The following is a 121,896-nucleotide window of genomic DNA, read 5'->3' as shown; positions in this document are numbered from 1 at the left end:
GCCGGAGAGACCAGCCAGCCCAGAGGATTTTGGTAGCATCACGCTGCTTAGCCATAGCTTGGGATGAACTTCACCCAGCATTTGTGTTAACTGGAGGGGGAAATGAACAAGGATTGTACACCGCAGGAAGAAAAGTAAGGTAGGGACCTGAGAGATTAAATGTGAATAGAAAATAGTAAAATAACACTCATTTTGGTAAAAGCAAATTCATTTCACAATAAAAAAAAAATCTGAAACATAAAGGCAGTGGCAGGGAGAATCCTAGGAAGCTGATGCTGAAGGAGGTGGAGTGATAATGGGTAGAAAATTATATATGTTGTGCTCCCTCTTTGGGGAGGAGCGGGTGAGGGGTGAAGGGCCCTGGGTGAGGGTCTGGCCCTTCCCAGAGTCACCAGGACACACCAAAAGGAGAAAACATGGAACGGCATCTCGGCAGGAAAGTGAGAGGGTTATCAGGGAAACGCAACGGCAGCAGGGATTGCGAAAGGAAAACATCCAGTGGGAAAACATTGTTGGGTTTGCAAGAGCTATTACAGAACTTTATTAACATTATTACAGAAAAGAAATAGGAAAAAGAGCCAGAATAATTAGTGTGTTACAAAGGGCCTAACAGTGACCAGGATGATGGCCATCTCCAGCCTCCCCTCGTGGTAAAACCTGTCTGTTTGGGTAAAACCAGAAATAAGGTTTATAGTCAGGCACAGAAAACGTGGGGCAGGCAGGAGCACGGGACGAGCGCCTGGGCGCCAGCGCGGTGCCGTCGCCTTTCTCCTGCCACGCGCCGCAGAGCCACGGGCGTTTTTTCACTCAGCCTCATTCTCTGAGTTTTTAAAAGCTTTTTCTGTGACTGCTCATTAAGAGGGAGCTGCTAAATCCCTGTGTCCTGGCTAGCTGGGAGCTCAGGTAACCAGGCAAGGTAAACTACCCCAAACCCTAGATACTGCTTCTACCACGGAAGGGCTTGTTCAGTATTTCTGCAAGGTAATTTTACAAAACCCCCTTGAAATCAAAGGTTTATAGATTATTATTCCAAGTTTCCTCCGTGTGCAGCGTTTTCCAACACACAGGGTGCATGCTCCCAGACAAAGGCAACTGCCCACACATGACTGGTGAGGTCCAGAGCCCGGCCGGTGCCACAGGATCACTGTGACCTGCTCCTGGCCCCGCTGCTCCAGCTCAGAAGCAGATCGTCCCCTTCTTTTCCTTTTTTTTTTTTTTTTAATTTTTCTTTCTCTTTTTATTTTTTCTCTTTTTTTTCTCCTTTTCTTTCTCTTTTTCTTTCAGTTTTTCTTTTTCTTTTTTTCTTTTTCTTCTTCTTTTTCCTTTCTTTTCCTTTTCCTTTTCCTTTTCCTTTTCCTTTTCCTTTTCCTTTTCCTTTTCCTTTTCCTTCTTCTTTTTCCTTTTCTTTTTCCTTTTCTTTTTCTTTTTCATTTTCTTTTCTTTTTTTTTAATTTTTACTTTTCTATTTCTTTTTTTTTTTTTCTTTTTAAGAATTTAAAATTCCCCAGTGGCCAAACATCCACCATACCCTAGACACAATTTCCAGGTTTGCCTTATTTTTTTCCTCTCCATTTCAAAATCTGTACTTGTCTGAATTTTTGGAAGGACTTTTCCACAACCAACTTCTCCACTTCCCCCCAGCCCCAGGCAAGGGCTGTGCTTTGCCGCTCCACTGCACCATGTTGCTGTTTTTTTCCCATTCTCTCCTCTTCCCGAGGCTGCTCTCCCCACCCCCTCCCATTCGCATCTTTTCTGAACGATGGGTATGAGGACAGGACACAATATCCCACCATTGCCAAGTACAGAGATAATGATACATTCCTGGTCCCTTTTATCTTCACATATTTGTCTGTCACACGTGACTTTCTGATCACAAAGCATTTTTCATGCACTTCTGCCCAAGTCTCCCCCAGCCCCTGGGTAGGGTTTGCCTTCATGCCCCCCACACTCACTGCTGGCCGGGTTTCACCCTCCTCGAACCAAAAGGCAGAGCAGGTTATTTTTAAAACACGTATTTTCCACAACCCTGGGCTGATGAACTACCACGATCCCCTCCTATTTTATAACGATCTTGTTCATTCTTTTTAAATACAGGAGCTTGGTTTTCTTCCGCTCTTTACCTAAAATCCCTTTTGAAACTCACCCAGCATTTTCAGAGCGATTAAAAATGGCTATTAGCGCTCGAGAAATACTCAAACCCACCAATTTTAAAAATCCCCTGAGCTCTCTCCTTTGACCTGGTGACCCAGAGATCCCCGTGCATGCAGACGTGCCCTTGCCCGGGGGTATGGCCCCGCTTTTCCGCAAATACCTAAAGAAAAACTTCCAGCCTTCCTCTGTATTATTTTTAGCGGTTCGGTTTGCAGAATTTTTGCTCTTATTGACACTTATTTTGAATCCCGTTCATTATCTTTGCTGACTGTCGGTCTCCCTTGTCCTTTTTGTTACTCTTAGCAATTTTCTGCCAGCCAAGGAATTGGCGGCGGGGCCGGGGGGGAAACCCCTTCCCGGCCGCGTGCAGCTTCTGCGGCCATAAAAAACCCAAATAAAAAGAAAATGGGCCATGAAGGAGCCGGGGTGCCCCACCTTCCCTCCTCCTCCCGGGCCTCCCCTCTCCCCATCCCGGCAGGTCCCCGGGGGGGCCGGAGCACCGCAGGGTGGGAGGAGGAGGAGGAGGAGGAGACACGGAGGGAGGCGGCGGTGGGGAGGATGAGGATGATGAGGGGGAGAGAATGATGAAGAATGCACTGAGGATGAGGAGGGAGCCGGGCCGGGCTGTGCGCGGGGCGGTGCGCAGGGGCGGTACGCGGGGCGGGGCGGAGGGGCGGTGCGCGGGGGAGGTACGCGGGGCGGTGCGCGGGGGGCGGAGCGCGGGGCGGTGCGCGGGGGGCGGAGCGGTGCCCTGCCCGGGTCCGCACCGCCCCTGCCGCCGGCTCCGCGTGGGTGGCGGCCGCGCCGAGCGGAACCTCCGCGCAGAGCGGAACCTCCGCGCCCGCAGAGCGGCGGCGCCGGGCTGTGCCGTGGCGGGGCGGCGCGGAGGCAGCGCGGAGCATGTCGGCGCTGCGGAGGAAGCTGGGGGACGAGTACCAGGTGGTGAGCACCTCTGCCAGCGGCGGGGGGCTGCCCCCACCCCGCGCAGCCCCGCGGGGGAAGCGCCAGCGCTTCGTGGACAAGAACGGGCGGTGCAACGTCCAGCACGGGAACCTGGGCGGCGAGACCAGCCGGTACCTCTCGGACCTCTTCACCACCTTGGTGGACCTCAAGTGGCGGTGGAACCTCTTCATCTTCATCCTCACCTACACCGTGGCTTGGCTCTTCATGGCCTCCATGTGGTGGGTCATCGCCTACATGCGGGGCGACCTCAACAAGGCGCACGACGACAGCTACACGCCTTGTGTGGCCAACGTCTACAACTTCCCCTCCGCCTTCCTCTTCTTCATAGAGACCGAGGCCACCATCGGCTACGGCTACCGCTACATCACGGATAAATGCCCCGAGGGCATCATCCTCTTCCTCTTCCAGTCCATCCTGGGCTCCATCGTGGACGCCTTCCTCATCGGCTGCATGTTCATCAAGATGTCCCAACCCAAGAAGAGGGCCGAGACGCTGATGTTCAGCGAACACGCCGCCATCTCCATGCGGGACGGCAAGCTCACCCTCATGTTCAGGGTGGGCAACCTCCGCAACAGCCACATGGTCTCGGCGCAGATCCGCTGCAAGCTGCTCAAAGTAAGTGGGACACCTGCCCCGCTTGCCCCCAGCTGACGGGCACCCCCAGCCTGGGGATGTCCCCTGCCGTGTCCCCACTGCCCCAGAGCTGCCGGTTCCTCTGAGCGGCCTCTGCCATCCCTCGCTCCCACCTGGGGCTGCCTGCGGGTCCCCACGATGCTCATTGGGCTCAGCTGTTGGGCACCAGATTTACTCTCAGATTTAACAGCAGCCTTGTAGGATAATATTTATATTCAGCACCGGGCTTACATGCATATTTATATATATAAATATATATACACACACCAATAAATATAAACAATAAAAATATATAAAATATAAATAATATACACATAAATATATAATATATAAAATATAATCTATAATATATAAAATAAATATAATAAAGATGATATATAAAACAATAAATATAAACGATATTTATATATATAAATACTAAATATAAATAAGTTATATATAAACCCCGCTATTTTTCCCTGACAAGGAAATACTTCATAGCTTGAATTCCTTGGTGTGCGTTTTAAAAGAAAGCTGTTTGCCTTTCTGGCGTATTTCTGGCCTTTCGGGCAACGGCGAGTCCAGTCAGGCAGAACTTTATTTATGCGGTGCGTGAACTTTGTTGGAAAGCAGGGTGCCGGGGTCAGACATGTGAAGGTGGTGCTGCTGGCCCTGCCCGGCTGGGGAAAATCGAGTGTTTCGGTGAGACTCGCTGCAACGGGGGGATGAAATAAGGGTGGAGCGGGTGGAAGGGGACGGCTCGGGTGACGTTGGGCGAGTGCAGAGCATCCCGCCAAGGGGGGGACACCCCATCGGAGGGCTGCCCCCCTTCCTCCCCCGCTCCTCTGGCCGCCCCCCGCGGAGGGGTGCGCATCCTCCCCGCCTGCCGCGCCCGGACCCAGCGACGCGCCCGGAGGCTTCTGAAGTTGTCGCGTTTTGGCCCAAATGCCCGTTTCGCGAAGGGGGTTGCGCAGGCAGGATCGCCGCTGCCTTGGGTGGGGGTGGCAGAGCCCCCACCGCTCCCTAAACCGTGGGGGTGTCTGTGGCCGAATAAGAGGTAGCGCTCGCTCCCAGCAAGGGGGGGGGAAGAGGGATGTAAAGAATCTCCGTAATTTCACTTGTCTCCTTCCTGCCGTGCCCGGGTGGTTTCTGGAGCGGGGACCGACGCCGGTGAAGATGCTCTCGCTGCAGCTGACCTGGAGGCGTCTGTCCCTGATCTTTTCTTTTTGAGTAATCAGCTGGGATCTCAGTTACGCTTTTCCCTGACATGAGCCGCCCCTGATTGTTTCCTCCCGGGTAAATTGACTGACACGCAATTAGCCGGGTAAGTAATCATCTGGTCTTTAGAGGGCACCGCGGTGACCCCTCCAAGGAGCCATCCTGACTAGGGAGAGGTCGGACTGTCGCCTTGAACGGAGCTCTTTAATAGCTTTAAAGGATCAAAACGAGTAATTTCCATTGCGAATTTTGAAAACAGCCCTTTTTTCTATCCAGAGGTGCCGCAGGGAGAATTTTAAAAGTTGGAGCTTAAAACTTAGCGTGGCTCCGAAAAATTTCCTGAACTTTAAATATGTGAAAGAGTGGCTTTACAGGCGTATCATTTCTTCTGGTTTTGTGGAATCGGAGGGGTGAAGGTTTTGCAAAATAGCAAGAAACGGAGAGGAGCCCAGGCAACGCTGCTGTAGCAGCACCTCTAGCAGAGCAAGCTGCCCTTGCATCCCGGGGCGGCATTCCTGTTGGGAAAGGGGCAGAGCTGCCCAGGCAAGGAGCTCTGTACACGGGCAGCTGGAAATGCGGAGGGAGAAGGGTGATACAGGGCTAAAATGAGGCTTTTCTGTGCACACGCTTACAGCTGGCTCGGCATGGTGCGTCCTTGTGCTGCTGGGGGGGAGTAGTGCTTGGCCAGGCCTCTTGGCCAAAAAAAAACAGAGGGGAAAAAAAGAAAGGGAGAAAGAGGAGGGGGGAAGGGGGAGGGAAAGGGGGGGGGGGGAAGAGGGGGGAAGGGGGAGGGGAAGGGGGGAGAGGGGGGAAGGGGGGGGGAAAGGGGGGAAGGGGGAGGGAAAGAGGGGGGGAAAAGGGGGGAGAGGGGGAAGGGAGGAAAAGGGAGGGAAAAGGGGAGAAAAAAGGAAAAAAGAGGGAGAAAAGGGGGGGAGAAAAAAGGGGGGAAAAAAGAGGGGGGAAAGGGGGGTAAAGAGGGAGAAAAAGGGAAAAAAGGGAAAGAGAGAAAAAGAAAAAGGGGGGGAAGAAGGGGAGAAAAAAGAGGAAAAAAAAAAAGGGTGGGGAAAGAAAGAAGAGGGAAAAAAAAAGGGGGATTGCAGCAGGGAGAGGGATCTCTCATCCCGGGGGTACTGCCATGCACTTTCGGGTCTTTCTGGCTCGCAGGAGCATGAGTATGTGGCGGGGGGGGGGGCATTGCTGCTTCAGAATTTTGTATAACTTATTGCAGGTTTGTGGCAAAATCTGGAGGCAGAGTTAACTGTAGGGCTGCTCGCAGATCTTCTGCTGAAACGCTTCTTTTTTGGTAAAAGGTCATTCTGCTTGCTTGCTTGCAATCTATGTAAAATTGGAAATCCCGATACATTGTCATTTTTAAATATATTTTTTTTCCAGTTAAGCTTAGACCATAGTGGAGAAAAAAACAAATATAGAACTTTAAAAGTGGCAGGTTAGTGCAGAGACTCATTCATTGTCATATTCACTTTTTTTTAATGAATCTCCAGGATTGTAAAGAACTTGAATGAAGCTCCAAAGCCCTGTACTTTCCTCTCTACATTACACTGAGTCAAAAAGAGTCACTCAAGGTCATTTCTCCCTAGAAATGTCTTGGCTCGAACAGCAAACCAGTCAATAGTGCGAGTTCTCACGCCCTGCCTTGGGTTGAATGCTGCCTGCAACTCAGGGGGAGTTGTAAAATAATATTTGGTTTGTCTATAATGTTTTAGCTCTCAATCTTTATCTCGATTCCCTCAGAGCAGAAGCAATCATACTTTGTGTATATGACTTCACAGCTGAATAATGTAAAGATTTTACCGCCGCTGTAAAATAGGAGGTTTTTGTGAGGGATGTGCTGAATTCCCCGGGAATCCCACCAGCTCTAGTGCCAGTGGTGGTGGCGTGACAGTGCCGTGGGATGGGAGCAGGGTCACCCCACCCCACACTGCAGCAGCCCACCCATTTTTAACCTTTCTTTCCCCCCCCTTCCCATCTGTAGTTCACGCCTCTTTCTCTGGACTGTGCGTGGCTCAAGTACCGCGTTATCGTGTTACCCCTTTTCCATCGCTATTCCATCTGTTAAGATGTCTGTTATAGAGGAATTTTTTTCAAAATAATAGTTCGCCCTGCTTCTTCATCCTCTTCTGTGCATTGGTGGGGGGTTTTTGGCTGGTTCAGATGGAGATTTCAGGGCAGGTACGGCTGGGTACTGGCTCAGAAAGCGTCCGTGGAGGAGCACCACGTAAAGCCAGGACGTTTTGGAGAGTAGCGGTGGCAGCTGAAGACAGAAATAGAGGAGCCAGAGGGTTGAACTAGCAACGATTTTACAACCAGACCTTTAAAGGACTTCTCCAAACCATCAGCGCTCCTAACGAAGCCCGGTGCGTGCAGTTCCTAATTGCAGCGGCTTGTTGGGTCTGATCCGGGGCCACAGTTTTCCTCTGTCCCAAAGCCCGGGCGGGACAGGTCTTGGTGGCCCTGGGCCAGCCTTCGCCACCCCTGTGGCTACAACAATATCGCAGGGCTGCGGGCTGTCTGATGGAAGCAGTTCCCTCCCTAGAGCAGCTCCTTGCCCTGCTTACGGGTGTTATTTGGTGTTTTGCTTGTGTTTTTGCCTTTTTATTGAAAACTAGACTTCTCTCTAAAGAAAGAACAAACAAAACCCCGCAGGCAGGATATTTATGCAGATGTGCTCTAGATGTTTTCTTGGCTCTGATGTCTTTATCTAAAACTGCGTGGTGTATGCTAGGATGGGGTAGCAGAGGCAGATGTGATAAATCTGAATTTTCACACACAGAAATTAAAGCACATTTCTTAGCTGAAACTTCACGGCAGTGAAACGCACAATTGTTTGTTTGGGATTAGATCTCTTTCAAATCCAGCCACCATTCAGGGAAAATTTTAAAAATAGAAATCAAATCCTAAGCGAGGCGCATAATCCGTTTTTGCTCTGTCTGCTGCCATTTGCTTTTAGGCTCCCAACCACCTCAGACCTCGGGGGGACTCGGTTGTAGCTGCACCCCTCACAACCTCACTGGGGGCTGCCCCATGCCCTGGGGGCACCCAGCATCCTTGCACCTTCTGTGATGGGATTTAAAAAAAAAAATAAAATTAAAAAACAAAAGAAATCCCATTTCAAGTCAGTGGTATTGCCCAATATGGGAGGTTTCACATCCGCTGAAAATGTGGGGAATGATGGAAGTGCATCTCAAATAGCGATTTAACGTTGGGTTTTGGCTGCGTATGATGAACACAACAGTTTGTAAAACTTCTCTTTAAAATCTGAGTGGCAAATAATGGAGAATTCTATTACAAAAATAATGACCAGGAAGGGCTATAATGTTTTGTTCCTGCCTATTTGTAATGGGGAGGGGGAAGAAATCGAAGCTGGAGGGGGAGCGTTTGGGCAGGGCTGTGCTCCCTTGGGCCGGGGATGCGCAGTGTGGCACACGAGCCGGGGCGCTGAAGTTGGGGTTTCAGCTCGAGGTGTGGCTTTATGGACTTGTTAAATTGGGGTTAGAGTGTCTTAGCAGGCAGCTCTGGCCAAAGCAGTAACAGTATCCCCTTCTCTGGGCTTCTTTTGTCAAAAGGGAGGGATCTAAAAACTTCCCTGGAGAGCTGTGTGCTCAGGTGGGGAGGCGGGGGGGCGGGCTGATGTTAGTTGGTGTTAGTCAATGTTAGGGAACTCTCTTAAGGGAAAAGCTGGTAATTAATCCAATTGCTGCCCCTTTCTGCAAGGAGTCTGTGGACAGTCCCTCGCAGGAGGGACCCTGAGGTGGCCGTGAGCCCTCACCGCCCATTGCAGCACGGATTTTGCGAGGTTTTGGGTATCTTGAGGGAAAATGTCCCCTTGTCTGAGCCCCCCGGGCAGGGGACCCTGTCTGGGTGCAGTGCTCCGGGCCAGCAGTTTTCCATGTTGGTGAGCTGCAGTTATGTGTTAGATAGAATTTATCCCTGCTCTTTGTGGCCAGCGCTGGGTTTCCACCCGTTTCGTGGCCAGACGGGGCTTTGCCCGGTGCGTGGGTGGTGGCAGGGATGCAGGGTGCTGGTGGGGTGCCTTGGTGCTGGCTCCAGCCGTGATGTCTGTCTCTCTGTCTCTCCCCTCGCTGCCCGTCCAGTCCCGCCAGACCCCGGAGGGCGAGTTCCTGCCGCTCGATCAGCTGGAGCTGGACGTGGGCTTCAGCACGGGGGCCGACCAGCTTTTCCTGGTGTCCCCGCTCACCATCTGCCACGTGATAGACGCCAAGAGCCCCTTCTACGACCTCTCGCAGCGCAGCATGCAGACGGAGCAGTTTGAGATTGTCGTCATCCTGGAGGGCATCGTGGAAACCACGGGTGAGTAGAGGAAGCCCCGCCAGGCAGATGCTGCCCCGCTGGTCTTACTGCCCGTGTTCCAAAAATTGGGGGCTTCACGTTGCCCTTTCATCCAGTGACAGGGTCGGATTTTGCAAGCGCTTTGAGACAGCCAAAGGCATTTTTTCCTACGAAGGGAAAATGTTGGAGGGATTTTTGGCGATGTGTCTGTTACCAAGGTGATGCACTTCGGTGCTCACGGCAAGGCAGAGAAACCTCGGTCACGGCAGCTGCCGTGGCTCAGTGATGGGATGCGGGGATGCCACGGCCAGTGCCTGGCTTCCCTTCCCAGGCTGCTGCCGGCCGCAGGAGAGCACTTAGTGGGGGGATTCAGAATATTTTTGATCATTTTTGTGGTCTGTATGCTGGTGTCCAGCGTTTCTGAGCTGGGTGGCTTTTCTAGTGCAGGAGGCCACCTCTGACAGCCTCGGGCTGCAGTCTCGGGCTGCAGTATTTTAGCAGCTCAGCCTGATACCCAGTGGGGCTGGGGGAAGCAGAGGCGAATCGTCCGCACTGTTCAAGAAAATATCGCAGATATTTCAAGAAAAAATTCCCTGCTATAAGCATAGCTGGCTCGTGTAAGGATTTCAGGGCTGACATGCAGACCAGAGAACTCTAGGTTGTCTTTTTTTCCATAGCAGAACTGGTTTAAAACAGGAATGATTGAAGGAAAAGAGTTTTGTAAATAACCCCTTAGAATTTTAAAACAAAGTGATGTGTTTGTATACTGTTGAGTTTATTTTTGTAAATATTTCCGACTTAGAAATTATACACAGAACTAAAATAAAAAAAGGAGGTATTTCCTGAATCTACAAAGCCTAACTCACATAGGCTTGCAAATTTTGTGACCTACTTTCATAAGATGAGATGGATATTGGGTAAAATAGAGCAAAATGTGCTCTATCTTGATAAAACATGGAGAGATGAAAGGGTTTTAAAGTTAAAAAAAATCTTTAAAAATGTGAGTAAATGAGAGAGGAGGAGAGTACAGAGCTGGAGGGCAGGTGGACCAGAGGAGAACCGGTATCGGTGACAGCAAGAGCGTGTAAATACGAGGGGGTGGGCAATCTCATCTGATGGATGCCCTTTTTTTTTTTTTTTTAAAGAGTGGACACTTAGCAGGTTTAAAACTGGCAGAAAGTCAGGACACGTCTCTCTGTCCTGGTGCTGTCCCAGCAGATTCTTTAGGACAGTTTCCACCTCCCCTATCATTCACCTTGAAGCCAAACCACGTTTGGCAAGGTGCGGGGCTTGCTCCGGGAACATGCAGTGGTCTCTGTTTATGAAGGTACATTATGGGAAATGTTTCGTATGGGTTACGTACCTGAATACCTCTGCTAAGGCAAAAAATGGGTTTAATTCAAGGGTAGTTTTCTGAGAAGTTGAGTTTGATGCTGTGAAGTGTGGCCGCTGGAGCTGGGCTGGCTGAAGGTCAGGAGACATCGACCTCAGCCTTGGTAGGACATGTCACACAAACCAGGTTTCTTCTCTTCGTGGAAATAATATATTGCAGAAATCTTCCATCTAAGCTATCTTAACTTATGCCTTGCATCTCACAGCCCGCAGCCACCCCAGAGCAGAAGCAGTAATTTGAAGGGTATTATTAGGAATATTATAAAATAATTTGCAGCTTGCCCTGTTGGCTGTTTCATAGAGAAAGCCAATAGGAGACTTGGTCTGTGCGTTCCTCCTCCTCGGTGTAAGGCAGGTCCCTGCCCTCGCTGTAGTGTGTACCTGCTCTCGGAAGTGCAGTACAAGTCTGAAATGTCTGCTGGTGTGGAAAGAACAGAAATAACTCGCAGTTGTTTGGAAACCAGGGTGCTATTTTTGGTTAGGTGTAAAAAAGATGCTGTTGTTCGTTTTTGGTTTGTTTGTTTTTTTGTCTCGGAAAGTCAGTGAGTAGGTCATATGTTTGAAAAGGCTTTTCCAATTAATTTCGATTGCGTGTGGCGGGAGAGAGAGCGGCGGTGGTACTGGCGGGTCTCGCGGGGGCTGAGCGAGCCCGATTGATCTGCGTGTGGTTCGGGAGAGTCCTGCGAATGATGAATATGTAGCCTGCGGGAAGTAGGTTGGAGGAAGATTAAATAAACTGTGGTTGATTTGCAAATGAGGCAAAGTTACAGCTGCCAGTGTTTGAAGCGGGGACTGATCTGAAGCGAATGGGAGGGGGTTTAGGGTTTCTTTTTGTTTGGCTCAGTGGAGCCCAGAAGGAGCAGACAGAGGTCAGAGCCAAGGCTGAGCGGAGAGGCGGGTTGAGTTACGTACGGGTGTGGCAGGTTGAGTTACGTACGGGATGGGTTACATATGGGTATGACAGGTTGAGTTACGTATAAGATGGGTTACGTATGGGTATGGCAGGCTGAGTTACGTATAGGATGGGTTACGTATGGGTATGGCAGGCTGAGTTACGTATAGGATGGGTTACGTATGGGTATGGCAGGCTGAGTTACGTATAGGATGGGTTACGTATGGGTATGGCAGGCTGAGTTACGTATAGGATGGGTTACGTATGGGTATGGCAGGCTGAGTTACGTATAGGATGGGTTACGTATAGGTATGACAGGTTGAGTTACGTGTGGGATGACTTATGCTGCCAGCATCAGCCCAGCTGATGCTTCAGGTGATGCTCCCACCTGCCTTTCAGCCCTTCCAGCTTCCCGCTCAGTGTGGGAGTCCCTTCAGATGGCTCCTGCCTTACATCTCAGCTGTGTTGCCTTATATGTTGAGTTTTGAACTACAATCACAATGTTCTGTTAATCCTACTGGGAGTGGAATTTAATTTAATTATGAGTAAAACCTGTGCAGATAGGACAGCCAGCCTCCAGAGAGCAAGTCTCTTCTACAACCCTGTTCTTATGATGGGTTTCTCTTGCATCCCAGTAGTAAAATAGATGTTTACTGCAGAGTGAAGAACTTCCTACTTTTCAGCCCATAAAGTTGCCTTTGTAGTGGTTATCTCTTACTTCATCAGTTACTGCATGAAAAAAATCATCATAATTTTGTATCATTGAATTGAAATTGAATTGGATTTTGAAACTCAGAAGACTTTCTTTCAATACCAGAACACAAGGAAAACAGATGAATTTGTCCAATGATGCTGTCTTGGCATTTGGTCTCTTTGCAAAGGCCAGAGGCCCAGAAGCCAGGCTGAAGTCGGGGAGCCCTTTGCTGTGCTGATGCCGTGACGGCCGCATCCCTGTGCTGCCGCAGACTAGGGCAGTGGTCTCCATTAGGCCAAATCCTGGGAGACCCTGCCTGGGAACTAGTTTTGGAATTTAAAGTTGGACTCCGGCTCTAACGTTTCCCTACGAAAACAGTTAATTTCACTTGGCTGTCTTCATTCCCAAGGGCGGAAATGTGTCCTGGGCAGAGCAGCAGTTGGGCAGAACCTTTCCCCCAGCAGTAGATGTGCTGCTTATCGTCTGTGCCGCGGCTCCAGACTTGACAACCAGCTCAGAGGATCTGATAAAATAATATGACTTCTGCACCTGGTCATTAAGCAACCTTATAATACAGCCAATTTTCTAAACTGTTGTCTTATTTTCTTTGGTTTTTTTTTTTTTTTATAAAATTGACTTGTAGAGCATCAATACCATGGAGATAAATTGTTTTGTACCCGTCCCAGAAATGCAGCGCAGAGGAATTGCGCCGTTGCTCCCCTCTGCCACGTCCTGGGCTGCAGGAGGGTCCTACCTTGGATCTTTGCTAATGGGAATTTGCAGCGTATTTAACAGAAAAGGCTTTGATATTCATCAAAGTTCTTCAAATTGCAGAGTCTAAAGGGGGAGCTGGTGCTTTCAGCCTACACTCCTGTTTTGTTTTACAAGTAAATTATTTTCTGTCTCTGCCTGAAAAGTGCTGTGAAATTGTGCTTAGATCTACAACATCATTTGTAAAGAACCGAGTTACTCACGCGCCTCTCCCATGTCCTGTGGAGATCTGGTGGCCCCAGTGTCAAGAGATAGATGGCAAGTGAATAATAATAAATAACAAAAAGTATTTATTTTCTTCTGTTTGTACTGATGTGAGAGAAGTGGCCTTTAGTCTGGAACTGTAGGAGGCAGAAATACCTGTAAAAACTAAACGCGGACTTCTCAGTCAACATACGAAAAATAAGAAACAATTCAAGTCACTGGAAGGATCAATGGGGTGGATTCAGGGCTCTTTGACATGTTCTCAAGTTCTTCAACCTTGAGCTATTCTATAAATCATTATTTCAAGATATGTTTAGCAATATTGTCGCATGTCTGTATTCATGTGTGATTGTGTGGTGCCACAGGGAGGCATTTCATGCCTGTTAGGTTACACCAGGACAGCACAATTTAGGGGTAAGTCATCTGAAGGATCCCATTTGCCATTTCCCATGTTATTCCTGTTCCAGTCCTCTGGTGTTGCCATCTGGTGCGGGCCAGGGTGCAAGTGACTTACAAATTATAAAAAGTATTAGAAAGTATTGAGTATTCCTCACTCTAATATAGCCCTTGTATTTATAATAAATAGGGATTTAGGAGTCCTAATAGCATTTGATTTGAGTCAGCTCTGCCTTTTGATAGGGACTTAGAGCCTCTTGGTTTTCTTTAGCAGGTGCTTATGAAGACATTTTTTTTTCTGTGACTTTGTTTTCTGCTTTAATCAGTTGAATTTTGATATGCAATTTAGCAAGGGATTTAGAGAATTAGTAAATATATACAATAAATCTTGTTTTGACTGTCTGCAGGGACAGTAAAGATTTTTTTAGAGAAGTCTAATGAGTTGTTTAAGCAGGATCTTCTTGCTTATAAATCCCACTTGGCTGATTAAAATCACCATTTCCGATGCCTTCTCTCATTAAATCGTATAAAAATGATTTCTCATAGATGCCTCCCAACTTGATTAAGTTAATTTACTGCCTCGTCACTGAAATTTTAATTTCTGGAAATATAAATATTTCTTTATGCTTTCCTTAGCCTCCTTAATTACAGCTTTTAGGTTGTTTAGCTAATACCACGTGGGAAGTGGGAAGCAAACCCAGCTCATCCCTAAGGGATGGGACCCAGGGTCCTCTGACCCTTCCTGGGCCTCCCTGGGGAGCAGCAGGGCTGAGCTTAGCAGAGCCTGACTCCCCTTCCCAGCCAGCCCTTGCTTTTAGGAAACAGAAGCAAAATATCTCAGCAGGTTGTGGTTTGGTTTTTTTTTTTCAGGAGGTCACGGGAGGGGTCATGGCCAGCGATGCTTTAGGTAACCGTGGGTGCCTCCTGGCTCTCCTCTCTACCTCCTGCATGACCCGCAGACTAAAACTCATGGGTGAGGAGTGCGCTGGGCTCATCCCAAAGCCAGACCCAGGAGCTTTCCCTGGAGGATGCTCAGTGCTGGCTCTCAGCTTTGGTTTATTTCCAGCATTTGGAGTGTCAGTCAACAATGGGAGAGTTTCACAGCTGAGATGTTCAAATGGCTTTTCAGAATCCAAGGATGGTTATGATTCATAAGGGTAATTGCTAATAATTTAGGATTATTTTTGATATATATTCAACCCCTCCATTGTTATGATAACATATAATTTTGAAGAACACTCAAAGCGTTTATTTTCAAAACCTATTGTCCTGATTTCACATTATTGTGATGGAGAATTTTAAGCTCCGTTGTCAGCAAACCTTCCTGGTGGCGTTCATGGGGAGAACAAGTCTTGACTCTTAACGCTGGATTCCCCTTCTGGGGCTTTGCCTCTGTGTGCATTTAGGACTACATAGCCTCCTGCAATTGCTGTGTTATCCTGCGACTTACCGATAAGCTGTTGAAATTGCTAAAAAAATGAACAGTTAATAAGAACCTGAAACATACAGAGACCTGCCAGGAACGGTATATGCATCCATTCTCAAAACTCATTAGATGTTATTTTGGAAACCTTTTAACATCATTTTCTGATTAAAGAAATCAAACAGCCTGCCAGGCTTTTTAACTAGATAAATAGAGAGGGAATCAAAGGCATATTCCACTGGTTTTACTTTTAAAAACATGAATAGCCTGAATTATGAAACTGTTGGTCTCCATCGGAAGGTTTCTCTCAGAAACAGATACATGGGAATGTTTTCAAAACTCAAAACAACCTGGGTGAACAAAGAACTGTAATACAGATCTGAAAGCTAATGTGATTTAGATAATTTCTAGGGCTATTTAAAAATGTTTTCCCTGTGCATTATTCTCAAGGTCGCTAAGCTTCAAAGAAACCCCAGAACAAATTTAGCAGCTTTAAAGGTGAAGCATAAAATATATTTATTTTGGTTTTATCTTACCATTTGAATTTTGGGGAGATTTGTGCAGATGTGGGCCAAGTGTTGTGGGCAGAGGGTAGAAGAGAGGGAAAATACTCTGGAGTTAATGGAGGAGCAGACCACAATCAAACCATTGCATCTCTTGAGAGTTGGTAGACTTCAGAACCTTGTTCATCCTCTCGCCCTCCCTCTCTGCTGTCTTACCATAGTTTTTGTGACCAGATGTTGGTGTTCATAAGGTATCATCAATCTCATTGCATTGACGGGGCAGAAATTTGGGTAGAGAGGGTGGAGCAAGGAACTCAAGGTCTAGAGCAGACTCTTGCACAACATCGCGTGTGCCAGCGTTGCTCCACTGTGGATGCGTCCTTGTTTGCTCTGGGTTTGCCTGTGTGAGGATGGCACGAAGCCATCAGTAGCTTCGTTTTGGGGGATTACGGACCTGCACATCTGTCGTGGACCTATTCGTTGTGGGCTTTGGCAAGGGATGAGGGGAGTCCTTGCCTTCTGCATTGGTGGGAGGGGATGGGGGTCTTGGGGAGCCCAAGCCAGCTTTCACCAGGAATAACTCAGTGCCTTGATTCTCTTAGAAAGCACCTCTCGGAACACTTCTCTGCAAAATATCACAGAATCACAAATGGTTGAGGTTGGAAGGTACCTCTGGAGACCATCTGGGCCAACCCCCTGCTTAGGCAGGGCCACCTAAACCCGGTTGCCCAGGACCATGTCCAGATGGCTTTTGAATATCTCCAAGGAGGGAGACTCCACTGCTGGTTTAGTGCTGAGACATCAGTAAGGTGTGTTAGATGGGCAGGTGACAGGAAGAGAACAATTCAACAGTTCTATGTAATGAAAGGGGCTTTTTTCTTTTTTTTTTTTTCCTTTTTCTTTTTTTTTTATAAGGCATGACCTAAACGTGATAAAATAGTAATTTATAAATCTTGTGGTCTTAGCAGTTCAGCAAATCTTTTTCCAATGCTGCCATTATATACAATCTTTTAGTGGAAAAACCAATATTTGTTGGTCATGCAGGCAAACACATTTGTCACTGTCAAAGTGAGGATGTGCTGAAATTGGGACCTTCATTGCCCAGCTTCCCTCTGCCCCTCCTGCAGCTGCTGCTCAGGTGCAGCACAGCCGAAGGGCTCAGCTGGATCAAAAAAAGGGAAAAAAAGCAATTTTTTTTAATGCTAATGAAAGCATATAAGGTTCTGGGAAAACGTAGCAGAAGTGCATGGGTTTGTGTGCTGCTTCTAAGGAGGCACAACTGGAAGAGAACAGTTTTGGTAGCTGCATCCCTTACATAACTCACAGACGACGTATTTTGGATAACGCTTCCCCCCTCCTGCGTAAGGCAGCAATTCCCCAAAGTACTGAATTTCACTGCATAAAGCCTTCGTGGCTCTTTCTCCTTTTTTTTTCTTTAGATCTCTTTGGAGATATAGGAGAGAAAAACGATAGTGGTTTTAATCTAGAGCTCTGCAGGAGCTTTCCTTTCACCATATATAATCTGAATAACCGGTGATTCATCAGAAGTCATGTCTTTGCAAAAAAATACTTGTTCATGCTTAATCAAACAGAATACATTCTCCTTGAACAAGCCTTCTTGTGCTGATCTTGTGCTGTGTGTGCTAGCACAGGCGGACCTTGTACCATCAGTCTACACATCTAGTTCAATTTTTTCTATGAATAAGTATTGGAGGGCTCAGCACGAGCTGGTAATCTCTGGGGGAGCGACACGTGCAATCATCCAGAAAACTCGGGAGCACTAAAACTTGATCTCTGATATAAATCTGCACCATGCCTCCAGGAAATCGAACACATCTAAGAAGCAAAATATGAATAACCGATTTTCCGTGAGCATGCAGCTGGAGCTGTGTGGGTTTGGTTATGGGGGGCTGGGGGGTTGGACCTCCCCGGTGGGGCTGGAGGATGGGGTTAGCTCACGCCGAGCCCTGGCAGGTCGGAGATGTTGTGCGAGCGCTGGTTGGAAACGTGTGGAAGGCAAAAGGGGGCTGAATTTTTCAGGGAGCAAACGCGACGTGGTTGTGCAGGGTGTTTGCTTTCTCGTGCTGCAGTGCTGGGCAGGGAATACTTCACTCCTGTAAACCCACCAGCAGGCAGGGACGTGGAGATGTTGCTTGCTAAATATAGACCCGAATTGCTCCTCTCTGAGAAATTCAGGAACAAATAAGAAAACTCTACAGTGCTCAAATTGTGCTGTTTCTTGCCTATTTTTTTCAGTAAGCATAAAATGGAGATCTTAATTTTATTCTTGTCCGCTTACCATCGTGCCTCTCTGAGTTATATAAATGATTTAGTGATTTTTCATATTTCTGGACAGAAAAAAAGCTTAAAGACCTGTTCAACTCACGTGCGCGTGTGGGTTGGGCCAGGATCTGAACTGGAGCCACCATGAATCTGAAGGACATTTTATCCACCCAGATCTGGAAGTGGGGCACAGCGTATCCTAAATAAGAAGGTTTCTGCAGAATCGTTTGAACAAAGAATGAAAACGCTCACCTGGAGGTGGTTAATTTTATCCTAATTGAGGAAGCGTTTTAATTGCTGATGCAGTTTGAATGACGGGTTTTGCCATGTTTGTATTTTCTATGATACCACTTGCCATGGTAGCTCTGCTTGGGGTTGTCCCCAGATCTCCACTCAGTGCCAAGCAGTTTTGCCCCAAGAGCAGCAGCTCCTCCTGGGCCGAGAGCGGGTGGTGGTTCCCGAGGAGGAGACAGCTGGCTCAGGAGTTTCTGTCATTTGCATCAAATGACTTTATTGCTTAACCCTGCCATAAATGAAGCCCTCAAAAGTGACACTAGCTAATATTGATTTAATTTAAACCCAGCTGGGCCAAGTTGACTGTTCCTGTTGCTGCATTTCATACAATCCCAGACTGGTTTGGATTGGGAGGGACCTTAAAGCCCATCCAGTGCCACCCCCCTGCCCTAGGCAGGGACACCTTCCACTAGCCCAGGTTGCCCAAAGCCCCGTCCAACCTGGCCTTGAACCCTTCCAGGGAGGGGGCAGCCACAGCTTCTCTGGGCAACCTGTGCCAGGGCTTCACCACCCTCACAGGGAAGAATTTCTTCCTTAGATCTAACCTAAATCTGCCCTCTGTCAGTTCAAAACCATTCCCCCTCATCCTATCCCTACCCGCCCCTGATCAAGAGTCCCTCCCCCCTTTCCTGTAGCCCCTTTCAGTCCTGGGAGGCCGCTCTAAGGTCTCCCCGGATCCTTCTCTTCTGCAGCTGAACCCCCCAACTCTCTCAGCCTGTCCTCACAGGGGGGTGCTCCAGCCCTCCGAGCATCTTCGTGGCCTCCTCTGGCCCCGCTCGAGCAGGTCCGTGTCCTTCTGCTGTTGGTGCCCCCAGAGCTGGACCCAGCACTGCAGGGGGGTCTGACGAGAGCGGAGCAGAGGGGGAGAATCCCCCCCCTCACCCTGCTGCCCACACTGCTCTGGGTGCAGCCCAGCACACAGGTGGCTTTCTGGGCTGAAACAAGCCCAAGTTTTATTCAGAACAAGTACATCTAGGCAGCATCGTGAGCAGCAGCGGGAAATTGGAAGTCTGTGGTGTTCACCCCTGAATGGGGCAGCCTGAGGGAGCCTGAGGGACTGGGGGTCCTGGACACCCCCCGACATCCCAGGTGTGGTCAGTATAAAGGATGGAATGTTTATTTCTGAGCAGCAGTGCTGCAGCAGGGACCACCCTGGAGACCAGACTGGATGTTTCCAGTAAGGCTGTTGCCTTAAGTGGGATTTAATGGTAAATAAATGGAAAACCTTCCATTTTCTGTTGCTGCAGCAAATATATTCCTACTTCCAAGAGCTGCACTTTTTAGCCATTCCTTCTCCAAGAAGAGTGCTTTGTTGTGTTTGTGACAAAGGGAAGGTTTGTGTTTGATATTTATACACCTACCGCTTTGGTACCCTTTAAGATGTGTCCCAGGGCATCCACCTTCTGCTAAGAATGGTTTTCAAACACCAAATATTGTCTTTTAACTTAAAATTGAATGAGCAGTATTGTGCTGTCTTTCTCCTCAGTTCTCTCTTGTCTGAGATACCAGCTCGCACAGCGAGTCAAGCAAAGGAAATGTTTCACCTTGTCACACGGATGTCCTTGTTTTAAGAATTTGATGCTAATAAATTTGTTTTCTGCACCTTGTAAACATGAGCCGCCTGTACGCTCTTTGTTTACACGTAGGCTAACGTGTCCCACAGGAGAGGAAAAACAGCAAGCTGTTCCTGTTCTGAAAATACGCTTCTGGCATGGAAATAAGAGTTGCAGAGAGATGCTGGCAGGAATTTCCTCGTGCTGTGTGCGGGGCAGGGCGTATGCATCCTATACTTGCACTCACAGACGGCTTCCTGGGGTGAACAGCGTTCGAGCGCGTTCTCCCCAGATGTGTGTCCTCAGAGGCAGGGGAGGTGCAGCAGGGTTGGTTCCTCGGTGTGTGTCCGTGGCTCCTTCTGCAGCTCCTGCCCCGTGTTTCTTGCCGTGCTGAGCCTCCTCGAGCAGGAAGGCGGCTGGGCGCTGCTCGGCGCAGCGGAGAGTGGTTTTTCATGTGTGTTTTGCTCTTTTAAAAATCATTTTAAATGTTCCTGGGGTGGTGGGCACAAGCTGCATCACTATTTGCTGAGGCTTTTCATCCCGTAAAATCTGCAGAAGGCTGGGGAGCAACTGCAAGTTTAGGCTATGCTCAGATAGTGAGCTTAATGTAAGTGCAGTAATTAAAAGACAAATACATGTCAGTCAAATTGTAGAATATTCATTTTTCTGCCTTTCCATGAAATAGAAATAATAAAAAAAAGAAGAATGAAGTTTCTTAGCAAGATGACTAAATCATTGTTCGTTGAAACAGCACGTGCAGTTTTCTGTTTCCGTGGAGCAACTTCAGGTGTCGGGTTTGAAACCCTTTGCAATTTGTCTGCCCTGTTGGCACACCGGACTCGTGCTGACATTTTGCTTATTCTGTGGTTTTTTGACTGCAAGCCAGTGAGAGCCTGTCAGAGAGCAGTCGGTTGTGGTCTGCTTTGTTTAGCCCAGCTGTAGGTGTGCGGCTGCCGTGTTCTCCGCCCCGTGGCAGAGCTGGGGCTGTCTGGGCAGGGCGACCGTGGCTGCTGGTGCTCGGTGGCAGGGCAGTGACCCACGGTGGGACCCAACACGCGTCAAGGTTTAGGATGTGTAGTCAAGCAGACGCATGTTAACATTTACAGTGGATTTGTGTTTACAAGAGTGAGTTTATTAAAAAGAAGAGGAAAATGCAATTCAGGGGGATTAGGAGAATATAATAAGGCGGATGTTTGGGACTAGGACTGCGGTCCCTTTCTGCATGCTGCTGAATATTTTAATGTAATTGTGAACTATTTACTCACAGTTTTAGATATTCCTTAAAAGCACTGTGCATAGCAAACTTCATTATTTAACCTGTTCTAATGTTTTGTGTCCCACATCATGTGCGTCATTTGACGCTCAGCAGTTGCACTTACCTGGAGTTACGTTGTATTATTCCATTTTTTGTGTCTCAGCTTGTTTGGTGTGAAAAAAGGCTCCAGAACTAGATGATTTGGTGTGTTTTCTGTTTGGAGAACCGCTCTCCACAAGCCCAAGCCCGGTTTCGGAGCCGCTCTCATGCCTCTACTGGGAGGCCGGGTCCGTTACGGCCGTCAGCGATACCCGTAATTAGCCATGAGGATCAGGCTCGGTCTCCCATGCCCGGGTGTCTCCAATGGTTTGGTGTGGCTGTCGCAGGTGGTGGTGGGGCTCCGTGACGTGGTTTCAGTCCTCGCACGGGGCTGAAGGTGGTAGGTGCTGGTCCTCGCATCGCACTCGTGGTTCTGCCCCAAAGACTCCTTTCCTAAAGCAACATCTTGTGCAAATGAGCCTGGACATTCCCTGTCCTCTGGGCTTTGCCACCTGAGGCCGGGTACATGAAAGATGCTGTATCCACTTTCTTTTTTTAAAGCCATTGGCTTTGACAGCAAGACCAGACCTGTCAGTGTCCACATTGCAGCAAGCGGTGCATGTTTTTCTCTGTTTTGCTCCAAACCTTGGGGTGGGGGGAATCTTCAGTTTTGGGACATGCAGCTCACGGGCTGTTTTGAAAGGGAAATCCCCAAGCCCAGTGCCTGTGAGATGGCTCGTGGCGGCCGGGGGTCATCTCGGCCTTGGGGATGCTCAGGGTTTGGGTCAGAGCTCAAAGTATCATTAAATGTGTTTTCTCCTTCAGCCCTGGAAGAAGTGGTGAATCGGGGTAGGCGATGCAAGCAGCCACGTTCGGTGGCAAGTGTATCTGCAGTCCTGCCTACACGGGGGATTGTGCTTGACTGCAAGTAGAGCCCCTGGGTAATCCTGAAAGCTTAGTAAGCGTTATGTTCTTCACATTTATAAATAGCCACATGGCCTTTCCTTTTCCCGTTTAATATGTGATGGTCTTGATTTTTACGTAGCTGGGTGGGGAGTAGAAATGTTTTTACTTTTGTTTTACAGGTTTTTTTCTTTTGCTTACAGATTAATATATGGTGTTCTTGATTTTTGCACAGCTGGGTGGGGGGCAGAAATGTTTTCTTCCACACTCCATCCCACTTCTGTACTCCGGAGGGAGCAGGCTTTCCTCTGAAGGTGTACAACCTCTGCTGAGAAAACACCTTCATGGCGGTGGCCGATGTCTCCCAGGCTGAGGTGGGGTCTCCAGGGCTGTGGAGCAGCGGAGGGGCTGGGGCTGCTCTGCTTTAAAGAGTATTTTGTCTGTTGTATTGAAGTCTTAGCCATTATTTTTACATAGCAACTCCTTTCCTTAATTAAGATATCAGATCAGCTGGCAATGCAGATTTTCCCTGGATGGTTATCCTCAATAAATTATTAAAAATATTGTCAGTATTTTTGTCGGCAGCCAATTGATACCTCTTAAGTATTATTTATTTATTTGGCAATTTGGCAATTAATATTTGGCAGGGTACCTGCCTCTGGCAGATGTTCTGTCTGCTCAACACCTGGAAGAAATGCCCAGCTGTCTTCTCCATGGATACCTGACAGGTCCTGGATACCTTTATGCTCACCACTCTTTATTTAGAGCACTACACAATGGGGGTTTTTTACTAAATATTTCAACTCCCAGCAGCTCCTTCCCAGGTGCTTCCTCATGCACTTGCTCACCTGAGGGATCATGAATTGCAATCCAAGAAAAAAAAGTATTAAATATCACTGAAACCTCTCCCATCAGCGCTCTGCAAGCCCGAGAAGAGGCCCTTTCTAATATCATTTGTGTTCAGAGTGCTGAAGGACACTTATTTTTTTCCAAAGAGCTTATCTTGGTTTTGCTTGCTCTGAAGTAACGTGATTTTCTGAGCTGTTTAGATGGGCTGAGATGTGGCTGGGACATGTAGTGCTCAGGGAAGGCGGGGTGGTGCGCAAAGGGCTTTTTCTGCTTACAATGACAAATACTATTTATGGCAAAGCTCTCCCCATCAGACACCCGCGTGCTGAGTTTGTGGTCGGTGCAGAGATTGCTTGCCAAGCCAAAACTCATCATCATCAAGCAAAAGGTGTGTTTGGATGAAATCTCACAGTTGCAGTAAGAGGAGCGGCGGTGCCGCGACTCTGCCGAAAGCGGGAGGGATGCTGGTGCACCGAGTGGGGTTATTTTGAGTGACCATAGTTTGCAGCTTTTTCCCCAAAACCTCTCTGGGGAACCTGCTGAAGGCTGGTGGGTGGGGAGAGCGAGCTGCAGCCCTCCCCGGGGTGGGGGGAAAACTGGTGGAACCGCAGTATTACATTTCCAAAGGGCTTAAAGGGCTTTTGTAATCGCTGAGCAGCAAGCTCTGTGGACGTTATTGCAAAAGGATTCATTAGCACGTAATCCTGACTTCTTCCTCGTGATTAACTTTGTTTCTTTGGCCTTTTGGAAGTTTTTAAAGCCAAGGGACTCTTTGGGGAGCGTGTGAGGGGTTTCTGTGCTGGCGGCAGGGCAGCTGGGCATCAGTTATACCCCAAAACAAATCCAGCAAGGCAACCTGACCCAAACAAAAACCGCCGGCCTCCGGCACCTCCCCGCAATCCGTAACGGGGTTACAAAACCTGGGGGTTCATCTGCGAAGAAAGAACCTCAACAAGGGTTGGTTTGTTCGTCCACAGACAGAGGGACAGTTTTCAGCCCACTGCCGCTGCGTTGTACTAGCTGCGGGGCTCGCACAGTTTTATGGGTGACTTCAAGTAGTTGTAGTTTAAAACCCTGTTATGTATCTGCTTTTTTTCTTTTTGTCAAGCCAAGGGGAGATCTAAGCTGAAGCGGACAGCTGGTTTAGGGGTGTGTGTTAACAAAATCAGACCTTCACTAAGTGCTACTTTTAACTAAATTATAAAAAAATTGTTTGGCAGGAAGAAGGGGAGAAAGCCTTTTGTGGGTAAAATGCTGGGATGCTTCAGGAGAGCGCTGGGGAGAGAGTCATCCAAAATGTAATGAGGAGCTCCTGAATTTTTTGGAGGGGAAGACTGTGCTTGCAAACAGCCCCGAGGCTCTTCCAGCGCAGGGTGGGGGGAAGAGCATCTGTGGGCTGGGTTTGGGGGTGAGAGGAGCGACTGTATGGGGTGGGCAGGCTGGGGGGCAGCTCCCAGCGGGCTGTGACACCCTCCCTTTTGGGGGCTGATCCTCCTGCCTCCCTTCCCTGCCTGTTTGTGTTGGCTTTGGGGGGAGCAGCTAGAGAAGGAAGCAGGAGGAGAACAGCCTGGGTGGCCCCCGTGGACCACTGGCTGCATCCTTGTGGGCACGATGCTCCTGGGGCTGGCAGGACTGGCTGTAGGTAGCCATCCTACCTTATGGAGACACAGTTTGACTCGGTTATTTAACACTGATCTGGTATTGGAGGCATCCAATAAAGCTTATTATCTTGGCTTGTTATACAGAATTAATCTTGAAGTGAAAAATAAACCCATTAGCAAATGCGACTGGGTGTAAACAATGCATTACCGATTAACAGCAAACTACAGCTGCAGAAAAGGTTTATTAAAAAAAAGAAAAGTTGAAGAGAAAGGAAGGTGAGAATTGGGCATCTGATACTGCATCCGCAATTCTCCATCCTTTTCTGTTCTGCTTGTACAAAATTTCTGGCCACGCTAGAAATAAAGGAGGCCCTGGGAAAACTTGCCTGTATGGTTTTCTGCCGTGGCTGCAAAAGTAAGCATTTTTGATCTGACCTGCTTCTGGCATATCCCCGTACAGTGAGTGCAAGAGTTCAGGGTAGCCTGGATTCGTGGAGGTGCAAAGAAATTTTTTATCTGTCTGTGTCATCACAGCGTCGGTAGAAGATGCCGGGGATCCTGGCAACAGCTTCCTCCCTCAATTGCATTATTTATTACAGGTTCATTTTCTTTTTTGTCTTACTTATTAACTCTCTGTAGGTCTTCAACATATTACTCGTGCAGTGCTTTAATAAATCATAAAACTCACGGCGTAGCAAACTCAGCCCTGCTGTTTTGAATAACGGTGTATAAGCCCTTGCTATTTCAGACTGAAGGCACCGCTGCAGGGAGGGGAGCGCTGCACGCCGGGCTGCCAGCCCCGGCTTTCAGGGGACAGGCAAACCCAGCGCCAAAAAGCACATTTTTCCCCTTATTTCAGTAAATTCTCATTTTCCGAATCCAGGTTAGGAGCTTTTATGCTTGTTGGGAGATCTGTGTGCTCACTGCCTTCCTCCCTGGTAGGGTCAAAAGTGTACTTTGGCTGTAATTCTCTGCTTCCAGTTATTTATAACTTTCCAGTCAATTAACTTCTAAGACTGGAATTTTTCCTGCTTGGTCTTTGCTTGGAGGAAAATATATTTTGGCAAGTTGGTAGACAAAAACATATTTGCATTTTGTGGATTACGCATTCATGGTACACAGCTGCACGTTCCCCGGCCGGTACAGACAGCTCTCGTGGTAGGCAGGGAGCAGAAATGCAGCGAAAGAGATGGAATTAACATTGCGAAAAGAAGTTTTTTTCTTAATCTGACCTGATTTCAATCTCCTGTCACATATGACTTGCTAAAGAGTTTCTTAATTGCCTGAGGATCCATAAGTACTGAGGGGCATTTCATGTCACGAAGCACAATTTCCAATGTATTTCCATGGAAAGGAGCTCATGGAATTCACCTCAGAAGTTCTGGAAAGTTTCGGTTTTCTTAAAAAAAATTGTCTGATATCTAACAATTAGTTTCTTAGTGAAAGTTTGGAAGAGCCTTGCTTTTGTTTGATATTCGATGTCCACAGAGTAGATCCTTTTTGATAAGAATTGCTGTTTTGCTTTACTTGTGTAAAGAAAGTATAACGTGGCACCTTTGTGTGCCCTGCGCGGGTGACGGCGCATGTTGCTTCTGGCCAGTATTTTGATTTTTGAGAGATAAATATGCAGCGTGCCAAGGTGATGCATGGTAGTAGGAGATTCAGAGGGGTCTTTGTTCATCGTACTGTAACTGCTATTGCGTGCAAAAACACCAATAAATAGAGTAATCAGGTAACCGATGTGCTGTCAGGTGCTGGGTCTGATTTTTCCTGCTAAATACAGCCATGGGAAGAATTATGACTAACCTTTATTATTTCCTGTCTACCTGCGGTGTGGAAATTAAGCATTTGAGAGGCCCTTTGAGTATAGAGAGCTTTCTTCTGCCCACTCGGACACTCCCATCTCCTTCTCAGCTCCACGACCAGCTGGACCGGAGCCCCCCCCAGCATCCGCAGCGCCCGGCGAAGCACCGCTGGCCATGTGACAGGTCACCAGAGGTGCGATGCTGATTTACTTCTTAAAGAAGACAGAGAGCTCAGCCCTGTTTGTATTCCCTGGGGGTGGATAAACGCACTTTTCCCGAGAGGAGATGATGGGTTTTCGGTCCATGGTGGTATCCCAGGAGCAGTGTTCCCTGGCAGTGCTACCCGGCTGGTGGGGAGGAGGGAGCAGCCCTGCTGCTGGCAGACAGGGAGGCAGCCCCCACGCCGCTCAGGGACGGCTTATCACAAAGGTATTGAGTTGCTCTTGTCATTTATTAGCAAAAGTCAACGTTTATTGGGGAGTTTGGGAATTCAGTTTGGATCTGATCGTCGTGGCTGAAATACCTCCTTGCGTCTATGGCTTATTTAAGCGGCGGCTCCTGCACGCGTTTCCAGGGATGTGCTTTGTAGGTGCCATACCTCGGGAGCCACTGGCACGTTCTCCTTGGTCTGCTCTGAGCCCCAAAGTGTGAACCGTGGGAAGAACTGTGGGGATTATTTTCTAGCTTGTAGCAGTGGGGAGGCAGTCTAGTTACGCACCCCAGCTGTCCGCTGGAACAGATTGGTGATTTGGCACTAAAATACAGCAAAACAGAGGAAAAAGTCAGCGTTTTGGGTTTTGCCCAACCAATCCTTTAGAGTATGTGCTGCTTGCATTTATTTCTTTTTATCAACTCTCACAAAGGTCATTGTCCAGAACTCCTTGGCTGGGTCTGTACTGCGAAGCCTTGGGATTGATGCGACTGAGCTTTTCTTTGCAAGGAGTGCCTGGACTTAATGCTTAAACTCTCTCTGGCTGTGCTTGGACACAGGATAAGCAGACACGTTGTTGGTATTTTGTGCATCCGATGCTCTACAGTCGTGTAAGAACACAAAATTCGTTGCTGAGGTCTTAGCGTCTTTGTCGTACAATGGTTCCTTGAATCTTTATCATTTGCGACAAAACCTGAGCACAAAGGATCCTTCTAGGAGAGAAATGAAATAAATCTCTAACAAAAGAAGGAATTTTAACGCAACGGGTAGGGCACATGCATAAAGCAAATCCAGAAGCTGAGTAAACAGCGGATGATTTCCAGCCCAGGACTGCATCGTGTCTGCCAGAGTCTCACCCAGATAACACGCTGAACCAGCTCTAATCCCACGATCAATAAATCGCCGGATGAATAGACTTCATAGACCCTTTTGCTGTCTGGCAGCGGGACTCCTGGTTTCTTTTGGGTTTTTTGTTCTGCCAGCACCAAAGGTGCCTGCAAAATTTGTATATTGAGAGAAAGTCAACCCCTTGATGTAGTTAAGACCAAAAAAAAAGAAGAATTGAACATGATATGCATTAACTATCCCTAGCAATCACAAGAATGCCTGTGCTGGTGACACGATATTAATCAGGGGGTGTGACATGTGTAGCAGGAGTTTTGCAGCCCAGTGTGAGCACGGGGAGCATCCGCAGGGGTGCAGGTCCGCAGGCCCCGGCAGCACCCTGGGGGTCCCTGCTCGGTGGGCACAGCAAGGGAGGGGAAATACACTGATATGTGCTGAGGGCTAGCGGGGGATGCTGATTAACAACTTTTTTTTTTTTTTTTTTTTTAATGTATGTTGTCTGCCATCGGCTCTGCCCCTGCAGAGCAAGCAGGGCTTCTTCCGGCTTTAAAGAAATAATAATAAAAAAAAGATGTATGGTTGAGCTAAGCAAATGATGTAAGAAGCCTACTTACCTGTTAAAAAGGCAAAAGTTTGAAAAAGTAGTTACCCCTTCAAGCCATTCACCCTGATGGGTTCCCCCAGCACAGGCACTGTCTGAAACAGCTAATTGTGGCAACGAGGCGGTGCTGTGAGCGGCAGAAGGAGCGCGGGGTTGGAGGTGAAACACATACAGGCGGAGAGCAGCTGGGGCAGATACCTGAAAAAGGGGCAGAAAATCTGGGAAGGGTGAGCTGCCCTGCCTGGCTGCTGCAGCCAGTGCCCGGAGCAGTTGGCGTGGAGAGGGACGACTCACTTTTTGGGTAAATCTATGAGAAAGGGTTGCTGTAGCTGCACTTGTCACTCATTGCTGCTGTGGGAGGTAGTGTCTGCATCCTTTCCACAGGCGGAGAATGGATTTTATGGAGTATCTGTGGGAGTGTGATGACTTCGAGATGCTGTGGGGTCCCACGGCTGCTGAGCTGTGAGTCAAGCACCCCAGTCCCATCAGGAGTCACCACGCGTTTAGTTCAGGCAGGTCTGGGGGAAGATAACACAGAAATGCAGAAACAAGTGTCGTAGAAATGAGGCGGCCTCTTGGAGCAACAATTTTTCTAACGAGATTTCCTCTGCTCCTCCTTAAGATACTGATCGGTGTCTGCAGCGGGATAATTCAGGACAAAGCTGAGTGCTCCCATCTCCTGCATAAATAACCGAGGACACGGCGTGACTAATTGTTTGTGATTAAGGACATGTGTACGGCACCATGTCCGACTAGGCTGTGTTGTGTTAAGGTCTTTCAATCTTTCTTCTGTCGATTGCTGTTAGCCATTTCATGGCTTTGCATTGCAAAGTGGCTTCTCCAGCAAACCCACAATGCTTTCCCTCCTTTCTGCGGTGTTTTTAACGTCAGGGGGATGTGTGTTTCTGGCTGATTTTGGCTTCTGGACTGCCTTTGGGACCAGAGTAACTAAGAGTGGAACAACTTTAAAGTTAAAATTATGACCTGAGGGTATAGAAAGGTGCAAGGGTAATAAAGATGACGCCTGGATGGAGCTGTGAATCAATAATGTGCTTCTTCCAGGGCTGAATTTGGTTTCCTTTCCCTGTGGAGAACTGCAGCTCAAGGTTTGCAGCCCTTCGACCACCGGGGCTCTTTCTGGTGGTCACCCCCCTTTCACCTTCGCTCCTGGAGCTGTCATTTTAAAAACTGTTTCCACCAAGTTCACAGCTGTGGTGATAAATGCTGTAACAGCACTGGAGTGCAAGATCTCTAATTTAGGAATCATTACCCTAGATAAGAGGCAGTAAAGAGGCCAAAATTGGTCCAGAGGTAATCCCACTGCAGCCGTGGCGAGCCCGAGAGGCTCAGGCTTTGTGCCCCCTCGTCATGCTTCATGTGCTTTGCAAATATAGAACCATATAGAAATATAGAACCATACAAAACTCTAGAAATTTCAGTAATTACTGAAAAACAACAAGATACATTAGAAAAGGTTTGTGAACTGTTGTTCCGCACTCTGTTATTCCTATGGCTAAGGCTGTGACAGAGAAGTCTTTAATTTCAAGTACTCCCAATTTTTTTTTTTTTAGACATGGATGTCCCACTGAATTTTCCCCAGATACTGCTGTGTCTTTAGACAAAGAATATCCAGAGAAGTGGTGGGTTTGAGGGTGCCCTGGGGCCATGAAGTAGTTAATCACGGGTTAGCTGGTAGCTGATGTCATCCTCCGAATTCCTCCCTCCGAGTTGTGCTGCCAGATTGGGGCTTGAATGTGCCAGTAAGTAATTTTGCTGGTAAAGGAAGGAAATGTCATAAGAAAAAGAGTAAAGAACTAGAATAATATTTAAAACCAAAAGGAGTGGGGGAAAATAGTACATAACAAACTAAATTGCAAAAACATTTTTCTTAATATAAACGAGCCAAATTTTGGTGCTTGGAGACCACACAGATTGCTGTGTTTCTGAAGTGGCTTGCTCTGGCATTAAGATTTATTGTTCAAATCATGTTATTACTATTACTCCTGATGGGGAATTACATTTCAAAGTGGTACTATTGATGTTGTCATTTGGAGGTGCATTTTCTGTTCACTTATGATAGCCTGCCTTTCCTCTAGCTCACCTGTGAAAATATGAGGGTTTTCTTCGCCTCCTGCTTTTTCAGAACAACGTAGAGAGACTTTGCCCAAGAAAAGCTCAAACCCCTCCGTTGCTTCGCACGAACGCCTTATCAGGGCAGTATAGAAACAGCCTTTTGGCACCTGAGACAGCAATGCTTTCTAAAAATGATTACCTATGTCTTCACATTTAAAGCCGGAATATTCCAGGAGGATTTTTGTGGCTGATGATGTTTTCAGCTCGTGGGTCAGAGGATGGGCTGGTTCTGCAGAGCCAGGGGGGTCCGGCCGGGATGGAGCAGGCAGCGGGTGACAGGGTTTGCTCTGCTGCCTCCGTGGGCACTGGATGTATTTTGGAAGCTGACAGATGTGGGGATGTGAGATTTATTATCTCTCCCAAGAGATGCGGGGCAGGGAGAGGAAGGAGAGCCTCCCGTGGCTTTTACATTGCAGTGGTGTGCAAGTTGCAGTCATTGCCCCCAGGATTTCCCATCTAAATAGCTGTTGCCCAGAGGGAAAATACTTAAAATGAGCTTTTTAGTATCTAACTACAGCTAGAAGCTTGCATGTCCATCCCATGGCATGTGTTATTGCCCCGTCTTTTCTTTTTCCCATAAATTGTGCAATGCATTGCATAGGAATTACTCCTGAGCAATCCGTGTTCACCAACAAGTTGCTCTTTGAAATGTTTATGACTCTCTGCCCTTAAAGAACTATTTATATTTACATGAGTTCCAGTCATGAAAAAACCCTTGTGGAAAGCTGAGCAGTGTTGGTTGCTTCCCTTATTTTATGTAACTGGCAAAGAGCCAGACTGGGATTGAGACGGGGATGTGTCTTCTCAACAGTCTAAGAGTTTCTGGAGACAGCTTCAGTGCACTGAGCTACAAGAGCAGTAAAAGAGAAAAGCCAGTGTGGGCGTCCTTTGAGGTTTTGGTTTCCCTGTCCTCACTCCAGTGCTCACGGTGGTGCAGCAGCTCAGCACGGTGTGATAAAGTGATGTCACGCCGTGCCCGCGGGGCACCCGTGGGGTGGGAGCAGCTGTTGTGCCGCTGGGTGCCCCCGCAATTTTCTGAAACAGATTTCATCTGCCTTTCCCGTAGTCTCAAAGTAGCTGAACCTTCTGTTTTGATTAAATTATTAAATCCTTTCCAGTGTTTTCCGTCTGCACCTACTTTGCGTGCTGGCGTGACATGGCCAAGCCAAGTGTATCTCACAGCTTTTGCTTCTCAAGCAGGTTCTGCAGTGCAATAATTAGGGGTTTTTTTTCTTCTTATCTCCTCGTCTCCAGTTTGTCACCTTCCGCGTAACAGAGAATTTGCTCCCTCCCAAGTATTTTGCCTCTCAGAACAACAATTTCAGCTCTTGGAGATGCTGATGTCTGCAGTGTAGGAACCTGATTGGAAATGTATTGGGGTTATCTGTGTCTTTTGGAGCTACCTGGGCCTTCTCCCCTTGCACCGGGATGCCCATGAGCCGGTCGATGAATTACAGCCATCCGAGCTGGTACCGGGCGCCTCGGCACCGGGGAAGGGGACCTGGTGTCTAGCTTGTACATGCCTCCGCGCCTGAAGAGTATCTTGGGCACTATCTATCTCCTTAGAAGCTGGTTGTGCCCAAAGTTGTCCTTACGTTTGTGAAACCTCAGGAGTTACTAGCAGCGCTGGGGCAAGGCATGGCAGCGCTGTGGTTTGCAGGCACTCGCCCCATCTCCGCAGTCCAAGTACCAGCAAGAAAGCAGACCCCGGAGCCTCTCTAAATATAGCTATCTTCCAAACTGCCCTTCAGAGCCCTATTAATTATTCATTCTTTTTTTGCCTTTTTATTTTGTAGCGTGGCACTCCACATATATTAGCTGCAATCATCCAACGGGACGCAAACCGTCGTGCTAAGCATATTCAGTGTTTCACTGGAGCTCCTTTCGACTTCCTCATTATGCTGCAGATGCTTTAAATTCACGCGGTACGCAGTAATGGGGATGAAATTTCCCACAGTGGAACATTGCTGACTTAATGTTGCGTGATGAAATAGCACAGATTTATATTTAATATTTCTTTTCAAGCAGGCATCGCAGTGCAGGATTGTTCTGCTCGTGGCTGTTTCTTGCAGTACTGCTCGGCAGCCAGACCTGGGCAGGTTTTTACAGCTGTGGGGAATTCATATAATGCTTTATACTAGGTGCCTCATACATAACAAAAACTGGATTGTTAATTATTATTTTTTTTCACCTGGAAGAGCTTAAGACTTTAAAACCTTGGCAAACAAGCCTCAAGATGTTGCTTGATCCATGATGCCGGTGAAACCATCCCATCTAAGTATGTTTGTGGGTATATATAACCCATGAGAATGGGTCACTAACAGTAACGTTAAGGTACATAATATTCTCTGGGTGCCGTGGCCCAGGGGACCTCGCTCCGAGGGGAGGAGAAGCTCCTGCAGAAGGCTGAGCTCATGCTGTAATTAATTCATCAGCAAAACTCACTGGAATTAGAGCTCTGTTCTGAGAGAGGCTTCTAGTTGAGAGTAAATGGCTCATTAGTGTTGAACAGATCAACCTGAGAACATCAGTAAACACAAACAAAATAATTAATGACTTTCAGGTAGTGTAATAACACTGTTCCGGCTGCTGTGATGGCTCCCTGTGAACACGGAGGTGGGTCTGGCCCGGGTGTGGTTTGGAACAGACAGATTTTGGGGTCTCCAGGTGTGCTACTAAAAAGAGAACTTCCCGGGGGTTCGTGGGAGGTGCTGAGATGATGTTCCCTCAGCGCTGCATCGATGGGGTAACCTGGCCATCGCTTCCTGCTTGGCCGCCTGCGGCGCCGCACCAGCAGCTTCCTCCCTGTCACGCTCCAAATGGAAATAAGAGGCATGTGGGGTTTAGAAAAAAACGTTATAAATGAGCAGCAGTGGCTGCTATCCAGAAAGTTATAGAAAAATATAAATGTGAGATAGTTTGCTGGTGGAAATGAAGGGAGCGGTCGGAGACCGGGTGGTGAACCCTGCACGGTGGGATGAAGCAGACCTTTGGGCTTTTCCAGTGCTCAGGTTTGTGTTTAGTGCTGTTTACTGGCCACGGTTTATGTGAGGGGCTGTGACGGAAAAGCAGCAGCCACCCAGCAGCAGAAGACCTCATCTCTCTATTTGGTCTCGGGGACATGGCATCTTTCAGAGAGAGAAGGGTATTTGCTTGCAAATGCACAAAATGGTTTTTCATACCTCAGCGCACAGAGAAGTGAGTAATACACAAAAAAAAAAAAAAAAAAAAGACTATTAATACTTTTTGCAAATGGAAAGGAGAAGAAATATGCTCTGGGGAGTATCGGGTCACATCAGCGCATGGCTCCTGCTAGAAGCCAGGATTTTTGAGATGAAGCTGGACTTGTCTTAGAAACTGATTAAAGTTAACAACTTTGCCTTGCATTTGTGCAAGTTTAGCTGTTTTGGTTTTTTTAAATGTACATAGGAAGCCTGACATTGCAAGATGAAAGTCCTTCAGGGGGAGAGAGAGAAAAAGAGCTGCAAATCCTAGCAACGGGTGCTGGCAGCCGGGAAAGGGCATCCTTGAATCCATTCCAAGAGGAGTCACCTTTGCTGACTTTGAGTGGAGAAAGGAAGGTTTTTTTCCTTGGGGGCTGCCCTGACCCATGCCTCGTCCACTCCCCAGCCTGATGCCCTGCAGCAGCAGCCCCTGTGTCCTGCCCCTGCTTCAGCTTTCCCACTTGCCCAGTCTGCAGTTTGGGCTCAGCTCTTTATTTTCTCTAACTTTGCACTTGCAGAGCAGGGTTTTCCCTCACTGTAGGCTGTGCTTGTGCCTACACCCTGTCATGGCATTGCTTGGCTTTCAGGCGATAAAATTGGGCTTGCTTTTAAAAAAAAAAAAGCAACAAATATTTATCAGAGTAATTTAAAGCTAAATTATTATTATTGTTATTACTTTGCAAGGAAATGAATGGTGATCAGTAAGCTGTTGTCCTGTGGTGATGTGCAGCCCCAGCTTTGCATGCCCAGAGACAACTGGATGAGGAGGTGGGAAGGACTGAAAGCACTGGCTGCTGCTTTGCCCTGCACTAAAAAATGGTGATTCAAATCTTAATTCAACTTGTCCCCATGCAAGCATCCAGATTCTTCAAGGTTGACTATACTAAGTGTAATGTCACTACTTAAAACAAGGGAAACTCTGGTGTTTTTATTGAGTACTTTTCATATTTGAGAAGCTGGGGTGTAGAGTTTGTGGAGAAAAACTGCAAATGACCATACAGGAGCTTGTAAACTCTTTTATTTTCTTTTTTCTCCATTTAATGCACTTCCCACCAAACAAAGCAACAACTTTCTCGGTTATTTTTCAGTATATTTTCTGATTATTTTTAATACTCAAGTACAGCTGGCTATATCCAGTCTGCATTAAATCACGTATTTGACTCTGGGTGTGCTGAGGAGCGTGCCAGCCGGTGCTGGTGGGCTGGGGTGGAGGATGCTCGGGGCGCCCGGGCAGCCCACGAGGCAGCAGGCGCTTTGAAACTTGACAAAACACTTTGTGATTTTTTTTTTTTTTTTTTATGGTGCATTTGCGAGGAAAACCTGTGATGGAATATCTCAGTCGGTAAGAGTCGGAATCCCCAGGGAAAGATGCTATCTCATGTAAAACAGGCAGCCTGGGCCAAATTTGCGGCTGCTGGAGCAGTTCTGGGTCTGGAGGGGGGATTTGGCCGCTATTTGGGTACAGTCGTTGTCTTCAGGCTCTTCCAACTCCCCTACCTCTTCCCCAAGCCCCTCTTGCTTCCTTGTGTTCATTAAAGACACTCTTGAGATTAAGTACAAGAAAGTTTGTCCTCAGCAATTACCAGGGCGTGTGTCAGTCTGTACATTTGTCCTTGGAAATAATATACTTCTTCCTTCTGTAGTTTGTGTTTCAGAAGTTGCTGTATATAACTTTATTAAAAAAGGAAAAAAATACAGTGAGGAAGTGATGAAAAATGGGAATAGGACCTGCAAATACCACTTGCTTCATTATCTGTCAGAACACTGATTATTCATTAAAATGTGTATTTTCTATTAAACCTGGAAAGTTACGTTTTCCTAACAATAATATACCTGCAAAGTGGACTTTATAATCAGGTAAACTGATCTGCTAATGGCTATACCTCGGCTGCTATAGCAGCCCAGCCACGTGGCAAGGGATTGTTTGTCCTTGGAGGGATGAGGGGAGAATTGTATCAAGGGCAAAATTATTCACAGTGTTTATTTACAGAGCTAGACTTGCTCCCCTTCAGCCTCTGGCTTCCAAGCATAAACCCTAAAATATAGGTAAATACGGATTTACCTTTTCCTGAAGTGAAATCTTGATTAGTCCCCCAAGCGCAGTGCTAGGTTGGAAGCAGCTGGCCTTGGGGCTCTTTCCTTCCCTCCTCCCGACACCTTTTGAACTAAGGATATCACTAAAAAAATGTTCTTGCTGTAACTCAGTCTGGGATTATAAAATCGACTTTTCTAGTCCGAGGCTAATGCTGTGTTTCCTGGCTGTGGCATTTCACCAAAAGGGCAGTTGTAGTTTTATACATTTGTGATGCCAGGCTAGCAAACAGCAACCTTTTTCTTGGTTCACTTGGCTTTAAATTACTCCGATAAATGGTGTATTTATGGTGTGGTTTTGTTAATTTATTTCTGGTCTTGGTTTTTACAGAAACCACTGAATTTTGCCATAGAAGTGCTGTGTCCCTTTCCGTGCTAGGGAAAGAAGTGCCAACCCCCCTGCCCCGCTCAGGGAGCACAGGCACAGCTCGGCAGGCTCTGTCAGAGGGATTAGCTGTAAAGATCTCAGCAGCAGGTCCCTGACCTTCAAAAATGGAGTGCCCATCTTCACTGGCTCCAGCACAGGGAGTTTGAAGTAGAAGAGAGGCTTTGGTTTTGATGTAACTTACCCTTTTTTGCCTAAGGATTCAGAACATTTACATCGTCCTTGTTTTTTGTGATGTCTCTGTTGGAAATCTGATTTGTTTCGGCGTGACATTTCTGCTGCTGCATTGAAAAGCAACGTCCAGGGGGCTAATCAATGCCCCACAAAACTGCCCTTATCCAACGGGCTCCCGTGAAAGATTGCAGCAGCCAGAAATACTCAACAGTGCTGTGGAAAGGGGAGGAAGAGCAGGTGCCAGGGTGCTGGCATGAGGCTGGGGGGCCCTGCTTGGACACGGAAGTAGCACGTTTATAATTTGGCACAAAGAGTTGTGTCCATCAGTGGGTTAAAAAACTGTATTTCTCAAAAAAACCCCAGCCTACACCACCTTTAAATGACTTTTCTATAGCAAAGAGCGGTAATTCACACAGTCCTGGCAGCCTTTGTGCTGGCTGTGTTGAATTTCTGAACGCAATGGTGTCACAAAAGGGAGAAATTGGGGTGGGGGGTGAAGGAGGAGTGTTTTTCTGTGGAGTGCTTCATGGCGGTGCTGGTGTTTTTTTAGAGTGCTTGTAGTACTTCCTGGCAGTCTCTTCTCCTCCTCCTCCACGTCCTCCTCCTCCTCCTCCATCTCTCCTGCCCATCCACCTCCATCTCTTGCCCTCCTCCTCCACCTCCCCGTCTCGCCCTTGCCCACGCAGGTCTCTCTGGCAGCTGTGGGCAAAGCCAACACGCCGCTTCTCTTAGTGGCAGGTGCCCAGCCCCGAGGATTCAACCAGTTCCATCAGTATATTCTGGGAAGTAATTAGCAAATCTTTGAATTGGGAAAACGATTTAGCTCTGAAGTACTTGCTAGATTTTATGTGTACATCAAAGGCTTTCTCAGTACTTTCTCGGATTTATTTTATGTTTCACATTTAACCTAAAACTGAACAAGTGATGGAAGCTGGTGACACTGCTCTTGACTTTGAACAGGTCTTTCACGGTGATTCCCACTTAAACAGCTCAAAACACTTGTTAACTCCTTCGGCCTCAGCCTGTATGAAGGTGTGGAGGCACCTCCGCAGCCCAACAGGTCTTTTCCTGGAAGAAGAGCAGTACATTGAAATTTAGGATTGGAAGTGAAAAAGAATACCATACAAAAGTCACAAGGAAATGTCAAAAATACTGACTCCCTTTTGAAATTTTCAGGAAGAAAAGTCATGACTATCCCCAAAATGTCAAAAAGGGCCCAGACTTAGAAGATTTTATACTAGCCTGGTGAGAGTTAATAATCTGAATGGAAGGAAAAGGGGTTGTATATAAAATTAGAAACTCCTCATAGGCATATGGTTATTTGTACAGTACAGCTTTGGGTTGTGGCTTATTTATTCTCCTGGGGTGCACATGGAGATAACAAGTACACTGCATGACATCACATTGCAATATATATAGTCACTAATTAACCTTCGCTGACTGCTGTAATAGTCTCACTCCTGTGCACGCCGCAGGAAATTATTTTCTGCTATATTATCTTCATGATGCTTTGTATATAAACCATAATGGAAGATGGGGCCATATGAAGAAAACAACATTCAATAACTCTGAGCCTTATCTGCCTTTCCTGCCTTTGCATCAGAAAGTGTTGGTCCTGTTTTATTTTGGGGTTTTTATTTTAATACAGGAGAGGTTTGATGACGCTGCAAATGAAGGAACGGCTCTGAAACACTCTGCACCTGGTGATATGAACGCACCTGTATAAGCCCCAGAGATCAGTCAAATATATTACCAAGGGGAAAAAAATCAACACGAATTTACTAAGTGCATGAAGACGCTTTTTTAGAAGTTTGTCCGGAGGGAAGCCTCAGTTTAGCAGGGTAAGCGCTCGGCAGGTTGGGGAGGTAACGCTGAGATGCTCTGCTCACCATGTAGGGAGACCTTAGATCTGGGCAGGCTGATTTTTACCCCTCAAATCTGTGGCGAGACCCTAGATTTATTGGTTACAAGTAGTAAGGCTTCTTTACATCTTTACTGTACCACTGGGATGTTGACCCAGTATGTTAATTCAGAGAGAAGAAAGCAGCTGCCACTGGTCCCTGTTTCTCTTCAGGTCCTTCACCCCAACACCTGCCAATTTCCACCACAGCTTCTCCAGGAGGATGGAGAAGTTCACAGCTCTCTGCTGAGGGAAAACTCCCCTTTCCAGAGGGTGGGACAGCTGGTACGGGAGGGGATGGAGAAGGACAGAAGTAGCTACGAAGCTTTGCACGCTTTCTTCGAAGGAGTAAGGGGGAAGCTTTTGCCAAGAAAGGTTGGACCAGATGATCCTTGAGGTCCCTTCCAACCTCATCTTCTATGATTCTAAGTGAATTAGTCCTATAGTTTTTCAAAAAAAACCATCTTTTGTCTTCAGTCTTCTCTGCCTTAAAGATAACAACCAGTTACCAGGCCGGGGCTTGGAGACTGTCCTTGGACAGGGAGCAGCATGGTGGTGTTCTGCTGAGTGAGCCCTGTCTTCAAAGGCTGAAAACCCGAGGTAATGGGCAACTTATTTCACTGCTCTTTGTGGCCAGGAACTGCTCAGATGGGAAGAACAAACCCCAGTTATGCTCCACCGGGTGCCTGGGGTTCAGTCATGGCTCTTAGGAAAGTTAAAACAATTGCATTCCTGTTAATTAATGTTAAAAAGCATCCTTAAAAAATATTGCCATTTCAACTGGTCAGGCTGAGCAGAGTCTGCCCAGCTGGTAACAGAGGCAAGCAGAGGTGTGAGCTGGTGTTTGGGACTCACACTTAGGTGGAGCTTTTTGCACAGAAAGTACAAGTGAGAACATCATTTTGCCTCCTCGCTAATGGCTGAGAGACGTAACGTCTGACTTAAACCAAAAAGTGAAATGTCCTGATCAAAGAGAGCACAGCAGATTTGTTTAAGCTTGTACCGAGCCTGTGGTGAAGCAGGTACAACACGCCAGAGAGGGAGGGAAACCTGGAATGAACGTTCATTACCTCGCAAAATGTGAATAGATGTTGGATTAGGTGGATACGCTGATACGTATTGCAGGCACTACCTGCAATACCATCAACAAATTACCGCATAAAGATGAGAAAATCCTGGTTTTTAAGGTGTTCTCTGTGCTAAAGTTCTTCATTACTTTGAAACCTCAGAGGCATTTCTGGATGTATATAGATATACAATTTTCATGAAAACCTGAAACTGCTCTCAGGAAATGAAGCCTAATGAACGACAGTGTGTTTGCAAGGATACGCTGCCTGCTTTTCCACTCGTCTTCACGCAGCTGTGTTTATTTTCTGTGGGAGCTGCCAGGACTAAGAGGACTATTTAAAACTGCATATTTTGGGTAGGCACCTGGCTGGGCGTTTGCTTCTCCTCGCAAAGCGTCCCATTCCTCCCAGCCTTTGCATGGATCCTCTTCTCGCGGATCGTTTCTGAAAAGCTGTGTGAATACGAGTGCTCTCGCGGCTTTGCTGTGATGTCTGTGTGATTCTCGACGTTAAAAAACAGTACAGATAATTGATGTTGGCACTCGGGTCCCTGTAGCAGCCTGTGAGGTCACTCTCCTGCCAAGGGGCATGCAGCACTATGCCAACGGGCATAACTTGTTTTCTAAAAATATATATATATATATGGTATATATACATATGGTGCAGCAAGGTGTGTCTGGTTTCCTGAAGAGACTTTTTACAGCCCAGAGATTGTCAAGTCCAGCCTGATACTCATTTCCCCCAGCACTGACAAAATTGATGCATCTCTTCCCTAGGAAATTCTGTGTGCCTGATGTGTTTTTGCAAGAAATATTTGTCAGCTAAAACCAAAGACTGTGCGGCAAATGCTATGTTTAGTTCCATGGATCTTGTGTTGAGCCCTGTGCATTAATTTTAACGTGGCGGAAGCTGCACCAGGCTGGGAGATGCTGGTGATGGAGCTGGGAACTGTGAATGTTTCAAGTGCAAGACAGGCACTCTTGGGTAGATGCAGGTGGAAGAGCTGTGGCTAGAAAAGCTGGGTTAAACCCAGCGTCAGAAGTTGTCTGTAGCAGAAAGGAACAGAATAGTCCCTCAGAACAGAAGGTAGTTTAAGGTTGCTGGGGTTGCCGGCGTTAGGCAGTCCCCTGCTCCAGGTATTTGCTGTGGGTTTGCTGTAGGCAGCCCCAGTCCCAAAGCAGGAGGTTGTTTGTGCCCCATCTCCCCTCTATTTAGGGGCCATCCCCTGGTTTCCAGCAACTGAGTACCTCTGTCACCCCTGGATCTAGCCCAGAGATGCCTATGGGGTACGTGTGGGTGGTGGAGCAGTTGGTGATCACCATTGTTTTTAAATACTAGCACACCAAGAGAGGAAGGTACATGAGGTTTTCCTTCTTTCTCCGCTCCTGGGGCTGCAGGTCAGGAGCAGAAGTCACAGCAGTGCAGGAGCAGGTTTGTTTGAAGCAGTTCTGGGGGTGAATTGATTGCCTCGAAATGTTTAGTGTTGCAAAGATAGTCAACAAATTAATCCATATGTTAGACCGGCAACACTAAATAAGGAAAGTTTATTTTCAAACACAGCGCCGTGTTGTATTTCATCCTTCTATTGATACAGTTCATACTGTATGGCACATTATTTTCAGCTCAGAAATTGGCTGCCAGGTTTATGGTATATTTAAATGAGTCTCCCAGCCATCCCTGAGAGCCTTTTCCCGTGCCGTGGATGCAGGCAGGGAAGCTGGGAAGGAGGAGCTGGTGCTGCAGCAGGTCTCTGCAGGCAGCAGTTAGGAGACATCCATGTAACTTGGAGCACCAGCAAATGGTACTTTTCAACATGAAAAGAAATGATTTCTCCATCCCAGGAAGGCAGTCTCTAACATGAAATACTTGTTCAGATTTTTTTTAGGGCTGCCAAACCCCTGAAGATTAAAGTGCTCTATTTTGGTGCTCAGCGGCATATGGCTGGGTGGGTGTTTGGAGAAGCATAGGGCTGCTGAAAAATTGTGTATTCAAAGGGAAGGGTTGGGGTTTGGGTTTGTGTTTCTTGCCTCCTAATTAAAATGTTCTCATTCGAAGAGGATAATTTATTTTAAATGTCGTTTGGTTTTTTTTTTTTTCCTTTTCTAACTGACTGATTGGCAGACTTCTCTCAGGTTTCACTCCAGCAGTATCTTCCTGAGGCATCCTCTGAGCACCAACAATTTTCTTCTGATTTAACAAAAGAGCCCTTTCTTCCCGTGTCTCTTCCCCAGCATCCCCAGTGGACGGCACATTGTGCCACAAATAAAAACACTGCATTTTTGGCTGCACTTTGGAGCCAAAACTCCATTAATTGCAAAACCCAGCTTTTTCATTCTTACTGAGGAACTGTAGTTGCAATTTGAAGAAATCCAGCCCAGAGGCAGCTTTTCTGTAAGCAGGTAAGGAGAGGAGGCGATTGAGGCAGCTTGGAGGTTAACTGAAATCTCTTCTGATACTAAACAAGGAAAGGAAGTTACTTTGATATTAATTAAGGATAACTGAGAACTACTTGCTTTTAAAATTGAAGCTTGCTATCAATGGAGCAGGCATGAAATAAGAGAAGGAGAGTGACGGTTTCATCACTGTCTTCTGGCGTGCCCGTGGCCGCGGCTGCAGCCGGCAGTGCTGGGTCTCGATGCACGTGAGGCTTCGCAGCCGTTTGCCCCTTTTATTTTTAGAAATTATTTCTCCTATGATAGGAGTTACGCACAGACTAATATTAAACAAAGCACTTTTACAGTAATTTGGGGAGCCCAGAGCTGGAAAGAGTTACTGGATTATTGGAGGTGTCCCGTTGCCAGTTGCAGGGTGCCCACAGCCGTATAGAATTTCTGTCGTTTATGCAGCCTGCGGTGCCTGGGCTGGGGCTGAGGAGGTGGATGAGGACACCCCGACCTTCCCTGGCACTGCCACCAGCCCCTGGGTCCCCAAAGCTGGAGGGTTCTAGTGCACTTTGCTGCCGGTGGTGAACCTTCGCTGTCTGCTCCAAGTCTTTGAAAATTTTATCAGCTGTTAGCAGGAGGAAAGTTATCGTAGGACTGTGCTATCAGTAAAAATTATGGAATATTTGAGGCTGGAGGGGAGCTCTGGAGCGCATCGGCTGCACTTTGTCAGGGCATGGATGGGCAATTCTATTCTATAATGTCAGAGTACCACTTTATATGTATTGCCAGCTCTGTGGATCAGCATGCTGTAAATATCCAGTGAAAATGGGTGCTGTTACCCCGTTACCACCCTCCTTTCCCCCTGCCCCTTCCTCCTGCCCGCACCCGCCGCCGGCAGCACTCCCGATGCATTCTAGCAGAGAGCTGCACGGAGCAGGGAATTAAATAATTCCATTTTGGTGCTGCTGCTGCTGCTTATTCAATAACATCCCGGTAGGAGGGAAATGATGCAAAAACGGGAATGTGGCAGATGGCTCTGCAAAAAAAATCTGCTCAAAGAAAGGAGCTGAAGGGGCTGAAATCAGCCCTGACGCACTCCTGCATGTAGGTAGAAGGGAATGGAGCAGAGTCTTTCAGAATAATATGGGGAGTTTAGTTATAAGAAAAATACCAGGCCACGTTCTCAGATAGTATAAATTTCTGTCACTGCATTAAATGCACGTTAGGCAGTTTTGTTCAAATAACTGAGATTCTGGCCCTGTTTTTTTTCAAAACAATGGAAAATACTGCTGCAGACGTCTGCGGGCTGAGCGCAGAAGGGCAGCGCTGAAGGCTGCCGTGCTTTTTATTTTTTTCCCCTTTTCTTTTGGTAAATGGCTAACACACAAGAGGGGAGGTTAGCTCACCTGACAGTAGCCTGTTGCATTCCTTTACAAAGGAACAGTATGAATGCAAGCAGTGGTGCCTTGCTTTTCTGCACTGGTTTTATGACATTTTTGAAACCTGCTATAATTATTTGTGCTAATGATGGGTAGCCGTGGTGCTGGTAAGCATCAGGATGAGCTGTCTGCAAGGTGTCAGAAAACTATGTGTGTATGAGTGATTAAAAATTGCCCTGAGAAGACCAGCTGATAAGAAAAATACCTTGGCTGTCGCTGCTATTTTTTAAGTGTCAAGATAGCTTCTGGGAGAACAGCACAGTCTGAATAAACCAGGCGGTATTTATAGTGCTGGAGCACAAACGCCGTGTCTAAATGGAGTAGCAGAGCAGAAGCCTGGGTTTGCTATTCAGCGCGATGAGAAATTAAAATGTTTAGCATAAGACTGATGTCTGACTCCTGCATATATGCGTGCCTTGCGTTCCTTGGTTTGCTCCGCTCCCTTGGTTCCCTTTTGCACGCGTGCTTAATTTTTTTTAATCTCTTTCCTCCTTTTGTTGGGGCAGTTTCTAACTCTCAGTAATAAATGGTGGGAAAGCATTAAGTGTTTCGGAGGGCCTGCAGTGGATTGGAATTTCAAGAGGAATGATGCTCTCACTTGAGGATTTGCCCACTTGACCCTGCCCGTTGCGTGTCAGACCCCCGGAATTCCCCGTTGCCCGCGGGCTGTCCCAGCCGTGTGTGTACTGAGTGGGTGCCCGAGGACATGCCTGCAGCTCCACTCCCGGGTCTGCCCCGCTGGTACCGCAGCCTCGTGGACAAGGGCGGGTTCTCCACGTTTTTCCCACTTTTTCTTTCAGCTATGGAAAAGGGACGCGGCTCTTGTGGAGCTGATCCATAGGGACACTGCTTTGCTTTGTATCTCATCCCAGGACCTATTTGCGTCACTATCTAAGAAACCAGAGATGATCTTAAAGAACAAAACTCAGATTATCCAAAATTACCGAAATCCAGACTATTTTCCTCATTTCACCAGAGCACCTTTTCCCAGTTGTTACCTTTAAGACTCTTTTTGTCTCTCGCTTTTCAGGAAACGCCATATTTTTTTTTCTCTTTGACGAAAGGGTTTTTTTAATTGAAACATTACTTTAAAAGTAATCAGAAGCATTAAACGCATAGATGGCAAGGTGGCTGCTCATCTCTACCTTCTACTAAAGAAAATCAGGCTGCAGAAGTACCGGTGGATTAAAGCAGACATTGACAGCAGACAGCGGCAGGCTGGCAACCACAAATTGACAGAAAGTTTTATTGCACTTCCAACTATCATCAGTTCAATAAAAAAAATACCCCCTGAAATTATGATGGGAAAATGTTAATGCTAAAAATAGCTGTTCTTTCCAAATAGATGGGAAGTGTTAGAGTTTAGACACCACGCTTTCTGTCTGCTTAGAAACCCTTCCGTCAGGCTGTACATTTCTCAGCCGTGCATAGTACAGCCTGTCATTTTAACTTACATTAAAAAATAACGTGGCAATGAACGCTGAGAGGAAAAGCTTGAGAGCATCCTTTCCTCTGAGTTTTGGTTCTGACCTCCCATTTCAGGCACCCATTTTCTGGCTTATCACAGAGCTCAGACATCTATTGGTGTTTCAGATACAGGGTCACGCAGGGGACAGATGTTAACATCAGGATATCACCCTCTTGCTTAGCTAAATGTGATAAAACCAGCTTCTCTTCCCTCTACAATCCTGGAAGAGGAGAGATGTGGAAATCATGCAACTCCTTTTTTCTACAGTGGTAAATCTTCTCTTAGTCCTGCAGGCGTGCAGGATGAGTGTGGTATATTTTTATATTGAGCCTCATATCAAGCTTTACTCTTGCCTTCATGGGCCTTAGATTGCAGTTGTAAATTAGCTTAATTCTTAGTAATTGGTTTAACATTGCTGGCTGATTAATTTTTAACACATATTTTTAAGGCTTTACAAATAAACTGCAGGTTTAAGGGAGGTGAACACCCCCCCCCCCCCCCCAAAATGCACAGTAAGGCATGTGAAGAACCACCCAGCTGCACAGGCAGCCTCTTGGACCCAGCTCAGGTCCAGGCATTTTAACTTGCAGGGCCCTAGCTCTTAATAAGAAAAAAGAAAAAAATCTGACAAAACATAAGCATGTTTGTGCATTTTTGCCAGTAGCTTCTGCTGGAGGATTTCTCTTTGCTCCAGTCCCGGTGGCTGTGATGCCAAGATGCCCTTTTTGGTGCCGTTGGGACGACGCGCTGTTGGGTCGTCATAATGCCAAAATAAAATGATCTCTTTCCCCGACTGGTTAAGATTAACTTTTCCATGTTTCCATGGTAAGAAGGACACCTCCTGGTGTCCCTGCGCCCGGCCGTTGGCCAGCAAATTGCAGCCCAGAAACACAAAAAAGATTTAAGGTGAAATTTCTGGCATTACCTTGGAGAGAGAAAAGAGCTATATAGCCTTTGTATGCTTAAATTGCATCTGAAGATTTTTGGGGGGGGGTGGGGGCGGGTATGCTGTTGGAAGCTTATTACTGATCTATGGTTTGTCAACTATCAGCCAACTTCAGTAATAAAATGTAAGAGGGCCATATAACAGCACGCTTGTAATTTTTTTCAAGGCAGTATATTACGTGTTCTAGAAATTGCCTGAATACAGCCAGCTCCATCTGGGCACTTTAGAAATTTAGAAATAATTTGAGGGTTATTATAGGATAGAATTAGTCAAAGCACTTATTTACGGATTTTTTTGTCCTCCATCTGCCCCCTTATTAATTCGGGGAGGCAGCTCTCAGCTGTGCTGACAGCGAGTCGCAGCGGTAGGATGCTTTGTATTTCCACCGTTCTCCGGCCGCTTCGGGGGGGACCGTGTACCTGGGTACTTTTAGGATGCGTCTAAATGTCTAAAGCCAGCACTAATCACAGTAATGACTGTCATTGAGCTCAGGCTTACGGAGCCCAGTGTGCGGATGAAGGACAGGTTGTCCACGGCCAGCCGTGTCCGATAACTTCAGCTGGGTGTGAAGTGCCCATCGCGACCCGAAGCCGGTGGTGGGGACATCATGGCCAACAGCCAAGGGACAGGACTTTGGCCGATGCAAGATGACACTGGATTTTTGGTGGGTTTGGTGGCAGCAACCATTGTCCTTTGGGATGCCTTTGCCTTCCTGGGGAACTGGCCTTATCCTATACCAGAGCTAGAAGCTATCAGGATAATCGACTGAGTTATTAGGATTTTAGATGCTGGGGAATTCTGACCCCAGCATCATCCCAGAGGCACCAAACCTCCTCTTTAGGTGTTAGATGGTTTTTGAGCGAGCGTGCTGGGAGCTGTGGTCCCTGTCAGCTGTTGTGAAGTGTTTGCACAACCCTGTTTCTCATTGCTGTTTCCTGGATTTGGGGTATTGAGTCTAAACCTGCCAGAGACAGAGAAAAAGAAAAGCTTAAATAGTTGCTGCTAGGCTGAGGCGGGGGGATAATTACATCCACTTTTTCAGCTTGGGTAGGGCTCTAAAACCAACAGTTCTACCTCATTAGAAATAACAACTTGTAATTAATAACTTATGATATGACAGATAGATGCTTTTTTCTCCAGTGATAGCACTTGCTTCAGATAGAGCGGATGCTGAAAGGAGAAGGCATAATTATTAAAAAAAAAAAAAAATAAAAGATACTTTCATATCAAATTTAAGGAGAGAAGTACGTCGCTTTAACCTGTGCTCATCCTCCAGAGCTGCTCTGCTGTACATTAGTTAAGGAAGTTAATGGAAAATTTTCCTAAAGATGCATGTTTGGGATTTTCCTGTTATGGGCTGTGGCATTATGTGCCGGACTCTTTGGAGGGATGCCAGCTCACTATGGGTGGGTGTAAATGACTAAATCTAATCAGCAGCAAAATTTTTAATAATGTCTAATACTAAAGCTCTCTCTAACACCATTTCAGCCTCTGCCCAGGAGGAGATGAGTCCCAAAACTTTGCCCTTGCCTTCCTCTAAGCTCATTATTCATAATACTGTGAAAACAGAGTCAGCTCCTGGTTTCTGCAGAAGGAATATAATTCCTGGAAACAGCGACGGATGATCTGGGTAGGGGGGGGTCCCAAATACGCAGGAGTGAGGTTTGTCAAAGCGTGGGGTATTCGGACAAAATAGCATTGCTTGTGCCCTTAGCAGCAGAGCTTTGGGATGAGAATCTCTTCCCTTGGACATGGTGAACTGTAGTTTTGCAGCCTCTGTTTTTGAAATAGTGGAGAGGGGGTTTACTGGCCATTTGGGTTGGGTTTTATGCTGGAATATATGCATAAGTGTACCTCTTTCTCAGGTGCGTTGCTGGGATTTGTGTGCAGGCAGAGCTTTGCTAATGTGCGTTGCAATCCACAGCTCTGGAGAGCACTTGGTGATGGAAGCGTGTCTTAGGAGTGAGGAACAAAATGCATCGAAACCTTTTACTTTGACAAATGGATGGCTTTTTAATTATATGCGCTGCATACAGCGTGTTTGCTTCCAAACGAGAGTTTAAAATTTATACTGCAAATGAATATTAATAATATAGACAACTCGGTAAAATTTTAACAGGCCCATTAACATGATGAAGGCATCGAAGGATCTGCTGGCTGCGTACCCTGCTGATGAATAACTTCTTAGGGGAAAAAAAGGCACAAAAAAATGACAGAAGGAGAGGAAGACGTTAATGGCCTGATCTGCTGGAGGCTGTGGGGTGTGAGCCTGTGCCCACCGCAGCAGGCAGGCCCCTGGTAGGTGACCAGCAGCACCCTGACCCTGCGCTGTGGCGTGGCCCATGCCGGCCTCCAGCTGCTTTATACATTTTATTTTTTAAAGGTCTAGAAAGAAACTACATCTGCATTAAAAGAAAAGGCCTGTATTTATCTGGGCATAACTTAATGGAAGATAATCCTGAGGTAGTTCTGCAGAAGGGGTGATGCTTGTCCTGCGCAAGGATGTGGATAATGGCTCCGAGCATCAGGTGCCTCGTGCAGCTCCGCTGTTATTGCTGCGATAATCCCGGGGAGGTGGTTACAGCCAGGGCTGCTCGGGGCGGGGAATAGCAAAAAGGCATCACAGAGTTTATTGCTGGGAGTCCGAGGCTTTGCTGAGAAAACAGAAAGGGAAGGAAGAGCCGGGAAGTGAGCAGAGCTGGCAGAAAACCTGAGAATTGATTTCTTGTCCAAGGGCACGTTAGCACCTCTTAGCATCCTCTGCTTGGCGTGACAGGTATTCCCTAGAATGACAAGCGTTATTAGTTGCTGCTGTTCATCCTGAGAGGCTGTTAAATAATTTGCACCCTCGGGTTCGTTAGTGAATAAGATACATTGATTTTAAAGAAAAATTATATACCTGCAAATATTTATCTCTCCAGTGAGCTTACAAAGGGTTACATCCATGAACCAAATGCGACGCTGATTTTCCTGAGATCCAGCTAATACATTTTTCGATAGGAAGCAGGTATAAAATTCCTCCTTTGAAAGGCTACTGGCAGGAGCAGGTTTGGGAGAAGGCAAGATGGTAGATCAGGAGGCAGAAATAGCCCTGCAGCACAGCGGGGGTGGGAGAGCCTCACCCGGCGGGTGGTGGGTCCTGTACCCCGGCATTGCCCTGGGTGTGCAGCATCAGCCGAGGTAGCCGATGGGGTTGGGGTGGGGAAGGGTTGGGATGGAGATGGAGATGGGGGGTTGGGATGGGGAAGGGTTGGGATGGGGATGGGCTGGAGATGGAGGTGGAGATGGATGGATATGGGGTCGGGGATGGGATAGGATGAGGATGGAGTTGGGGATGGAGATGGATGGATATGGGGATGGGATGGGGATGGGGATACAGATGCAGATGGGAATGGAGATGGGGATGGGGGCAGGGATACAGATGAGGATGTGGATGGGGATGTGGGTGCAGTTGCTGGCCAGTCCTGTGCACTGCTCCCCTTCCTCGAGCTCCTGCAGGATTGCTGACCCACATGTTCCCCTCACGCCGCTTGTTACACCCCCATGGCATTTTGATAGCACACCTTTTACAATAAAGCTTAATTCTTTTCTTTTTTTTTAATTTTGTGTGTTGCCAATGCAAAGAAAAAGTTTCACAAGGCCTTTCCGGCCAATAATCAGCTCTTTGCAGAACAGCGTTGCTGTGGCCGGGGTGGCCGTCCCAGAGGTGTTACAGGACCACAGGAGCCCTTTGGTCATGTCGGAGGTGCGGCTCCAGCCCCGCAGCAAAGTCGACAATAACCAACTTTTCTATGCAGAGAGATTTGCATTTGAAGCAATTTGTTATCTGAAGCGTAGGTCACCAGAGTTAACCAGCCATCTGCTTCACAGGCACCGTAGACCCAATTCCAAGGACGGCTCCCGCCATTTGCATGCTTTATTAGACGTGTTCGTTCGCTAATGAGGTCTCCCTCGGAAGTCAGGTCTGAAGAAGCAGAGGGGGAAAGGTCTGGGCTTTCGCGGCAAAGGTACAGCTAATGAACAGCTGCAGAGTAAAGGACGCAGATGGAAGAAGTACTCACTCTAATTACTATTTTTCTAAAAATTGCAGGTTTCTTCCTAAACCCATTAGGCATGTGATTGCTTCCACTTCACTTAGTAAACAGAACTGAAACACATGGTGACCAGGTGAAAATACAGCATAAAGTATAAAATACTGTCCCATCTGAGGCTGTGGGAAGGGGGTAGGATTGCTTGGTCTCAGGGTGTGCTCCAGCAGGTGGGTGAGCTCAGGTGAGGTGCCTTCATGGTCGGTGGGAGCGGCGTTCAGTGCAAAAACCACCCTGGGGTCATATTTTTTTCCCAAGAGACAAAACAGAAAACTGAGCTTTATGCCTTGTGATACACTCAGATGTATTAGCAGTAGAAATCGCTATGCAAAACTAAAACTTTTATTCCGTTAGCAGTAACATAAAGTGTAATAAAATTTGTTTTTCTGGCTGTATGTCACCAGGTGCAAATCCATCCCCCGCTCCCCCTCGCTACAGCCCCGCTATTGTTTTTCTTGTGCCTTCCAAAGTTTCCTTTAATTTTCTCCTGACTTAAAGGCATTCTTGCCAGCTAAGCAGAGGATGTGTTTGCAGAGGTAGATTTAGCTTCCTGAAAACCAAATGTCATATTTCCAGTTTGCTATACTAGGATAAAACGGCAGGGTAGTTCTATTTACAGATTGCTACAGATACCATGTCAAAAAATAAAAAGCAGCAGCAGGATTTCTTCTAGAAGCCTCCAGCGATCCATGGTCATCATTTCCTTCTGATTTCTGAGGTCAGATGGGTCACTGGGATGGCCAAGTCTGGGTGCTTGGGAGGAGGACTTTTCTCCATGGTGGGAGGCGGTGGAGGAAGAGGAAGGGCAGTGCTCTGCCTCTTAGACACATTTCTTCTTCCCTGCTAATTTTTTGAAGCTTGGATCTCAGCCTGGCAGCGATGGATCTGTGAGCAGATTGCTGGTGAAGCCCTTAAAGAGGAATAAATGTATTTCATAGGACATACCTACTGCTCACTGGTGGGTTGGAATGCGCTGACACGGGCTTGGTTTGTGCATACGATGCCTAAAGCATGGGGTCTGGTTTTGCATGTGTTTGTCAATATGATGAAAATATGGAACAGCTTGGTGATACTTTAAGATCCTGAGAAGTCCAGCTTTACATTACAATTAGCAGCTCTTGCTAATTTAATACCGGGGTTATCAGTTAGCCCTGTATTTCCCTTTGTCAGCAGCACCTGCAAAAGTGTCCATAATAGTAAATGTGAATTATTCAGTTACACTTCTCTATTATTGGCTCCTTTCACCTTGAGAATGACAGTTTAAGAGCTACTGTGTGTAAATGGTAGGCACGCCAATGCCTTTTCTTTTAGACATTTAAAAACATAAAATATGTTTCACTGAAATGTTCAAACAACCCCAAGATCTATGTGCATCCACAATGGTCCATAACTGGTGAAAGTTTTTCTCCCTTGCTCATTGCAGGGATGACGTGCCAAGCCAGGACATCCTACACCGAGGACGAGGTGCTCTGGGGTCATCGTTTCTTCCCTGTTATCTCCTTGGAAGAGGGGTTCTTTAAAGTCGATTACTCCCAGTTCCACGCGACGTTTGAGGTGCCCACCCCACCATACAGCGTGAAGGAGCAGGAGGAGATGCTGCTCATGTCCTCGCCCTTGATAGCGCCCGCTGTGAGCAACAGCAAGGAAAGGAATAACTCGGTGGAATGCCTGGATGGCCTTGACGAAGTTGGCACAAAACTACCTTCAAAACTGCAGAAAATAACTGGGAGGGAGGACTTCCCCAAAAAACTCCTCAGGATGAGTTCCACCACCTCTGAGAAGGCCTACAGCATGGGGGATTTACCCATGAAACTCCAGCGGATCAGCTCGGTCCCCGGGAATTCGGAGGAGAAACTGGTGTCTAAAACCACAAAGATGATGTCGGATCCCATCAGCCAGTCGGTGGCTGACCTGCCGCCCAAGCTGCAGAAGCTGTCAGGCGGCGGCAGGATGGAAGGCAACCTTCCACCCAAACTGCGCAAAATGAATTCGGATCGGTTTACATAACCCGACGGGACTTCTAGCTATCCTTTAGAGCTTGAACTGCTTCTGGCAAGGGCAGCGTGGGCAGGAGAGCAGGCCCTCCACCAGCCGTATGTGTGCTGAACTCTGTGGTCCCCGGCGCGCCGGGAGGCAGGAGCGTCCCCTCGGTGGCGGTGGCTGCGCTGTAAGTACGAACGACGGGACGATCGGCGAACTGATGTTCGTTGGCATGTAGTATCACAACACGCATGCAATAATAGTGTGCAATTTTTGCATATAGTTTTATGGCATGACTCCTACTATATTTATACTGTATATTCTGAAAAATATGGAAAGGGGCGTTCCTTTCCCCTGTATTTCTTAAGAGTAAGTAGTAGGTAAAACATGCGAGTGGGTAACTTTCAGGGTAAGTTATAATTTGATTTGAAAATGTTTATTTATTTTTTTTCTGATGTGGATCGTGATGTTTTGTTCAACAAAGTAGTTATGGTGCATGTCTTTTTTCTTAAAAGAAGGTGTATTAATTAATTCCTAACACCAAATCTGCTAGCCTTAAATTAACTGCTGGTTTCTATTTTGCTTTAACATTTTCTTGGGGTTTCTTTTCCTGCGTCTAGGCTACTGGAAAAAACGTAAAATGTATTTCATAAGGCGTTGTTTAGAGAAGAAACTTGTATTAATAAGCCTAGGCAAAACAATAAATAAATGAATAAAATTCACACTTTAGATACGATTAGTAAAAATTTTTTAAAATCTTTGTGATTTATAAAATACGTGCAAGAAAACCATTTTAAATAAGCAGGACGTGCTTGATTTCTCATGTTGATAGAATAGCTAAACATGAAAACAGCTGAATGTCTTCGTGAAGCCAAGCAGACATTTATTCTGGACAAACTGTACCCCAAAGGCAGAGTCACAATTCCCCCTAGTCCCGCAGTGCCCAGATTTCACTCCCTCTTGCTTTGGTGGCCCAGTTGGGCCAGTCACGATGCAGGTGATGGTTGCATGATCCGTGGTCTCATGGCTGGAGTCGTGGCAAGTCCCAAGCCCGGGCAGGCCCACGGTGCACTGTCTGCCAGTGGCATCGCTCCTTACTGCTTTCTCTATGGTGAAAATAATGTTTAAACATGTTCTTAACTGAAGTTGACCCTGTGGGTTTCAAAATGAGTAATACTTTGTATAAATGTTTGGTCTGGTATCCTTCTGTGCTTGTGTTTGGGTTTCCTTTTCCATCTCGGTTTGCTGCGGCGGGGTCGAGCCGGGAGGGCTGGGTGTTGTGCAGGTGCCCCGTCATCGTGGCTTGCCGTGTTGGAGCACCCCGCACTGCCCTGGACCCTCCCCAGAATGCTGGAGGTTGGCTGTTGCAGTGCCCAGGGACTCCCCGGGTGCTCCCCCGGGTCTTGTGTTGGGGAACCACAGGCGCGTCGTCTTCCCGGGGGCTCCTTCTTGGAGGAGGAGGTCTGGGCGAGATGGAGCGATAGGCAGGACCGTCAGCGAGCCGGGTATGAAAGCCACCACCAACTGCGGCCAGGAAAAGGGCTCTGCGTGACGTCATCTGTAGGTAAAAACTCTCGAGCCCACGGCCACGTGGTCCCAGCCACAGCCCCACGTGGGCCAGGAGGTGCACGCGTAGCTGCAGTCGTGGACGGGCACTTCTGACTCACGGGCTCTGGACCGTCTTGCACGAAGGCTAACGCTTGCTACATGACAAATAACAACAGATCTGATGATCTTTGAGGAAAAAAATTGTTTTTGTTGTAAATGTTGGCGTGGAATAAGAACTCAGAAACTCAGCACTGCTGGAGGGTTGGCTCAGACACCGCTGTGGCTCAGTGCTCTCCCTGGAAGTTACAGTGTATGACCCGCCAGTTGTACACCCAAGGACTTTCTACTAACTTCCAAAGTTTCTTTTCATTGTTTGTCATGATTTTTGAGTGGCACTGCATGCTTTTTACACCTTTGGCTATAGTTCAATTCTCTGCACATTGTTGAAGGGAACGGGCGTGCGTTGCTCCCTGTGTGCTGATCCTGTGCTCTACACGCCCAGTGGGCAGATTGCTGATGTGGCAAGGGAAAATCTGGACTTCTTTTTCCCCCGTTTGCTAACACTTCCTCAGGTTATCTTGTAAAATACCGCTGGTTTTTGTACCACACGTAACTCTTCTACCAGTCCTTGACTGACAGCAAAAATAGCCATGTATAATTGCCAAGTGTCAGCAGTAAAAACACCACTAAATCCAAACCAGAGAGCCAGGAAAGTTAATCGACGTGGTAAACACTCAGCCAGTGGCACAGCCGAGTGATGAGTCCTGCCAGCAGGCTTCAGCAGGTCACTCTGGGTTTGAAAGAAGGGTCTCCAGCAGCTTGACCTCTCCTCAAAAACTCCTTTGGCTTATTTGGAGTGGATGGGGGACCACTGCGTCCTTCCCGGGATGCTGCCAGAGCGTGACCCAACCAACCCGCTGTCCTTTGTGACACTACAGTTGGACTAGATGATCATCGTAGGTCCCTTCCAACTGAAAACTATTCTATTCTATTCTATTCTATTCTATTCTATTCTATTCTATTCTATTCTATTCTATTCTATTCTATTCTATTCTATTCTATTCTATTCTGCTCTATTCTATTCTATTCTATTCTGCTCTATTCTATTCTATTTCTGCTCTATTCTATTCTATTTCTGCTCTGTCCTATTCTATTCTAATTCTGCTCTACTCTATTCTATTCTTCTCCCAAGTAACAAGTGAGAGGACAAGAGGAAATGGCCTCGAGTTGCACCAGGGGAGGTTTAGATTGGATGTTAGCAAAAATTTCTTCACCAAAAGGGTTGTCAGGCATTGGAACAGGCTGCCCAGGAAGGTGGTGGAGTCACCATCCCTGGAGGTATTTAAAAGACATGTAGATGTGGTGCTTAGGGACAGGGTTTAGTGGTGGACTGGGCAGTGTTGGGTTAACGGTTGGACTCGATGATCTTAAAGATTTTTCCAATTTTCTCTCCTATCTCCCTCTCCCTCTTCCATTCCCCTGCATGGCCCCCAGTTTTGTGGCTCTGGTCTGGAAGTGCCGGTGCAATGTGGGGTCCCCTGGGGGTTGCCCATCTTTTCTGAGTTCTGCCACCAGCTTGGGGATGGTTCATGGTCCAGTTCACTTTTCTTTATGGAAAAGTAAAAGTGACATGTCCCCAGACTAAGAGCAATGGTGTTTCACCAGCCATGCCCCGGGGCCACCACCATCCTCCCTCACAAAAATCGTGGGGAAGTGTGTCCAGCTTCCCGTGCCCTGGCGGGGCGGCTGCAAAGTCCTGCCTTTGGGAGAGCCAAGTGGCGTTTTTCTTTGGGAAACTTTAGATTGAATCTTGTGTATGAGATTGAATTAAGTAGAAGCAGTGTGGATGTGTTCTACAAACTGAACTTAAAATAGGTGACAGGGAGAAGTGCTATAGCTGTAACATATACTGGCAGTCTGAGTGGCTGCAGCTTACCCGGTAGCCTGTATAAAAATGTCTGAAGTATGTGAAACACTGGAGAAGTTGCCTCACTTTTATTGAATTAATGACATAGAAAATATTAAGTTATGATGAACTGAAAAGTTTGATTTTTTTAAATCAAAATATGCACCTGTCCTTGCTGGATGCAAGATTTCTGAGGCTTGTGGCTTGTATTGCAACGTGTTATGTCTGTTAAGGTGACAATGTATGCGTCTTTCATTAATCAGAGTGAAAGTACAAACATGGATGATAACTTTCTTTAGTTACTTATTCTAGGAAGTTACTTCTGGTTAGGATTTCATTTTCATTGGTGTGGCCGCTTTTTTTTTTTTTCCTAATTAACATTTTAGCCCAGCCCTGATGCTTATGCTAAGAAAAAGTTACTGTTTGATTGCACAGCTGGTCTGTGTTCTCTACTGCTGAATTTATGCTTGAATTATATTGTAAATTGTACATATTCAAATTAGAATAAACTAAATGCATTTTCTGGCATGCAGTCTATAACTGTATAAATGTACAAGTTTATTCGAATTATACAAAATAACAAATTCATTAATACTGCAAGCTCAGTTTTATCTAAAGCTATATTAAACTTTCAAAAATTGTTCAGTTTAAATGTGTTTGTCTTTTATCCCGACCAGTTTTTATTACTTTAATAAATGACTATGTATTCAAGCTGTTTAAGGGCTTCTGATTTCTCAGTTAGTGTGTGCAAAAGGCCAAGCTCGCGATTGTTCTTGAAAGCAGCAAAAATAAAACCTGTGTTTAGTTGAGCTGCACTTTCAGGGTCTTCGGAGATGGTCTGGCTGAGCCCAGCCCCAGGAACGGCGAGTCAGGAGTCCGCAGGCTCCTTCCTGAAGGACAGCGAAGAGCAGAGCCTGGCGTAGGTGTGGAAAACCGATTAATTCAGGCAGCCCTGGTAGGCCAATGTCCTGCTGAATTTTTGAACTTTGCATTAATTTATGAAATGCCATTTCCTCTGTGACACAGACTGGGGAGCTCTCTTTCCCTTTGTGTAGAGAAGTAGGGATTTTTGTCGTTATCTCCCCCATCCAGCCCGAGGAATTAAAGCTCCAGAAATCAGTAGAGACTATCAGATCTCTCCCCATTAGCAGAGCAGACCTCCCTCTTTGGTTTTTACTGTAAATTGCCCCCTTGGTGCCTGGGCATCACCACTCAGGGTAAGCAAGATAATATTCTGTGCTAACAGAATAAAAATAGTAGAAGAATGACAAAAACTGTGTGATGGTAGATGGTTTTTTAACTCCTTCCTCTTAAGAGGCTGCTGAATGAAGGTTACTAGAGCATAACCATATTTTGTTTTTCCCCCTTTAACTGCTCGCATTGCTCTGAGACTGCTGGTCCCCCATATGCTCATATAGATATATTTTTTCCATCCTGTTAGAAGTGGTGAGATAGTAAAAGTTGGGGGTTTCGTTGCTTACGTACCTGGTTTCCATTCAGAGTTTTATTCTCGGTGTTATTTCCACACGTTCCTGGAGTCACACAGGAATACCTGTACCTGCTGGTGGATATCCTGGCTTGCGAGGCGCCTCCTCAGGGAATCGAGGAGCCGTCCCGCGTTCAAACCGCTGCAGGCCGAGGTGTCGGTGTAATTGAATTACCGCCTGTGGATTGGTACAGCACGGGGCTGTATCAATCATCCCGCAGCATCAGGCGCAGAATACATTTGAATTTATTTCCTCAGCCATGGTTGAAGCAAAGTGAATTGGTGGTGCTTACTTGGAGATATGAAAATGAAATTGTGGGTTGGTTTTAAACACCTACATAGGAAACATATCTGGGAGGAAGGGTGAGAAAGAAAGAGAAGCATCCTGGGTATAAAAGCTCAAAAGGAAAGATATTCTCATCTTGTGTTGGGGCAAACAAGAAGATTTAAAACACCTTTAAAGGAGGTGTGAGGGCTTTATTCTGCCCACGGTGAAGAGGGAGGTGGGGGGCATCGCCAGGGAAGAGGGGGGCTCTGTGCCCAGGCAGCCCCGCAGCAGCCCCAGCCCCGCCGGCGGTTTGAGGTGTGAACGCCAGCACAGGCAAGATTTATGGATCAGGTCACTGCTGAAAGCAGCTGCATCCATATATTTTTGTCAAATATTAGATGGGGGAGACAGACGGCTCCTGAGCGTGCTGCTGCTCACACCAGCCGCCCCGTGACTGAGTGGGAGCACGCGGGGGGGCAGGAAGTTCAGTATTCACGTGTGGCAAATAGAATCACCACTTCCATGGATTCGCAGTGATTTACAGTTATGCTGCTCACATTTGCACTTTTAAAAAGGGGAATTAAAAAAAAAGAGAGTCAGGAAAAGAGAGGGGCAGAGAGAGAGCAAACTCATCCTTTTATGGCAGCCTAATTTTTGCACGGTTCTAAGTACTATTTAGCCTGAGTGCAATACTGGTTTTGTTAATCTGTTTACACCACTTCCAAGCACTCCCTGATTGCTGCAAAAATGCACTTGAATTATTATTATTCCCAAGACAAACATCTGTGCCTCATCCATCAGAGGCTGGAAGGGCCTCGCTGCTGTGCTCGGCTGTGTATGACCCCCCCACCCCACCCCACCCCACCCCACCCCAGCTCGCTGGGCGATGCCCGGGCGCAGCATCGAGCTGCTCCTCATAACCTCTGGAGCCCAGGTGAGCTGCTTCTGGGGGAGGTTGAGCAGGTTTGTGGACCGAGTTGGCCCCAAAGTCCACCCAAAGGGGTGGTCTATCCCAACCGCCTCCGTGAATTTTGCCGAGACCCAATGGGTGATGGCTTGGTGAGCACCGCACCCGCCACAGCCCACCCGCCCGACCGCGGCTTTAACACCAACACTCGGGTACGGGCTGAGCATCTTGTCACTCCCACCCAGCTGCCCTTCTTTATGAGCAAGGCAGGAGAAATTTCTTCACCGAAAGGATTGTCCATCACTGGAACAGGCTGCCCAGGGAAGTGGTGGAGTCACTGTCCCTGGAGGTATCTAAAAGACGTGTAGATGTGGCACTCAGGGACGTGGTTTAGCGGTGGCCTGGGCAGTGCTGGGTTAATGGTTGGTTAAAGGTCTTTTCCAACCTAAACGATTCCATGATTCTAAATTCTTCCATTTCACAGACATTAACTAGCTATACATCCACTGGCTGAGAGTGCTCCAACAGCTTCATCCATCAGAGACCTGCATCAGGAATAGACACGTGCATCTCCCTCGGTGGGAATTGCTCTCTTGACCCAAGTATTGTCACCATGCAGAGTCCTCCCCCAACCCAACAGGTCTACTTGTGAGCTGTGGGCATCACCAAGTGATGAATGGAGACAACCCCAATATCATGAGGGTTTTCTCACTATTAAGCCCATCTTATGGTCATGACAATTAGGCAACTCAGTGAAACCACCGAGGCTCCCATCACTTCCCTCCTGTTGGATGGGGGATGCTAACAAGAAGCGAGCAGAACACCACACATGACAACCCGTTGTGCAGTTTGTCTCTGACACTGCTTGCCAGCCCCTGTGGGGATGTCCACAGAGCCAGCACAGCCCCACGCAGCAGCTTGTCTTTCAGTGCCCATCTCTGTTCGCCCCAGGAACGGGCTTTGCCAAACCGGTGGAGGTTGGAGGAGCAGCATGAGCGTGACGTGAGGATGGGATGTGCTGGTGACTGCAAATGCCGCAGGCTCAGCAGAGCTTTGTCTGTGTGTCCAGGCACAGGAGGTAAGGCAATACACAGGTAAGAAAATATACAGTGTGCACATAATACTTTCATATATGTTTCTGAGAAAATACATAATCCGTGATGTCTGTGCATCTGTAATACTATAGGTAACAGCAGTCAAGATAGCTGTTTGCTAATTCAGATTTATTCCCCATTCCCACTCTCGAAACTTGTACATTTATTTCTGTCTAAAATGTTTGTAGGTTTAGATAAGCTTTTTGGGCACTGCCTCAGGAATCAGGTCTTTGGACTCATTTCACACCAACTGTGTGCGGTGGAAAGCTCGTGACAGATGGACGAGTGTGTGAAATAAAGCGAGGGAGAGCGCGGGCACGGCAGCAGCGCTTGCTGTCGGAATAACCTGGGGAGACTTTTCTCTTGGCATCCTCCAGACTTTCCCTGGGAAGGCTCCAGGCACGGTTTCCTTAAGCGTTCTTGGAACCTTCATCAGTAACAAAGAAAAGAAAAGCCAAATTAATGCATGTCCCAACACAGGGACAAATTAAGTCTAAAAATCAGTTTTTAGACTGGACATTAGGAAAAAATTTTTCCCAGAAAGAGTGGTCAGACAGTGGAATAGGCTGCCCAGGGAGGGGGTGGAGTCACCAGCCCTGGGTATGTTTAAGGGTCATTTAGATGAGCTGTTGGGGGATGTGGTGTAGGGGAGAACTTTGTAGAGTCAGGCTGAGGGTTGGACTCGATGATCCCGAGGGTCTTTTCCAACCTGAATGATTCTGTGATTCTGTGAAGTCCTATGCTGGGATGATGCTCAGGTTGAATATTAACACGACCTTGCACCCTGCTCCAAGGAGGAACTATACAAAATACTTATATTACTTGACAATATTGATAAATCCACACTTCATAGCAAAATTAATTTACTTTTTAAAATAAATTGCCAAGCTCCCCTTTGAGATGATAAAACGGAGTATTTTGTTCTTTTAATTAGTACAGTACTAATTTTTATTTTTCATTTCATGCAAATTGGAGAAAACTCTCAACGTGTTTCCTCAGATATATTATTTGATAATACCTTTTTCCTTTAGTCACCAAATTCTCCTTGCTAATAAGTAAAAATGGCAGCACTTGTACATTGAGGCCATTTGAAAGTAAATGTGGAGTGCTAGACAGTCAATGTAGGACTGGTTTTTCCCCCTATTATTACAGTTTAACCGTGCATTTCGGTGCCTGAGCCACGTTGCTTTAAAAGAGCACTGTGTAAGGGCAACGTTTGCTGCATGTGTCTCAAAACCAGCCGCAGAGATGGGTTCAGAAACAAAAAAATCTCATAAACACGTCTGGCTCTTCCATCTTTCTGCCAAAGTTGTTCAATCTTACCGTCTCAGTAATGAAATTATCAAATCCTAAAATACGAATGTGCATCCAAAGAGCGCATAAATATAATTTCCCATTGACGTTTATAGGAATATAGTCATTTATTCTGCTTCAGCCATTCCCTGTGGCATAAAAGTGAATGAAAAGCTCTAAGTGACGATAATTGATTTTTCTTTAACTGACTTTTGATGATATGCAACGGGGGGGAGCCAGGCGGGCTGCGCGCATGGAGCAGCGGTTAAACACCGCAAGGCAAGGTAGTGGTGTTGTGCTGGTTCCCTGGAACTTCAAATTGATGTGGTTTTCCCACTTTGGAAAACCAAAAAGCAAAAAACTTCAGCTCACTCTAAAGTTCAAGAGAGTAAATTTTTTTTAATCCTGGGCTGCAGCTGGACAGCACATGAGCTGCCTTGTGTGAGGAGCTAAAAATAGGACAGTACTTTCGACTTGGAAGATTTGAAAATGGAAGAGACAAAACGAGGCGCGCTGGCTGCGGGGTCAGCACTGGGTTAAGCTTTGGGAATCCACTTGTTGGCCAAGATGTGAACGCCCTAAGCTGGCCCGGCTGGGGCTGGCGGGGTCCCAGGGAGCTGGTTCCTGAGTGCTCCATGCTCAGCTCTGCCAGCGCATCTTCCCTGCAGATGCTTACCTGGGCAGCTTTACCCCCTAAGCTGCACCCTTAGGCTGGGCCTGTGGGCGTTCAAGGCTTCCCCACAAGCTCGGGGGAATTCAGGGCTCTAACGAGGGCTGCTGCAACTCTTGGCAGTGACCCGTGGAGTGTACGTGTGCTCAGATCATACGTGCTCTCAATGTACACACATGCACATGCAACAGAAACACTCATTTTATACAGTGACTAGTACAAATGCAGGTTTTCTCATTTCTGAAGCAGCTGCTCAGTATATCCAGCGTTGCTGTATGACAGGTATAACCATCACAAACACCCCCAAGGAAGCACTGCTGCCTCTATCTCCATATACTGAATTTCCTCCTATTTTCAATTGCTCTGCTCAACACACAGCTCAGGAACCTTTTGCTTCTGGTTCAGCAGAACTGTCCGAATATCAACAGTTGATTTGCCTTAATCGGCAATATTTCATGATGCTGCAGGGCTACAAACGCCAGCTGCATTCTCCAAGGAAAGGTCCTTCCTCCTCCTCCTCCTTGGGGAGGGGACCCATCCTTCTTCCCGCAGAGGAGTGGGGATCTCAGCGGGCAGAGCTGGCAGCGCTCAGCTTTGCTCTGCCGGGTTCATGGAAGGAACATCGCTTCATAAATGACACAAAATACAATTGAAAATGTGTGCTAGGCATTATTGATAAACATTCAAAAAACTCGATGGCCCCTTCCTAATGCATAATTTAGATTTTGATATTAAAAAAGCAAGAAACAACAGTTTCTTTGACAAGACCTATTCTTAATTTTTATATAATATTCCTGAAGTCTCTGTTATAAAATTAGGGTGTCATGTGTCAGCTCCACTGCAGGTCCTGCAGGGTGCAACTGTTTTATAAGCAGTCATTTGTACTGCTGCACACACACACTATTGGACTAGAACACGAGGCCTCCATATGGATACCTTGATACCACTGCATAATTTATATGTTTTATATTATATTTTTCCTTGTGCGTACATGCTTAGTTTGCTTAGCCCTCAGGAAATTTATGCGAAGGAAATGGCCCACTCTGTAAGAAATGCTCTGATCCTTCAGTACCAAAGTTAATGGAGCAGAGAGACAATAATGGAAGAATGTTTTTAAGTGCTTGTAGGTCTAGGTGTTGTGGAGACAATTTATTGTCTTCTTAAATCTAGACATCAAAATCTTAACCTACAAACAACTGGATGTACAGAAAAAAATGCTGATTTAGCTGTCAGTCCCTGTCCTCTTTACCCAGGCTGCTGTTTCTGTCTAGCAGTAAGTGAGTTGGAAGTGCTCGGGCGCTTTCTGGCGCTCTCCAAGCATTGCACATCATTCTGCCTTGGGCTGAAAACCCCGGCACGGTAATAAGATTATGAACTGTTCTCTTCCTTCTGCAGAGGCGCTTCAGGGATGCCCGGGACTCGGGGTGCTGCGGTATTTGGGTATTGAGTGGTTAAAAAGAAAACTATTTAAATGATTTTTTGGAGAAAACTCCTTGCTCTGGGAATTAACAAGTCTTGTATGTCTTAAGAAGTGAAAAAAAGGTCTTTTTGCATTTTCTTTCTTATCTCCCTTGGTGGGCAGGGAGTTGGTGCACCGGATCAGTGTGTCCTGACGGTGGGGTTCAGTTTTCTGTCCTATTTGTCACTGTATTGTGGGTGAGCAATCCCAGTCAGGGCGCAGAGCACAAAATAGATTCTATTTCATTAAGATCTTTTTTTACAATGAAAGGAAAAATACTCGCACGGGGTCCAGAGGAGGGCAGGAGGCAAGCAGCGGTCGGGTCTTCCACTCTGGCAGGACATGCCAGCATGGGCGTCTCCGGTGAGGCTCCTTATTTTTATATAAATAAGCAAATATTAACATAATTATTGCTATGGTAAAAAGTTCAGTTAGTCTGGTTAGGCCAACTGCTGTAGGAGTCAGGTTGCTGCTGTTTCCATAAATACCTAATCTTCGTATTAAAATGGAAGGGATTTAAGAGATGAAAACTTGAATTACATTTCGAGCTCTCCAGTGCCTTTTAAGTAGTTTGGAGCACATAGAGTGCTTGTAAAGAGTCAAGAAATAGAAGCAACATAGATAGGATATTTTTAATGAAAGCTGAACTTCCTTTCCAAATTTTTAGGAGCTAGCATATTAAAAACAATTGGAAAAATCACTGTTCTTCAGGCTGGGGATGGAGACAGCCGGCGTTTCCCCAGGCTCTGCCTTGGGTCAGGCTGCCCACCCTGTCCAGTCTAACACCCTGAGCTTTCCATTCGAGCCGTGAGGTTTCCACAGCTGCTCTGGCGTGGGACAAGCACGTTACAAGCAGTCAGTCCAAAACCCTGTTAGCCCACCCTGCCAGGGCTGCGAGGCGGGGGGGTTCCCCTGATGCGCCTGCAGAACATCCTTTCTTTCATCTTATCCCTTCTCTGCAAAATACTCCTCTAAAGCAGAGGAAAAGACTTTGTAACTTAATTTATGAGTCTTCTTCCTGCTCCAGACTTGCCTTTTTCTTTTTTTTTGTCTTTTTAATAAGGCTGCAAGCGGCTGTATTACAGCTTAAACAAGAGCGCAGGCTGCAAAGGTCCCTCCTTGCCTGTCCAATGAACCTTCCTCCTGAAGGATGCCTTGTATCAGGCTCTACAGTTTTGCAACATCTGGGTAAAATGTGAGTAAATCTTCCAGTGACAGCCCCAAGCTCTGAGGAGGAGAAGAGCAGGATGCCCCTGGGCCGGGATCTGAACAGCCCTGCGCTGCCACAGCCGCTCTCCTCCCTGAGTTTCTTGGGTCTCGTACACAGAAATTCATCCACGGGATCATCATGGGGATGTTCTTTGTCCCTGTTTGTCACCAGTGGATGATTATTGCAAGTAAAATCCACCTGGTCTGTCACACGGCTGGCCTGTCTGGGTGTACGCCCTGTGTCACCCATGCATAGGTGTCGGGTTATATATGTAAACACCTTTTTTCAGATTTCTTTTTTCCCCCAGGTGCATTCAATACGGAGTGCAGGCGCTGTTTAATAAGGCAGCCTGCTTACCGCTCCATCTTGTAAACTGGTTTTCTAGAAACGGACCATTTGTGGATTATCTGTTTCTATGGTGATAGATCAGAATAAATGTGTTATGGTCCTGGCTGCCTTCAGCTGGCTGCTTTCTGCAAGTTCTCCGTTATCAACGGTAAAAATACAGTATCTAATTCCCCATAGATCATCAGCTGAGACTTATGGACAAGATCACGGGCTTTAGGCCGTGAAAAATCACTGTGGCAAAACTGCATATGAAAGTTACAGGCTGTAGCAGCGCAGTTAATAATAACCACCATCCTGATGCCAGGGACATAGGAATTACTATAAGGGAGGGAAATAAAAAAAAGAAATAGGATGTTTTTCAATTTTGGTCTTGCAGAGCCAGAAATATCCTATTGTCACGGGCAGATCAAAAACTGGAAAATCCATAGATGCCCTACATAGCAATAAAAAAGGAGGCCGATGCAGACATGAGTTTTAAAAGCCGTAACATTATTTTGGGGGAGAGTTAATAAAAAAAGGCATGTATTTTCTAAAATATTCCCCTTTCATCCTTAGATCTGAAATCTGCCGTTTCCAAACTTGGCTTCCGCATCAGTATGCAGAGGCCAGCACTGCCAGTGGGAGCTCTGCAGCCACCATGAGAGTTTTCTGCATTGTGCGGAGTCTGTAGGTTTTAAAATGGAAATACTATCAAATCCTTATACACCTGTAAACACCGCTGGGAACCAAAGTTGCTCCTAACATTATCTAAAATCCTGGAAGGTGAGTTTTGCTGGAGTAAAAACTGAATGATTATCCTCCTATCCTCTTATGATTCACATCACAACTGGCAGCCACAGCAGATATCATCATGCCTCCCCTAAATCTTTAATATTTCAAATGCATATTTAGATACCTCTTTCCTGATAGGAGAAGCCTCAGCGTAGCACTTGGGAGGATTGCCCTTTGCATTGAGACAGAATTGAAATATTTAAATAAGCTACACTTCCAAATGCTAACTTACCGCTCGCCTCACTTGGAGAAATAAGAAATAAATAATAGAAAAGTGAATTGCATGATTATTCAGTCACTGAACTACTAAAGTCATGGAGTGGCTGGAAAACTATGCTTTTAGGGAGCAGGAGAGTTTGCTATTTTGGTGAGAAGTGTCCGTAGCATCTGGCCAGTCCTTAAAAGGTAAAATTTAACAGTTAACTGTTTCGATGCAGTAGAGAGTTTTGATGTTAATAACGATTGTAAATAAGCAACAAGTGGCTGTAATGAGGAATGTCCTGTATCTGTTCACATACATATAACAATGTCATCATTTATGCAAGTAGAATATAGACACGTGTGCACACATTTGCACACCCCTATTTAATCCAGGCTGTGGCTCTGCAGGGGGAGACGAGGGCAGCTACGGGGTGAGGGGGGCCAAAACAAAAAGCATTGCTAGGTACAATATCAACTGGCTAGAAAAATGCCAACCATGCCCAGGGGCATTTAGAGGAAGCAATTAGCCATTGGAACAACCTTCCTGAGAATCTGACCCCAGATATTTCAATAAAGGCTCATCTGGTTTTACCAGCAGCAGGTCCAGGCTCAGCGCAGAGATGCTGACAGAGTTTTTTGGCACGTGCTCAGCAGGAGGCAGTTGATCACTGAGATCCTTTCTGGGCTTCAAATCTATAGGTTCAGTCCTGTGTAGACATTTCTCACAAATATATCACTAAGATCTTTTAAATTAGTATTATAATGTATAAATTATGTATATATATGTATATATTCAGGGCAGGAAGGCAGGACATATCTGGTAAAAGTGATCAATATGTAATAAAACACTGATAAATCCTTATTAGACTTCTTAAAATCCTTGCCCAGTTTTCCTATTTTCATCCTCGCCTGTATGCCTGGGAAGGTGGTAGCAAGTAATTTCACATTCAATGAAATATTACATATACTTTCCCATTTTTTCTGCTCTCAATAAAAACTTCTGTCGGGTGCATTGCTGTGCGCAGCCAGGCCGATTTGAAATGTTGTCGCTATTTGTAAAAGAGCTTTTCCCAGTATTTTGTGTTTTTATGTAGGTGGTTGTGATTAGAGTTGACATTAATTAGGAGAAATGCTAATATACCAGATGGGTTTTTTAAAAGGCACAGTGGAGGAGCAATAGGCACAGTACATGTGCTTCTGGAAAAGTAGGAGTCCAATTTGTTAGCTGTGTATGTACGACCTACACACTACAGCCTTTAAGAGACTGGTATGATGTACTTTATTAATAGTACAGAATTTTAGCACATATCCCTTATTTATGGATGCAAATTTATCCTCGCGCAGCACTGGCACCCTGCCCTTGACATACCATGCGCTGCAGCACGAAGCGCAGCAATTAGGCACGAGCCTTCGGCTGGTGCAAAGCTGAAGGGAAAGGAGAGAAATTCAAATGTCAGACCTCGAAGCAGCTTTTCAGGCTTAATTTCTGACTTTTTTTTTCTTGAGCTGTGGAACCAGGAGGGGGCCGCCGACTGCATTGCAGCTCGTGCTTGCTGCAAGGCACCGGCCAGAGCTGCGTCTCCCCAGCACCCCGCTGGGTTTGGGGGTGTCACCCAGCCCAGTTTGCCGGGGTGCTGGTCCTGAGCTGCCTCCTGGCCTTGAGTCGCTGCCGAGACGAGCCGCCTGCGTGGGGAAGGATGGAGCCAGCCCCTCCAGCGGTGCCATGGTAACAGCTCCCCTTTTTATCCCCCGTGTTTTCCATTTTGCGTTTTGAAATTAATTATTCAGCGTAGAACAGGAACAAAAAGGAGATTACCCGCCCCGGTCCCGCAGGTAGCCGGGAAGAAAGAGCTTCCCGGGGTTTCCAGGGGAGACTGGGATTTAGGGAATGATTTTTCTGTAACCATTCTTCTGAAACATCGGTTGGGGGGTGCGCTCTGAGCAAGCTAATCATCCCCATTTCCCTGTGAATCGAGAGATTTTCAGAACGACACACATTTTATTAAAGATTCGCTACAGCTGTGAAAAAAAACCATCAAACTGTATTTGTTTTCTCGGCACCCCCAAGCGTCTCTGAATCATGGCCAGGTTCAGTGGGAGATTGGATTCCCAGGGGTGCCCGTAACCATCCTGCTGCAGCACGAGCAGCATCGCTGCAGCGCGGCCGCTCTGACTCGCACCTCCCCGTCTCGCTGGAGATTTTGTTCTTTTGCGTTCAAAATCCTCCCTGTCGCTGCCGAGCCTGCCAGGCTGGCAGGGCACCAGCTTGACTTTTTGGGATGTGCAGACGGCGTTCAGCGTTGGTTTGGTGGGAGGCTTGGGGCGAGGAGGTTGGCTGGCTTTTTTTTAATTCTTACATTTTTTTCCATTCCTTAGCCCACCCTTGAAAATGTCAGGTCAGACTTTGAAAAAATGTTTTAGGGGATGGCAATGTGAAAGCCACTTCAAACTTATTTACCAAAATGATTTGGGCCATACAAGATACACTATGTGTGGTGTATATAGTGTATATACTATATCTATACAATATGCTATATTTTTTGATAAATACCAAATTTCTTATGCCCTCGGGGGGGGGGGGCAGAGAGCTCGACGAGGTGGCAGCAGCCACAGAGCAGTCCTGTCCCCGGGCACTTGCCAGGGGCATCCTCAGGGGATGTGCAGTCCCTGGGGAGGGGGAGTGTGGCCTCTAGTCCAGCAGAGTCCACTACTGATTTTTTTAATTTTATTTTTTAAATGGCCATAAAACTCCAGCCGTGTTGCTGTTTTGTAAGTTTGAACTTGACTGATTTTTCAGTCTTCATTTTTTGTTTCTACTGACGTGTCTGTCAAAATTATTACTGGAACCATGAACCATTTTTTAACCAAAATTCTTTTACCAAAATCTTAACACTTTCTCAGTCCACCAATATGTTCAGAACTGATTTGATAAGCATTTGAAAATATTTCTGACAAATGTTTTACTTAAAAGCATTTTTTTCTGGCTAAATGAATAATTTGTAAGTAATAGCTGCTTTAGCAAACAATTTGGATGGAAAATTATTTTAAAGAGTAAACCGAGTTTGGGAGGAAGCCTCGCGCAGCCCCTCGGGGGATGCAATCCTCCCCGCAGCCCCCCAGAAGTCACGCTGTTGAGCCTTTGGAGTGTTTAATGACAAAAAGGTCAGACCTCAGTTGTTTTACCACTCAGATTTTCTCTTTTTAAGACTTCAGCCCCGTGAGCAGCTCGTGGAAGGGCCCTGGCAATCCATGCGCTGCTGGACTGCACGGGAAAGCACCATGGGGAAGTGGAGAGAAGGGAAATATCCTGACGGCACGTAAGCCAGGAAGACTTTGGCTTTCCGTGGGGGAATAATGTGCTGGTTATTTTGTAGTTTAGTTTTATAATTAGTTGCATAAACCAGAAGCCGTGATAAACCCTGACGCAGTGAGAGGACCAGTGCAGCGATGCATCGGTCCAACTTTCTGCAGCTCTCCAAACCCCCAGCCCCGCCGGAGAGCTTCCAGCAGGGCCAAGCCTGGTCCTGGCAGGCCACAGAGGACAGAAGGAGGCAAGGACCCCCACCCACCGCACCCTGACCAGCCCAGGGTCGGGACAGCAAACCACATGCGTTGTCCTTGAACACCCAGCTCACCCTCAGCCTTGGCGTGCAGACAGTGGAGCCAGTCCCAATGGCACATCCAACTAGAAACAGTGAGAACAAAACTGTGGTGAATCAAAAGAAAACAAGCAAAGAACCCAAAGATTGATTTGACAGAGATTAATCTGATTTATCATGGTGTGAACTGGCCCTCGGAGCGAGGATGTTCTTGTACATGCATAGATCGTACACTGGAGGTTGTAGGGAACCCTACTCTTACAAACCCTGGCTGTGGATCCTACCAAGAAGCATATTATACCCTTAGAGAAAGCCTGCATAATTACAATACATACATGAAAACAACGTTAATTGTTTTGTATGATGCATTTTTTAACAATTTTAAATTAGCACACTTAAAATACCCCATGCTCATTTAAGACTACTTCACTTTGGCATTGTTAATCACCTTACTTTCTAGTCTATTAATTAAAAAAATGGAAAGCAACTATGCAAATTTAAAGACTTACATCTTAAAGGTGAGTTACATTTCCTTAGGAGGAACCACAGAAGTTTTGAAATATATTGACGTGTGTTTATATTTTATCTGCACATACGAAGTGGGCACCTGTGCACATACCAATCTGCATTTATGGGTATGTGCACAGAAAGAGAGTAAAACCCCATTAATACTGCTACTTTAAAAAATATATATTCCATACATCTACAATTATATTTAAGAAAACCCCTTTTCTGGTAGATTTTGCATTACAGCTGACCTTATAGAAAGAGTAAAAGGGATCTTTTAGAAAAGAGACACAGCAGGTTTCCTCCCCAGCCAGCGCTGCTTTTGAAGCTCCCCCGGAGATGCTGGGCTGAGGAGGGCTGGCAGAGCTGGGGTAATGCCCCACAAAGCAGCAACCGCTGCTATTACTCCCTTTTTAATATCATTCCCATTCTTTGGAGTAAGAAGTTAGCACAGGAATGAATTATATATAGCCTCTCTGAGACTATATTCACACTGACTCAGCCAAAGAGCAGTCCTACGCATGGTACAGGAATTTTTCTTTCCTGTGGGGTAAAGGGAAGAAAGTCATTAATTATCTTCCCAGGTTCAGAATAATCTGAATTATTCTGACTGTTACACTTTGCTATGCAAAATAAGGATGGTGATAGGCTCACTGAGAAAACAGTTGCTCAAGCTTTATTCATTATTCTAAATTTTAAATATTAATGGGAAGAGCGTCATCCCTGCTTTCACTGGGACTGGCCTGTATTTGTGTGTCGTGTCACTGCCCTCCCCGGTTTCTGCTCCATCCTACAGACGTGGATGCAGTGACATCAAAGCATAGACAGGACCCCCTGGCCCGGCACAGCCCAGGCCACAGTCTGCTGGCCTGGCTTCAAGGACTCAGCATTAATAATAGAACAGCAGAAAACTGTAAAAATATTCATCAATGGACTTAAGTTGACTGCAGAAGCCATGGTTTTGGTGCTAGATTCATCCATCTTCAGCAGTGGGGGATGTGGGATATGCATTTGTTTGCTTTGGGTGATATTCAGTTCACTTCAGCCATAGGAAAATTCAGACACTGAGCAATTAAAAAAAAAAACCAAACAGGAAAAAAGAATTCTGTCTGAAGGTCAGCAGGGTCAATCACCAATCAAGACCATAATCTGTGAAATGCTCTTTTTGTTGCCGGTTTGGAAGCCAGTATATTTATAACAGGCAAATGTTATATTCTGGAAGGATTATGTAAAGAAGAACAGCAAACAAAATGGTATTTTAGGCATCACAGTAATTCCTATGAGATTTTGTGAAGAAGAAGCACCTCCAGTTTTATATTCTAAAATTACGTCAAGAGCTAGGTGTCTGCTGCGGGTACGTCGCTGTCAATTCAGGCTGAGAAAGGCAGTAATCTAAAATGGGGTTTCTAGTTACTATGCACGTTACGTGCCACATCTCCCTTCATCACTCTTCCTTTTTCATTCTGGAATACCTGTGCTGTTGGGTTCTGTGTTGGTCTCTTTGCTGGGAAGGTACCTGTGGTTAAACTCCTCCCACAGCATTTCCAGCCCGGCTGCCAGAGTGGCCATGGCACAGCCTGGCGGGCAGCAGAACCTGCAGAAATCCTACTCGTTTCAGGAGTTAATAGCGAAAAGATTTCAGGTACTTATATTAAAATAGCTCAGGCTTTGACTGTCTGCAGTGAAGCCACTGGAATAACTAAACAATGTCAAGTAGGAGCTGCTTTCAGTCCGAGCATCCACAGGCTGTAAATGTGTTTGTTATTTCCCCCTTGCTTTGACTGTGTACCTGGAGGACATTTCATCAAACCAGGTACTTATCATCAAAGTTTGGATGTTTTCTAGGCAGCCTCTTAGCCTTGATTGCAATTATTTATACCTTTCAAATAAATTTCCTTCCAGCACTTAAAGGGGCCTGCACAAAGGTGGGGAGGGACTCTTGATCAGGGGTGTAGGGATAGGATGGGGGGTAAGTTTTAAACTGACAGAGGGCAGATTTAGATGAGATCTAAGGAAGAAATTGTTCCCTGTGAGGGTGGTGAGGCCCTGGCACAGGTTGCCCAGAGAAGCTGTGGCTGCCCCCTCCCTGGAAGGGTTCAAGGCCAGGTTGGATGGGGCTTTGGGCAACCTGGGCTAGTGGAAGGTGTCCCTGCCCGGGGCAGGGGGTGGGACTGGATGGGCTTTGAGGTCCCTTCCAACCCAAACCAGTCTATGACTCTATGACAAACAGAAGAATGCAAGCTTTTATTTATCTATATTGCAATAACAACAGAAACATCCCATTTGACAGAAATTTGGGCTAGGTGGAATTCCAGACTTAATTAATGAGTCATTAATACCTTTCTACCTGCATGTTGCCTGCACACCCAGAGTGTGACCACTCTGCTGTCACCATCCAGTGGCACGGTTATGGGGCCTCTGTGTTCATCTCACAACTGCCACAGCCACCTCCATTTTATTCACTGGAGTCACCTCGGAGGCTCGTGCCATGTCACGTGCACAAGGTCAAGACCACCACGGCCGTCCTGGCAAGAGGTGGGGTGGCAGGGCTCCTTTTCTGAGGGTGATCCATGCATAGAGCACTCACTTCTTGCCATGGTCTGAACCACGTCGCTGACCCCACGTCAGAAAACAAAACTCAAGAAGATTTAGAGCCACCTGAGAAGTCCTGGCGGTGCTGGGTAATGCTGGAGAGGTGGTGCTGAGCTGCACCATGGGCTGGCAGGACCCTGGGGGGGGATGAGCCCCATATGGTGCTGAGCCCCTTTGCTGAGGAATCAAGTCCAGCCCTTTGGTAGGCAGACATGTTCAGTGAGCACATGGCTTTGGGTCAAGAAAGAGCCACCTGAAGAATTGAATTCTTGACTAAATCACCTTGCTACACCCTCCTGACATAGTATTTTTAATCCCATTTTATTTATTGGAAACAAACTCCCCTGCAAAATAATATTAATTAGAGTAATAATAAGGGACTTGTTCATGATTTGACTTATCACCACAGCGCTGATAGCGGCTGAATTCCTGTAACTTTTAACAGCAATAACCTTACACTTAATGGTCTTTTCATTAGTCACCACTAAAATAGTGTTAGTGAATTCAGTATATCACAGGGCAAGATATATGAATGAAAATACGACCTCCTGCATACAGAAATAAAATGCTGGGAGGTACATGGAGATTAACAAGCCTTTATATATATAAAATAACTATTTTTACATATATTTAAAAAAAAATCTATATACTCCTATATATACATATATAGTTTTATATATATAATATAACACTGTGATCAAGAAGAATCTCCCAGTGTAAATCCAGGAGGCCAGCTGCATAAGCATGTAGGATTTCAGCCTGAAATGGTTGGTTCTACTGGAAGAGAAAGGTATATTAGTGAAATAATCCCCCAAAATACAGTTTTGCCCCATCTTCTGCCGGGTTCCTGCTGGGGCAGGGAGGACACAACGCTGGAGGCTGGGAACAGATGCTGCACTGGCACTTGCTGTACTTCATGGTTTCACTGGGCATCATCTCTCCACTGGTCATTTGGGGCACAATTTTCTCTTAAACCCCACAAGCTTAGAAGCCAAATTCAGCCTATTTGAAACTGTCTTCAGCTTCTAACTTTTCCTTCTATAACTGAGGGCTGGGAGCAGGAATAAAACAATTTCTTTGTGACTCCGAATATCATAATACTAAATACTAAATAACACTCACAGTAAATTGCATCTTTTTTTTTTTTTTTTTTGCAAGCAATATCCCAAAAGCCATGTCTTTCCCCATCACCCTCAAATTTCCGCATGTCTGGACTGACACAGGGACACTTATTTTGGGGCCCAATGTGATGGAAATAACTTCCAAGCTACAACAAAGTGCTCGTCTTGCCATGGACCCCTTCCCGAGCCCGGCTGCGTCCCGTGGGGCCAGGGGGTTCGCACACAGTTGAGCAGTTTGGGAAAAATGAAGGTAATTTCAGGAAAAGAGAAATAGGAGGCGGGAGAGGAGGTATGCTCCAGACTGGGTGGGGATGTGAGATGTTCACAGAGTGCCCTGGGCCAGGGATTCAACCCCTGGTCTGGTCCTGGAAAGACACGCCCCCCCCCCCCCCCCCCCCCCGAGGCACTGCCAGGGGATGTCGATCATCCAAGGGAAGAAACTGATGGTTTTAAATAACACATTAGACAAATGAAAGTTAAATCTCTCTGATCATTGAGTTTTAGGGGAAAATCTTTGCTTTTTTGAAAGGTCATACTCCAGTTGCTCAGGAAAAAAAAAGAAGGAACAGATGAGTTTTGAAGGTCTATGTGCCACATTCACCCATATGCCACTGCCAAAATGAAAACACCTTTTTTTAATTAGCTGGGAGAGCAAAGTGTCACAGGTAGGAGGTGGACAGGTCTGATTTCACAGCAGTTCCCTAGAGATGCTTCATCCCCCCAGCCCCTCCATAATTAACTCCATCACGGGGAGAGATGCAAACCACAGGAGGTGATGGAGGGGAGGGAGAGGGAAGAGGCAGAAACAAAAATCCCCACTGCCTGGTGTTACTTTGGGTTATAAATAGCAGAAGACCTTCACGCTTCTTTTAGGAAGGAGAGCAGCCATCACTGCCCAGGAGGGCTTTTGCCCACTGGTGATTTTTTAATTCTCCCCCTCCAGGTTTAAGAGGCCTGAAGTTGCTCCTGACACGGCAGCTCTTGGAAGTCCCAGCCGCTTCTGGAAGTGCTGGCCAGGACATACTTGCTTCTTGCTTCTGCCCATGGCTGATGCCTGCCTTTCTTACTTTTTTAGTTACTTATCAGCATTTATTTTAAAAAAGAATTTTCTGAAAATTATAGAAAAGTCAAAGCAAATACAAACCAAACAAAAAGTATGGTGGTATTCCTGAATATATTTCACCCTTAAAAATTCTTATTTGAGTTTGTGAAATACAACCAACTTGTCACATTCAGCAGGGAGACTAAATTAAAAGAACAGAATATCTGGACAAATAGAGGGAGATTTAAAAAAAAAAAAAAAAAGGCAGAAAAAGGAAAATAGTTTAATTTCCCCAGACTCCCTCTGCAGCCGTGGGAGATGGGGAGGGAAAAGCACAAAAGACACAGACCCAGGGCTCATAAGTTAGTTTTCTATCATCCCAGCTACCAGCTGGAGTAGTTTCTCCCTCTTTGTTGAGTAGTGTACCAGGGCAGACTAGTCTCTTAGCACTGCATTTAGCCTGTGCAAACACGCATTAACATAATTATTTATCTAATATTCCATTATGTTCAAAGACTAACAAGTTATCTGCTTGTCCTTGTAGTGAAATAACAGCACGCAGCCCTGTCCCTAATGGGCTGGGTAACAGATTGTATCCAGGAACCAGTGTTTTTCCCCCCAAGAATATTATATTACATATATTATATATATTATATAAAAAAATATTTAAAAACATATATATATATTAAAAAAAGGTGAGCTGACATAGATGATAATTTTTCTGGGTGAATCTGATATGCAAATACCATAAATATAATGAGAAAACAATTAGAAAAAATGAAAATGGTTCTGGAAGAAGTCTGAGCTGCAGGGAGGCAGGCAAACACAAGCTGCAGCATCCCCCAACGTTTTGGGGGACTCCAGGGGACATGTTGCACCTCAGAACAGTCTGACACGAGCTTGCAACAACCGTGGAGCAATTTGATACCCTGCCAGCATGGTGGTAAAGCTCTATAACTGCCTAAAATGTGTATGTACACAAAGAATATAGAGAATTTGCATCCCTTCAAACGTTGTGTTTTTTGGAGCAGTTTTCAAGGTTTGGGGTTTTTTTTCTGAATTTTTTAATTGTGAACATTGTGTCTCCCGTGGGACGACGGTTCTGCTGGATGTCTAGAGAGGAGCTTCAGGCACACGGCGTGAAAGGCAGTTATCAAACATTTCTCTGCACAAAAGGCTTTTCCTCAGAACCATATTTCACCATTTCTGTATGCGCTTTACCTGATTAAAACTCCTGGGAGAACAAACCATTTTTAGTGTTGGGATCTGCAAAAGTCTCGGGCTTAATACTTGCATTGAGAAGGCTCTTTCTAAAAAAATAAAATACAAATCTTAATTCAACCTATTTCTTTTCCTTTTAGCTAAAAACATTCACTGAAACAAATGTATTTTCAATAAGGCAGCATTTATTGGCTGAATTGACTTTCCTTGCATGTACAAAATTCCCACAGAAACAGCAAAAGAGAACCAAGCAGAACCTCTAAGATGTAGGAACAGCGTGCAGTACAGAGGTCTGTCTCTGCAAACCATAAAAAATTGGTTTCTGCTTTCCAGTTTAGAGAAACCTTTGTGGTATTCCTTGATTATTTCTTAAATAATACTGCTGAGTATGGCTTCTGTTGAGGATTTATTATATATTCAGAATTCAGAATAACACGTGTGTGCACTGACACACGACACAGGCCCATGACACTGCTCGAGCCGTGCAGGTGGGCGTTGGGAGCACTCCAGGATTCAGCACCCCAGAATAACCAAAGAGGCACTTCTGGGAATCAAGGGGGGGCGGCAGGGGAGGGACACGGTGTATTCTGCAGCCCCTTGGGGGGGGGCTTAAGCTTTGCATTTCCCCAGGGTTTGCCCGCTTGTCCTAGAGAAATAAAATAACTTTTCCCATTTGCTGCTGGAACGTACCAGCAAAAGTCACGCAGCAAGGGCATTTCAAGTCCTGTGAGGCTGATCTTTTACTCCTCATCTGAAACTGGTATTTTAGCTGTTAATGCATGACTGAACAAAAAAAGATGTTTGTTAATCTTTTTTTCAAATGCAAGGTAATTTCAGAGCAGTGTCTGATTAAAAAAAAAAAAGTTTCAGGCAAATGGCAGGAGTATCACAAACCCATTACAATTCCTGCAGCCCTTTGCTATCCCTGTTCATGAACAATTTTACTTCTGTCAGAGGATGCCGTTAATACCATCAACAGCTGCCTAACGTCCCTCAGTGAATTATCTCCAAAAAGCATGGAGCTAACACATATTCCCTGTGCCTTTTGTTAGCAGGGAAGTGGTTCAATGAGAAAACATTTGGCACAAGTGTAGAAATTAAAACAGCTGGTAAACACACTGTTAGATTTGGTACCCAGGCCCGACCACGGATGATCCGTAAGGTGATGCTGAAGGAGGAGCAGTGCATAAAAGTGACACTGAGGCAGAGCGCAGGGGACATATATTCATTTAATATGACTCCAAATGCAAGGCCAGGCTGGAAACCAGCCCATGGCCTGTGGGGCCAGTCTGGGTTTGCTGTCCGTGCTACTGGGATCACCACACCAGCTGTCACCCCCCATGACTTGCCACATTGCTCCTGCTCACCCATCGGGTTTGCAATGAAACAGAAAGGCAACACGCAAACCCAAAAGAGGTGTTTGATGGCTCCTATCGGTGTTTCCACCCATGGGAGACACCACAGCAGCTCCGGGGACGTGCCTGGCAGGGACACGTGTCCTGTCTGGCGGGACAGCTGCTGATGGGAGCAACCTCTCTGGCATGGAGCTAAAGGAAGCTGGCTGAAAAAAATGGCATTTTTGTAGGAAAACAGAAACATTCAGTCTTGTGAAAACCCTGTTTCGCAGCAGCTGTGGGCCAGGCTGGCAGGGGCTGGGCACTTGCACTGCTCCCCCCAAAAGCACGTCCCTCCTTATTTTAATCTAATTAGTATGTTCCTCTCTGAGCAGTAGATCACCCAAATAATATCTTTTTATTATCTAAAGTTACCTATAATATCTCACACTTCCTCTGATTTCTCTATAAAGGAGGAAGATCAATGTAAAAATTTATTAAAAGCCAATGTATGGCTTTTAATAACTGTGTGCATGTGCCAATGCATACATATATAGATGATGGCATTTATATCTACATATACCACAGCTACATAATTCCATAGATTCAATGTGATATTATGTGTAGATATTTTGTAATAATTTTATGATCTTCAATGCCTGAGTAGGGTTTCTTGAGGCTAGGCCTGCATTTTCCCTGTGGGAGCCCCGCAGGAGGAGCAATGCCCATGACGATAACAACTTCCAGAACATCCCCTCCCCTCCAAAGGCTGCTCTTGTTCGAGCCCCCTGGCATGCTCACTCCCAGCCCCACCTGGACACCCTGATCTATAGCCTGGGAGGTCAGTGTCATTCAACAGCGATTCAAGGATTAATCACTGCTTTTTTTTAAAAAAAAATAAATTTATCTGTACACAAACGACTCCAAACCTCTCTTTACATGAGAACATCCAGAAGGTTTCCTCTAGAAACATCTCCAGTGATGCAGCAACAGACATCCAGGGAGCACAGCCCAGCCATGACACACACCCAGCAGGGGTTCGGGTTTTTTTTTTTTTTTTCACTAGATCGCAGCCACATGACAAGTAGAGGATCCACACGTCTCCTGGCCCGACACTAAGATGGAAACTTCTCCCAGTAGCTGAAATGCCAACTTAAATACAACAGGAAAAGGAGAAAGCATGTACCTGTGGCTCCTTTATGGTAATCCTGCATAACTCTTGATCATTCTGGTTATCCTTGATAACTCTTCCAGATGAAGGTGGATAAGGTGAAGGGCAGAGCAGCAGCTCTTGACACGTCTCACTTCCCAGGAGCTCATGAGAGCACGAGCCCGTGATCGCTGCTAATGCACTCCCATTAAAAGCAATCTCTTCCTCATGCCCAATAGTCCTATCATTTAGTATCATGCTGCCAACAGATTACTCTAAATAATCATACAGAAATATTAATTTTGATTATTTTTTCATAATAACCCCCCCAAACATTTTTTTTATTATCTTTTTGCTACCCAGATTCACCCACTACTATTAAAGATACTCCCGGCTGAGTAACACCAGATACCAACAGCCGGTGAATTACCCTACTTCCTCAAAACACCCCGGTGTTTTGGTGATACAGCACCGCCCACCTTGCACCTGTACTAAGAATTTGAGAGCACCATGGTCAATATATGGAGCAGATATTCACAATATCTACAGCTGATGTTGTGCAAGACGCTCGGAAAGTGGTCAATGACTGACCATGATGATTCAAGCATCCAGCCCGATGTTCTGGATTTAAAGAAACTGAAGCTCTTCCAAAAGCATTCAAGTATGAAAAGTTATTTCTAAATGTAATTGTAACTTTTCACTACAATTAAATATGTTCACATGTTCCCATCATCTTTGGTTTTCCTCAGCATCCTGGTAGCTTTGTTTTTATTTATTGTCTGCAGATACTTGTTTCAAATTCCCATATGAATTTCCAATAGAGTTTAATTACATGCATTTTTCCACCCATAATTCACATGTATGAGCCAAATTCTTCAAGAATCCTTTTTGACATTTAAATAATGATTTCATGCATGATACAAAAGTGGCCTTTTGTCGTTGTTGTTGTTTCATCTTTTTTCAAAGGGATACGAGTCACATGAAAAGGAACAATCTGGAACAAGATGTTTGCTGACAATTTACTCAGTAAGCAAAGACCCCAGGTGTGAAAGCACATCAGCACAGGAGGGAGAGAAAAGATCTGCAGAGCTCGAGACCCCCGATCATCCCTACCCTGCAACTCTATGTAGGTGCCTGAGACCCATAAATCACAGCAATCGCTGAGATAACAATGTTCAGTCTACGCTCCAGGAGGTCACTTTGAGAAGTGATATATATTGGCACAGTAAGATTTTATACTACAGGAAGGAGAGAAGGAAAAAAAAATAAAAAAAAAAATCACCCTTTCAAACGTGAAGAGCAGAGCGTGGGCTTGTGGGCTGGCGTGGGGAGCTGTGGGGCATGGCAGCTCCTTGGGTACCATGGGCACGACCAGATGCTGAGTCCATCCAGAAGAGATGCGGTGGAGAGGATCACTTTTAAAATTATTCACTGGTTGCAAATGACTTTTAAAAAAAAAGATAAAATGTTTCTTCCACTCTTCTCTGCTAGCACAGGGCCACCGCATCCCTCCCAGCACCGAGTACTCTTACTGCATCAGTGCCCTCCTGCTCTCAGGACGTGCTGCCCCGGCACACTCCCAAAGATCTCACCTTACAGCAACACATCAGATGCCTGGGAGGGAGAAACCAACGGAGAAAGAGAGAGTTTAAAATATCTGACTCTGTCACTAATTTCAGCTCTGACTGTGAAACTCATTAGTGAGGTCCTGAATATCAAGAGCTACTTGGGAAAGGAGCAATGCTAGTAAACAATATCAGCATTTATATATATATATATATACACACACACATATATAATTTATATATTATTAACATTATAGTTATATATAATACATACAAAATATATTGTTTACTAGCATAATGATGTCAAGAATATTTTTTCATATCTATAAAAAAATATACATATATATGGGGGTGTGTGCGTCTTTGTGTGTATGTGCATAGCATAAAGGGGAAGGGGCTGTGCTGAGCTGGCTCCAGGAATTCAGAATCCAAAAGTTATTAAGGGGAAGCTGTGCCAGCCGTGCAGGGATTGCCCCTCGTTTGGGGGTGATGGAGCCCTCCCCTCGAAAGCACGCTCAGCCTTTGCTTTCCTGCAGTATGGTTTCCTGTGTTTATTAGAGCAGAAATAATGAAAACCTAAAACCCGATTAAGTTTAATAAGCTTTTTCCCTTTCATGAGAGCTTGCGGACACATTAACTGCCAAATTATAGATTAATTCTGTTCATTGAGCTGCAAATGTTTTGGCAGAAATAAAATCCGTCCTTCACAAAGAAGGGAGAATTCTTCTTCCAACAGGTAACACAGTAATGATAATACAAAATTAATTTAGTTTAATGGTCTGGAACTGCTGCCTTTTAGGGGCTCTGCTGGACCTGCAGGCCAAGTGCTTCTGGCGCAGGATGGGTCCGCCCGTGTGCAGACTCGGGGGCTCAGAGGACAGAAATTGTGCTTTTTCTTCATGCACTGTCTTTCCCTTACCAACCTGAGCTCCCAGCAGGTCCGGGGCAGAGGTAGGAGCGAGGAGGAGTTTGTGCTCTCAGACAGGGACAAATTTCATCAACACCATTCCCTGAACTGCTGAGAAAAACGCCAACGTTCCTCGTCCCTCGGCACCACCTCACCAGAGAGCCCGGAGGTGACGCAGTGGGTGGTTTGCTCCTGGCTGCGTCCTGCACCAGTTTGGAGCATCAGAGATGGTTTAAGCATTTCACAGAAACACCTTTGAGTGCAGAAACCGAGGGCCCAACGCAGGAGATGGCACGGTCCCCCCCTAGCACCACCCTGCTGCCTGGTTCTGTGTGTGCAGAACATCCCTTGCAAAGGAGAAAAGCAGGAAAACATCTGTTCTGTGGCTGCAGATGTGTCCCACGTGAAAAGCCACCCATCACCCCTGCCCCTCACATAGCCCTCTCTCGGTTAATTTGGGAATTTGCTTTGCTTACCTAAACTATCCTTAAGTTATTAATGTCTTTGCAGCAAGTACGTTATAAATACTAAACAAAAATCTAGCGTTTAAGAACATCTTTCTATCTTTTATTCAACTATTTGATCATTCCATTTTACACATTCCTTTATCCCCTGTATGCATCTAGGCTGCTTCCCACATCCCCTATATACATTTAGGCTGACCAGTTCCTCCAGGACACACTGTCCCTGTCATGCAGCCATGATTTACTGTTTTCTTACCGGGTCTGTTCGTATTTCAGCTCTCTGAGCACACCGAGCGGGGCACAGCCGCTGCGCTGGTGGGGAGGCTGTGGGAGCAGCCCAGCTCCCCTGAGCACCGACAGCCTCCCTTGCCCTATTAAAAACCAATATGGCAGTTGGAAAAATATGATACACCAGGGCCTGCTGCCGCCACCGCTATATTTAGATCCTCCTGCTGCTGTTTCCGTTGTGCCAGATTGAATTTATTTCTACTAAATAACCATTAAATTGATCTGTTTGGACAGAAGCGGCATTGCGGTATCTTAAATAAACCTTTATTACGTTTGTTCAACATATAAACTTTGTGTTGAAGGCAGCCATACCATCCAGCATCTGCAAGCACCTAGTCACGTAAAAACGCGGGAACACAGACAATCTTCCCTTCAAAAATTATATTCCCACATCATCGTGGGAGTTCTCTTCTGCACTGCCCAGAGTGGATCAGCTCTGAGGTCAGGTTTTCTTTCTTTTCTTTCCTTTTTCTCCCTAGCAGCATCATTGCCCTGACTCTCAGCATCCTAAACTGCATTTACAGATAAAAAATATATAATCTATTTCCTTGGAGTGTGTCACGAGCAAGCCAGGCTTATCTGGCACTAAGAGCGAGCAGGACTGGAAGGGAGTTTACTGCCAGTTTCCTCCTCACACATAGCACAGGCGATGCCACCAAATAAGAAGAAAAGTTGATAATATTTTTAAAACGTCACATTGCTTTGTTAGCTGATGGCACTGCAATCCTCACACGGCGCAGATGGCTCCTGTTCTTGCTGAAGAATGTCATCGTTTGGAAAACGGACAAAGTTGGAGCCTGATGCTTTGTAGATGAAATCTGAAGTCCTCACTTGGACAAAAATTGGTGTTAGCTTAAAGAAACTTGTGTGAGTGAAAGCCACTGGCTGGGTCTTACATCTGCTGGCAACACCTCTGGTTATATCCACTCTGAAATATATTATTTATTGAAACAAAAAGGGACATGGCGTATACTGGAACTCATTAAATTGTAGCACTGTATCTAACCCAGATCAAGGAGTTTAAGATTAAAGTGAGAGGCTGGCCTCCGTGTTACTTCACATTTAATCCCAGGAAAGCGGACTATGGCTATTGTAGTGCCGCGTTCAGGATAACGAGCTGTGTGAGCAAGATGGAGGCAAAACAAAGGGGGAAAGGATTCTGCTAACAAACTGAAGGAGAGAAGGGAAAAGGGACGGTTGTGTGGTGGCACCAGGGATGGGTTGTGCCAAACATCTCTTACACTTTGAAACTAAAGTTGGGACGATGGATAACACAGGGGGCTGGCTGCACCCTGACTGCCACTTGGGAGCCAGCGCCAGAGCAGGAGATCGGGTTCCAGGGCTGCTTATTCCAAACCACTGTCCCCAAAAATGACTTTTGGGCTTCTGAGGGACAAGGAAACCCCATGGCATGGCACTGCAGCACGGAGCAGCTACCTGGGAAAATGAGCAGGGAGCAGGTGAGGGAAGGTTATCACCCTACAGGCACCTGCAAGAAAGAAGGAATGGAAATGTATTTGCAATTCAAGTAGTTGAATATATACACAAAATGGTTTTTTTCCTCTAAGAAAGCCATAAAGCACCCTGTGTTGCTGATGCGAGCACACTCATGGCACCAGAGGGATGACATGTGTGGACAGGTCATTACATTTTTTGTTTTCCTCCTCCCCAATTTACTGAAACAAAGGTCAAGAATAATGAAGACACTCCTGAAGTGTAACACTTCCATGGGAGTTTTCTCCTTTTCGGTTCAATATCTCTGTCTTGCACAAAAATGTTCCTGCTAAAGCAGCTTTAGAAGACTGCATTAGGACAGGGTGGGATACAGGGGGATGGACTGATCAACCCGTGGTGGCTGTCCTCTCTGTAAAATCCATTAGCAAGCCAGAACACTAAGAGCACCAGCTTTCTGGTTACTGCAGCGAGAAGAAAACAAACTAAAGGCCACATAAAATTATAGGCCATTTGCTGCACCGGTCACATTTGACTTTTTGAGAAGTCTGAAGCACATTTTTACAGAACTCTTTTCTATTATTGTTATTTCATAAGGATTAAAAAATATATATATATATATATTAAAACCATTTTACAAGCATAGCTCAGGGTTGATATTACACTGGCCTAATTTACATTTATTTACAAATCTCAAGCCACAGGTACAGGACAGGAGTTGCTGACCAGGCTTGCTAGGAGGGTTGGAGAAGGGGCTGAATGGTCCTTTTTGACCCAAATAACAGATATTCCAGAAATCCCTAAACCCGGCCGTGCTCATTGTGCTCAACAATCCTAAAACTAAGCCCTAGTCCTTAGATGCAAACCCTGAGTCCTGCTGCAGACATTTCTGCTGTCCCCAGAGCTGAACCCCACCTGATTTCAGGGGGACAGAGAAGACCCCGCCAGCCCCACAGCCAGACTTTGCTCCATCTGCACCAGCTCCATGTTGAGTTGCTCCTTGTAAGGAAGTATTCTTCATGCTGACGGGTAAGGACTACATGGGCACTGCTTTTTCTTTTTTTAATTAATTCCACTATGAAATATACCACCGGGAAACACGAGGGTGTCAAACACAAGAGCTCTTAGAGCAGTGGAGAAGCAGTACCATGCAGCTCGGAGAAACCACCCCAACCTCAGCTCAGCGGGAGCAGTGCATCTCCTTCCCCTCTTGCTGGGGGCATTCAAGGTGGCCAACAGTCACACAGTTTTAAGGAAAGGTAAAAATCCTGCTGCTTTCTATAGAAAACCTTTCATTCATGTTTGTTGTGTCACTTTTTTTTTTTTCCATTTACAACAAATATCAAAAACAATCCCAAAATCTCCCCAAAACAGCTGAGTTAGTTATTAATTTATAATCATTCTTACTGTATAAATGGAAATTTTGATGACTCCTTTCCCTCTAAGTATACAAGCTCTGTTTTAATGAGGACTTAAATTCTGGAAGCATGAAAGCAGAATGCTAAAGTCTGAAATTTTCCTTCCCAGCCCCCAAAACTCAGCTCAGGGGAGGGAGATGGCAGCAAGCAGGAGCAGGCAAGTGACTGCAGGGGAAGGGGAGCCCTGGTGGGGTTTGCCTATGGGCAGCTGGGTGAGAGGCAAAGCCTCTCGTTTCCCTCTGACCCCCCAAAATTCATTGCAAAGTTTGTAACCATAAGAAATTTGGTTAATATAAGAAGTTCGGTTAAAATAAGAAGTTTGTAACCTTAGAAAATTTGCCATAATTTGAAAGGACCTAAATGAGGCCAAGGAGGTGGATGGGACTGTCTGTGCCAGTGCAGTGAAAAACAGAAAAGGAGACAGAAAAAAAAAAAAGCTCTTTAAAAATTCATACTGGTCAATTAGGAGTAAAAGAGGTGGAAAAAGCAGAGAGGTTAGTGCAGGAGGTTGTGTGGTGAGGATGGATGGTTCGGAGGAGCACGAATAGATGGTCTGACATGGAGACTATGGCTGGATTTGCCGGGCACATGTCCTCGAGGGGCATGGATGCAGCTGGGAAAAGCGCCGAGAGCACGGAGGGCAGCGAGCTGGGTTTGAGCAAGATTTTAATGCTATGTGCGGGTGTTAAGACAGACAGGTTTGGTTCATAAAGAACTAGTGGAAAATGCAGATTACTGTAGTCCTTACTGAGAGGTCAGCTGCCGAGGACACTGTTAGCACTATTACTCACGGCTGAATATTGTTCCTAGCTTTGATCCACCCCCAGATTTTAATTGGATTCCTTGCAGATTCACATCTTAATGGAGCTGAGTGATACATGCTTGGTACTGCTTCATTGGATTATACCTTGTGCCAAGCACACGCAGGCGGGTCGGAAGCCGTGGAGCACGATGCGCAGGAGGCAGCGGAGCCGGCCGTGGCGCGGGGCACCTTCCCCATCCCGCGCCAGCCCTCACTCCTCTCCTCAAAACCCACTGCAAGAAACACCATTCGGGAAGAGGTTGAGGCTGGTTGCCAGGGAACGCGCTGGCCACCGGCTATAACGAGGTTGTGACTTCATTTTGTACATCAGTTAAGGAGTGAGAACTCGTTTTCGCTGTTTATTTACTCAACGGGGCTCAGAAGGATACGAAGTCTGTTCCTCAGTGGTCGGGCAGGGTTGCAGTCCTGTGTTACAAAAACATTTCTATAGTTTTATGTACAAACATAGGGACAAAGTATTTCCTGGTAAAGATTCATCAGGCAATGAAATGGAATATGTGGTCCAGCTGTAATAGAAGCAATTTAACCTAAATCTCTGAATGTACCAAGGCATACCCAGTATTGATTAGAGTAGGTACTAATTGCACCCAGTGATGAGCACAGCAAGTCAGAAGTCATATTTCTGCTTAAAAGATTTATTTTCTTTCCATTATCATTAGATATGCAATTCAGACATCTGCTTTTGCAAATCCATTCAGCATAAGAAATGACCTTACTGCCTTTACCACCCTTCACCCTCTGGAAAGCCCTGAAGCTCCCTTTGCAGTCTGAGCCCCCTGCATTTTCCCCTGGCTGTGGACAGACGGACAGAGCCAAGCCATAAATCCCAAATCCACACACAGTTGCCAATCCAGGGAACTGGAAATTCACACTTTAATTCTGCACGGGGCATTGGTTCTACTCTCATAACAAATCCAAAGGGATTAGGTGCTCTCGGGCAGGAGGAGACCACTCTGGGACACCTCTTTTCTCCTTGTGTTACATGTTTTAATACACTTTCAATATCAAGTGTGCATTTGTGAGCAATGAAAATATTGCACAGTTAGTGTCACATAAAAACTTTCACTATGCTTAGAGCATGAGCTACTTCAGTGAAAATAAAGCGCTCTTTAAAAATGGTAACTGAATAAAAATCATAGTGAGTTAACCAGTGGTGGTGCATTTAAAAGTATAAAATTCCACTCCACTGTATCAAAATACAATCATGTGATACTCATAGGTCTTCTGAAATATGACCACTTAGGGCTGAAGAATTAAAATACTCGTGTCTTTAAGTTCCTTTTATTCTTCTAATAGCTTAAAAGCTTCCTTTCTAACGGAGGAAAAATTAATGCGAAGTTTCTGCGTGCAAACCTGTACAGGTACAAAATGATATTCCTTGCAGCAAGTTTCATACTGAAATTTGAGCATAAGCTTTGGAGGAGTCTAGAAAGCCTGTATTTGTGGATTAGGGAAAGAAACCTCCTCGATAAACCCTAAAAATATTTTCCTGGGCGGGTACCAGTGGGAGAGGGGACCCTGGGCTGTGCTGGTGGTGCTGCTGGGGGGAACCTCACGCCTGGGGTAAACCTGTGTAGAAATGTAACTGCAGCATTTAATGACATTTTGTGCCTGAGAGCACCCCGGTACCTTTCTGTTCCCAGTTCTAGAGCTGTTTTTCCTCCACTCCATGATCAATGATTGTGCTTATGAGGCGGCAACGTTGGGTCAGACTTAGTCCTTGACAGACCTCCAACACCAGCCCCCTGCAAACCCGTCCAAACTGTTTTGGCAAATGAAAGTGTATGACAGAAACACACCTGAAATAAGCCTAAACTGCTATTTTGCATATTGTCACACCGGCTTGCCACACCAGCACAGGGTTTTGCAGAAGAACGACATATCCAACTGCCCAAACAGCAGCTCCCTGCTTGTGTGCTCATTAGTTTTCAATACGGCTGCAAACACAGCACTGGAATTTCTCAGAGAAAGCAAAATATTTTTGGTATTACCAGCAAGTCATCAGAGCAAACTTGGCCACAGCTGATTGGGGCGACGGGACAGGACTTGCCTGATGGCCGTTGTGCAGTTGGCCCAGAGGTACCTCAGCAACTTCTGGTTTAATGCTGATGGCAGATGTTAAGGAAGGCTCCTCAGTGGTGACCTCACCTCCATGGTCTCAGGTGCTCAGCATCCCCGATTTCTGCACTATCTCCTGAGTCCCTTCCCTCCCTCCACCCCCTGTTTGAGCAGCCAGACCTCAGGCACAGAACAGAATACAGAAGGCCAAAGACCTTATTCTCTAAAATTTTAGTTCAATGAAGCTTCTCAAGGATTTGTTTCTTACCCACCAGAAACACAGGCTTGACCTCGAGGGAGCTGTTACAAACCTGGCAGGTACTCACTTGCCTTCACCACTTTTCTGTGCGCTTCTGTCAGGCATTTCCATTAGAAATTTCCTTCTCTATTTAACAGCTTTTGACCCGGGGCAGGAACGCAAGGTTTGAGCAGAGTAAGGAATTAAACGTGGGGTTTATGTGAATCATATTTGGAGTGTGGAGGTATAACTGGGAATTGATCCTGTTGGCTGGAATAGAACATACTTGTTAAAAATACATACAGTTTTCCTAGTTAAAATGTATCTGTCTACCCTTTCCCCAGGACATCTGAATTACTTCAGTTCTCAGGGCAGAGCAGGCATCGGGCCCGTCACTGACCCCAGCCTGGCTGAGTGTCAACAAGGGAACTTGAGCACAATTCCTCAGGAAAAACAAATTTAAGGGAGTTTTATTGCTAAAAGTAGGTCATTACCTAGAAAGTTCAAGACTTAAGATTTTGTCATAGTTTCTAAGCTGGAGTTTGCTGCACGTGGCCTGTCACAGCCTCCTTTGGGAACGCAAATGAGCTTGGTGGGATAGTTGTCATTGCTGGTGCCCTGGCTCACAGCTGCAATAAGTATTTAAACCATGTTGTACATTTTGGGCTTCCCACTACCAGCTACAAAGGCCTCTGTTGTGAATTTTATTTCCCCTGATTTACAGGGCACGTTAATATATATTATCCCCTATTTCTATTTATGGGATACAACAGGATCCAAATTTTCAGGGAGGGTCTATACATTTTGGTAGAAATAATAATTACTAAACCAGCCTATTAGATCTGTTTAACGTCAGTTTTTTTCTTTACCTATTTCCTTTTCTCTAAGGAGACATGAGGAGTAAAGCTGACATTAACCACTCATCTTTTTCCTTCTACAAGTAATCAATCATTGAAGAACTTAACTCCACGAGATCCATCACTTCGAAGGATGATCTTAAATCTTCTTGTTTATTGGTCATTTACATTTACTCTGCCTGCTCCAGTTGCACAAATTATATCTTATTGAAATAATTTTATGATGCTATTATATGGTAATGCCTGGAGTATTAAAAAGTGCTAATGTACATGAGGCCAAAGCCTATCTACTTGTTGTTTCAAGCTGTATTAAAAGCATACAAACAAAATTTGTTTCCTTCAGGGAAGGCAACCTTAGTTTGCAAATTATAACGGAGTCTGCAAGTGCAACACTAAAATCGAGTGCTTCCTCTTAAATTGCATATTTCAAAATTTCATTTAGAAAGGAAAGCTCTGACTTCCATGAGAGATGTAGAGAGAACTTCGTTCATGTCTTAGAGTTACCTTTAAATGCTAGATGTGAGAAACTGGTGAAATTACCTGGATAGAAGAAAGTCACTCCACCACTGAGACGGCTGCAACAGAAATCCCATGAACATCCTTGTTTTCTGTATAGACTGCACACTTACAAAAAGCTTTACTTTTAAAAAGAAGAATTCTTGCTTTTACTATGAGCTGACTGCATTTTTATTGTTGGCTGTCATGCCAGAAGAGGAGAGACTAGTGTGTAGCTCTGGCTACAGCAGTCTCGGAATTTTCTGTTGTTCTGCTGAAAGAGAGGATACAGAAAAATCTGCAGGACGCACAGTCAAGGGAAACAACAGCCATCGTAAGGATTATGGGGAAAACCAGCAGATAGGACAGTAATTAGAGTATAAAACTAACCGTCTGCAACTCACCCAGTATTTCCCTTGATTACCTCTGCAGCCAGACAGCACCGTCTGACAGCTGGTGTCCAACCTCTGAGCAACCAGAATTATACGCTCGCAATTAAGAGCTCAGCTTGAAGTTAAGGCTATTTAGGAATCTGCTCTAAAGTAGGGTTCCAGCCATTTTGCTTATGATAACCTGCTTTTAGATGCACTATGAATGCAAGGAAGAGACCTCCCATTTGTATAGTCTTTATGGAGGTAACTCTAAGTGCTTTTTAAAAAATCTGAGCATAAAAGGGAGGTGGCAACTGAAGAGGAACATCTTCCCCTGAATAGACTGAGATATCAGGAGAAGCAAATCTTTAATTCCCTGAAGAGAGCAATGCACTGAGGTATTTAAGAGGAAGCAAAATACTGAAGTCCTTCTGTCTCAGCTTACAAAGCCAGAAGCACCTGCCCAGAGGAACTTCAGCCCGGTACTGCCAAAATTTGAAGGAGATGCCACATTGTGGGTGTCCAGAGCAGGACCTCAGTCCAAAGACTCTTACTTTGAAAAACTCAGTCTCTTCATTTCATAGCAAACTGAAGATGATTTAACAAACTACATTATGTTATGAAGCTACAATATGAATTATATTATTATCACCATCATCCCTGGAGGAATTTTATACGGCCTGTGAACAAAATCCCGGCACATGTAATAAAGTGCACAAAGCCCATTACAAAAATGTGAGGAACAAGGTATCCCCCAGAGAACAAAAAAATCTAGAGGTGTTAATGTTTCCTGTGACAGCCAAGAAAACAATTGGCTGATAAGAAATCAGTTTATCATGATGATGCTTTTTTTTTTTTTTAATGGAAAAAAACCCATTCAAAAACATGTAGTAAAATAAATCAAGAGTTCTCCAATAACCAACATGGTTAATATTGTGTTCACTTGGACATTGATTTCTGGCTAGCCATTAGCTAATCAGTGTAGGAGCTAACTCTGGAGATTTCCACAAATACCAGACAGGGTCGGAGAAGAGTCTGGGCAACTTTTCACATCCATTTGAGAGGCAAAGGCTTCCCAGCCTGGGGGGGTCCAAACAGGATGTGAGAGCCCTTGGCCACCGAGGTTGGTCCTGGGAAGGGGTGTCATTTGGCCGATGCAATCCGACCATGTGCAGCGACGAGCTAGCACACTGGTGGCACCAGTATCTATGAATAAAATTTCCTCCTGTTGTACAAATGTTCACCCATTTGAGAAGGAAGAGGCTTTTATTCTGAGGTCTTGTTACTAAGCTGCTGAGCCAGACCTGTCATGGAAATTGGACCAGCTCAACCATGGCACTGCAGGAATCTCAGTGTGGTGCTGGTGGTGAGTCTAATCCACTGGAGCTTGTCAGCGAATTGGAGAGAAAAACTGGCAGTATTAACCATTAGCAACTAATTCTATGTTAAAATATAGACCCAAAGTATATAAAGTTAAAATACTCTGGAATGTTCAAAACCAGACAGAAGCAATTACAGGCTATGCCTCAGCAGGTTTGCACCACAAAGTCTACGCAAGTCTCAAAGAGGTTACAGAGAAAAACAGGATTATAGCACTCATTAATAGAGAATAAGATCAGATTTTTGAAGTGAAAGAGTTTGCAGGTTTTTTGGCTTACAGCAAAAGATGATGTATCTAAAGGGGTGCCGAAAGGAAGCTACCAGAATGATTTCTAAGCTTAGAAAAACTGGCTTTGTTGTGAAAGCCTCCCATATTTCATCCAAAGGAAGGCAAAGAGTCATGGGAGGAGAAAGGCTCTTCAGTTCTGCAGACAGGAACAAAGCAATGCAATGGCTACGAGCTAGATAATTTCGGGACTAAAAATGCAGATGCAAGTTTGATAGCAAAGGTAATTTTCTCTTGGTAAATTATTCCGATAGGTGCATACATTTTCTAAGAGAAGAAATTTCATGTCAAAACCTAAAGTATGTTCTCTGTGAGCTCACTTACTCAGAGAGAAATTATGGCTTTCAGGAGTGAGGTGGGCAAAGCTGGGCAGAGATGCTGGCTGGATCCTGGGCTGGCGCTTGCTGGGCGGGCAGATTGGAGTAGCAGATCAGTGCGAGAGGGGCCCTTCAGCCCCCCAAATCAGGCTGCGAGGGTCACATCATCAACTCCCAGCCCAGGAGTAATAACAGTAATTTGAGAAATAGCTCAGACCAAGCACTTTCAGACTGCTGTGTACGTGTCATTCAGAGCCCTACAAGGTTGGGGAGGCTTTGGAGTTCCTTGGTTTTCTATTTTCTGAATTGTCTTTAGGCTTTTCTAGACATTTCTAAACAAAGCACTCAGAAGCAATAGGTTGAGGTTTTGGGGTTTTTTTATCATCTTTAATTGGAATATTTACTTTCCCAGTTTACTTTCCTATCCATACAGGGATTTTTGTTTTCATTTCACCTCTCCAGAAGCATTTGGAGAAAGAGGGACATTGGGACAAGGTGGTCGTCAGGCACATAGGCTGGCATGGTCACTCAACGGTGAAAGGCAGCACTGGCTCCTCACGGGGTCTGGTAGAGCCAAAACTAAAGAAAAATGGCTGCTTTATTTCTCACCCCAGGAAAGATGAAGTGGTTTTGCTCCCATGAGGTATTTTGGACAGGACCTGCCTCTTACTGAAGAACCCAGTGAGAACAAGGCACTTGCATTACTCCAAATAAAGCAAACCATATGACGTAACCCTAAGGTGAAATTAATTTCTAGAGTGAACTTTGTATGAATGCTTTAAATATTTACCACCTGGTTTATTTTAGACATTACTCTCAATAATGTAAAGTCTTCTGACGAGAAGATCTTGCTTTCTGCAGAAGACAATGCAGCATATAAAGACTTCTTAAAATTAGTCATTTGCAGCAGTAAAAACGTCATATTTTTGATTTCACTTTTCATCATGCTATTAAAGAGAGCGGTACTGTTTCTGTAAAACAACTGCCCACACAGCACCTGCTAATGTCATAGCTAGAATAGTGCGCTATTTTATTTTTCCAGGGTATTTTGAAAGTATAGACTATACAAGCATTTATTAGAATTTCCATTACTTGCTAAAAGTATGCCCTAAAAAAAAAGATAAACCTAAACCAAGATGTAGTCAGCTCACCCTTTTGAATAATTTCCTAGGAACTTAAATGAAAGAAATGCATATTTATATGGCATCTGCTCACAGAGGAAGAATAAATGAGGTGTCAGTCAAGTATTTTCCAAGGAGATAGAATTGCTCTGTGGAATCACAGTTCTTGCTGTGCTGGGGAGTGGGCTCTGGGGGTCCTGCAGAGGATGGACCCCTCTGGTCCCCAGCCCTTGGGGATCTTCCCCTCCAGCTTCCCTTTGCAGAGCAGGGGGATGCTCCAAGGTTGACCCAACAGACAGGTTGGTTTAACTTAGTTTCCCAAGGAAAATCAGTGTTTGGCATGTGCTGTCCCCGTGGTGGAAGTGCAGTCTGATGGAAATGAACTACAGCACTTGCTGGGAATTGAGCAGGAAATCTGTAATTGATAGTCCTCCAAACAACACAAGGTATAATAAACAGAGGAGAGGATTCAACCAAACAAACATTGAACTATTGTCTTCAGGGAGGGGAAAACACTGACAGCCGGGAGATAAATCTGTCAGTGACTGATATGCTTTTAAATTTTTGTTTATTTTCCATTAAACTTAGGTTATTTGAGATGGCCGCTGTTGGTTGAAAAGTCATTTAAATACCTCCATTCTTTCATGTATATTAAAATGTTGATGAAATACAGATAACTCACCATACTTTTTTCCCCATTTCTGCCCTCCATTAGGGTAAAACATTCCCTTAATTCATAGGTTTGAGATCTTCATAACCAACCATTCCCTATTCCTCCTGTATCTTCCCCCTGCCTTTACATTTCAGAACAGTTATTAAATGAAACACTTAAGAAATGACTGCAGAAAACCCCAGAATCTGTTTCTATAGAGACAGGTCTGTCTTGATTCAGTGAAAGGCTTGTAAAAAGAGGGAAAGAGGACAAAGCATCAGGACAACCGGCAGCATTAAATATGCTGGATAACTGTAATCCACTGAGATCTTGAGCGTACAGATGAGTTTAATTAGTGAATAACTGTTTGTGAAGAGGTTGCATAAACTAATGGCTTTGTCGCTGGACTCACAATTCTCCAGGCAGAGCAGGGCCCCACGTCCCCCATCCCCCCTCCTGTCCCACAAGGATCCAGCACTGGCTTCACCATTACCACAGCCCAGGGATGGAGGAGCTTTAATTTAACTGGAGAGTAGCGCTGACTGTGACCACTGATGGAAGTGCATTTACCCAGAAAAATCAAAATACCCAAACCACTCAAAAAACCCTTTACAACTGGCATTAAAGAGAAAAAAACACCCAAAGACAAGCTCCCCCTTTGGCACCCAAGCCATGCTGCAGTTAACACAAATAATTTGAGCTAAAAACAGGCACAGAAGCTGAGGTATATATGAACACTTCCAACTTTGCCAGATGCATGAAAGCTCCCTACTCCAGGAGGCACTTAAATCACTCTGTTTGGGAAAGATTTACTTGCCCTGTTTTTTTAGATGATGGGCTGATGCTCATTAGATATTTGCAGATAATTCATATTCCATTTCAAGACCATAAACTATCCACCATAGGGAAAACCAGTTATAGTTACACACCATGCATATTCTTCAGCCCTTGGAGAAAGGGGAGCAAGTGCTTTATCAAAGCATCGCTCCACATCTATAATTTCTTGTTACAGATGTGCTGTATTTTATACACAGTACTTCAGTAATCCTGATTAAAGTATATTTCAAAAGCAACAGAGAGTAGGGAAGGATTTTTTTTTCTCTTGCCAAGTTTTTAGAAGGAAGACTTGTATACATATTTTGTATCATTATTGTGAAAGAAGTCATGAAGAGGCACAATGGATTTAGAACAGCAGTCAGTGCCATTGTGGCAGTGTTACACCCCCAAAACCTCATTAAATATTCTTTCTGTAATAGACAGTAAAATGATACAGTTTTGTACTTACTGCCCATCATGGATACTGCACTCACTAATTAGTTCAGTCTAATCCTCAGGACCTTTTATGTCATTTAATAAGCATTTCTACTTTTCCCTTTTGAACGAGGACCACCAGCTCCAAGTCTAGTGCTGTCACCTGCAGTCTACAGACATTTTCAAGCTATTTTGAATCAGTCTTGAAAACAAAAGCCAAAACTGCCTGGCAAACAGGGGGGAACATGCCAGAATATTGCAAGCTTTGTTTAAATGAGCTTAGGGCATTTTGAAGGCCAACATGGGCAGTCATAGCCAGAGGGGTTGAGGTCTCCAGTTGGAGGGACTGGGGCTTTCTAGCACCAGAGGAAGAGGTGGATCACGACAAGATGCAAGAGGGACCTCAAACACGCAACTAACCATCGGCCCATGATGGGACTGAAAGATTTTACATCTTGCTCCCTCCAAAAATTGCACGATTCTCTCATGAGCAAATGGGCAGAACGTGGGCATCTGTGTAAAATTGCAGGTAGGAGAAAAGGTTTGGAGCTCCAAGATTATCACCATCCCTTGTACCAACAGTAACACACTGCCTATTTAAATGGGAAAAATAACACAACAGAATTCCCACCACCAGTGCACGGAGCAGAGACACGCCGGGTCCCAGCAATCGTGTCCAGTTGCCATAGAAACAACCTTGCATAAAAAGGACAGTGTTTAATGTTCCATTAATGTGAAGTGCTGCGGTGAATTGTGCTCCTTTATAAAGGGGCACATTTTGCATGTGGTGTAATTCCTGTATTTGTGCACTTCACCAGATTCCAGATTATCGTCTAGAAAGCTATTCAGCACACCCAAATGCCCCAGTCAGGTGCCTGCAACGGCACCTCCTTGATGGGGATTTCTGCTCCCTCTGGCCCATCATTGCACCAGACCTGAGCAAGGCTGGAACACCAGTATAAAAATAAATGGTTGAGTTCACATAGTCAAAATATTTAGCAAAGGCAAAGTGCTCCTCAGCTTTCTGCAGCCATGCAGAAGATCCCAGATCACTGCAGCAGGCAGTCAGAGGGGCTGGGGACCACCCCCTCACCTTTGGGGCACCCAGTGGGAGGAGACCACATGCATGAAAACACACAGCACTGGGGCAGCAGAAAGAAGAACAATTCCAAAAATGCTGGAGTTATCAGCAATAATACCTATTATTCAAGATACAGGCCATGTATTGAAGTTACTCAGGCTTGCTAGTAAATAAAACATAAGAGATGCATGTATCATTCTGCAGAGATCTTGCATAGACAGCTCAGTATATCACCTTAGACTCCTTCAATGTTCACATTTTGCATTTTCTGCTGGGCCATGTATGTAACAACGCAACATTCTGATCTTTTTTTTTTTTTTTGTCAACAGTTAAAATTTGCTTAATGAATAATCATAAGCCTGGGAAATAAAGAAGAAAAATTAGTCTATTAGCAGCAGTGAAAATAAGAGTTAAAGTAGTCAGCAACACTGCTCTCAATTACAACCTCAGCTGACATGCATGTTTTTCCCCAAAATGTGATTACCTTTTTTCTTTTTAATTATGACTACCATGTAACATCAGCAGGGCCTTCCCAAGAGGAAGGTCCCAAGCCTGAAGGGAATACCTGGGACACGTGTAAACCCTGAAGCGAGCTCCTTGCATAGGTCCTCAAAGGACATCCCAGTACTCGTGTGGTTCTTCCCTCCCGTGCTGTCCCCCACCATTGAAAAGGGCTCCCTGAGGGCTCCCGCATCAGTTCAGGTGGCACCAACCACTCCGTGTCATTCCATGGAGCTTATCCACACTCTATTTACAGGTTAGTTACCTGCCTTTGCTGAAAGCTGTTCCAACCCTGTGGAACATATTGACAACCCGTCTGGCCTTTGAGAAAGTAAGTGAGAAATCTAGAATCGAGTGCCACAGTTTTTGTTCCCATCTGTACATAAAGCCAACTAAAGGTTTACTTTCCATCGGCTCTCGCCAAATATTCACCCTCTTGTTTTCCTACTGCTGTACTGAGAGCTTCACCAGGAGCTTAAATACTGAGTGAGGCTGAGCAACTTCAGTTTTTCTGCTTTTTATTTATTTTAAATCATGTATAAAACTTGTCTTTCAGACAAATTTGCTGGGGCAATGAGTTTCGCAACTCCACTATAGAGGATGAAAGAACCAAGTCTTCCCCCGCATCTTCCCTTGGGCTTCATAGGAATTTTATGTCTTGTATTTCTCATATTATTACCTTCTTCATGACACTGACCATTTTATATATCCTGCTCACTCATTTCAGGTGCCTTTCTGTCATTTTCTCAATTGAAGAAACATAGTCTACCTACTTTTCCCTGTAGAAATCACTCCATACTCTAACAAATGACAGCAATTATCACTTCTACAGTCTTTTAGACCCTGGATAAGGCGAAGGGGTGACAGAATAACACTTAAAATACAGATACACCTTCAATTTTTCTATTAGGAAGAGAAAGAACAAATAAATACTCTATTGCTCCTTTGACTTATTGTGACAGTATGCACAATGGATCAAGCTATCCGCAATAGCCTGAAGGTTTTGTTCTTACAGCTAACAGTGTAGAGCGCCTTTCTGTATTTAGGATGGTTTCTCCACACACCCCACCTGCACTTGGCGCACCTGAGTTTCCTCTGCATTTTTTTTTTTTTGCCACTCATGAGAAGTTTTTATGCAATTAACCATACTTAATTTTCAGTTTTCTTGCTTGCTTAATGCCTGACAGAGCTCTGCAGCCCCGACGGCAGTGCCTGACATGCCCTGATCCTGTCCCCCTCCAGCGTGGAGCTATTGGGGCTGCACGGGACCCCCAGGCTCGCTGTCACCTCCCAAGGGACCAGGGAATGGGCAGCCAGAGACAGAGGTTTTAACCCAACCCATCAGCTCAAAACTCAGCCTTAATGCATCCCAACATCTTTACTCCAGAGTTTAGGCTAGACAGAAACACTCCCATAAATAACTATTTCACAGCTTTTCCCCATTCCAGAGGAAAAAAAGGCAAAGCCTTTGTCACTGCAATCAATACCTTTATTAACCTAATCCTTTGGATAACCCCACCAACAATGAAATAGATAACGGTATTAAGTAAATGCTACCTGGTTTCAGCAAGACTTTCCTCTCTGCAACCCACTGACCGAGGCACACGGGGCCATGTCAGAGAGACTTAAAGATAAGTGTCATAGAGGTGTTCCCCAAACGTCTCCAAGCCCCTTCCCCAAACATGACCCCCAGTTCTGTGGGTGGGTACAAGGAGAGGGGCCACCACTGTGGGTAATCCACCAAGCGGCAAAACCGTGTAGTTCAGCCTGTGTCAAACCAATAGAGCTTCAAGGGTACTGGAAATATCACCTCTTTTCTACTGGTCTGGAGCCTGGGAGCAGCCACAGCAAGTACAGAATAGCCCAAGGTCGGAATGCAGCCCCCAAACCCTCACATCTCCCCACTGAGATTTTTATTAAAATACTTCTGCATGTTGTCTGTGGAAAGAAAGAACAAAAAAAAAAAAGATAAAGTGTGAATAAAGATGAAATTGCCTTTACTCCCTACATGGAAGCGTGACATAGCCTTGTGGTCTGTTGCTCTGCATCTCCAACAGCCTGGACACGATTGGCTTTGCCCACCAGTTTGACTCACTGTGCTGGGACAGCCCCGCGGCTTGGCTCGGGGTGGGCAGGGGGGCACCAGCCCCCTCATACCCTCATACCCAGTGCAGACAGCCCCAGCACACCATTTCCAATGGGACAGGCAGAGCCACAGTTTTGTTTATTTGTTTGTTTGTTTGTTTTTAAAAAAACCTTATTTATCTCAAGAAATAAAAAGGCTGCAGTGACACCCTGTTGCTCCCCACTGCCCATCCCCTTCCATTCAGTGAAGGGAGATGTGATGACCTCGTTACGCAGACGCGTTTCCAGATGCCTCTCCCTGTCTGCAATGCTCGGGGCGTGGAATTGCAAGGTCCCAGGGAGGCTACATGCTTTGCCTCGGAAAATAAATCAATGTAGGTGGAAAGCAAGCTTTGCCAGGCTTAGCTGGAGATACCTGCTAATGTCAAACTGCACCTGCCGCAGTGCCGCCCTTTAGAGCTGAATTTCTGAGGATCTCAGGATTGGGAGCAATTTCTTAATTCATTTTATGATTTACATAGTTATTGTAATGATTATATTTTCAAAACTAAAAGATGTAATCCTTAAACCTTAATTATAATATTTGTTTTCATTTAGAAGTCCTGCTCCTGATCTACGTGCTAAATTATAGCCATTTGAGAATTGCTACTTTATTTTCCTGGGGGCCTTATTTTGCATAAGGGTATTTCTGCATCAAATTCAGGATCAGCAGTGGGTGGTCAAAATCCCTCCTGTGAGAACAGAAACACTTCATAATTCTAAAGCAGCAAATGCTCAGAAGGTGAAAACAGGTGAAATATGAATGCAGCGGTCACTAAGCAATAATTTACAGGGTAGATGTGTAGTCCTTGCAAGTTTGCATGGCCTGTGGCAGAGGGCTCAGATGCTTTGAGTAACACTTGAGAATAACCTTAGAACTCTGAAAAATGGCTCTGAGTCTCATTGCAAGCAACCATGCAACCGTTTTGGCTTTGCATATTTTCTTAGCAAAATACTGCAGCTAAATCTTACCTCCTTTTTACATAAAAATTCACTATCTGTACCACGTTTCAGGATTCCCAGTCTCATTCAACATAAACATTAGGTTAAACTTTTGCAATGAGAAAATAAAGTTGCTGTTTATTTATTTAAAGTTTTAGAGAAATTTAAAAGTTCTCTAAAAAAAGTTTATTCTTACACCTAAAAGCAAATAAATCTACGGGATAATTCTCAAACACTAAGTACAGTCCCACAGAAAGAAAGGAACAGAAATGCCAGCCTGGGCCAGATTTTCCCCAGGGCAGCCCCACTCGCCAGCCGGCCCCGTGAGTACGTGCCGCTGTGCCACGACAAGCTCAGGGATGCAGTTTTGGGGACCGTTTGGCCCCGTGGGGCTTTCCGCAGAGGGAGTCGGATACAAATCCTGAAGCGCAGGGACCGAATGAAGCCAGTGCACCCAAACCAGCTCGGGAACACAACGTTAAATAAGCTCAAGAATCTCAAAACACGATCGTCCTTCAAAATTATGCTGGAATAGCTTCCAGCAACATCTGTCTCAACGCAGCAGAGCTATCAGACACGCTCGCTGTATATTCTGTGTTACTCCCCCGTTTGCAAACGTGTCTTTGAAGCACGTGGGTGGCTCAGCTTTCGTCCCCCATTGCTGGGCACCATCTGCCCGGCCATGAGCAGGTATGGCAGCATCTGCTGCCAGGTCTGTGCCTGCACCGGGGCTCCCGAGCCCCACCAGCCTGCTTGCCCCCACCCCCCCAAGCTGCTAGGCTCTCTGACGCACACAGCAACCTTTAATTAACAGCCTTTCCTTAGCAAGGTCACACAGGGTGAAGAAGGTGGGGAAGAAAAAAAAAAAAAAAAAGAGGAAAGAAAAGGGACATTCACCCTTAGGGGTCTGGCTGCTTGCACCAGTATTTCCTGGCTCAGGGCAGAAAGGGTTTACACTCAGTGGTCCCCAGGCTCCTGGAGCATCACACAGGCGAACACCCACCAAGAGCAAAGTGGGAGTGCTACAGCATCGCATGCTATACTGGGCTGGTCTCCATTCACACCCACCTTCATCATTTGCAGTGTTCTTTTAATATAGAAAATAGTAGTATAATACAAATAAGTCAGTAAACTCTTTTAAGAGTGAGAAAATAAATTTAAGAGGGGAACCACACAAGCTTAAGTACTCTCTCCAGTCAGCTCAAAGACCAAGGGATGATTTTTAATAGATGATCTTCTTCCCTACAGGAAGGATTCAGGTATTTTGTGGGGGGAAAAAAATCCTTACATTTGGTAATACTTAATAACACATTTCTATAAAAGTTACATCACTGTTGGCAACTGAAAATAGAAAAACATCAAAAAGCTATTCTTACAGCGCAGAAATGAGTCACTTCTTCGGAGAGCGACCGCCCAGCAGCATTCTCAGGCTAGGGAAGAGATATTTTGGTCATTACAATTGCTTCCCCGTGGCAATTAGAGACATCCAAAAGGGGCCAGCTCTCCCAAACAAGTCCCCTAATCACCAGGCTTTGTCAGGCAAAATGTCAAGTTTGGCTTTAGGATTTTTGCTGGGAGACAGGAATAGCTCTTTCCATCACGGGAGAAACATCCAAGGCGAAAAGTTGGCATCAACAGGCAGCTCGGTGGGCAGGGAGGCTGCAGCCCCCGCCCTTCTGCAGCCACAGACCCACTGCACATCCCCAGTCCCAGTATTATTTCTCGCCTTCAAATTCACCTGGCTTAGAAATGGTTGTTTCCCAACACAAAGCAACATCATGTCAGGTTGTGCTTTATTCCAGCTGAAATCCATGGGGGAGAAAGGACAAACGTGCAGCTGCCCCACCTAGACTGGCTTTGGGCACAGTGGCACTCAGTCACAGATAAGAAAAAATTGATTCACATTTATTGAAAACACCTTAGAAACACTCTCAGGGCTGCACAGAGATTAAGAGGAGCAGAATTCACGAGGTGCCCATGGGTTAAAGCCTTCAGAGCAGACTTCACCTTTTCCACAGGTGGAATTCCAGTTTAACCAACATTTTTGCATTTGAAAGGCAGAAAAGCAAGAGGCTGAATATGTTTGTATTTCCTTCAAACCACCTGAAGCCTTGAACTCTTATGGAAAATGACAGAATTGTCTTTTTTGTGGGAAACATTTTTTTCCCCCCAACCTACAGCACTAGGTGAAATTCCAGATTATACTCTATATTACTCTAATACAACCAAATTTTACCTTATTCAAAATGCAACATAACAGCAAGCACTGCTGAAGCTCTGCTGCTTCAAAGTGCAGGAGTTATTCTGCTCAGGGAAAACTGCTGTGGAGTTTGCCAGCTGGAAACCTCCTGTGGCTATTTCTCAGCTAAAAAACATTGGTCCTGAATTTTATTTGTTGTTGGGTTTTATTTTTAGAAAAAAAGACTTTTTCTTTAATCCTGTAGGCAGAGAAAAGAGAAGTTCATCTCTGCTACCCTTTAATGAAGAGCTCCAGAGGTTGTCACTTACGGACTTGGCTGCCAACACCCCGAGGAAACACTATAGTTAGTGAAAAGTTATAAAAATGACCCTTAAATCTTAGATCAAGAATTTGCCAAACGAGTACCACAGCGCTACAGAGAGAATACGAGGTGCAATAGATTTTATGAAAAACATCCTGAGTGCAGCAGTAATGCCTTTAACAACTCCTACTTTAAAACTGAAGATTAACTGAGATTTTTGAAGTAGCTTTTCTTGAGTTTTATTTTGCTATTAAAAAAAAGTTTCCTGAAGAGGGAGGAGAGCAGGTAAAAGTAGAGTTCCAGAAAGCTCCATTCTTGTTTGTGAAGTCTGAAGCACCACTTTGCAGAAGCCTCTACCCAAACCTGGGACTGTACGTGTACGTAAGTTTGCTCAGGTATGCATGTATGCAGAGAGCAGTGCACAAAAGGGCTCTCGGGAAAGATTAAACCTTTATAAAAGTGTACTGAAATCTTCCTAGAAATAGACTTAACATTTATTCCAAAAATGTCAACCTGCTGAAGTTTATTGTAGCTTCAACTTTTTCTCTGTGTTCATACCTTTCCAGAGCTAGACAACATTTCCTAATAAAGGGAAGAAAACAAGGCTGTGTTACCATAAGCACACAGGGAGGTCTAACATAGAATCCCAGACTGGTTTGGGTTGGAAGGGACGACGTCAAAGCCCATCCAGTGCCACCCCCTGCCCCGGGCAGGGACACCTTCCACTAGCCCAGGTTGCCCAAAGCCCCGTCCAACCTGGCCTTGAACCCTTCCAGGGAGGGGGCAGCCACAGCTCCTCTGGGCAACCTGTGCCAGGGCCTCACCACCCTCACAGGGAACAATTTCTTCCTTTAACAGAATTTCTTTCTAAAATAGTTTAGAATAGTCTCTTTTGGAGATCTATTGTTCAGGTTTTTTAGAAAACACAAAGTTTTTTCTTTCCAGTTGGGAGAACACTTTCCAGCTCTGGATCCTACTGTCCATAGCACCATCTCTTAAGGTTTTGAATAACTGCACAAAGTAAAGCTGAGCACAGCTCAGGAGCCTTCCATTCACAGGTACACTCCTGGCTGCCCTCACACTGTGAGAGCGTGTCACATCACAGTTTCTCAGCACAATTCTCTGGTTACAGGCCATCCCCTGCTCACTGACTCTTTAAGTAAATCTTTGTTCCCTGAGTGACCTTGCTTTACGTGCAACCACTCCAATAAGTGCTCCCATTTCTCTGCTTCCATGGTCACAACAAACCCGTCCCCCCATCCCCGACCTGGGGGGCACCCTCCTGCAGGGCTGCACCCAGCCCAGCTAAGCCAGGCCCTGCAGCTGCTGAAGGGCCTGTTTATCAGATGGAAAACTGGTATCCCTCTAACCCTCCACCAAAGTATAACTGGGGGGCCACTCCTGATTCTCCCCATCCTTGTCTATCAGATGGAGAATCAATATTCCAATTGAATCCTCCTTGACTCAGGGAATCAAGCCGACTACTCAATTAATATGTCACATCCCAATTTTTCAGGATGATGACTCAGATTCACCGATTCCCAGGTCAGGATTAAGGTGAAATGACACCAAGGATTCTTCAAGTCACGCAACTCAATTTTTATTCACTCACAACAGATAATTGGCATGAAACTTTGGCAGTAATCTTTGCATCTTCTGCAACAGGCATCAAACTTACACCGACTAGTGGCAGATCTTATAACATACCCTGCTAAGACTGAAACATGCCCAAACAAGCCTGGCCTTATATGCAGGCATACAGAATAAGAATGGGAGAGAAAAGGGGAGAGAGGAAGAGAGAGAGAGAGAAAGACAAAAAGGAAGATTTCACCAGTCCCAGTTCCATCGTTGGTCCAGCCAGCCCAGAGGTCCAGTTCCAGTGGGGCTTTGACTTGTGCCCTTTTAGAATTCCTTGCCCTTCCCCCAGGTAGTCACTTGGCTCATTAGGCTAATTAGGCATCATGTGCAGTTTATGCTTCTAGAATTCTCCTTGGTTTTGGTACCAGCGCAGTTAGTACCTTCAGGTTCTTCTGGAAAAGAGTCAGTGGGCTTGGGGGTCTTTGGGGAGTTACTCCCCCCTCCTTGCAGGTATGGCTGCTGTTTGACCTTTCATGGAAACAGCTCTTCCATCAGCTCTTCACAGAGTCACTCAAGGTAGGGAAGTTCAGCCTCTGAGAAGTGTGGTCCCACCTCGCAGGACCCCGTCCTCTTGCCGATCTTCCCTGCCATTCCCTGCACAGCCCCATAGAAGCAGTTTCTTTTGCCAAAGTTCTTTACAGGATGGTTGAGACATTAACTATGGTTTCATTGGAGAGTCACAGAGCACTTGCCAGCATTTGTGCTGATGAAGGGAGAGATGTCACCATTGCTGCAGTCAGCACCACTCAAATTTTCACTTTCCAGGTTTCAGCACTAACGCTGAGCCACGATCACAGCTCCTCCAGCAGCACAGGCCACGGTGTCACCCCACCGGCCCAACCCTGCTCTTCTCTTGCTTCTTGCAGGGAGATAATTGCAGCCCCCCACACACACCGAGACCTGAGCTGATGTTCATCAAATGAACCATCACCATGGCAGGGGCACCTCTTCTAACCATGGGGAATTAACTGCTTCACTTGCAGATTTCATTGCAAATATTTTATTTATTTTTAAATCATGTCCTTTTTTCCTTAGTGCTTATATTGAGACATTTACAAAAGCATCACCGTAAAGTTATCTCTATTTCTAAAGCAGCTGTATTTTTAAAACAATTTTCCAAAGGGAATGAAATAAAAAAAAAAGTGGCAGACCCATGCACTAGCGTGCCTGTTGCTCATGAGAAGGGCTGTTAAAAGATGTTGGGCAATACTCTACAGCGTTTCACTGATAAAGTTCCTTAGTTTAAGGTGATAATTTTCCTTCTGCACTTCTCCTTCCCTTTGATTTATTCATAAAAGCAGCAGCTCTGTCCTTTGCTAGACTGCTGAGGAAAGGGGGGCTGCCCTAGGAAGTCATATTTACTGTAATCATCTGCCTTTATTTTCTTGCCTACTTTATCCAGCATTTCCACTGGATACATCTGCAACTCATTAATAGGAAGAGCCCTCCGTAACACCTAATGTGTCACCACTCATGACACGGTCTCTAGAGACTCTCTAATTGGTACAAGAAAGTTCTTCCTCCTCCTGAGTGTAATCCCTCAAACTATACAATCATTAAGACAAGGTGTTAAAAAAACAAACCAGGAAGCAGAAAAACACTCAGCACTCATTAAATGAAAACACCTTAATTAAGCGAAAAAAGTGGCTATTATTAGAAACTCATTTCTTATTTATAAGCAGCATAAAATTTTAATAAGGATAAAGTCAGCAGTTGCCTAACTAAAACTAAACCAATTAGGTCAAACAAGACCAAACCGCACAGTGCAAGAAAAGTACATTTTCAGCATCTCCTGAACACCAAGACCTTTTAAAGTCAGCTTGAAATTGGGAAGAGGCAAAGTTGCGGAGCACCTCAGGACTGGTGGCATGCCCATCGCGGCAAGGGTCGGGGTCTACTCACTGGAGAGTCCTACTGCTGATTTCAGATCCACCAGCTTTGAAACCAGTGTTTATCCAGGGGATGGCTCAATTTTGAGCCAAATGGTGTTTCCCTCCCACATCCTCTTCTCCTCCAGCCAGCTCCTGCGAAGGGAGGGCTTGTCTTGCCTTCCCCAGCCCCTGCTCTGCAGCAGGGAATGGCCATCAGCTGGAGGCTGCTCCAGGCTGCCCACAGGTCCTCAACAAGCACCATGCCCGTGCCCAGGGAGAGCTTCTTTCAGCTGGAAAGAGCATCCCAAATCAACCATTTGCCTTTTCTCCTGTATGTTGAATTAGCACAGAATGTAGAAAGAAAACTTGGCTTTTTGGGTTGCATTTGTGAAGGGCAGTCTGGTTTTTCAGGTCCTGATCTGACACAGCAAAGGTGCACTGAAGCCAAAATCCTGGAAAAGGGAGACCCAAGCTCAGCTGTACGTGTCAAAATGAAAGGAGTTCTTGGAGCGTCTCCGACCTCTGGGGCAGCAGCTATGACATCCTGCTCTGCAAACTAGGGTGAACTCATCTAGCAGCTCCTGCTCCATGCCTGCTCTCCAAACCAGCAGTCTTCGACTACATTCCCCAAACCAAGGCCCACACTGGTGCCTCCACCCTCCTACCCCTGCCCATGCACAGGTATGAAGCACATACACATCACATGCAAGGCACATACAGAGGTGTCATCAACCATCTCCACAATTTGTATGCAGCGAGAAGCAAAGTACCCCAGGTCCTGACTTTCAGCTATTTCAGGCTCAACCCTGGGTCCATTTTACCAAAAACTAACCTGTCACCAGTTTACTAAAACATGTGCTTTGTGCCTAGCCCTTACAAAGTTTTTGTGAGGCTACAGCTTTTTTCCAGATGTCCATGTCCCACATGTCATGTTGGTGCACCCTGCACCATGTCTGTCTCACCACAGACATCCTCCCATTCGGCACTTGTTCAGTTCTTGGTCTCAAAACTTGCTGCTGCTGGTTTTATTTTGTTTGCTCAGTCGCTTCCCTGCCCCACCTCACCCTCCTTGCTCAGAAAGAGCCAAAGTTATTCTATATTTCAGTAACTTCAAAGCTTTTTCCTAACACTTGGAGGCTTCAGACATCTGAGAGTGATTCAGTGGTATCCAAGTGTCAGTGCTCTTATGATGAGCAACTTCTGCAGATAGATTTTGTAAGGAAAGAGCTATTACCGCAGTTTACATTAAAGACCTTAACTGTATATATTATTAAGAATTTATGTCTAGAAAATGCTGCTTAAAAAAAGAATAAACAGAGGAAGGACGAGGGTTGGGACCATCAGGAACAGCATAAATAAAGACAGGACAGCTTAACCACAAGTGCCAGCAGCCATGGAGAAGCCCAATTCATTGAGCTTTGGTTCAGGGTTAAGCAAGGACAGAGACAAATGAGTTGCAATCCAGACTTGAAGTCAATAACTGCACGTGGCAATTTACACCAAAGACGATTTTTACTGTTTTATACAGAAAGATAATTATCTGCTTGACCACAAAATTACATGCTATTAGGAATAATTTTACTCATTTAATAATTAGAAGATTAACCAAAGCTCTCTATAGACAGTACTAAGAGTTCATCTTGCACATTATGTGGGATATAGTTCATTAGTTGCAACTAGCTGGCCTTAATCTAAAGGATAATAGCCCTTTATATCCATCAAAAATTACAGTTTCCTTTATAAGGTCTATTAGCTTCAGCCGGCAACTACTAGCCTATTACCTTCATTTTGTAGATGGCAAACTGAGTATAAACAGAGTGAATAATGGCAGACTTCATCAAGTTTCTTGGTGTTTTAACCAAGTCTTTCTAAAGATATGCCAAGTTGTTTTGAGCTTCCCATGCTCACCACTTTTGTACCCAACTCTTTGTTGATGATTTTTTTCCTTAATTAAAGGGAGTGCAGGCAAGAAGTTTCCAAAGACATAAAGATGGAGGGATCAATGTCTATGTGCACATTTGTAGACTGTATTTAAGAAGTCTCCTCCACCAGCTACATTTCCTCAGCAGTCTATCCCCCCCCTCTGAGAGACTGAAATGTCAAATGATTGTCTCCAAACTTGCTTGTGTGTGTGCTTTGAGTCACAGGATGGTGTAAGTAATGCCTCAAACATTCATCAAGGACCAGCTGTGGCCTTTGGAATTAGTCTAAAGAATGTCATCCAAGGAAGCGGGAGTGTATGGAAGGATGCACCCCTTACCCCCTTGCAGTTGCATTGACAAAGTCCTTAAATAAGCCTCAAAGGGGGGAAACTGGACTGAGTGAAACTAAATGTTTCCCCTCAAGCACAAGTACTGCTCATCACTGGCTCTATTATGTGAGCCAGACACTATGCTCCTTGCTAATGACTTTGCACCTTGGCCATTAAACCGCTAAGAGGTGACCATTTCTGCCATTGATTGCTCAAGAAGCATGAAGTCAGCAAAAACCTGTGGCAACAGAGGAAAAACCAAAGGTGGGCAGGGTGAGTAAGACCACCGACTAAATTGGACAAGGGGTGGTGCACCCCATTTCCCCCTCAATGCATGTGCAGAATCCATGCTCCACCTTTTTCCTCGTCTCTCATGGAAATGGGCTTGTGGAATACCTGCCCCTCCTCCTCTAGTTTGCTAATCAGCTGATAAGATGAATTTAAAAGGCGACAGAAAGAAAAAAAACACCAAACTTTGCTGTGTATGCACCCACCATCGAAGAGCTCAAGACTGAGGACCAATGGGATGCTGCTGGACTCATGGTGGTAACTATTCTTGTGACTCTACCCCACATGCTTGCTTGATGTCTGTCTTTTCCTTCCATTCTGTCCTATCGCTACCCCTCTTCACTGTTAATAATAAAAACTGGTTTGGGTGTACGGCGTTTGACCTTGTTTGTGTCTTAATCTCGCTCTTGGGATCATATCAAAACCTCCCCCGACATTGGATCAGGACACCCCCATGATGGTTTCATGGTCTGAGAGCATGCCTCACCATGTCCTCTGATGCCAGAGGGGAGGGCAGGGGAAGACACGGCCAGAGCCCTTCCGAGGGGCATGGTGAGGGGATGTGGAGGAGCAGGAAAACCTGGGCATGGGAGACTGATTAGATATTAGGGAAAAAAAGACCTCTCACCAAGGGGGGTGACCAAAAGCAAGGACAGAGGGTGCAATGTCTCCATCATTGGAGAAGGGAGAAGGTGCTGAGCAGCCTGGGCCCGCTGGCCTGGCCTTGAGAGGTCAGTCAGATCAATCTTCACAGGAGTCCTGCCCAAGATGGCTGATTGTAAGGGGTTTTGTTTGTTTGGGTTTGTTTTAATTCAAAAAATTAATGAGCTGATTTTTATCAGCAAAATCAGACACCTGCACAGGACTAAAATAAGCTCCCAAGATCTGCAGCTCCTGCTCAGACCCGTGCATGTCAAAACATCATAAAACAACATTTTTCACATGAATACATACATAATAAACCACAAAATCCATTAGTATAAAAGGCATTTTGTCCTTGTTGAAGTGAATAGACACCAATCCATGTATCATGCTGCGTACTGAAAAGGAAGACTTATAGGCACAGCTAATTTCAGGTTTAGGTTAGAGGCAGCTCCCTCAAAACCTGTCCCAGAACTCACTGGGAATTCTCGGTCGCCATGTGCTCTTGCTAGTGGTGTTGCTCACCACAGAAGGGTTGCATTGCAATTAACCCCAACACTTGCTTTAAATCCCTTCTGGAAGTAATGAGCTATCCTCTTTGCTCCGATTTCTACAGGAGAGGTTCACCAAGAATCATCCTCCTCTGAATCAAAGGGCTATTCTAACAAACAAACTCTAATTACTCAGCTGAAGGACTACATGCTAATGAACACAGGCCCTTCCTGCATTTTCCAGGCTAATCTGATTAGTAATGTTCTGCAGCAACAGTTGTGTTCATGTCTGCGTGCCTTCGTTAACAGTTTGCAATATGTCACCGTTCAGTACGAAATCCAGGAGCCAAGCTGGTGCTCCGAGTATTTGTAAGCAACATTCACTGTCCAGAGCTAATCACTGGGAAGATGGGAGGAAAATTCTCATTATAGAAGCTGCTGACAGGGGATATGAACACAAAGAGCAAACCCTTATCGCTCTTGTTTCCTTACAACATTGACACCTGGAGAACACAGCAAGGGGGAGGCATGGTCACCACCAGAAAAGCCCATTCTCCTGGGGCACAAAGCATCAGCTCGTGCAAGTAAGAGAGACTCCAAGGCAAGACCCCAGGATCCTCACAACAAAATGATTACTAGAAGCACAGAAAAATAACTTCACCATGAAAACATGCAATCCAGTTTATTTCCATAACTGGAGTGAAGAGCGCTGAACCTGAGAAGAGGGAGAATATACGTAGGTTTGCATTTTAAAATTGACATTTTAAAGTAGTTTGCAGACCATTTTAAGACCCAAGACGTGTCCAAGTATAGTTTACTCATCATTGCTAACAAGCCTCAACACTGGCTAGATTATAGCACTTAGGGATATGGTGTAGTTGGGAACTGTCAGTGTTAGGTCAATGGTTGGACTGGATGATCTTCAAGGTCTTTTCCAACCTCAATGATTCTGTGAATAATCTGCCCATTTGGTTACTCCAAGTACCCTAGACCACAGAAATAAGTTAAACTGATACACATGAAAGGATGTGGATCACTTAACACTGGGATAGTTAATTATTTTAACTATTAGTTAACGATTTTAAATACTTAACTATTTCAATTACTTTCTCAGCAGTTGTGTTAACCAAACCCACAAACCCAGAGGACTCCTACAACAACTAAACCTCTAGTCCACGTGCATAGCTGTCTTTTTTTTTAAAGCCCTGTTAGCATGTATGTTCAAAGAGTGGGGAAAGTGGAATAAACCAGCCATGAATTATGGGGAATACACTTGTAGTCATTCATTTTAGAAGTGGAGGTTTATCCAAAATAAAAAGTCTCTGTTCTTGTAAGTGCAAGGGACCAAAGACCAAATACTGCTACAGAATGGAAAAAAAAAAATCACTCCATAATTCCCATTTAAGGATTCTTCTGAATACTAATATGCATATATTGATATTTCATGAGTAGCCTGCCCTTACAGTAAATGGTTAAGGTTTTTCTGGACTAAAGTAATTGCAATCCAAGTAGATTCTGGACTTTTTTAGAAATAATAAATGATGAAACACACAGGATGGAAATTATGAAACACACAGGATGGAAAGCTTATGATTTTCCATAGAGATGAAGAAGGAGGGTCCTTCTACTTGTTTATAAAGCCTGTAAACTGTCCAAAGCACTTTTATTCAGACTCCCAGGGTCTATTCAACTGTATTTGCCTAGAAATCAAGCCTACCATCAATCACCTTCTCCCCTCTTCTCACCCCTCCCAATTAAGTTACACTGACTTAATTTTTGAGATTAAATCAAGGTGACCAAGACAGTAAGCTCCATCAAAGCAGGAAAAACACTTGTATAAAATAATCAGAGGTCCTCAAGAGATCTTGAATGTTGCCTCCAGAGAGATACTTACAGACGAAGATATTCTAGGCAGCTAATGAGTCTGTACAAGGGACTTCAAATCAAAACAACTGCAGAAAGAGAGATGACAACATCCAGGTCTGCATGCAAATATAGCTTTATCTGCAATGCAGATAGCTATTTAGCATCAGATGGAGATTGAAATGTACTTCAACAGATTGAATCTCCTCTCGCCTAAACAGTGTTTTCATTTTTTGCATGAAGCTGGTAATTATGTTTTCCACTTATACCTGGAAATTTCAGCAAATAATCTAGACAAGCTATTTTTGATTGGAATGATTCCATATGCTACAAAATAATGAGATTTTTCAGTTTTTTTTTTTTTTTTTTTTTTGGAGCTATATGTGTGAAGATTAAGAAATTCTTCAATGCAGGTTGGGGAAGTTATATGAACAGACACGTTTATCTAGTACCAGAGGTTGGAACTGCTGAAGGTTTTGGAAACATACACTTCACATGCACACTGCTGGTCTAGACAAGAGGAGAAAAGTCAGCCAAGCTGCCATAGGGTTTCTACGGACGCACCTCTGTGAACATTTTAAGAGCTAAACCAGTAGCAGATCCCAGAGCCGAGGCGTCCATGGAATGGGAAGGATAACACCCCTTTGAGCTGCTGCCCTACCCCGTAGGTGTTGACCTGCAGCTCCCAAAACTGCAGCACACCCTCAACCGAGTCACCCCCAAACCTGCTGCTCCACTGCAAAAAGGGTTGGGGTTCAAAGCTGAGTTGTTGCCATCCGGAGCAGTTACACAGCTCTTACAGATTTCCTTAATGGAATTACAAGCGCTTCTCGTAATCCTGCTCAAATATCTCAGTGGCAATCCAGTTGTTTGTAAAAAGACAAGCGACCTGGCACACCACAGGCAGTCCCTCAAGCTGCAGAAGCAGAGCAGCCCCCACAGCCGTGCTGCTCCTACTTTTAAGCCTGCTTGGCTTAAAATACAGAGTTTCTAGGGAGAGCAAAGTGTTGAACAAGGTTCGGAGGAAAAGGAGGCTAAGTACATTTAAGCTCTTGCAAGACTGGTGTAACTTGAGCTATACAAGTATTTCATACCCAGATACTTGAACACATTAAGAAAACACATTTGCAATCTTTCATTTTTAAATAAAAAACAAACCCCATCAAAAACCTACACCCTCACAAAGCTGAGAAGTTCAATTTTATGTTTCCAGATACAAACATATTATTTACCTAGGCAGCACCTCCCACTCCCTCAGGGTTTCCTCCCACCATCCCTTTGCTCAGACTCAGCAAATACCGACCTAAAGGCAGGGCAAATGCTCCAGCACATGACACAGCCAGGACCAGGCTGGACACCCCTTCCCATCCCTGCCTCCTATCCAGAGGATTAGAGCTAAGGGGTGTCACCACAACTCCAAAAGTTACCTGCTCTCACCTTGCACCTCCACCAGCACTCTCAGAAACCAACCAACCACCCACGTTGCTCAGGCCTCTTCTCCCCACCCAATCTGACAACAACTCCGCAGAGCATCATAAACTGAGTTAACTCAGGTTGCAGCAGAGCTCCAATTACTGTCACAACAATATAAACCACTGCAAAAAAAATTAATTACATTTAACAGGGTTGTGAAGGAGGCCTGCAACAAGTTACCTGTAAAGCTACACTGCAAGTCTCAGCTGTAACGCAACTTTTCACGTGGGGTTCAGCTCCCCGAGCGCTTCCAAGCACCACTGAGGCACACAACACTTCTTTCTAGTAGCAGAAAGCCATTAAAAGGATTTAACTTCAAACATTAGACAAGCTAGAAAACCCACAAAAGCAGAGCTGTAACTCCAGAAGGGAATTGCACACACAGGGCATTCTGTCACCGTGGGGGTCATCTCCTCGCATGGATCTAAGCTTGGGCCACCTTCATTATCAGCTGGGCAACCACAGACCTGCGAGGAGCACAAACCCTTGCCCGAGTGTGGCTTCTGCTCAGCCTCGAGGACGGGGCAGGCGAGTCCCACAGGGCTGGGCTAGCTACACGGGGGCCACCACCAGCTCCAAGGCCACATCAAGCCAAAGCAACCCCACCTCCAGCCACCCAATCCCCTTCCCAAGGGCCTGTTGCCACCTCCCCACGTCCCACTGGCACCCCACACCTACCTGCAGCGAGGACTGTGCCTAAATAAAGCCCAGCTACCCCAGCCCTGCCAGACTGCCCTTTCCAGGACAGGTCCCACCCCTGGCCCTGCTTTTTAACAGGAGCATGTGCTCTTAATTAGCATTTGAGCTAATTAACAGTAACCCTTTCATGGCCTCCCAGGAGTTTGCAGCAGGAGCTCTACTCTTGCTGCAGGCTTTGTCCAATGCCTGCAGTGCTGCAAGGGTTAAGGCTGCAGCTCTGACATTACTCCCCCCAGGCAGTTTTCACACTATCCAGCAGTGCTTTTCCTTCACAGGGTTTTCCTTCTGTATCCAAAATAACCAGGATGAACTATTTCAACCCGGAGTATGGGTGTGTGGGGAGCTTGGAACGTGCAGATTTTCTCTAAACAGCTGGAAAATGGGTGGAGCTGATCTGAAACAGAAGGTGAAAAGAGAGCTGTTTCATGGTGTTGACTAGCTGACCGGGGTCAGTTGGTTCAGTGGGGACCAGGAGTGGCCCCAGCTCCAGCTGGAGATGCTGGTGGCTGTAGCTGTGGTGGTCTCCGACACACAGACCGGGACAGTGCCATCCCTGCCATGAGAATACCATGAGCAGGAAAAATGAAATCCAGAAAATGGGACACGGTGAGAGATTCCTCGAAGGTTTAGGTTTTTACTAAGGGAAATCAGACCCCATCTTTGAAGGCGGAAAGGTCAGGGCAGCAGTGGCTCCCGTGCGTGGTGACTCAGGAGAGGCTGGACACAAGGTCTGCACAGGCGACATGGGAACATCATTTGCATTCAGTGTTTTCTAGAACAAATTATCCCTGTAGGAACTGATCACTGCAAGTCAGGCTCCGGGATTCTGTGGCCTGATTTATGATGCCATTCCTACGTTTTTATAGGTAGGAGAAATCCTGAAATACATCTTCTATCATGGGAAGACGATTTACGAATTACAGACAACTTTGAATTTAGATAGCCAAGTGTTTTGTAATCTTTCCTGACATCTTCCCCCTGACAGGCTATAACTTAATTCTACTACTTAAAATACTTTTGAGTGAATTAACTGTTAAGTCATCACACCTCTCTTTTCAGTTCTTTAGTTTTGATACACAAATTAAACAACCTTCCCTAACAATCCTGAGCAATAATTTTTGGCTGACATCTTATTAATTAAGTACATTCATGCTTTCCAAGTAGAGTCCCTACACTTCAGGGAAAACAGACTGAGATAGGACTGGGAGGAGAAAATGCAAGATCTAAGAAGTGCTAAGCCATGAACGTATGAAATATCTAAATATCATTAGGTATTTATAACTTTTTTGCTCATTATCTATGCATGAGAATAAGAGGTTTTTACCTTTATATAAGGTTTTTTTTGCATATGGATGAATCATGCAAAAATGAATAACAGTCCTGTTTCCCAAAGGAAACCCAGCACCCGAGTGGAGAAAAGTACTTGCACGTAGAGTGCCTTTCTGTGTTGGTCTCGCATGACATGTTCTTTCATTCATAATGCAGAATTATTCATAGCTCTAAATATAACCTTGTTTTATTTGTTATGCCTGAACACAAAACCCCCTGAAGCTGAGTGGTTCCTGAATGGGAGCCACTGAGTCCGTCCCCTCCTCCGGCAGCAGGGACCCGGCAGGTCCCCCAGCCCAGCCCAGCCACGGGGGTCCCAGCGTTGCGATCAGTTGATGTGTGCTGTGGAGGGTCGCGCCAGGCCCCCTTCATTCTGAAGCAGCAGGTAGGATGGAGGTGAAGCGACAGCTCAGAGGGGTTAAGGGATGTAACAAATCCCTGATCCCAGCCCCTTCCACCCTTGTTGCATTCAAACCTTTCCCACATCGGGGGCACAGCCACGGGATTTAATGATATCTTTGGCAGTGGTGGTGTGTATGGAAATGTTTTCACACAGGGGGGCAAAGGGATGCCCACCAAAGCACCGCAGAGCTGGGGTGCAGCTCGGGCTTCCCCACACGACACCCCCTGCTCCCCTCTGCTCCGGGCGCTGGAGCTTGTTTATTCCCATGCTGGATGCTGGTTCTTCCAGCCAGAAGTGTACATATCTCCTTTTTTAAGGTCATTTGGGGACTAGCTATATGACTAAACCCATGATGCCTGGATTTCCTATTTACAGATGCCAGAAAGAATATTTTTAAGCTCTTATGTGCCCAGCAAGGACGCTGGGGTGCCACTTGGCATTGCAGCAGCTCTTGCTGAGGCTGGTGTCACCACAGGACCTTGGGGGCAGGGGACAAGCAGCTGTGGCAGCACAGAGAGGTGGGGACCAGCAGGGAGCAGGGCGGGAGGACGGCTGGGCACCCCTGGCTCTGCCAGCGTCCCTGGACAGCATCCGCTCCGATTTCCAGTGCCGTCCAGCCAGAGTTGAAGCCAACTTTAATGAGGCTTTCTCTGCACCAAAACGGGGAGGAAAAGGACATAAAAGAAAGGTTCAGCTGATTAAAACTACTAATACAGCGAGTTCTGTTAGTATGGAGAAATCTAGGCGTTGCCGTGGCTGAGCAGTGAACCCGAAGGATGCTGGCACAGCTCTGAGGCGTGCTTTGCCAAGGGGCCCCCCGCAGCAGCGATGCACAGTTAAATTTTCCTTTTCCAGCAGCATGTCTGGGGATTTGTGACACAGATGCTGGAGATTAATCTCCCGGGGAAATAATGGCATCGAGGTGTGCTAAACACGCGTGAGGATCCAGTGCTGAACCCCAAAGAGGTTAGAAACAGAAAGCAGATGGAGTTTGGGAACCCTTGGTGAAATTTTTAATTTACATCTGCAACATGGAAGTATTTGTTCTCCAGACAACAGTAAAATAAGTAGATAATAGTATAATTTAAAATAGATTTTATGGTTTCTGTTGACAGAGTAATAGGAAAAATAGACCTCTTAAAGCATTTAATCATAATGGTAATAAAGAAGGAAAGCAGCAAGCATCCCCAGAAGAGATCAATGCTCGATTTCCCTGCTGTTTGCAAAATTCACTCTGGGCTGTGCCAACCCCCGTTACAACAGCTCAAAAACCAGCAGTGTAAACACGGTGTTAGCAACTAAAACAGAGCATAGGCAAGGTTTCAGGTACATAATGAATGGGTATAGTTTGCAAATGTCTATGTAAGTCAGATAAAGTGGTAAAACCAGCATATTTAAACAAGAGATCTGCAGCTGTTTTCCTGAGGAACCATCTACTGATAATAGGGATAAATATTAAACAGGATGAACAGTAATAGCATTGCCTTTACCGATGACAGATTCAAACCCAAAGGCAACCATCAATATTTTGAAAGTCTTTATAGTTAGAATTTTGGCACCCTGGGAGGAGTTTTAGCTCTCTGCCCCCACCTGCCAGAGCAGTGTGTTCCATGCACAGCGCTCCACCACAGCCCAGCGCTCACATCACTGCCTTCAGAGCTTCTTCCAGGTGTTTCCACATTTCATGTTATTTATAGTCAAAGGTCTTAAGAGTATTACACCCTAACATGCACACAAAACTCTGATTTTGCTGAACAAGTGCTCATCATTTCTGTATTTCCCTCACATTTTTTGTCTGCTAAACAACAATAAAAAATATTAAAAGGTGGTTTTTTTGACAGCTGAATGACTGTCATGTCACCTTTTTGCAAAAAAGCAGTAGAGGGGATAGTGCAATATGGTATATAATGTATATGAAATATTGCTATTCTGCAGTATAGTCGGGGGTTCAAATTTCAGGACTTCCTTTTTTTTTTTTATATAGCCACCTTTTTTCTAAGGGGGAAAAAAAATTCAGGTATAATTGTTCGGCAAAGTAAACGTGTGCGCAATTCTTCATAGTGATTTATGCAAAGCATTTATCCACTTTTACTTAAATTTATGTTAAATATTAATGTAAAAACCAAGATGCCGTGCAGAGAAAGCTGGACAATCAAAAGGTTGGCTGGGGAGGTACCTGCAGAGGCAGCGGCTCTTTACCACGGCACTGCCACCAGTTGTGGGAGGACAAGGTCAGGGTCCTCCTGGGAGGAGGTGATGCTACCACGGAGGCGAGATGAGCCCCCTGGCATCACCTCCTCCGTGGGCGCCCACCTTGACGTTAACTCCAAAGCTGCATCAGCCACGAGCATGTTCTTCAGCCTCCATCCGGAGCTTCTCTTTCCAACATTGCTGACAGCATCACTGCAGACGGACTATTTTCTGCACTGGGAATGTAATTTGGGATATTCTGGTGGTTTGTTTGATTTTTATTGTTTTTTTTAAGGAGTCGACTTCAATGACTGCATATTTGTACAGCAGTGCTGTGGCTTGCCCACCCAGGCAGCTCTGCATGGGGAGGGGTGCGTGCATGCACAACTACTAGGAGCTTCTGAACACAGCAAACCCGTTGCACAAGACGCTCCAGCTGTCGTACTAGGAAATGAGTACAAACACTAAAACTCTCTAAAAAAAGATTTTAAAAAGTCCAGAAGTAGATGGCCAAAAAGTGCTCCTCGCAGCTGCGATTTGGGATCAGAACAGTGTTGCCAGGACCCCTTTGGTCTGCAGGCTCCCGGGGCCAGGCTGGCAAAACCTGGCGTTTAATTCTATGTGTGACTCCCCCCGCCCCGATGTCGCTTTGGGCTTGTTTGCAACAAAGCAGAAAAAGCTTGGACTCATTGGTTTCGTGGCCAGATTAAAAACATTCTTACCTGTTGTCCTCCATTTTTTAGGAACTGAAGGACACATGGCAAATCACTAGTCACTTTGTAATTGAAGCCTATGTTTAAAAATGCATTTTATCTCCTTTAAACCCAGCATGTTTTGCTCCCTCTGATCTGGGCTGGTACAAACAAGGTTGGCTAACCAGTGCTCTGCCTTCTGTTTTTTTATCTAGCAGGTGCTATTCTTTAATCTTTTGATTTGTAGTTTTACTATACAGATATTTTTACACTGGTGTGAGGTAATTAACATTTTAAAATATTTCTGCTTTGAAACACCTAACAAGATTGATTTTTGAAAGACTCATTTTTACGATTAAAGAGTCAAGATAATAATCATATTTCACCCTGATAACAACTTGTTCATGTTTATTACAAACCTTGGTGTTAACCAGGTGATAGATGAATACATTCATGTTTTTCCTTTGGAATATATAAAGGAAATATTTTGATAATTACCTATTATAAGAGAAACCCCCCTTGAGTTACTGTTTAAATGACCTGAGGGACTTTGCATCATTCCCTCTTTAATTAAACTCTTGACACATGCCATATTTCACTTCTCTGTTACCCCTGAACCTTTCCAAGGCTTGCTAGTCTGGAATCCACCTCTCCGACAGGTCGCAGGTCCCTGCTGTGGAAGAGGGACATCCTGCACCGAGCGTCACCCTGCCGGGAGGTGCTGGGGGCGTCACAGCCTTGTAATGCTTCCCTGGTTTTGCTTCCCATGAATGGGAATTACAGAGTACTGCTTCACCAGGGAGGCTTCGTAAGGTGATGCCTTCAGCCCTCAGCACCGAGAATCCACGTGCCGCCACACCAGTGAAATGACTCCCCTAATTTCAGAGGCCAAGGGGTGCACTGGTTTTGCAAAGAGAATGAACACCCCAGCATACGAGGTCCTTGGGCTTTCCTTCACCCCATTTTCTCCAAACCTCAAACATTGTTTTCAAGAGGAAGGAAGACAGTTCTTGAGGACCTTTTAAATTTTTTTCTAGTCCACCTCTTTAAAAGTTTCTTTAAATTTCAAGAAATTGAGGAAAGAATGTAATCAAAAATAGAAGAGAAATTGTTGCAGGTATTGTTCTCACTCCTGAGCAGGATTTAGTGGTCAGTCCCACCAAAATCTCTGGACAACAGCTGCCAGAGACAGCCATACTGGTTTCCAGGAGCTACTAGATTCCAGGAGCTACTAATTCCCACATCCCACATGGTGCAGCACTGCCATGATAATCACAGAATGGTTTGGGTTGGAAGGGACCTTTAAAGGTCAACTAGTCCAACCCCCCTGCAATGAGCAGGGACATCTTCAACTAGATCAGGTTGCTTCATCATCTTCTGCTATTTAGATATCCCTCTACGTGGGTATATTAAGGGATATGTGCATATATAATATATATAATAATGTATATGCATATAGAAGGACTATTTATATTTTTTGTTTGCATTTTCTATGCATGATGCTAGTGGAGTTAGTGGTTAGTAGAAAACAGAATGGCCGCCAGGCTAAGCTGCCGAAGAAAGAAAAAAAAATCTCAAAACCTGATTATTTTTAAAATCAGAACATGTTTTAGTAAAATAAAAAATGTTTTAGGAGCAATAAAATCAGATATTTAGTGCAAATCTCAATAGATTTAATTTAGACTTAATCTATAGGACAAAACATACTCCAAACCCAGAAAATTCATAATCAAGCAAACAAAACTTTTTAGTGATTTATGTTTCATTTCAGTGGAAGAATTAATTTTTAGATGGGCCCTGACCGCTTCATTGGAGCAACTCCACTTTTAATGATTTTGCTGTGAGGTTTGCTGGCTCCAGCATGCAAGACAAAAATTGCTCCATAGCACAAAACAGTAGGAGAGAAACATCTAAGCCATAGGAAATCATTACACAGTTTCCTTCACCTTGCTGCATGACTGGATAAAAATCGATTCCCCTGCACTGAGGAGCCCCATGGTATCCCCAGATTAACCTGGACATTGCTGCTGCTGGATAATCTGCTTCATGGTTCATTCCTGCTGAGAATGTGCAAGTTTACAGGAGAAAAAGAAACTATAATTCATTTCATGTGCAAATATGTCCCGTTGTATAAGTGCGTTTGATGCGATGGCATGTACAATACGGCAGGTTACGTGCAATGGGGTAGGTGCCATCATCTGGGGTTTGCAGCCTTCGAAGTTTGATGGCAACACCCACCTTTCTAAACGTGTTATGTATTTTCCTTTAAGCTAACACCCATAAAACAACGTCCTGCTCTCAGCTCCAACCCAAACCCTTGAATGACAGTGTAGGAATTCACACAACTGAACTCTGAGGCACCGGACCCATGAAGCGGCTGCACATCATCTGCGAGCGGGTCAGACACAGGTTTCCAGTTCTTGTCTAGTGGTTTTGAGGTGCTGCATCTATCAAACCCATTGCTAAAATAAGCAGTGGAAAATCCAGCCATATACATTTTAAAATAACCCTCTCAAAGCCTATAGAAAATTAATATACACGCATTAAAGATTAGAGTGTCTTCTTCAGCCTAATTGTAGTCGCAACAGTAAAAAATCTAATCAAAAGATCTGGCCTTGATTAATTTTGATTAGCAGCAGAGTCATATAACGCACATAAAATACATTTATCTTTGATTGGGGGAATACATGTTTTCAACAACACACTCTGCAAATCAGTGAAATATATTTAATAAGCAGGATCATCTCTTCCGAACACATTAGCATTTTCATGAGATGTCATTAATGTCAAAGCCAGAGAGCCAACGCCGTAGCTAAAATGTCAGCTGGCCACACTGATAAACCCAGCATAGTAATTAGTCTCGAGAGCAATTAAAAGTCTGATTTTTCTAGGAAAAAAATATCCAGGCTGAATTTCTTTAACTAAAACATCCTGGCCCTGAAATGCTGCCAAGGCAGAAAGATTAGCTTCTAGTCAGTGACAGCAAGACACACAGGTTTGGGCTGTGCCTTCAAAATCTGAAAACATTACCAATTAACATTCCAAATTATTTTAACAAGGCGATTAATAGAGTTTCTCTCAGGGAAAGCAATAATCAATCAAATCCCAATCAAAGAGAGATTGCTCTGCTGCGTAACAGAAACGGGTTATATTTAGACTGAGAATCTTCATACTAAATATATTGTACTAAATATATTGTACTAAATATAATATTGGCCTGAAGTGCTTTTCCATCGGAAAGAGATCAAGAAGCAGAGGATGGGTAGAGCCGAGATGACGGCAGGGATGGCCTGGCACAGACAGCGATGGCAAGATGTCACTACAAAAACGTTATCAACCCATCTTCCAGCTGTTGTAGGTGAGGATAAACCAGTAGTTATTTATCTGATGTCATCACACATGAGCCTGCCTTTATCTCCCCTGCTGCCGGCCCACACAGGGCTCTCCATTATTAAGCAGGGACACAGCCGCGGTGCGTGGGTTGGGTGCACGCAGTGCTCCCCTCCCGCCCCCCTCATTTGATTACTTTTTTTCTCAACAAGAAACCCTTCAGCTTTAGGTATTGTCATTTTTCTGGAGCATGACACTTCTCACAGTGTGCTGCGCTACCAGCCCTCAGCCACCCCAGCTTCGTGCCTTTCCTTGCAGCGCCCATGGTTATCACAACCAATTATCTAGCAAATAATACATCTATTAACAATTTATACTATTGAGTTAACCAGCAACAGCTATCTGTTGTAATTATTTGTTGAATACTTATTTAGTACGTCAATTCAATGTGCAATCTGGTATCAAAATTTTTCTCCCAAGTGGATTCATGGCTGGGAAATTCATTTATATTGTCAAACAGCCAGCAATTTCTTGTCTAACTTGCTTCGTGCTCAACTCTACTAGGTAATACTGAGCTGTTATAAAACCTGGAGAGAAGTACAGAGGAGGTAAAGTTTGTTGTCTCCCCTCAACGGTAGAGCAGAGACTGCTTCTTAAAATGTCAAGCTCAAAAAAACCACCTCTTTTTTTTAAAAAATTGATCTTTAATGTTGAATTATTCTATTAATGCTGGGGTTTTTTCATTCAGTCTCTATCATTTTTAAAAACCACCTCTATCACGTTGAACTTGAGGTTCTCCTGACCTCTGAATTCCAGTCTCTCTCTGCTTCGCAAAGCATTGTACTTGAGGGAGGTTGTGTCTAAACAAGTGCCCCAGGTCCTAGGGAATGACACACTGATACCTCGGCACAGGGAAATTACGTGCAAAAAATAGTCTAAAACCTATTCATGTATTTTTACTCTTTAATAACTCAATTACACCTTACAGAGCTTTTAGCTCTTTTAGAAAGCTTGCAGTTTTCTTTGCTAGGGACCGCTATACTTTGGGAGCAGGTATTACCATTTTGGCACGTGCATTTGGGGTTTCAGCCTCTGTTCTCACCTCCCGGAGAGTCTGGGCTTTGCAGGGCATCACCCGACCCGCATGTCAGCTGGCACACGAGGTCACCGGGGCGATTCTTTCCTTATGTCATATATATCTTTCTTTGGGGGGTTATTGCACACTTTTATATATTCTATATTTATATTTATATTTATTACCACTCTATTTCAGCTTCCTTTGTAATAAACGCAATGTTCTAGTTCGTACTGCCTTGAACACATCCTGCAATGCTTTCTCTCCCTCAATTACAGGTTTGGAGGCCAATGCAATTAGTGGCCTCCTCTAATTAATAGGAGACTACCTTAAGATTTCAAATTCACTTGAATCACTACAGAGAGGTTTTACGTTTCTGCTTTGTTCCCGGCTCCACGCAGCCGATTCAGACAAACACCCACTTTGTCAAGTATCAAGCCGCATCAGTGGACTTGTTCGTTAAGGTTGTTCTGGTTTCGATCTGTCCTACACTGACACAAGAAGACTATTCACTCCGAGCTACCTAAAATAGCAGCGCGGGTGCTGACAGGGTACGAACAGCAGTCTTCAAAGTGGAGGTCACAAACCGCGCTAGATCTGTCATGGAGTAAGATAAGCATTGAAAGTGGGGCAATCTAGCTGTATCAAAGGCATTGCAATTTTGTTTTATTTTATTTTTAATAAACTGGGGAGGCAGATGAACTTCTGGTTGGTTTTTATGTGTGCCAATCTCCCATGAAGAAATCTATTTCACCGAGGTACAAATCAAAACTTGATGTTCCCTCTCCTACTTTTCTGGCATTTTCCAGTAATTTCTGTTTCTTCTTAGAGACAATATTATTCATGAGCTGTTGTTCTCTGCCGGAGCTCATCCTCAAACATGACCTTTCCGATGGGTCGTGCTGCTCCACTATAAATTAAATGGAAGAAATCTGGTTTGTGATTTGTATTGGTGCCATTCGAAATCAATCCTTCCTCACTGTTTCTGTGTTTTATAGAGGCTGGGTGCCCAGGCGGGGCACAGGGCAGAACACTGGCATTCAAAGGGGGGTTATTTTAGCACAGTATTCACCACTTCTTAGTGCAGGTTCACTAAAACCCAAAGACTTTACAGAAGGCAGCTGGGCACTAGCTAAGTAAGTACCAGTGGAGCAATGGGTGTGGAAACAAAGGCAAGACCTTGCCAGGGGATGCCAGGATCACACAAAGACATAATACTCACAAGCACAGATTTAGGAGTTTTAGACAGCAGGTTGCTATTCAAGCCAGACCTTCACTAAATATAATACTTGAATATTTATCTATTCCTCCCTGTAGAGTAATTCATATGATTTCTTACAATATTCTAATAAACACATCTCTGCACTAGCCCAGTACTGAAGCAGATTCTCTTCTGGAACAGGAGTGACATAATTATCTGAGCACAGAAAATCATGGTCACAAAGTTAGCTAAGCACCAGCTGCTAGGAGATTATTGACACTAAAAAAAAGCTACATTGGAAAAAAAAAAAAAAAAAGAAAAAGAAAACAAATTAATCCGAGAGATTTATGAAAAAAGGAAATCCAAAATAATATAA

The 121,896-nt window shown here is 45.4% G+C and overlaps 1 protein-coding gene across 1 annotated transcript; it reads left to right on the top strand.

Moving 5' to 3' along the window:
* Window positions 1-2,919: 2,919 nt before the first annotated feature.
* KCNJ3 (potassium inwardly rectifying channel subfamily J member 3) lies at window positions 2,920-55,371 on the top strand. Its single transcript, XM_074828438.1, has 3 exons — window positions 2,920-3,729; window positions 9,057-9,273; window positions 50,709-55,371. Exons 1-3 carry the CDS (start codon window positions 3,052-3,054, stop codon window positions 51,290-51,292), a joined length of 1,479 nt encoding a protein of 492 aa, XP_074684539.1. The 5' UTR covers window positions 2,920-3,051; the 3' UTR covers window positions 51,293-55,371.
* The last annotated feature ends 66,525 nt before the right edge of the window (window positions 55,372-121,896 follow it).

Source organism: Strix aluco, chromosome 6 (assembly GCF_031877795.1).
Source record: "Strix aluco isolate bStrAlu1 chromosome 6, bStrAlu1.hap1, whole genome shotgun sequence".
NCBI classification, from domain to species: domain Eukaryota; kingdom Metazoa; phylum Chordata; class Aves; order Strigiformes; family Strigidae; genus Strix; species Strix aluco.
Note: the sequence above shows the minus strand (reverse complement) of the source record. Positions and strands in the feature narration are given on the sequence as shown.

What these genes read in the sequence shown, in the direction of transcription:
- KCNJ3 (XM_074828438.1), top strand. Translation starts at nt 3,052, where the DNA reads ATGTCGGCGCTGCGGAGGAAGCTGGGGGACGAGTACCAGGTGGTGAGC. An exon ending in TCCGCTGCAAGCTGCTCAAA is followed by an intron (nt 3,730 to 9,056) that starts GTAAGTGGGACA and finishes CTGCCCGTCCAG; the next exon opens with TCCCGCCAGACCCCGGAGGG. An exon ending in GGGCATCGTGGAAACCACGG is followed by an intron (nt 9,274 to 50,708) that starts GTGAGTAGAGGA and finishes TGCTCATTGCAG; the next exon opens with GGATGACGTGCCAAGCCAGG.